The sequence below is a fragment of the Periophthalmus magnuspinnatus genome, chromosome 14 (genome assembly GCF_009829125.3).
Source record: "Periophthalmus magnuspinnatus isolate fPerMag1 chromosome 14, fPerMag1.2.pri, whole genome shotgun sequence".
Lineage (NCBI taxonomy): Eukaryota > Metazoa > Chordata > Actinopteri > Gobiiformes > Gobiidae > Periophthalmus > Periophthalmus magnuspinnatus.
In genome coordinates, this window is record NC_047139.1 from 4,148,852 (window position 1) to 4,270,747 (window position 121,896).

The window sequence follows — 121,896 nt, forward strand, 5'->3', positions numbered from 1 at the left end:
GCGAGTCCAATCTGGGCCCCTAAAACGGGACAACAGACCCGTTTTTCCAACTCCTTTTTGAGCTAAAATAAGAAAAAAAAATAGTAAAATGTGCATTAAGTGTGATTGATACATGTGAAATAAATAAATAAATAAATGAATGAACATGAATTGTCCCTTTTGCCACTACTTCTACTACCACCATTTGTACTTCTACTACAACTATTACGACTATACTACTACAGTTTCAGCTACAACTGCTATCAACCCTACTATTTTTACTACAACTACTGTACTGTACGTCGACAAAAGTACATTTCATTTCGATACGGCAGAATAAATGAATCCTTTACTCACATTAAAGTAAAAACATGTACTTCAAACTTCCGTCATGTCAAATAAACGCGACACATACTTCTGTCCGGTGTCTCCCAATGTGACCCAAAGAAATTCCTGAAATTCCGCATCTACGAAATGTGCGACCGGGGACAGATTACAGGTGTAGTGTAACGTGCGACAGAGACCGACCCAGTTTAGCTCCTTGTAATAATAACGAATAACGCGTCCGTCTTTTGTGCGGTGTTTTTCCAGACGCTCGGAGACACTTTTGCATTTTTCACTGACTGCTGCTTCAGGAACATCTTAAAACAAGTGTTGTACAACTTCAGGCAAAAATATATATAGTTAATGACCTTTTTGGGGGGATTTTGTGTTAACAATCATGGATAAGGACGCATGTTTTTCTTTGTTTTTCCAAGCAATAAACACATAAATAATTTAAAAATATATATGCTTCTATTCTAACAGCTTCATGAAGTAGTTACTGAGCCTGAAACATTCTAGTTAGTTATAATATTTACTTCAAACCCGCACATTTAATTCCCTCACCCTGATTCTTAATAAACCAGTTGTTCATTATGATTTAAGCCTTTCTTCATGTTTTATTAAGGCTAATTAAGCAGTAGTTATTACACATTAGGGATGGGACGATATGTGATAATATCGTTAATAATAATCGCGATAAAAAGAGTCCGCAATGAATCGTTTGTGGCATTTTTTAATAATCGTGAACATCGCACACGAGTATAATCGCCTTTACGGAACCAGACGGCCTCATGTTTTCAGTTTCAATACAATGTTTGGATGTTAGTTCTGGTGTTTGTCCACAAGGGGGCGCTCTGTCATAGCAATGAAACTTGTTCTTCTGTGTTTATTTTGAATTCAGGATGGTTCTTCACTGTCACCGTTGTGGCTCGTGGGCAGTGGACCTGGGTTTGTGTCGTCTAGACCACAATATAATATTTTCTCTACAAGGTCCTGGTGTCCACATTTGAGGACGTTATACTGCTGCTTGGTTTAATAATTATTGTAATAATATCGTTAATCGTGATTATTTTGGACACAAGTCTAAATTTTAATATTACATTGCAGTGGTACAGACTTTTTCTTACATAATGTACATTTCTGAGTCCAAATCCTTAGAAATTGGTTCTTAAGGTGATCATTCGAAAATAAAGATTGTATTGGTATGTTTAAACTAGAGCACAATGCTAAGCTAATGGTGGTTTCTACAGTGTGAAGATGTCATAGTCTTTCTCTATTGATTACCATATTTTGCGGAGTATAAGTCGCACTGGAGTATAAGTCGCACCGGAGTATAAGTCGGAGTATAAATTGCACCGGAGTATAAATCGGAGTATAAGTCGCCCTTGAGTATAAGTCGGAGTATAAGTCGCAACGGAGTATAAGTCTCACCGGAGTATAAGTCGCGTCGGAGTATAAGTCGGAGTATAAGTCGCACCGGAGTATAAGTCGCACCGGAGTATAAGTCGGAGTATAAATTGCACCGGAGTATAAATCGGAGTATAAGTCGCCCTTGAGTATAAGTCGGAGTATAAGTCGCACCGGAGTATAAGTCTCACCGGAGTATAAGTCGCATCGGAGTATAAGTCGGAGTATAAGTCGGAGTACAAGTCGGAGTATAAGTCGGAGTATAAGTCGGAGTATAAATCGCACCTGAGTATAAGTCTCACCAGCCAAAAAATGCATAATAATGAAAAAAAACAAACATTCCACAAATACGTCACATCTGAGTATAAGTCGCACTCTTGGCCAAACTATGAAAAAAAGTATGTGACTTATAGTCTGGAAAATACAATACATTGTAGTTTGCCATGAAATATCCCATCTATAAAGTCGCACATACTGAACCTGATTATTTTTATCACTGACTAGACCCTAGAACTCACTATTTAACAACAAATCAATTTTATTTGCCTCCCATCTGTGTTTTTTTTTTAATATTATTGACCTATAGTCTCTTGTGACATCATCTGAAACCCAGCTATAACCTTAAACGAGCGGAAAAAGGACAACAACGTTTACAATACGTCAACAAGTACCTGTCAAAATAAAAGCTCATTCATGGTCGGGGGTTCTATTTACCCAGGAGCGCGCTGTAAATTCCTGTCCGCAGCCCGGTGTTTGCTCGTTGGCAGCTCGGACAGCCCCACCGCGTCACGCTCTTCCCCGACAACACTTTCGCAGCAGCACACAAAGTCCTGTACAGCTGGCGTATCCAACACCTCCTGTCGAAATGCTTTGCCCATTATATCAATGGATTTACAAGTTTCCCGGACGTCTGGGGTCTTGCCCGAGCGCTCGCTGACACACTGAACCGCTCAGACATGAGAAGTACGGCTAAAGAGGTTAAACGTGCTAACAAGCCAACTCATAATGTGCGCCGTGGGACCAGTTCATTATTACCGCATTACAAAGCCAGTTGGTTCTCGTTTACGGGACTTTTTGAGGCTACCATCAAGTATTTGAGTGATTAATTCATTCGTTTCAGCTTCCTGTTACATTATGACACGTTAAAGACTTTTTTTTCCCGTTCAAAAGATGTAATGTTTTGTTTTTCGGTTGTGAATCGCTATGACAACAATCGTATTTCCATCATTTTGGAAGCCCACGGATAAGGTGCGTTCACGTTTTAGCGTTTGTTGAGGTGTTAATTTGCGATGGAGGACCAGGGTCTATCGATATTTCGCAGTTACGTCACGCTGGGGGTGTTCTACATGTATGTCTATGGCGGAATGTTCAGCTGTTATCGTGGAGACATTCGTAAACACGCTCAAAAAGTTTTAGATCGTCTGAAAAGTCAAGAAAACTCAGTGCAAAATGGATTTAAACGACGCATTTTTAGGAGTCTGCGATCGATACGATGCGCTCACGGTCCTGTTTCGGTGTCAAAAAAGTGAGAATAACTAACTGAAAAACTGTCGGCTAATGCTAGCTAGCTTGCGACTGTAATGTTACGTGAGCGAGACTTGTTTAATGGTACAAAATCTGCTCAAATGTTCAAACTAAACCAGCTCTTTCTGGTCAGATTGTGTCAAAATAAAGCTCAGATTAAAGTCCAAGAAGCCTGAGACAGAGCAGTGCTTACGGTTAGCATCACGACCCCTGGAAATATTGATGACATCAGCTGCAAAGTATCAATACACAGTAACTCTATGGGAGACTCAGCGTTTTCGAAATATCAAAATCTTATCTTTATTTTTGGAGGGGGAAGATTGGCTCCACAAACTGTTATGGCTTCAAGTTATTTCAACTCAAAACAATCATATCTTTGGGTTTGAATAATGTCCCAAATGTCTGTGGTAATTATGAAAAAAAAAACATTAACTTTTGTTTATTTGGACTGACACAAAAAATATTCAACTTTGTGACAGATTCGCCTCATGTGGGTGTTTAAAGGGCCCGTATTACACTGTTTAAAGGCCCCATATTACACTGTTTAAAGGCCCCATATTACACTGTTTAAAGGCCCATATTACACTGTTTAAAGGCCCCATATTACACTGTTTAAAGGGCCCATATTACACTGTTTAAAGGGCCCATATTACACTGTTTAAAGGCCCCATATTACACTGTTTAAAGGCCCCATATTACACTGTTTAAAGGCCCATATTACACTGTTTAAAGGCCCCATATTACACTGTTTAAAGGGCCCATATTACACTGTTTAAAGGGCCCATATTACACTGTTTAAAGGCCCCATATTACACTGTTTAAAGGCCCCATATTACACTGTTTAAAGGCCCATATTACACTGTTTAAAGGGCCCATATTACACTGTTTAAAGGGCCCATATTACACTGTTTAAAGGGCCCATATTACACTGTTTAAAGGGCCCATATTACACTGTTTAAAGGGCCCACATCACACTGTTTAAAGGGCCCACATTACACTGTTTAAAGGCCCATATTACACTGTTTAAAGGCCCATATTACACTGTTTAAAGGGCCCATATTACACTGTTTAAAGGGACCATATTACACTGTTTAAAGGGCCCATATTACACTGTTTAAAGGGCCCATATTACACTGTTTAAAGGCCCATATTACACTGTTTAAAGGGCCCATATTACACTGTTTAAAGGGCCCATATTACACTGTTTAAAGGGCCCATATTACACTGTTTAAAGGCCCATATTACACTGTTTAAAGGGCCCACATTACACTGTTTAAAGGGCCCATTTAGGATGAAAACACTCTGTTCCACCTTGTGATGTCATCATGTGGTGATACAGGAAGTGCTCCACTGTGTTTTTAAACTCCACACACCTTCATTTCTTGAATCATTTGGATCATTTCAGACTCTGGACTTGCCAATTTTTTTTTTTTCTGAACAGAAGGTCAAAGTTAAAAAAAAACAACTACCACTTTATGACATCACAAGGTTGAACAGAGCATTTTGAGCTTTGGAGATACAGAAAAACTAAAAATAAACGGTTACAGACACACGTGAGAACGCGACAAAACACAACTGGAGGCGTGTTTTTCGATGCGCTAACGGCTTTATAACACGATTTAAAGCTCACAAGAGTCACTTTTGAGTAATTTAAGACTTTTAACCACAAATTATAAACGTACATCTGTTTTTAATGTCTTTTTTTCACTGTAGCACTTTGAGATTTGTTGTTCAAATGTAAAGTGCGTTATAAATAAAATGTATTATTATTATTATTATTCACAACGCAGCATCACTACACAAAAAACAAAGTCATTATCAACATATCGCACTTTGGATTTGCATAAATGTAACGTACATGAGGTAATCCACGACACGAGTGTGAAACACGTTAACCTCATTCAGATAAAAACACCTCAGGCCCAGAACTTCAAAGCCGGATTCAAAGTGACTAAATTACAAAGCAACTACTCGTATTTCATGGTATATATTTTTACTTGAGTACTACTGTTTCTTCTGTGCTGTAATTATCTAGTGCAGACAAATAGACTTTAACACGACCTGTCTTTACGCAAAAAAACCTCACGGAGTTTATAATCACACGGCGACAGGACGCAGCGGACTTATGTTATGTTATATCTGTACTGAGGCAAGACTGAGTTTGTTCAAAACGTGGGGGAAAATGAAATACAGGACCTTTAAAAAAATCTACTTTTCAATGTTTTTTTGTTTTTTTTCTTAAAGGGTCCATATTACGCTGTTTTCTATCTGTGTTCTAATGTTTCCTGGAGTTTTTTTGTGTTTTTTTGGTTCATTGACACACGTTTAACACACAAATCTTGCACGTTTAGCCTGAAAACACTGTGTTCCACCTCGTGATGTCATCATGTGGTAATACAGGACTGTGTTTTTAAACTATTTGTTGTATTTCAATGTCTTTTGTCCTCTTATATAACTTCTCTAAACTATTGCACAAACTGAAAAGCCCCGAAAACAAAATCACTTTGCACAGAATTTGAAATATAAAACGTGTTACTCTGTTTATTTTTCATTTGTTCAACTTTTTTTTAAACATCCTTTGACTGTAGCGTCTTTCCTCTCTTGTTATTCTCGTTTATATATTTGAAATAAAAATAAAATACAATAAATATGTTTAAAAATGTATAAATGTGTTTTTAAACTCCATGCATCTTCACTAGAATTGTTTTGATTAGTTCAACACTGAAACTGCCAATCTGCACTCAGCTTTAAAACTACCACTTCATGACATCACAAGGTGGAACAGAGCGTTTTGAGCTTTGGAAATGTACAGACTGATAATAAAGAGTTGTGAATGAAATAAAACACAACTCCAGGTGTGTTTTTGATGATGTAACAACATTTGAACACGACTAAAAGCTCATAAGAGTCAGTTTTGCGTAATATAATCCACTTTTGTTTTTATTTTACATTTTAAACGCTACAAGTACAGGGTCGAGGTAACTGTGCAAAGCATGTTTTTTTCAGGTTTTTTTGTTTGTTTTTTTGCTTAAAATGCTGTTTTTTTAATAAACTTTCTGCACAAACAACTGCAGGTGTGTTTTTAATGAGGTAACGACATTCAAACATGATTAAAAGAGTAAATTATGCATAATATTAAGCCCTTTATTTCACTTTTTCAATAATGTTTGGAGTATAGGGTCAACAGGATAATGTTTTTGTTTGTTTTGGGGGTTTTTTTGTCTTTTTTTTGTCTTTTTTTTTTTGCTAAAATTACTGTTTCTTAATAAAGTTTCTGCACATACAACTCCAGGCGCGTTTCAATATTATAACACGACTAAAAGCTCTATAAGAGTCAGTTTTGTGTAATAATGACCATTAATCCACTTTATTTTTTTATTTTTATTTTTTACATTTTAAACGCTACAAATACAGGGTCGAGATAACTGTGCAAAGCATGTTTTTTCCTTTTTTTTTGTTTGTTTTTTTGCTTAAATTGCTGTTTTTTTTAATAAACTTTCTGCACATACATTCAGTTTAAACTCGAGTGGAGCGAATACCCCCCACTCTACGGCTAAAATATGTTTCATCGGTGCCGGTTCTTGCCATATCTTTACATACAGACACTTTTTATTGCCGTGTTGAGCTCTGAGCGTAACAGAAATGCAGCAGGCAGGTGATAAATTGCGTTGGTAGGTGGTACTCCGCACTGGCCGACGCACTAAATTACATTAAACACGAGCGTACGGGGCCACTGCTTCCCACAATAGCCGTCCGTGACTATTTCCTGAAGCTAATTTTGACTTATTCACCCATAAATCAGAACAATTGGCTCCTTTAGGGAAATAATTATTGTGTTTGGCAAAAAAAGGGGCGTTTTTTTTCATTTTCAGAGGCGCTGACGTCAACGGGACATTAAGGATTTGAGCAAAGATTAAAAAAGAAACAGCTTGATGAATGTATTTACGACGCTAGATATTTCAGTAATCGTGAATGTGTCTCCCATCTGCTTCCCTTCACGGATTCCCGAGCCATCTTTCGGTTTTATTTATGTCAGCAATGAGCTAATGAATGTAAACTGTTTTTACGGCTACCTCTGAAGCGCATCTCGTAATTAATTAAATGGATGTTGTAATCAGAGAAAAATGCACGGGTTTATAAAATCCAGCGGCGTTCCAAGTGTAAATCGATGGGTTTTTTGAAACGCCGGGGAAGGGGGTCACAAAGGAGGAGCTTCCAAAACAACTTATTCCCACTATTGTTTTCTGCGTACGACATTTGTTTTTTTATCTCCATGGCAACACGCAGGTGGCGCTCGGCCCGTCACGATCACAAACAAACCGCGATATATTGTTGAAATGAATCTAGCTTGTCATATTGCAAAAAAAAAATCAAAAATATCCCACTGCTGCAAAGAAAAAGTACCCAGATAAATACTAACCCCCCAAAAATAGCGTTAGATTTATCATGTATGTAAAAGCCAACATAGTAATTATCGTAAAACGTCTCGGTCTGGGGTGTCAAACTCAATCTCACCGACGGCAAAATCAGCAAAATTGTTGTAAAGATGTAAAAAAAATATGACTAACTGTGTATCTCCTGAGAAAGTGACATTTTAAGACAGTCTGACGTTTTAATCCACCTTGTCGCGGCCACATAAAATGACGTAGCGGGCCACATTTTGCCCGTGGGCCTTGAGTTTGACACATGTGGCCTAGGTGATGCAACCGGGGTGAGTTACAGGTCAGATCTGTGGAGTCGCGAACCCACTCAGACTCGGTCACACTAAGAATAATCGTCAAAGCAGTTCGTTTGAGCGATAAAAACACTTCTAATTGAACGAATGTAAGATTAGATCGAGTTAATGTGCCGCTGTGAAACGTTTGAGGCAACATCTCCATGGAAACCGCATAGAAACGGAAAGTTACGCGGTACATCTTTAGTTCTGAGCGTGGGATTTTGTCAGTTGAAGTCGCAGCTTAGACAGGTATAAAAAAGTCACGAAAGAAGTCGACTCAGAGGCTGCGGAGATGACGCGATCTTGCTCACCGCTCCGTCACCGCCGCATCGCAAGCCTGACGCGGCAGTTAGCGTTAGCCTTAGCGCCGAAGCTGACATTTAGTGACCTCTTCGGCTTTTTGTCCGATCCTCCGCAGCCGTAAATCCATAAATTACACCTCTGGTTTGCAGTTAAAGGCCAGTCGGGTGCGTGGTGGCGGGCCTGGAGCTGAGAGCAACACCTGGATTCCCTCAGCGTCTCCAATGAAAAACAAATGTCTCCCCGACTCTCCACCCCCCCCCCCTCCTCTCTATCCCAACGCTCGATCATCCAATGTTTATCCTGGACAGCGTAAACCATTGGCTACCGCGATGCCGTACCAGAGCTTTGACTTCTGACCCATATATTTAAAATCCAAATGGCCAGAAAAGTTCACAGGAGAATTCGAACGCACACGACCGCACCTTATAACATTACGCGCTGTATAGAAACACACTACATGATGTTTACTGGTGCTAATGGACTTGTAAATGTGAAGGACTCAGTTTGAAGTGGGGATTTTATGATGCTGGAACGTTTGGCTAGAGCAGAAGACACCGGTCCGTGCCAGAGTTTCAAAGTAGTGCAAAGAACGCTCGAAACTTCAGAATATCGTGTTGATAAAATGTGAAATATGTCGTGTAAACTCAGACCACACAGTACAAAGTCAAAGGGCTGCGTCTCTCCAAAAATATCTGGTTAAACTGAACATCGTTGCCATATAAACGTAAAATGGAACAGAACTTCTTTGAACTTTTCTAGATATTACCAGTGCATGGGTTGTATTTCTCATCATCGCAGCTGAGGAAAGTGATATCTAATCTATCTTAAATTATAATCCCTCTGCAAAAACTGCCTCTTGGTCTTTAGCAAATGTTTATAGTCAGCTAGATCCATAAAAAATGCATCATTTATAGGATTTAATCGATTGGAACACAGCTTTAACAGTAAACTATGGGTTTGTTTATGTTCATTCCATGCGTAAAAGTCAAAAAAATCATTGTCAATATCACCAAAAACACACACAGACCCACCAAAAGGCATAATTTATAGGATTTAATCAACTGGAACACAGCTTTAACAGTAAACTATGGGTTCGTTTATGTGCGTAAAAGTTCGTTATGCGTAAAAATTAATAAAGTCATTGTCAACATCACTAAAAACACACACAAAACGCACAGAGACGCATAAAAGGGCAAAATTTATAGGATTAATTCAATTGAAACACAGCTTTAACAGTAAACTATGGGTTTGTTTATGTTTGCTCCGTGCGTAAAAGTTAAAAGTCACTGTCAACGTCGCCAAAAACGCACATAAAACGCACAAAAACGGATACATTATGGGATTTAATCAATTAGAACACAGCTTTAAAGGTAAACTAGGGTTTGTTTATGTTCAATCTGTGCGTAAAAGTTAAAAGTCATTGTCAACATGCCCAAAAACACACACAAAAACGCATAAAAAGCCAGACATTATAGGATTAAATCAATTGGAACGCAGCTTTAACACGAAACTATGGGTTCATTTATGTTCAATCCGTGCGTAAAAGTTAATAAAGTCATTGTCACATCCACACAAACACACACACACACATGTAAAAGCAACTATTAGGCCAAGCCACTACAAAGCCAAGTCAAACGTGTCCCATTTTCCTCCCAGATCCAATGAATGAAACTTCCCTGCGCGTTGCCATGACGTGACTTACGACTTACCCTGGACACGGTTAAGGGTGTGCTGAAATCCCGTCCTCCCACGAGCCGAAAACCCCAAGGAGAGGGTCCCATTAGCGTCACAGTCTGCGGCATTTTTGGAGTTTATATCGCTTTTAGATGAAGACAGGCGGATGACAGGCGCACAGACAGTGAAGGTAAACGTCCACGGCGCGCTCAAACTGCGTGCGTAAAACCAAAAAAAAAAATACGTCGCTGGATAACGCTCCCGCCGCCAATAGCTGCTACTAGGCAACGCTGTGCCGGCTGAGAAAACTTTGCCCCGGTCTTGATTCAAGGTTTAAATAAACGGAGCCGCCTCTGACGTGGTTTACGTGGGAGACGGATTGTCCTGTGTCCAGCCCCCTTTTTTTGTGTGTGTGTGTGTTGCGTTAGAGAGCAGAGAAGGAGAAAGGAGGAAAGAGGGAGGAGGGAGGAGTGGGGGAGGACCGCGAGGAGGGAGTCCCGTGAGCCAAAGCACCGCGGAGACCCACTGCTGCCTCTCTGGAAATGTGAACCGGGAGAAGGGGGCGCGCCAAAGCGGATAATTCAACCCGACAGGCGTCATAAAGGAGAGCCCGACGGTCATTTTGGATGCGAGCGCACAAATACTTCCACCACTGCGCTTGTCACTTTCTTTTAGCGTTTTGTTATTAACGAGGAGTCGCTGGTTGTTCATTAATTGTTTTATTGCAGGCAGCGTGACAGGTTACCAGGCAACTCGGATAAAAGATCAAAATGCTGTGTGCGTAAAGGAGCGCGCGATGAACCGAACGGATGACTGACTTTTGTGCTACTGACGCCGAGTTGGATCAAATATAACCTTTTTTTTTGTTTTTTTTTCATTTCCACTGTGAGAAACCTATGTTACAAAATCAAAATAGATTTCCCTCTCCCCCAGACACCTCCCCCCAGCTCTTCCAGAGAATCAAAACTCCCCCTGACACTGAAACTCCCATCTACTTTTAATTATTACATATTTCAAAGTTCTGATTTGGTTTTGATGCCCTTCACGTACCAACACGACTCTAAACTGTCTCTGTGTCGTTCTAGTGTCTGATGTAACCTCTAAAAATGCGATTAAAGCTCTACTGTGTAACTTTTTAGTGAGGATCTGCCACCTTTCAATGGCAGATCGGTGTGTCATTCAGTTCATCCGTCTCATATTTATGCAATTAGGTTCATTTTTACTGCAAAAACCTCGAAAACGGGCATCCTTACCGTCCTTGAGCAGGGTCACCTCTCCACAGAGCTGACCTGTAACTTGGCCTGGAGGCATTAAGTGTGTATCTCCATTGAATTAAGTTTAAACTGTGTAAAACTGCAGGTAAACACGGTGAGAGAATGTTTATGTCATAGTTTATTTGTTATGTTTATGCGTCAAAAGTACTTCATATATAATTCCATTCTGTTTATCCGGGGCCGGGTCAGAGCAGGAACTCCCAGACTTCCCTCACCCCAGACATGTCCTCCAGCTCCATGGTCTCTAAAGGTCCTATATGACGTAAAATTTACTCCTTTTTTTAGCTTTTAGTCACGTTATAATGTCGTTATCTCATCAAAAACACAGTCAGAGTTGGGTTTTGTTTTCACTCACACACGTTTGAGTCACTTTATTATTACTCTGTTACATCTCCAAACCTCAAAATGCTCCGTTCCACCTTGTGATGTCATCAAGTGGTAGTTTTCACGTTAAAAAGCTTCCTAAAGTTCAGTAAAGATTGAAAAATTCCCGGGCTGAAATGATCAAAATGATTCAAATGAAGGCGTGCGGAGTTTAAAAACGCAGTGGAGCACTTCCTGTATCACCACACGATGACATCACAAGGTGGAACGCAGCCTAAACACGCAGGGTTTGTGCTTAATTTAAACAAGGCTCCGGTAGAATCCAGGGCCTGTGCAGCACACGCCACAGCTCCAGCAACAAAAAAACTAACTCCCGGAGACTCATGTGACCTGAATATTTCTCCGACAATGTTCACGTGCAGCTCTCGGGGTATCCTCTGGCCCCTTCCCTCTCCCCAGACACCTCCCCAACTCCCCAGACGCTTCGCACGATGACTCACCCCGCGCCTCTCGTATGATTTTCAGATGAGCTCATTGACATTCTTGGGAACATGCCTCTCCAGCAGCTCCGAGCCTTTGAGTAACCCACTCACGGTGATGTCAGGCTGAGTATTGAGTGTCGGCGTCACGGCAGATCAGTGAGGACTTGTTTTATACCAGACGAGGGCACGGCAGAAAACGGCGTTACCGAAATGGCGTCGCACAGTTGTGTCGTTTCGCGTCGAGGAAAGAAAAGAGTAGATTTAACTGTGATTAATTCAGACTTTTTGCATTTAAACGACTTAGAAATGATGAATTAGCTACAGAAGGACCAAAGTCGCTCAGTTTGCAGAGTGTTTATTCACTGATTCGAAGGTTGACGGTGCGATTCCAGCTCGTCACAGATGAACGCTGTCGTTGTGCCCTTGTGCAAGACACTTAACCCACCCGTTATGAACCGGCTCGTCAATGGAAAGTGACAGAAAACGCGGTGGAAAAAATGGTAAAGTAAAGAAGTAATTTGGTAAACAGGGTTGTAAAAGGGTGAACTAAACAAAAACGATGTAAAATATTCAAATAAAAGATAATGTTTTAGGTTTAAATGAGAAAGTAACAAAGGTAAAGTTTAACTAAGCAACACATTTTACAATAATAGGGCGAAATCTTGACAAACAAACATGAAGTTAGTGCTGACAGAAAACAAGAGACACGTTTTACATAATGACTAAATAAACTGCCAGGCCAAAAAAAAAGTCTCCATTTGGATTTAACTGAGCCAATAGTTTGGGGTTGGTGCAGTTGGTCCGGTCGAGGTTCAGCATCAGTCTGTGCTCAAAAACATGAATAAACTGAATGAGCAGGTTATTACATCAGGGGATTTGTTCTTCCCTGACGACACAGACAGATTCAAAGACGACAATGAAAGGATTCAACGGGATCAAAGTGTGAAAGAGAGAGAGAGGGAGTGTGAGACAGAGAGAGAGAGAGAGAGAGAGAGACAGAGAGAGAGGGAGGGAGGGAGACAGGAGCATGAGACAGAGAGAGAGAGAGGGGGAGAGAGAGAGGGAGAAGAAGGGAGAGAAAGGGAGGATGAGAGGGAGAGAGGGAGAGAGACAGAGAGAGAGAGAGAGGAGCATGAGACAGAGAGAGAGAGAGACAGAGAGAGAGAGGGAGAGAGAGAGAGAGAGAGAGGGAGAAGAAGGGGGAGAAATGGAGGATGAGAGGGAGAGGGGAGAGAAAGAGAAGCAGGAGAGAGAAAGCAGAGAGAGAGGGAGAAACAGAGGCAGGGAGAGAGATGCACAGAGAGAGAAAGAGGGAGAGAGAGAAATAGAAGCAGAGAGGGAGAGAGAGGCAGAGCGAGAAAGAGAAGCAGAGAGAGGGAGAAGCAGAAGAGAGAGACAGAGATGCACAGACAGAGAGAGAGGAAGAGAGAGAAATAGAAGCAGCGTGGGAAAGAGAGGAAGAGAGGGATGCAGAGAGAGAAAGAAGCAGAGAGAGGTGGAAGCAGAAGCGAGAGAGAGAGGGGAAGAGAGAGGGAGAGAGAGAACTAGAAGCAGAGAGGGAAAGAGAAGCAGAGAGACAGAAAGAAAGATGCACAGAGAGAGAAATAGAAGCAGAGAGGGAGATAGATAAAGAGAGACAGAGACGTCATTTTCACACATTTGTCCTCCACAGAGTCCAGACCTTAACCCCATTGAGAATCTGTGGGATGTTCTGGAGAAGCTGCAGCGTCAGACTCGACCATCATCAAAGCAACAGGTGAAACATTAAAGCAACAACTGGACGGAAATAAATCTGTGACGTCGTAGAAGCAAAATCGAAACAACGCCACAGCGAATGTGACGTAATCAAAGCTAAAGGAACAACCAAATATTAGAGTGTGAGAGCTTTTATTTTTTTGGCCAGTCACTTTAATATTAGTGACATAACAGACACATAAGAGACACTCAGACTGGCCCGCAGCCCCGCCCTTAATGTCCTTAAATGGAGGGAGGCGGCTGCAGGTGAGCGACAGGATTGGCCAGGTGGGAAAACGGTCCTCGGATCCGCAGAGACGACTCAAACAGCCAAGATTATATGAGGAAAAGGAGAGAGATTCAAACACACACACACACAAAACACAGGACAGATACGATAAAATGGAAAGAGCCTTCGTCCCCAGTGTATGAATGTGTGTGCGAATCCTGCAAAATTGACTTTTTTTGAGCATTCTACCGTCTTACAACGTCGATGCCTGAAACGTGACTGCAGTGGTTTTAGATGTCGTCCGTTGCATGTTAGACTCATCTCGCCGTCTCTCCCGGGTCCCGTCCAAACCCTCCTTACTACGCCCACGAGCTTACGTAACCCGGGCTCCCACGTGACAATTCTTCACAAATTTACAAAAAAAACATGACACAAAACAAGACACTACAACTTCACAAACCTGAGTTGCGTAGTGCTCTGTGTTTCATCTACTCGTACGGTTTGATTCTCACGCTCATTAATGACAAATCAGGTTCAAACGCCTGGGTTCTTTTTCTCTCAAACTGCGTAAACGGCCTGTAAACTGTTGAGCTGAAGAGATTTTTGCATTTTTATACGAACATCTACACTCTACGTCACAGTGGGTCTCAAGCAGTGGCTCTGGGTCAAAAAAAAGTCACAAAAATCGTCCAAAAATGTTCAGTTCTATAAAAATGTGTTGTACAGATTCAGCCATTTTGAAAACCACTCGTCCGCAGCGTTTACAAATACAAATAAGGGCTAAAGTTAAAAAAAGATATGCTTAAAAATAAAATATAATGATTGTGTTGTGATGCTGCTCTGAAGGGGAGTGACTTAGCACGGAGAGCAAAGGGCGGGGTGATTTAGAGCGTCAAAAATCATCATATGCAGGGGTTTTTTTGGCAAATTTCGCATTTTCAAACCAACAAAAGGAAACACGGTGATCTAAATATGTCACGCGTTCTTGATTAATACCAAATAAAAGTGTTGTACCTCCTCTTTAAAGCTGATTTTGTAACTTTTACGGTGGTAGGTCTGTCTCCTGCTCGTCTCCATGGAGATGAAACCGCTTAGTCCGAGTTTTCCACAGTTTACGGCGATAAACCTGTCACTTTTAGATGATTTTAGCGTCTTGTTTTGCTCAAAAGCACTTTTAAAACACAAACGCATTCCCGGCGCGGTCACATCTCCTCGGATCTGACCCGTAACTCGGCCTTGAGGCGTCATCTCTTTGTCTCCGTGGAGCTGGATAAGCGTAATATCTGTGGAACATTCTAAGCCAAAACAACGACGGCAGAGAGATTGGAGACGAGCGGGAAGGAGATTATCTGGCAGAAAAGTTACACTCTGCACTTTTACATCGCGGTTTTAATCCAACTTTAGACAATTTAAGTGTCTGTGTGCGTCTAATCAAACTGATAACTGATTTGTGTAACTTTCTGTATGTGTTTGCGTCAAAAACATGAGTGATTTACGTGTTGAATTGGGATTTTTTTCACGTATCTGGGGCTTTGGACGGGTTAAACTTGACTGATTTATCCGCACGTGTGACTGTTTTCTGCTTTTACACAACTGTACGGACCATAATGCATTTATTTCTGACACGGCACACATGTGGTCGCACTGTTAAGGTAGCGCTTTTTGAAATCTTTTATGGCCCGCTGTCGAACTGTGTAACGCAGACGTATGGATCCAGATTGAGTTTATGTTATTTTGGCTCATTTTCTGTTGTTGTTGTTGTCGCGCTGTTCAAGATTTAGTGTTGTATGATGATCAGTTATCGCAAATTAAGAGCCAATAGTGATAAAAATGAATGTTTCCATATTTTTTTTGCTATATAATCAGAGTATTCACGTGATATTTGAGTTTTTTTTTAGGTCAAATGTAGCACAAATGCAGTGGTCCCTCGTTTATCGTCTAATAATAACCCACAACAGGCCAAATCCATAAAAAATCAGCTTTATTTTGTATTATTCTATATGTTTTTTGGCTGTAAAACCCCTCACCACACACTTTATACACTTTTCTCACACAGGTGTTAACATTCTCCAATAAAAATAAGTTTTATTAAAGCCAAAGGAACCACATTTCCATGGAGACAGGCCAAGTAATAGTCAGATTTGTGGAGATGCGAGCCCACTCACAGTATGGACATGTTTTTTTTGTACTTTTTTGTGCAATAAAAGCATCTGAAATAAAGAACATAATTTTTTTGTCTATTTTTTGGCTAAAGAGTTACATGGTGGGGCTTTAAATACAGTTAGCTCAGTTAATTTAGAAGATTTACAGTGGTCCCTCGTTTATCGCGGGGGTCACGTTCTAAAAATAACCCGTAATACACGAAATCCGTGAAGTATCAGCTTTATTTTTTATTATTCTATATGTTTTTGTCTGTAAAACCCCTCACCACACACTTTATACACTTTTCTCACACAGGCGTTAACATTTTCTCACATTTCTCTCTCGTTTAAACTCTCTCAAAGTTCAAACCTTCGTCGGCGTCTTTGTCGGTGCAGAACGTTTCATCGACATCGTGGGTTTTGTCGGGGAGAAAACAAATCGCAAACGTACAGCACTTCAGAGTCACACTGTAACATGTAAAATTGCACTGTATGTAAGTTTTTCTCATTCTTAATTTATGGACAGGCCTTGTCTCAAAATGGAAGCTCAGAACCTACAGAATTCATTCACTACATTTACTCGCACACAACAGCAGAGCAAGAACATTTGGTGCATTAGACTAGGAGAGGCATTCAACTGCACGAGGTAAGAAACATCCAGGCAAATATTAGACATGTCTTTGTAGTTTTTATTCACTATTTTTAGATCAGCAGTTGTTTTATTGTTTTGGTGCAGTATATTAAAGTGAAAGTGAAACCTACCGGAGCTTCAGTTTATTTCCTAGAACATCTGAAAGTCAAATGCTCAATGTAAATTTTCTTACTATTTGCCAGTTGCCAGTGACAATAAGAGGAGAGACAGATTATACACCAGCATTGTGCCACCACCGTAGACAGACAAACTTACATAAACGTTGGATCGCAGTGTGACTCTGAAGTGCTGTGCGTTTGCAATTTGTTTTCTCCCCGACAAAACCCACAATGTCGATGAAACGATAGAGACAAGAGAGAGAAGAGAGAGACGAGAGAAAGACGAGAGAGAAGAGAGAGATGAGAGAGACGAGAGAAAGACGAGAGAGACAAGACGAGAGAGAGACCCAAGTTCCGTACAGTTCACCTTTCGCAGTCGCGCTGTTCAGACAAATTTACATAAACGTTGGATCGCAGTGTGACTCTGTAGTGCTGTACGTTTGCAATTTGTTTTCTCCCCGACAAAACCCACGTCGATGAAACGTTCTGCACCGACAAAGACGCCTACGAAGGTTTGAACTTTGAGAGAGTTTAAACGAGAGAGAAATGTGAGAAAATGTTAACGCCTGTGTGAGAAAAGTGTATAAAGTGTGTGGTGAGGGGTTTTACAGACAAAAAACATAGAGAATAATTGTAAAAAATAAAGCTGATACTTCACGGATTTCGCTTATTTCGGGTTATTTTTAGAACTTGACCCCCGCGATAAACGAGGGACCACTGTATATATAAATGGACATAGCTAACGTGCTAGCCGCTGCGTTCCAAATAGAAAATAATCATAAAAATAGTTACCTCTCCATCATTTTGGTCTTAAATGTTCGTATTAACCCGCTCTACACAATCCAGGTGTTTTTATTTCATCATTTTGCTCGTAAATGAAGATATAAACACTAATCGCTCTCTCTAGCGTTAGCAACAGGTTTGATTGACAGCAGCGCGGGCAGGAAGGGCCGTTACCTTCAACAACCTGGCTCCGGATTGGCTCTTTGGTTGCTATGATACTGTCTAGCCTCAATCAGCTTCGTTTCACTGGAATCAAACGCTTACGGGCGACGTCACACTCGCTTAATCCACAGTCCATGGTCACTACACGTTTTGTTTCACTCAGTCGTCAAACGTAAATCACGCCGACAGGACTAATCATCGGAACATTCGGTTTAACATCTTGTATGACATCATTGTTCCAGACAGTAGCCGTTACATCCAAACCCGGGATTACAACACATCTAGTTTTACCCGCTTCCCTGTTGCTTTTTATCATCTCAGCACAAAGTAAATACCAGTGATTTATAATGTCTTTTCAGCGTGTGTTTGAGACTGTGTCCAATTGTGACCATCCAAGGTAAAAAAAAACAAAAAAACGCCTCTGTAGTTTTGACAGGGATTTATCGTCCGCGGGCTTTGAAGAAGATGCACGTCCCAAATGTCAAGAGCGGCCGTGTACGCCGTAAATCTCGACTGTCTGAAGATCTTTCCTTAATGCTCTGTTACGAAGAGCTTTGATGTGGCTCGGAAAAGACGGATCTGAATGAGAAAGAACAATACGCCCGACTTGAACCATATGCACTGGTTTGGTCTGTAACTAAGTCCATTTAAATGAGTTTGATGGATTAGACTGATTGGTTTTAAATTTGAAATATGATATTTGTTATTCCTGGTCAGTTCGGTTTCCCCAAGTGATTTTGCTCTGTTCTTTGAAGGTTTCAGTGTTCTCCTAGAGGAAGTGTCTGGGGAGGTGGAAGGCCATGGGTCCAATATCTGACGAGAACACAGTTTGAAGAGATTAAGAAGGATCTGAACTGTTGTGTCTCTTAATTAGAGTTGTCAAAATTATTGTTTAAAGAAATGGTTTAGTCCTGTTTAGTCCTGGTTTAGTCCAGGTTTAGTCCAGGTTTAGTCCAGGTTTAGTCCAGGTTTAGTCCAGGTTCAGTCCCGGTTCAGTCCCGGTTCAGTCCCGGTTCAGTCCCGGTTTAGTCCCGGTTCAGTCCCGGTTCAGTCCCGGTTCAGTCCCGGTTTAGTCCTAGTTTAGTCCTAGTTTAGTCCTAGTTTAGTCCTAGTTTAGTCCTAGTTTAGTCCTGGTTCAGTCCTGGTTTAGTCCTGGTTCATTCCTGGTTCAGTTCTTGTTTAGTCCTGGTTTAGTCTTGGTTCAGTCCTGGTTTAGTCTTGGTTCAGTCCTGGTTTAGTCTTGGTTCACTCCTGGTTTTGTCCAGGTTCAGTCCAGGTTCAGTCCTGATTTAGTCCTGGTTTAGATCTGGTTTAGTCCTGGTTTAGTCCTTGTTTAGTCCTGGTTCATTCCTGGTTCAGTTCTTGTTCAGTCCTGATTTAGTCCTGGTTTAGATCTGGTTTAGTCCTGGTTTAGTCCTTGTTTAGTCCTGGTTCGGTCCTGGTTCGGTCCTGGTTCGGTCCTGGTTCAGTCCTGGTTCAGTCCTGGTTCAGTCCTGGTTTAGTTCCGGTTCAGTCCTGGTTTAATCCTCTGTCCTGTCTCTAGCTCCAGTTTAAACGAGTCATAAATGTTTTTTATTTTTAAATTTTTAATTTTTAAATTTTTAATTTTTTTATTACCATCGTCGTATCAGAATCAGTTTTGACTCTTTTCCTTCGTATCGACATCGACTTTAAACCTTCAGTATCTTGACACTTCTCCTAATACTATTTTCACGATGCCACAAATCGAGATGGTGGATTATATTCTGAAGCACCAGTTTCACTTTAGAGATTCCAGGATGTTTTATCTCAAGTCAATCTGCATAATCCCATGTCCAGTTTTATAATTTAATCCAGTGCATAAACCTTCACATAACATGGACTGAAACATGTTGAGTCATGGATTTCACTGTCGTATCACGTTTCTGTCAAACCAAAGCTGATGGAACTTTAGCGATATTTCTTTTGCGGTTTCGCCTAAAGCCGCGCAGCCAATGTCAAATATAGAACATCATTTATCATTGTTGTACGGAGCTTATTAGCCTGTAGCTTCCACTGATTTGATGTATAACTTATGCAAATTTGAGCGGGATCCAAAAACCCCTCGGATACCAGCGCCGCCGCAAAACTAGCTCTTGATTGCCAACACATTGGAAGCATTACCAAAAGAAAATATGTTGTTCTTTGTTCATTTTTCATTTCTTAACCGCACTGCAGTAGCCTTGTGCGATGACTGAGGCTCAAACAAAGCTGCCACTTACGCAGCTTCAGCCGGAGGGTCTCAGGGGGGTGCCGGCATGGATGTCTGAGGGGAATTGTAAAGCTCGAGTCATGTGGTTGTGATATTTGCTGAGTCAAAGATGTAAAGCAGATGCGTTTAAGATCATCGGAGGCCTCGGGCTGCGTCGCATGAGCGCGGCCGTTTCTACAGCGGCGTCTTAATCGGTGAGTGTTCCTGCGTGTGCGCGTCCAGAGGAAACCGTCTGTTTGTCCACTGAGCCGAAGGGCGAGGGTTCGAATCCCGCTCTCGACGTAAACATCATTGGTAGAGAAGTTAGATCCACTGACCCTCCATCCATCCATTTTCTTCCGCTTATCCGGCGCTGGGTCGCGGGGGCAGCAGCCTAAACAGAGACTCCCAGACTTCCCTCACCCCAGACATGTCCTCCAGCTCCTCCGGTGGGACCCCAAGGTGTTCCCAGGCCAGCCGACAGATATAGTCCCTCCATCCGTGTGTGTGATATTTCCGTGATTTCCTAAGTGAGAAAGGAAGGTACAGAACAGACATGTCAAACTCAGGCCCGTGGACTGACTTTGGCCTTTGATATAAATATATATGGCCGCGAGATCACATCAAATATGTATTAGAGCTGGCCCGCCGACCTCTAATACTACGAATCCCAGAATGCTCTGCAAATGTGTTGGCGCCGGCCCCCACCACTTCTGTTGACACTCATTAGCATTTGCTCCTTGTCGTCTCACTCAAATTTAATCCACCTCTTCTAAAAAACATAGATATTGTTGAAATGTTTCAGTAAATATTTAGTTTGGCCCACGACTTAGTCACAGTTTTTAATTTTTGCCCTCTGTGAATTTGAGTTTGACACCCCTGGTATAGAGAATATAAATGGAGGGGAAAAAATAAATTAATATATTAAATTAAAAAAATAATAAAATAAAATAAAATAAAATAATAATAATAATAACAACAATATTTTTTATTTATTTATTTTTTATTTAATTTTTTAAAATTTATTTATTATTATTATTGATTTGAAAAAAAAGTTTGTCCACCATAGTATACAGACTCGTGAAAATGTGATTATAACTTCGGTTAGTAGTTGGTTAGAAATAGTGACAATATAAAGTCCTCTTCATGTTTGAATCTCTTGTTTATTTATCTATTTATTTTATTTATTTATTTCAGGGACAATGCACATTAATCAACATTTGCATGTAAATATTCTGGTAGCACGGTTTTAACATCTTTATGCATTCAAATGAAAAATAAACAAATAAATAACATACAAACACAGGATTTGGTCCAACAAAATTAAATTGTCAGAATAAACTCATGAATATTGCTCAGGGTGTATGTATATTTGCTTTTTTATTATTATCTCACTGTTATAAATATGTAAATATGTTGTGAAGGTCCTAAATGGTCAGTACAAATTTTATACAGCGCTTTTCCACCTTCAAGTCTCAAAGCGTTTACACCGAGGAACCACACACACATTCACACGGAGCGAGGTGGGTTAAGTGTCTTACCCAAGGACACAACATCAGCATTCATCTGTAAGAGCTAGAATCACACCCAGCGGGATTTGAACCATCAACCAACGCTGTACCAACTGAGCCACAGGTTTTATTGTACAATGGCGACGTTAATTCATAAAAAAATTAAATATTTTAACGACACTTTTGACTTCCTGCTGATCAGCCGTGTGTGATAAAGATAATTTTACCTTGAGGATGAATTAAAATACATCTGATTTTGAGCAATAATAGAAAATAAACACATTGAAGAATAACAGTAGTAATTACGCTGCTAATGTGACTGATTTGTTGTCTGTTTTGCAAATGTAAACTATCATTGCGTGTGAACTAAAACTGGTTTTGTTCAGAGTTTGGCTGGAGGAGCAGGAGCTAAAGGTGCTTATTAAACGCCGCTAACGATGCTGCCGTCTCCTTCGCTGGCCATAAAAACATGAATATGCATCACGTGTCCCTGCGGCCTCCTGTGCGCCGTGCTATTAGGCTGCGTCACGTCTTGCCTGGGCCTTACGTTACGTTTACAGCGGAGGTTGTGTTTAACTGGAAGAAGATTCGAGGTCACTACAGTGCAACCGCAGAACGAGGAGCGCAGGATTACTACAGTCCGAGTACGACGTGGGGTTAGAGGATTTTAGTGAGTATTTTCAGCGATGGGACTGCACCGCAAACAAACACATTTAGGTTAATGGCCCAGAAATGGTTCAGAGCTGCGGTTCTCAAATTCCCCGGGTCTAATTTGTTTAGAATTTAGAATACAATTTGCAATTTACCTCCTTTGTGCAAGCCGTAATTTAGTACCACTTTGGTTTAGGACAATTTTAGACCACAACTATTGCACTATACGGGAATGTAGCACCACATTTTGGGCCCTCAGTACATTTCATCATCATGGTGGGCCCAGTACAGACTTTGTAGGGCCCCTCGCCGCACTGGGCCCCAGGTAAACAGCAAGTTTTACCCCCCAGTCCGACACCCGTGGTCCTATAGTAAAGATTATACTGTACATTTCTGACCATAGAGCACACCCGAGTATAAGCCGCGCCAGCTAATTTTGAAAAGAAAATCAGTTTTGTACATAAATAAGATGCACCTGGATATAAGCTGCAGTTTTTCATCTTGTAGCATGAGATGTTTACACAGACGTTTTTTATATGACAAACTTTTTTTTTTTAACTGTGCCTCAAGTACAGCACCAACTCGCCATCAACACTGGATGGACGTATATCTGCAACACGGGGTGTGTGTGTGTCTGTCGGGGTGTGTGTGTGTGTCTGTGTCTGTGTGTGTGTCTGTCTGTGTGCGTCTGTCTGTCTGTGTGCGTCTGTCTGTCTGTGTGCGTCTGTCTGTCTGTGTGCGCCTGTCTGTCTGTGTGCGCCTGTCTGTCTGTGTGCGCCTGTCTGTCTGTGTGCGTCTGTCTGTCTGTGTGTGTCTGTGTGTGTCTGTGTGTGTCTGTGCGTGTCTCTGTGTGCGTGTCTCTGTGTGCGTGTCTCTGTGTGCGTGTCTCTGTGTGCGTGTCTCTGTGTGCGTGTCTCTGTGTGCGTGTCTCTGTGTGCGTGTCTCTGTGTGCGTGTCTCTGTGTGCGTGTCTCTGTGTGCGTGTCTCTGTGTGCGTGTCTCTGTGTGCGTGTCTCTGTGTGCGTGTCTCTGTGTGCGTGTCTCTGTGTGCGTGCGTGCGTGCGTGTCTCTGTGTGCGTGCGTGTCTCTGTGTGCGTGCGTGTCTCTGTGTGCGTGCGTGTCTCTGTGTGCGTGTCTCTGTGTGCGTGTCTCTGTGTGCGTGTGTGTCTCTGTGTGCGTGTGTGTCTCTGTGTGCGTGTGTGTCTCTGTGTGCGTGTGTGTCTCTGTGTGCGTGTGTGTCTCTGTGTGTGTGTGTGTCTCTGTGTGCGTGTGTGTCTCTGTGTGCGTGCGTGTCTCTGTGTGTGCGTGTCTCTGTGTGTGCGTGTCTCTGTGTGTGCGTGTCTCTGTGTGTGCGTGTCTCTGTGTGCGTGCGTGTCTCTGTGTGTGCGTGTCTCTGTGTGTGCGTGTCTCTGTGTGCGTGTGTGTCTCTGTGTGCGTGTGTGTCTCTGTGTGTGTGTCGGGGTGTGTCTGTGGGTGTGTCTGTGTGTGTGTGTGTGTGTCTGTGTCTGTGTGTGTCTGTGTGTGTCTGTGTGTGTCTGTGTGTGTCTCTCTGTGTGTGTCTCTGTGTGTGTGTGTGTGTGTGTGTGTGTGTCTGTGGGGGTGTGTCTGTGTGTGTGTGTCTGTGTGTGTGTCTCTGTGTGTGTGTGCCTCTGTGTGTGTCTCTCCCCCCCAGAATTTAACATTTTTTTCACACAACTACCTCTATTTTACACATCCATCCTTATTTTTTCTTTGACACATCCAATAACTGACTGTGAAAATCCCCGTGGTACCTGCGCTCTGATTGGTCGTCTTCGAGTGACATCATAAGCACATCACCGTAATGACTAACATATTTAAAGAGCCCCGTGCCTCTGCTTTGAGACGCCGTTTGAGTTTACACGGAGCACAATCAGTTGCAGAGTTACGGTGATGGAAAGTCTGCAACCGCGAGTCTATCGGCGACGCTAGCATCCGACGCTACAGGGTTAACCTCAGTTTAACCGTAGGCACCGGGTCCTTCGCTGCATCGGGAGTGAGCGGAAAAACATTGAAACGAGTTTAAACCCCAAAGCTAAATCTCGCAAAATCTCTTCTTCAGCAAATAATCGTTCCCCACGTTTGTCTCACTTTTGTGTTTTCTGCTAGAGTGCGCCCCCTGGTGGTCATTAGCCGGTAAAAATCCATAAGCGTAGGAACAAAGTAGAGGCTTATAGTCCAAAATTTACGGTGCGTGGAATTAGGAAGTATTCAAAAAGCGAAATATTTAACTTCCAGACACTATTTTCTTGACTAATTTGCTCTAACAATCCTTATTAATCAATCATTATACGTCCAAAACGCAACCCGTAAGTGAAGTGTAACCGCCAATCTATGATAATCAGACTTCCAACCGCTAACCACTAAGTAACTCTGGAGCCAAGAATCCATGCGAGAAGTGTCTTGCCCATGGAAACGACAGCAGTATGCGATTCCCATAGAGGTTTTCAGACCACCAGCCGTTGCATTTTGTCATTTATTTACTGCAAATGTAATTATACGACATAAGACAGCGGCGGTCCCCCTCGGCTTTACGCAGAAACAATACTATTTTCTAAACTATTGTGAACAGTTGTGGGTTTACGTAAGAGACGCCAACCGCAGGAACCGGAGCGTTTTTCCATTTTTCTTTCTAAATGTAAAGTTATAAAGTTGTCTCGAGTTCCTGTAACGATTTTAAAACTCCCCTCGCGGAGAAGTGGCGTAGATCTGCAGGTTACAATGGCTCCTTTGTGCTCGTGAAAGGGTTTAAGTGTAAGACGTATCCCCAAATTAACAGCAAATAAAGCACAAGGAATCCTGTTTACTGTAGACTAGAAACCGAACAATACGGGGCTTTAATAGGCCGTGAGACGGGGTTAAACGAGGACAAAACGGGAGCGTTTCAATAAAAAAACAAACATTTCCAGCTCGTATGTTGTTTACTCATCACAAACCTGCCCTGAGTTGTGTTTTGTTTCATTCAGACATGTTTAAATAGTAGAGTACGAGTAAAAAACACTTAGTTCCACTGCATGATGTCATCTCGTGGTGATCCAGAAGCTCCTCTCTGTTTTTAAAGAGGCAGTGTTACACTTTTATGAGGTATTACCCGCTATTTAGCTTACGTATTTAGCTTAGCATGCTACTTTTTATTGTTTTGAACGTGCCATATTCGCCCCAAAAGAACTTATTAACGTGTTTTATGAGTTTTAAGTTTGTTTTTGACCTTCCTCCATTTGCGCTCCCCTTTCAGAGCGCTATCACAACTGCATTGCGTCAGGATTGTGAAGTTGTAGTATATTGTTTTGAATTCTGTTTTTGTGTACAGTTGTCCCTCGCCATTTTGCAGTTCACCTTTCGCGGTCTCGCTGTTTTTTTAGTGCAATTTTGGATGCTTTTTTTTTTACATCGTATGAACGTGCATTGTGTCCTGCGTCCTGATTGGCTAAGAGACTGTAGACCATTGTCCATCAGTCTCAGCCAAATTACTCTAACTTTTTATTTATTTGACGTATATTATTTTACGTATAAACATTTATTTGGGTTATCAGTGTTTAGTTTATTACTTTTTACTTATTTGATTAACAGTGAATATTATTGTATTACGCTGGATACATTATTTACTTTCTTCATAATAATATTGGTTCCTACTTATTGTTGCGGTACAGCGTATTTGAGGAGCGCACCGATAAAAATGAGATGAGTGAAGTTGTTGAATAAAGACGAGCCGTAACTGTCCTGCCGTGTCTATTTCAGCGAAGAAGAAGCAAGAAACACGTCGTATTAAATCTAACCGTGACCCGCCAAACCACAGCCTCAATATATTAGCGTCAAATTTACATAAACGTTGGATCGCAGTGTGACTCTTAAGTGCTGTGCGTTTGCAATTTGTTTTCTCCCTGACAAAACCCACAATGTCGATGAAACGATGTCGCTCTGCACCGACAAAAATCTACGAAGGTTTGAACTTTGAGAGAGTTTAAACGAGAGAGAAATGTGAGAAAATGTTGATTCCTGTGTGAGAAAAGTGTATAAAGTGTGTGGTGAGGGGGTTTTACAGCTTACGTTCGCCTATAGCGGGTTATTTTTAGAACATAACCCCCGCGATAAACGAGCTTGGCGTAGGATCGTACAGCTAAACCGTAAAGAGAGTCTGAACAGAGCCTGGGAGAGATCACTAGATGACTCAAATATGAATGGGTGACATTTTAAACCTCTTCAGGCGTTTTTTTCAGGTGTTTTTTGATGAAGGAACAACATTATATCATGACAAAACGCTCCAGAAAGTTGATTTTGCTTAATACCTCCTCATTAAAGTTCTCTAAATACCTTAAACGCACTGACCAGCTTCACAGACGTCCTTTTTTCTACGCTAAGTCCTGCTACATTCACCTTTTACACAAATATTTTTTTTGAATAATATCTTAAATTTCATGAGCAACGTTTAGTCTCAGTGGTTGGAGCGTTTTGCCAAATCAAACTGGTCGGTGGTTCGATCCTTGCACGAACGCAGATGTGTCTTTTGGCAATGCACTTCGCACACCTAGCATGTCTGAAGGTGGTGGTTGTGTTTTTACCCCCACAGCTTTGACCTACAACCACCTACAGAAGAAATAAGGAATTATATAAAGCGACGTTGCATAAATGGAAGGTGTTTAATAATGTATAGACATGATCGGTGACTCAGTTGGTAGAGCGTTTGTCCATTGATCCACAGGTTGCCAGTGTGAATCCAGCTCCCATAAACAAATGCTGTTGTTGTGTCCTTGGGCAAGACATTTAACCCTCCTCTCCCTCAGTGAATGGGGGAGTTAAGTTTTCTTCTTCCCACTCCTTTTTGAGCTTATGTAAGGATTAATTTGTGAAATGTGCTTTAAGTGTACCCAATAAATGTGCTTAAAATAAATAAATACAATAAAAAAATAAAATATGAAATAAAATATAAAATTGAATTAAAGTAAATAAAATAAATAAAATAAATAAAATAAATAAAATAAATAAAATAAATAAAATAATAATAATAATAAAATAAAATAAGTGCCCATTACATTTTTAAAGTTAAAATACAGTCCTGTCCCAATGTTAAGTACTAAAGTAATTACCAGTAAAAACAACAGTAAGTACTATGAAAAGTACCAGTAATTACTAGAGCAAGTATCATAATATCTTGCTGTATTTGCGTGTACTAAATCTTTTTTTTTTTTACTACAATAACACCGCCACTATACTCCTCAGTAGAAACCATTGAAACAAACACTATAATTAACCATTACCAACTTATTACTACATATTAGTATAAGTACCACTACAAGTATGCTGCAGGTAGTACTGCTGGTACTTATACTGTATGTATCAGTAAGTATCAGTATAATTACCGTAAATTTCGGACTATAACCCGCTTCTTTTTTCCCGCGCTTTGAACCCTGCGGCTCATACAACGGTGCTGCTAATTTATAGATTTTTACTGGCTAATGGCCACCGGGGGGCGCTCTCTAGCAGTAAACACAAAAGTGAGACAGACGTGGGGAAAGATTACGCGCTGAAGAATACACTAGTTTTGATTTTGAAGTGTCATTTTGTGGATCATGCCGCAGCCTCATCACGGAAAACACACGAAGAAATGAAAATGATGCAGGTTTTAAGAAGAAGGAAATGGATCTGTCCATCAAAGAAGGAAATAGAGCCACTGCACGAAAGTTTGGCGTTAATTAATCGATGGTGCGAATTTGGAGGCGGCAGCGGGAAGAACTTAGTCGATGTAAAAAGACGACAAACGTTTTCAGAGGAAATAAAAGCAGACGGTCTGTGTTGGTGCTGTTTTATTTTCTAAACCTGCAGGTGTGTTCATCCCGTGTCGATGTCGTGTTGGTGCCGATTTTCAGGCACAGTTTGAAAAAAAAGTGTGTCTTAACCCTCTGGTGCACAGCGGTCACTGCAGTGGACCACAACTAAAACATCACTTTCTCTTTAATGCATTGGTTTATGTGGTGGAACTGCATATCAGCGTCTACAGTGCTCTCTGCTGCCACACTCCATTGAGGTCAATTCAGTGGTCAGTCGGTGTAACTACAAGTAAATTTCCTCTAATAGGTTTTCTTATTCAGGCCTAAACATTGCGCCTATACATTGTTTTTCAATGCATAAAAAGAAACATGTGTTTGTATATTTACAGTATTTACAATAGAACACAAGCTAATTCTCAGTTCACAATGTTGTTTCATGTCCTGAGAAGAATAAAAACACTTCAGGAAAAAATCTTGACCAAGGCTTTGATAATTCATGCATCAGAGGGTTAAATTCACACTCAAAAAACTTTCGTGTACCGTCTTTCTGTGTAAATATCTCTCGTTACGACATAAAATAGTCTGAAATTTACGGTAGCAGCCAAAACATCGGTAAGTGTCAATATCAAACTACCACCGCAATTACCACAATAACTTTCACAGTAATTACCAGTCGTGTATCTACTAACTACCACCATAAGTACCATATTTTCCGGAGTATAAGTCGTACAAGCCAAAAAATGCACAATAATGAAGAAAAAAACATTTATTTCACATATTAATTGCATCTGAGTATAATATGAAAAAAGAGCGACTTATACTCCAGAAAATACAGTACGTAGTAAGTCCCAGGCCCTATTTTAAAGTACTACACTTGTTGTTTTGTTGCGTTAGGCCTTTTCCCAGGGCCTTTCCATCCGCCCTGGTGTGACAAGTTCCACAGTAGCAGCCCGCGCTCCATTCGTGCTAATAAACGGGTCTTAAGGGATTTGAACGCCTCATATTCCTGATCCTCCGTCTGCTGCAAATTGTTGGGAGGAACACGGGAAACGTCACTTTTGTTTTTTTTAGAAAGTGTCAAACCCCAGTCTACCCAGTGTATCCTTACTTCCCCTTTACAAGCGAAACATTTGTAAAACATGTCGTTAAACTCCCTTAATGTGGTGAATTGTTTAGGGCAAAACAATAAAGAACTTCAACTGAGAAAGCGTTTTGTTTTGTTTTTAGCGCGCGCATTTTTCCAGAGCTTCTCATGTCTTCACTCGCTTCAAAGGTTGAGCTGCAAAACCACAAAACAGCAGTATACTCAAGTGGTTTTACTAAGAGGCAGGTGTGTAAAGCTAAGGGGAGTTTAGAGCCAAGGAAAGCCCCATGTTGTGAGTTTGGGGTTACTATATAATACAAAAAGCCTAGAGCGTATATGCTGCAAGTAGTGCTTTATCAAAAGTTTACAGAACGCGTGTATAAAGAGGTAAGTTCAAAGGTTTTATATTACACAAAATTGATTCTTATGACCTTTAAAACATGTTATAATGCTGTTAGCGCCTCAAAAACACACCTGGAGTTGCGTTTGTTCCATTCAAACATGTTTCAGAAACCCTTTATTGTTCGTTTGTCTACATCACATGTGTCAAACTCAAGGCCCGTGGGCCAAATGCGGCCCTCCACATCATTTTATGTGGCCCTCGACAGGGTAAATTAAAAGGTATGATGGTCTTAAAATCTCAATTCATCAGGAGGTACACAGATACACAGCAATATTTTTATATCTAGGCAAATGTATATGTAATATTTGTAACTTGAATAAGTAATAAATACAGAAACGGTTAATTAACAAGTTATAAAATTAGTTAGATTTATTTTACATTTGGCCCTTTGAGAGCAGCCATTTTGCTGATGTGGCTCTCGGTGAAAATGTGTTGGACACCCCTGGTCTACATATTCAAACCTCAAAACGCTCTGTTCCACCTTGTGATGTCATGAAGTGGTAGTTTTCAAGTTAACAACTACTTTTTACCTTTTGTTCAGCACAGATACAGATTCGCGATTCCAGGTCTGAAATGATCCAAATGATTCGAGAAATGAAGGTGTGTGGAGTTTAAAAAACACAGTGGAGCACTTCCTGTATCACCACATGATGACATCACAAAGTGGAACAGAGTGTTTTCTGTTGAAGTAGTATGGGCCCTTTAAGAGACTTGTAATGAAAGTATGTCATTTCACAATTACTATGATTAAATCCGGCAAGACCAGACTAGACAGAGTGGTGTTTGTAGTACGACTTTGCAGTATATACAGTAGGCAAATGGATGTGTTTTATTTAAAGCCACACTATGTAATGTTTAGCAAAAAAATAGACTAAAATAAAAGTGTGTACAAGTGTTTTTTTCTTCATTTTGGTTGGGTTTATTGCACTAAAAATGTCAAAAAACACTGTAATTGTAAGCAGCAGGGGCGTCACACTGAGGGGGGTAAAGGGGGCTGTTTACCCGGGGGCCCAGTGCAGTTAGGGGGCCCCATTACAAAAACTTTAATAAGCATTTTTCATTAGACAATATATAGTACAGGCCCACCATGATGATTTGCACTTAGGGTCCAGATTTTAGAGCTACACCTATGGTAAACAAGCTTGCATCTCCACAAACCCGACTCATTTGACATGGAGGAGGGCTTCTTCTATTTGTTTACAAGGAAATGTTGCTACTTTGGCTGTAATCTACCACAGTATGGCTCGAGTCGCATTTATCAGGGATCGGGCACTTAGCAACGCTGTCAATCAAACCTGTTGCTAACGCTAACGAGAGCGACCTCAGGAAAAGAAGGCGCCTGATTTGTCTGTCATTAATGTTCATATTTTGAGTTACGGACACAATAGCGAAATAAAAACACCAGGTCCACGTGAAGCGGGTTAATACGAACATTTTAAGAACAAAATGACGAGTCGATGGAGCCAGAAGCCACGCCCATGAGCACTTCTTATTTGGAACGCAGCACCTAGCTCGTTAGCTACGTCCATTTATATATACAGTCTGTGGTTATACTTTTTCAGATATTATAGTTTAAGATTTTTTGGTGAATCTTATAACTGAAGGTTTGGTGGTTCAACTGATCAAGACACTTCACACTTCGCCTAAGTATAAATGCGGTCACTGCAGATTGACGGCTAACTCAAGCTAAGCCCGTTTCAGTCGTTAGCCCGGTACTTTGGCGCACGAGCCGTCTCCAGCGCGGCTCCGTGTTTACAGATGTTACATAGTGAACACTGCTGACTTTAATGAGATGAACAGCGCATTCTGTTTTCTCTTTAATCGTCTAATACTTGAGTTGAGGTCCAGATGGCAGACACATCGGTCACGCTCTTGTGGTTTATGCCTTTTAGCAGATAAGCTCCAATTAAACTCATCTCGGTGCCCGTAATGACTTCCACCATTTTACTTATTAACTCGGTAACATGATCTTAGACGCAGGTGTGCAGGATGCAGCTTCACGTGGACTTTTATAGACAAATACAGACTCACTGATGCTTTGAAGTCCTGATTCGAAGTCCCACTGGTAAATTAAGGTCTTTAACTCAATGTAGTCTAGTATATATCTGTGTAATCCCCCGGTCGTTCAGGTCTGATCCATCGCAAAAGAAAGATATAAAATCTGTCAACTGGACAAAACGCTGTAGGAGTGAAGTGTTTTGCTGCTCATCTAATTTGTCAGGAAACACAATCCTTCCTTGAACAGGAAACAGGGCCTCAGACTCATCTATCACCTTCTATAGCTCTATCTTCAGACCCAAAGCAAAACAAAGAGAACAATAGGGCTAGCCAGGATGCAAAATAGGTGTGAAATCACTCATTAGGGTCTTGAATGACTCTGCTAAGGACTCAGGCACATTGCACACTTTGGGTAGCACCACAGACCGAGCCTACGAACAGAAATCGTAAACTATAGGGGTTTGTTTTTCATTTCAGTGTGGTTAGCTCCTCCCGTCAGATAGATACAAGGAAGTGTCTGACCGGAGACCGAAGAAGAGGCTTGAATGAGCAGCCAAACCTCTTCACTCCTACAACATTTTTATTTTTCTTTTGCAATGTAGTCTAGTGATTTGTCAAGACAGAGGAGGATAATAACATCTCTATGGAGCTCCACAGCCCCGCCCACTTCCAAGTCCGCTCAGGCTCCGGAACTAAATTTTCCATTCCTTTTTTTCCCCTCATAGACTTTTTGAAAAATGAAAATATTAAGAGTTCAAAAACATGGCACAGGCTAACCAGCTATGTGCTAACTACTATCTATCACGAGGTTGTTTTAGGTTTAGGAAGCAGATTTAAAACGCGAGATTCATATTCATGCCATTTTCACACCTTCAGTTCGTATTTGTGATTCGTGGAGTTTTTAAAGCCTCCGAAAGCGTGAATCGTTTGTTCATTCACTCCGCGTTCGGGGGTGGTAAGCTAACGTAGCCACAGCTGCCTCTGGACTGGAGTAAACTGAAGCGAGTCGGCTCCACCAAACCTGTTGCTAACGCTAACGAGAGCGACCTCAGGGAAAGAAGGCGCCTGATTTGTCTGTCATTAATGTTCATATTTTGAGTTACGGACACAATAGCGAAATAAAAACACCAGGTCCACGTGAAGCGGGTTAATACGAACATTTTAAGAACAAAATGACGAGTCGATGGAGCCGGAAGCCGCGCCCATGAGCACTTCTTTTTTAGAACGCAGCACCTAGCTCATTAGCTACGTCCATTTATATATACAGTTTGTAGTTATACTTTTTCAGATATTATAGTTTTTAAGATTTTTTGGTGAATCTTATAACTGAAGGTTTGGTGGTTCAACTGATCAAGACACTTCACACTTCGCCTAAGTATAAATGCGGTCGCTGCAGATTGACGGCTAACTCAAGCTAAGCCCGTTTCAGTCGTTAGCCCGGTACTTTGGCGCACGAGCCGTCTCCAGCGCGGCTCCGTGTTTACAGATGTTACATAGTGATCTGACCAGAACTGAAGAAGCGGCGAAACGTCTTCACTTCTACAACATTTTGTCCAGTTGATAGATTTAACTTTGGCTTTTGTTGTGGATCAAACCTGGACGACTGAGGGATTACGCAGACATGCTAACCAGGCTAACCACTGCGCTTCCGTTCACGTTTTGAACTGCAGTGGCCTAAATTGTCTAAACTGTAAATCCTACGACACCAGTCATTTTTACCTTATTATCAGAAACGTGTCAGTGTCGTAAAAAAAACAAAACGTCCTGACATTCCTCGTATATTCCTTCACTGCAGTGTTGACATTTCGTCTCGGCGGCCCCGGCACAACCCTTAGTTCTGTTCCATTTAACGCAGAGATTTCTTAAGGCGCAGACGCAGTCCAGGCCAGGTCCAGATTTACTCCAGATGACCACACACAGAAGAGGAAGCGGGACATGAGTCTAGTCCTGCGGGTGCCATGGGTCATAAACAAGGACACTTCAGAGCATGAAACCAGGACTTTCCCCTGGGAGTAGATCAGCGCAGATTCGACTGGTGGCCTGGAAAACATTTAAAAAACGAACAGCGCTTTGCAAACATCTGTACTGTACTCATCATCGTTTAGTTACTTAATTAGTTTAAGCTGGAACATGGGCGTGCGTCTGGTGCAACCCACGTAAACAAGCGACTTTTTCATTATGCAAAATTATCACGTGTAATCGCTATAATCAGTGCGTAACTTTACACCTTATACTTTGTGCTGTTTTTGACTGCGTTGGCTGAAGTACCATAGATACGACTTCCCGATGGTTAAAAACTAAGAACTCTGCCACGCAAACTACTCAACAACACGTTTAATAGGCTAATTAGGCAACGCTAAACTATGGCAAATACATGTTTTGGTACGGCTTTAACCTCCTGAGACCCGAGCTCTTGCAGGACTTTATTTGCAAAAACTATTAAGAGCTTGAACACAGACATTTTGTGTAAAAAACAAAATGAGAAACAATTGTGCCTCTAGGAACAATGTGTCTCATTTGTGCTGCTGACAGGTGCAGGAAGACATATGCCTTTAAATAAAAAAATAAAATAAATAATAATAATAATAATAATAATAATAATAATAATAATAATAAATAAAAAACATAAAATACAATAAAATAAAATTAAACAAAATAAATAAATAAATAAATATACAAAATAAAATAAAAAAATAAAATATTTTTTTAATTAAATAAAATAAAAAATAATTAAAATAAAATTAAACAATAATTAAAATAAAATTAAAATAAATAAATAAATACAATAAAAAACATTACATTAAAAAAATAAAAATAAAAAAATAATTAAATATTCTAAACTCTTAGAAATATTCAAAATTGAACATGTTCTTGTTGCTATTTTTCTAAAAATTTGCACTGTGGCCTAAACAACCCAAAATGTTTTGTCCACAGATGAGGACACCAGGTCCTAACCAGGAGGTTAAGTAATTCCATAAAAGTTTCTGGGCGTAACAGATACCCAAACGTTTACAGACTTCACTTTCAAACCATGGACCTGTTCAAGATTCGTGATTCTGAACGACTATTTGATCAAGCTCCTCCAATAAATGAAGAATGTGGAGGTAAAAGCTTCAGGTATGTCCATAAAACCTTGATTTCTGTGGAACATTTTTACAACATCCTCAAAGTTTACCCGTTTGTGGATCCATTTGGTTATAATAAACTGGAGTATTGACCTTATTCAGCCCCGCTTAGTTTTGCTTCTCAACGCTTCAAACGGCGCTTTCTTTGAGGTGGCTCTTCCCGTTCTTTTCAGCGGTGAATTCAGGAAAAGTTTTGCCACTAAAATCTGATATAAAGCAGTGCTGATTTGTGTAAAATGTTGTATGTTCGCCTGATGCGATGTGCAGCAAAATGTGATTATACTGTAATTTGTATATCGACGATTATAATGTGATAGTTCTCTGAAGGGGCAGTGACTTTCCTGATCAAAAACAGACCTGGAGTTGCGTTTTGTTTCATTCACACGTTTAACACAAACCCTGAATTTAGAAAACACTCAGTTCCACCTTGTGATGTCATCATGTGGCGATACAGGAAGTGCTCCACTGTGTTTTTAAACTCCACACACCTTCATTTCTAGAATCATTTGGATCATTTCAGCCCTGGAATTGACTAAATTTGACTAAACAAAAGGTAAAAAGAAGATGTTAACTTGAAAACTACCACTTTGTGACATCACAAGGTGGAACAGAGCATTTTGAGCTTCGCAGATGTTGACAAACTAATACTAAAGTGTTGTGAATGAAACAAAACACAACCCCAGGCGTCTTTTTGAGCATTATGACATGACATAAACCTCACAAGAGTCAGTTTTGTGTGATATAGGACCTTTAAAACCTCTAAATGTGTTTCTCGTTGCTTCGATTCTGTCTCTCCACAGTTTTTACATTATGGGGTCATTGTGTTTCACCTCAGAGGAGCAGTGAAACTTCGTCTGAGTTAGAGCTACTGTACGGCAGCTGCTCGACGCCCACACGCTAACAGACACATGCGCTGGAAGCTAACACGACAACACAGACTTAGCATTACGGGGGTTTTGGGTTCGGCCATTTTTGTAGCTTTTGAGTTTACATAAGTATAATATTCAGTCGTGGCTCGATTTTGAGTGAAGAACAGACAGATTAAAGCTTCTGCATGTGATTTTATGTCAAAAGACTGGCTCGTTTACCATTTATTTACACGACAGAAGCCAATGTGAGAACTCATTTTATCCACAAACTAATCACAAAGAGAAACGACCGAGGCTCAGACGTGTTTAAAATGGTTCAAACTGAGAGTGGGAGTGAGTTTACCCTTTGGAATGATGAATAATCTAAACAAAACGCTTCACTACGATAATAATAATTTAAAACTAACTGTTATCATGATTCCAGATGGGTTTTTTCGTGCACAAATCTGTCATCCGTGTTGCCAACTCTGCTTCTGCGCTGGTTCTCGTGTTGGTTCAAACGCAAAGAAATTAGAAAGAAAAAGATTCAGTTGTTTTAAAAATGATCTGATTTGTAGAGTTCACGTTAAGGAACCGTTCAAAAGAGCCGACTCGTTCACAAATATCACGTCACTATTAGCGATGCTGATTGTGTGAGTGGGTACACGGTATATTATATTAAACATTTTGTCCGTAAACCAGAAGGTAGCTAGTTTGAGTCTCCACCAGGTTGTCAATAAATCAATCTTTATTTCTAAAGCACCTTCCAACAACCAGAGCCGACCAAAGCGCTGTACAACATTAAAGACAATAAACATCATACAAATAGGTCAACAAAGCACATTACACCATTAAAATAAAGAAAGTGTCACAGGGCCACTCAGTGTGAAAAGCCATTCTGAATAAGTAGGTTTTAAGTTTGGCTTTGAACAAAGGCAGGTCAGTGATGGAACGTAACTCAATGGGCAAAGAGTTCGAGTTTTGGACGGGCCACTGCAGGTTGTGTTGCAAAAAGGTGTACAGTTGTCCCTCGCTATATCACGGTTCACCTTTCGCGGTCTCGCTGTTTCACGGATTTTTTTTTGTTCAATTTTTCATGATTTTATTACAGTGTATGAGCGTGCATTGTGTTGTGCGTCCTGATTGGCTGTTGGACTGTAGACCATTGTGTTCTGCGTCCTGATTGGCTGTTGGACTGTAGACCATTGTCCATCAGTCTCCTCCGTGCCGTGTCTCCTGTCCAGTACAGAATGTGTTCAGACAAATTTACATAAACGTTGGATCGCAGTGTGACTCTGAAGTGCTGTACGTTTGCAATTTGTTTTCTCCCCGACAAAACCCACGATGTCGATGAAACGTTCTGCACCGACAAAGGCGTGTCAAAGTCCTGCCTGTTTTCTTATTTATCCCCAGTCCAGCTTCGTTTCTCAGCCTGTTCTGGTCCTTCGTTCGCTGCTTCGTTTTCCCTGCACCTGCCGTTCATCACTAATCCGGAGTTTAGCCTGTATGTTCTGTCTCTGTTCAGTTTGTGTTGCTGGATTGTTATTTGTTCATTTCATTTGTTTATCTAGACCAGAGGCGTCAAATTCATTTTCACCGAGGGCCACATCCGCAAAATGGCCGCCATCAAGAGCCAGATGTGACTGTGGCAGGATAAATGTCACTAAATGTAAACAAATGTCATGTAAAATAAATGTAATTACTTTTAAACTTGTTAAATAACTGTTTCTGGATTTATTACTATTTTCAAGTTGCAAATATTACGTGTCTGTAACTCCGTATTTCAGCACTGCTTCAAAAACAGCCTTTTAATTATTGGACAATTTGTTGTTTTTCTTGCAGACTCACTTTTTCATACTTAACTCGGTGTTTGGAGTCAAAATGTCGACGTAGATTTTACTTTTTCCACAACCGACGCCGCCTCATAACACAAAAAACATACAGATTTTCTCCTTAAAGCACAAACTTGTATTCACCTGTAGCGTCTTTCTTGAAACTTCCTTCCACGCTGACAATTTTCCTCTTCCTGAACAATTTGGGATGATTATTTGCAAATATTTCTCAGTGTCACTTGTTGGGAAAATCTCATGAGTTTATTGTCAGTGCAAACATTAAAGCAGCACAGACTTATTTTAAAATGACAGTCAAGCCTTAATTTACCTTCTCGCGGGCCACATAAAACGACGTGGCGGGCCGCATTTGGCCCCCGGGCCTTGAGTTTGACACATGTGATCTAGAGGCTCTTTGTGCTGCATGTGAGTCCAGTTTACTACCTAAGGCGCCTGAACTTTGAGAGAGTTTCAACGAGAGAGAAATGTGAGAAAATGTTAACGCCTGTGTGAGAAAAGTGTATAAAGTGTGTGGTGAGGGGTTTTACAGACAAAAACATAGAGAATTGCAAAAAATAAAGACAACTGACAACTATTACGGGTTATTTTTAGAACATAACCCCCACGATAAACGAGGGGCCGCTGTTTTCCCTCCTTTGGGCTCTATTGTAAAATGGAATGTTTGAATATTTATGTCGATTATTGAGCCCTTCCTGTCTCGAAGTAGATTTGTTGCATGAAATCTGAAATATTTCACTTGATTTTGAGATTAGTAAACAGATTTTTTCCTACGTGCTCCTCCGGGGATGTGAATGCCAAACAGCTCCTATGAGAGATCTATAAAAAAAAACGACTCTTCCCTCGCTCCCTGCTCCACAAACGCTCAGGAAATTACCCTCATCTGGCTTTTGTTTCATTTATGTCAAAAAGCTGTTTACCAGGTGGTTTTCTTTTGTTTTATCGTAAGAATTTATAATGTAATTTGATCCCAGTCCAAGTAATTGCAAAATTCTGGGGGAAAAAAAGGAGTGAAAAGTCCCCCACTGCCTCCAAGAAACTGTAAATAATGAAAGTGAAAGTAAAATGTGAAACTAAAATTTATATTTGCTCTTTCTAAATTGGTATTCCTTCCTGAACCAAACTGATTTAACGTTAGCAATGTTTTGTTTTGTTTTTTATCGCAAACAGCACTGAATGTTGAGCTAGTTCCAGTCAGACGGACAGTCACGGCGACCATTTCCGGCGTAACGTAACGTCTGCGAGGTTTTACAGAGTCGCGCTACACGTGGACATGTTAAACGCTTTATAAATGCGAGGAAAACTTCACCGGGGGATACTTCTACTTTTATAAAATTTGTTTTTTTATGTCTCAATGCTAATGCTAATGCTAATGCTAACATGCTATTTGTTGTAAGGACGACCCAATTGTTATTTCAGTTGGTATTTAAATATTTATTAGGCTCCGAATTAAGCGTTAGCATTAGTATTAGCATTGGACCTGACACATAAAAACGTACATTTGCAAACACAGAGGTAAACCCGTCATGACGATAAACGATAATAGTGAAACCAAACCACACGATTCAACACTTAATCAGTTAGTTTGTGTCTATAATGAGTCACGAGTCAAACGTCTCCAACTCAAATCTTATCGCAGAACAGAAAAATAACCAGAATTTCCCAACGAGTGCAAAGAAAAAGTCCCAAAGATAAATACTGACCTCCAAAAATCCATTGTCCATTGTTCCATCTGTTACGTGTTGAACGATGCTGTAATTATAGTGACAATCCTTTACGGAAACATAAGCTGTAAGTTTTTCCTATTGTTGTCAGTGACGTCCACCCGCATCCTAACCCCCTGACCTCTGACCTTTGACCCCTCACCCGTCCGCAGATGCCTGTCCGCCGTCTGGTCTGTCAGGATTTAGTGATTTTAGACAGATTTGAGATATTACATTACAGCGGAAAACGTGCACTTCCAATCACTACTGTGTTTATTTGGGTCTGGATCATCTATGGACCCAGGGACGGTTCCAGCTCTCAGGGGCCCTAAGCTGAATGTGTCTCTGGGGCCCCCTCCTCTCAGGGGCCCTAAGCTGAATGTGTCTCTGGGGCCCCCTCCTCTCAGGGGCCCTAAGCTGAATGTGTCTCTGGGGCCCCTCCTGGTTCAGCTGTTGGTGATTCACATTTGACACATTCTGACTCTGCTCTCGTCACTTTGACCAGTTGTTTTTGTGTTTGAACAACATCAGACTGAAAACATCCAGAATGTGACAACTACAACAACACAACAACAACACAAACATATAAGAACGACACAAACATATAAGAACAACACAAACATATAAGAACAACACAAACATACAAGAGCAACACAAACATACAAGAACAACACAAACGTACAAACGTATAAGAACAACACTAAAATTTAAAAACCTTGTTCTTCCTCTTATGTTTGACACTTTTTCTTCATTTCTGTTGGATTTTCGTGTGTTCCAGTTGTGTGTCCAGTTGTGTGTCCAGTTGTGTGTTCAGTTGTGTGTCCAGTTGTGTGTTTCTTAAATTCACATTATGTCGGGTCGTTGCTCCGGTGTAAACACAGAGCTGCCCTCACCTCTGCACGACTCAAAAACAAACACAGCAGCAGATATTTTACTACTATAGAAATAAAACAAATGTAATAGTTTTAGAGGAATATTTAGACTGTAAACACACAAGCCCTGTGTCCAATAAAACTTGACATATTATGTTATTTTCCACATAAATGTATGGGCTCTTGGGGGCCCCCTGTTGTCCTCGGGGCCCCAAGCAGCTGCTTATTCTGCTTATAGTCTGAACCGGCCCTGTTTGGACCTCATGGAGTTACTCGTATCAATGTGTTGGATTTTGAATAAGTTATTTCTACTTGTGTTGTGTTGTACTGTGAACAGCGGTGGATGAAGTACTCAGTTTTGTTACTTAAGTAAAAGTACAGATACAGGAGGTAAAAGTACTACATGAAAACATCTACTTAAGTAAATGTATTAAAGTACCTATTTAAAAATGCACTAAAGTGTAAATCTAGTAATATTGATTAAAATATTTGACATATTTTGGTCGACTGTAACAATAAAAATCAGTTTTTCATGAAGTTTGCGTATTTATTTTTGTTTTGTTCAAGGCCGAAGCTTGAACTCGTAAACTTTAGTCAGGATGTTTCGACGAACATGGTCAAAATAACCCCTCAAAACATACGAAAAGTACTTTTTACTTTTCAGTCCTGTTCACAAATGTCGTGTAGTAGAGAGTACAGATACTGCTCTCAAATGTAGTGAAGTCAAAGTAAAAAGTATCCACTGTATCCAAAGTAAAAGTACAGATACTACTTCACTACATTCCACCACTGACTGTAAATTATACGTCATCTATATTTCAAATTTAACCACTTAAACGCATCTCTTAAACTCTCAGTCATGATCCAGACTTAAATCCACGTCTTTTTCATTCTTTCGGGGTTCGTGTAGAGTCTGAAAAATGCACGGGAGCAGTTTACGGCCCCTCGGATCAGGATTTAGACCGGTTTTTCGAAGTACTTAGTGAAGAGAGAGGCATCTGAGGTAATCAAGTCCAGACCGATGCGTGTTTCCTGGTCTCTTCTGTATTTCATGGTTCATCATCGAGTTTATCCCAAAGTGAAACAAACAGAGGATGCCAGGGATTTTTAGTTTGATCCTGGACCACACCAAGACGTCGTTCAGCTGTGTTTGTGTACAACGGAGTTTTTCGTGTACCCAGTATTTTCAACGTTTTGCGTGGTTACTGCCAGTCAATCTGCGGATCAAAGTATTGTCGCTTCAGTTTACAGTACGATTCACAACTGCAAAATACGCCCGTACAACCGACCCGTCAATCAGCGAATTCAAAGCGTTGTCCGATACTGAAACACGACCCAAGAACGTGTTTTGTCCCGGTTTTAATTTTGGAATTTCACGGCACGGTGGCTGAGTGGCTAGCATTCGCACGTTAAAGCGAGACGTTTCTCCTAGGCCAACATTTCTGTGTGGAGTTTGCATGTTCTTCCTGTGTCTCCGGGTTTCCCCCATCAACCCAAAACAAGCACATTACAAAAGATGTTCCTCCAGCTAAATTAGACCGACAAAGTTGCGCTAAAGCTCCTGAAAAATGGGTCAAATGCATATGTTTTTATCTGTAAAACCCCTCACCACACACTTTATACACTTTTCTCACACAGGCGTTAACATTTTCTCACATTTCTCTCTCGTTTAAACTCTCTCAAAGTTCAAACCTTCACCTTTTTGTAGAACAGGACCATGAACGCTCGTCTTGATCTCGGGCTCCTCAAAACTTTACTTTTCCGAAAACTTTAAGACAGATTAATACGGAAGTTTTGTGGAGCGAATCCCAAACAAATAATGATATGGTTCAACATTTATGCATCAAAAGTTTGGAGATTTATTTCAAAAACTGCAAATGGTCAATTTTTTATACAGTGGTTCTTCGTTTATCGCGAGGGTCACGTTCTAAAAATAACCCGCAATAGGTGAAATCCATGAAGTATCAGCTTTATTTTTTACAATTATTCTCTATGTTTTTTACTGTAAAACCCCTCACCACACACTTTATACACTTTTCTCACACAGGCGTTAACATTTTCTCACATTTCTCTCTCGTTTAAACGTCTTTGTCAGTGCAGAACGACATCGTTTCATCGACATTGTGGGTTTTGTCGGGGAAAAAAAACTCAAACATACAGCAGTTCAGAGTCGCACAACTGTATTTAAGTATTTCTGTTCTATTATTATCACTTTTAAACCTTACAATTACTTAAACACTGAAAACACTGAAACTATATACATCTCTCATCAGTAGCAGATCTTCACCAGTGAGACTTTATGAGCCTGTTGTTTTCTTTGGCCCCTGAACTTCTTTCTTCTCTCAAACATAATTTCATTACAGGTGCACTCCAGTTTGGCATTTTTTGGAGAAGAGGGATTTTTTTTTTTTTTTATAGCTACTTGAGGCATTTTCTTGCTCTGTCACTGACATCATGTCTGGTTTTAAATTCTGACCAGAAGGCCTCAACCCGAGCGGATGAGCGAGGAGTTAAGGCGCATTCCACTTTATTTTTGAAGATGTCACGATTACATCCAGAAGTCCAGTCTCGCCAGGCTCATGCTCTCATCTGATGGGCCTGGGTTTATTTTTCCTCTTCGACTGCCTCCGTCCCATAAAAGCAGGATATAGCTTTTCCATGGTCTATTGTACCGAGGACACATCTCATTTGATCCTTGTCGACAGCTCTAATCCGCTCATTAGAGTTTACACACATAGACTTATACATAAACGGACATAGCTAACCTGCTAGCCGCCGCTTTCTGAATAAGAAGTGACTCGACTCTGGCTCTAATTTACTTTACATTAGAAAACTGTCGCCTCTCTCTCTGTAAATGCTGCGATCGGGCTCGTCTCACTCATTTTGGTCTTAAAATGTTCAGATTAACCCGCTCTACATCATTTTTATTTCGATATTGTGTCCGTAAATCAAAATATAAACGTTAAAAAGGGACAAATCAGGCGTCTTCTTCCCCTGAGGTCGCTCTCGTTAGCGTTAGCAAAGGGTTTGACAGCATTGCTAAGTGCCAGATCTCTTCCAAATGCGATTTACGCCATACAGTGGAAGATTACAGCTAAAATAGCAACATTTCCATGGAAACAAGCAAGAATCGACTCTGGCGCCGATTCACTTTACATTGAAAAACTGTCACCCCTCTCTCTGTACCTGCTGCTGTCAGACTTGTCATTTTGGTCTTAAATGTTCGTATTAACCCGCTCTACATGATCCTGCTGTTTGTATTTTATTTTTTTATGAGATATGAACATTAACAACAGACAAATCAGGCGCCTTCTTCCCCTGAGGTCGCGCCCGTTAGCGTTAGCAACAGGTTTGATTGACAGTGTTGCGAAGTGCCCAATCCCTGATAAAAGCGATTTTTGCCATACTGTGGTATATTACATCTAACATAGCAACATTTCCATGGAAACAAGCAGGAAGAGGTGCTCCTCCGTGCCAAATAAGAGTCAGGTTTGTGGAGATGCGAGCCTGCTTACCAGAGATGTAAAACTAAAAAAATCTGGGTCCTGAGTACAAATCATCATGATGGGTCCGCACTACATGTTGTCTAATGAAAAATGCTCATTAGAGACTTTGTGAAGGGGGCCCCCTAACTGCACTGGGCCCCTGGTAAACAGCCCCCTTTACCCCCCTCAGTGTGACGCCCCTGCTGCTGACAGTTACAGTGTTTTTTTGAGATTTTTAGCGCAATAAACCCAACCAAAATGAAGAAAAAAACACTTGTACACACTTTTATTCGAGTCTATTTTTAGCTAAACATTACATAGTGTGGCTTTAACTAAAACGCATCCTTTTGCCTACCGTATATAAGCGCTACTAAGTGCCCGTCCCCCCGCCAAACTAGCGACGCAAGCGAAAAGAGGCGTTACCTTCAACATCCTGGCTCCAGATTGGCTCTTTGGTTGCTATGATACTCGCGGTTGGAATTCTAAATATGAAACTCGGCCCCGAATTCGCCGCTATAACTGCTAGCCTCGATGAGCTTCGTTTGACTGGAGCCGAGCATTATGGGTAACGTCACTCTCACTTCTTTAAACAGTCTACGGTTACACCCTAAATGGAAGTATGGTCAGATTTGAATGGATAAAGCTACTGGACAATTCTCTCACAATGCGTTTCGTGTCTCTGAGTCTCTGATGTTAAATTAACTTCTCACACATCCAGAGTCTCCTGTCTTTACGACTCTCGAGCTGCTTCAATTGTTTCGACACCATTTGGCGACTGGTTTATGGTGAAGTGTAATAAAAAAAACTAATTTCAAGAATGTATTTATTAAGGCAGTGGCTCTCAAGCTTTTCACCAGTGTCAGCAAAGAAAAGATTTAGCTTCACAAGGACCACTAGATCTAAACCAGGTCCAAAGCAGGTCTAAACCAGGTCTGAACCAGGTCTGAACCAGGTCTGAACCAGGTCTGAACCAGGTCTGAACCAGGTCTGAACCAGGTCTGAACCAGGTCTGAACCAGGACTGACCCAGGACTGACCCAGGACTGAACCAGGACTGAACCAGGACGAAAACAGGTCTAACCAGGTCTAAACCAGGTCTGAACCAGGACTGACCCAGGACTGACCCAGGACTGAACCAGGACGAAAACAGGTCTAACCAGGTCTAAACCAGGTCTGAACCAGGTCTGAACCAGGTCTGAACCAGGTCTGAACCAGGTCTAACCCAGGTCTAACCCAGGTCTAAACCAGGTCTAAACCAGGTCTAAACCAGGTCTAAACCAGGTGTAACGCTAAGTCGGCTCGGCGGACTGACTGCTTAAGTTGAGTAACGTCGTTTTACTGTAGAGGTTCAGAAAACTAAATTCAGAAAAGAGCCATAAACTGTAAGACACAGGGTAAAATGAAAATATGAATATATTATAGATATTTCACTGTGCATTTACATATAACCAGGTCTGCAATAATATTCAATAGATACAACAACAATATGTGTATATGACAGACATGTGTATTAATATATATTATAGACAGGAAGAAATGCAACGAATGAAATGAAAATCAAACCAAAAGGAAAACTTCAGGAGAGCCCAATATTTATAGTCCCGTGAAACTGAATGTCCATTCATTTGCAATATGTCCATGTCTTTTGAACCGTGTTTCAAAGTTCAATCCAAGAATAAATAAAGTTCGATTTCCTACCACAATGTGGTGTTTCTAGCTCGACATCACGGGACTGAAGAGGAATCTCCTTTTACCAGAAGAGGAAAAGAAAAACCTGCACATGGTCAAAGGAAAAAAACTAATTAAATTCACATCATTAATTAGAGCTGTAAGCCTCCGAACTAATGACATAAATATAAATTAGCAATTATTTTGAAATGCCATAAATTTAAATGTTCAATTAATTTAGAAATTAAATTCCTAGATTGTTATATTAACAACACTGAGTTCAATAACACGTCAAAGTGCACCTTTAAATCAAAATTAGCTGTAAAGCTTACAGTTCATCAATAGCTTTAAAAGCTTATCAAATATTTTCAAATCAATTTCACTTAAATATCATCTGCGTAAAAAAATCAAAATATGTATCTACATTCATTCATAATACATCACAGTACAAAACTATCATAGCCGCCAAAAGAGTAACTCAAAATAACAAAAACGGACACTAAAACGGGCCCACATAACATAAATTAAAGTGTCTTTTAAATGATAAAGGTTTGGCCTTTAATTCGGCAGGAATAATAAATCAAATAATATCCGTATTTAATCAATAAACACGTTAATAAGTCGCGCTCATAACGCGCTAGCATTAGCCGAATTAGCTGCGGCCTCCAAGGAGTTTTGAATACTCAAACGCAAGATAGCGGTAAAGTGGCGTGTGTTTAACTGTTTAACTAAAACAACGGCAACTTAACATGACATCGTGACTCACCGATGAGCGGAAGATCAGATGGACGGTAAGTGGAGGAAGAATGAGCCACGGAAAAGTTAGGACGCCAACTCCAGAAACAAACAGCAGCAGCAACAGCAACAGCAGCAGCAAACAGGAAGTGACGGGGCGGGCCCAGGTGATACTGAAGGGGCTCACCGGAACAGGAAGTAGAGATGGGGGCCGCTAAGTCACGTGGGTTACACAGGTCTAAAGAAGGTCTAAACCAGGACGAAAACAGGTCTAAACCAGGTCTAAACCAGGTCTAAACCAGGTCTGAACCAGGTCTAAACCAGGTCTAAATCAGGTCTAAAGAAGGTCTAAACCAGGACGAAAACAGGTCTAAACCAGGTCTAAACCAGGTCTAAACCAGGTCTGAACCAGGTCTAAACCAGGTCTAAATCAGGTCTAAAGAAGGTCTAAACCAGGTCTAAACCAGGTCTAAACCAGGTCTAAATCAGGTCTAAATCAGGTCTAAATCAGGTCTAAAGAAGGTCTAAATCAGGTCTGAACAAGATCTAAACCGGGTCTAAACCAGGTCTAAATCAGGTCTAAACCAGGACTAAACCAGGTCTAAACCAGGTCTAAATCAGGTCTAAATCAGGTCTAAACCAGATCTAAACCAGGTGTATATGAGAACTATTCCAGATCTAAACCAGGTCTATAACAAGACTGTTCAAGACTATCTAATCTAGGACTAAATTAGGTCCATAACAGGGCAATTCCTGGGCTAATCTAGGTCTTAACCAGGTCTAAACCAGGTCTATAACAGGACTATTCTAGTTCTAATTTAGTACTAAACCAGGTCTAAACCAGGACTAAACCAGGTCTAAACCAGGTCTAAACCAGGACTAAACCAGGTCTAAACCAGGTCTAAACCAGGACTAAACCAGGTCTAAACCAGGTCTAAACCAGGTCTAAACCAGGTCTAAACATGGATTACATCATTTCCACTGTAGTTAAACAAGAAAATATCTAAAGGACAAAAACATGGATAAAATAAATTCTAAATGAGTCAAATCCACAAAGTGAAGAGCTGTACTGAAGTATCACGAGTAGAACACGCACCACAGTTTGAGAAGCACTGATCTGTGGATGTGTACACCATCTTGTTTGGTGTTCTCCATCATTACTTCGGTTTAAACTTGGAGCAGACACCAGACCTCTGTGATCATCGTCTATCTTTCATCACTCTGACAGTTCTTCCCATTTATCTCGTCCAAATCCTTCAGCAGATGGTGTAAGTCTCCAAATCCAAGCGTCCAAACGGAAAGTGAACAACATGATTTCAATTTTTATGGAAAACGCTGTTGCAAAACTATTTCACAGCACCCAAACATTACTAAAAAAAAATCAACAATATAAAGGTGCACTCTGTAACTTTTCTAGTGGAAATAGTGTCGCTTTGGAATGTTCCGCAGTGTAACAACAAACATATTCATCTTGGTTTTACTGATTCAAGGTGTTTAAAGATGGTTTAAAATATATATACATTACATGAGTTTGGTCTCCTTGGGCTCTCCTTTCCACAGATTTGGCCTGTAACTCGGCCTCCGTGGATGCTCAGGTTTAATGCCATATTCTAGAGCATTCCAGGCAAACAAAGATCTCCATGGAAACAAGCAAATGGCAGATCCTGGACTTGAATAGAGCAAATCTTGTGCATTTTGTGGACAATTCTAAAGCATAGTTACAAATCTAGGCAAGGCAAGTTTATTTGTACAGCACAATTCACACACAAGGTAATTCAAAGTGCTTTACAGAATAAGAAAGACATTAAAATCACACAAATCAAAACATAAATAATCACAAATAATCATCATAAAATTAACATTAAAACAGAAGAGTGCAGAATAAACCCCTTTCAGTCGTGTGCACAGATAAACAGAACCGTTTTGAGTCTGGATTTAAACATTGTCAAAGTAGAGGTTTGTCTCACATTTTCAGGAAGAATGTTCCAGGTTTTAGCTGCATAAAACTGAAACACTGATTCTCCATGTTTAGTCCTGACTCTGGGCACCAGCAGGAGGCCGGTCCCTGAAGTCCTCAGAGTGTGAGATGGTTCATATGACACTAACATGTCAGAGATGAACTTTGGACCTGGGCCATGGAGAGACTTATGCACTGAGCTGCTTTAAAGTCTATTCTTTGAGCTACAGGAGCCAGAGACCTGAGCCACAGGACACATGTGTGAAGTACTTCCTGGTTCTAGTCCTGACCCGAGCAGCAGTGTTCTGGATGTTCTGGATGTTCTGGATGTTCTGGATGTTCTGTTCTGTCTTCAGGCTCGTTTGGAGAGTCCAGTGAGCAGGACATTACAGTCGTCTAACCTACTGGAGACAAACGCAGGATAAGTCTCTCTAAGTCTGGTTTTGACAGTTTACCTTTGATTTTTGACATGTTCTTTAGGTGGTAAAAAGCTGCAGATGTTAGAGACTACACACAGTGTGGGTCAAACACGGACATGGGCAAACTACGGCCCGGGGACCACACACGGTCCTTTGGGTTTATTAATCCGGCCCGTCAAATGTGACAAATTATATTAAAATAGATAAATGTAAACCTTGTTCAATTTACTTTTCCCCTGTAATGCCAATGTTTCTCCAAAAGATGGCGCACTTCAGCTACATCAGCCTTGTTCACGTGTTACTCTTTTATTCTCTGTCGGCTTTTTTGCAAAAATGAGTTTATCAAAGAAAAGAAAAGTGGACAGTGAGCGCCGAGTGTTTTATACGGAGTGGACGACAAAATATTTTTTCACTGAAGTCCGATCAAAGTCTGTGCGTCTGATACGCCAAGAAACTGTCACGGTTTTCAAAGAGAACGATATCAGCCGTCACTTTGCCACGAAGCCGACTACGCTAGCAAGAAGTCAACGCAGGAACGGACGGCTACGGCTCAGAGGCTGGCAGACAGTTTTTTGCTGGCATTCAAAGTAGCAAAAGTTTTTAAAAGAATGCATTTGGAAAACAATTTGTACAATGAGCCTAGTATATTCATGATTTGCTACATGTTACAGGTCAAATCTCTAATGTCTTATAAACATATTTATCCTGGCCCGGTCCCTCTGTCAGATTTTAAAACCCACTGAGGGTCAAACCAGTCTGGAAAATACCATAAAAATATCAAATACACTGGTCCCTCGTTTATCGCGGGGGTCACGTTCTCAAAATAACCCGCAATAGTTGAAATCCACTAAGTATTAGCTTTATTTTTTACAGTTATTCTCTATGTTTTTGGCTGTAAAACCCCTCACCACACACTTTATACACTTTTCTCACACAGGCGTTAACATTTTCTCACATTTCTCTCTCGTTTAAACTCTCTCAAAGTTCAAACCTTCGTAGGCGTCTTTGTCGGTGCAGAACGGTTCATCGACGTTGTGGGTTTTGTCGGGGAGAAAACAAATTGCAAACGTACAGCACTTCAGAGTCACACTGAGATCCAACGTTTATGTAAATTTGTCTGAACAGCGCGACTGCGAAAGGTGAACTGTACGGAACTTGGGTCTCTCTCTCGTCTCTCTGTCGTCTCTCTCTCTCGTCTCTCTCTCATCTCTCTCTCATCTCTTTCTCGTCTTTCTCTTGTCTCTCTCATCTCTCTCGTGTCTCTCGTCTCTCTCGTCTCTCTCTCGTCTTTCTCTCATCTCTCTCTCTCTTCTCTCTCATCTTTCTCTCATCTTTCTCTCATCTTTCTCTCGTCTCTCTCGTCTCTCTTGTCTCTCTCGTCTTTCTCTCATCTCTCTCTCGTCTCTCTCTTGTCTCTCGTCTCTATCGTTTCATCGGCATCGTGAGTTTTGTCGGGGAGAAAACAAATTGCAAACGTACAGCACTTCAGAGTCACACTGCGATCCAACGTTTATGTAAATTTGTCTGAACACATTCTGTACTGGACAGGAGACACGGCACGGAGGAGACTGATGGACAATGGTCTACAGTCCAACAGCCAATCAGGACGCAGGACACAACGGTCTACAGTCCAACAGCCAATCAGGACACACAACACAATGGTCTACAGTCCAACAGCCAATCAGGACGCAGGACACAATGGTCTACAGTCCAACAGCCAATCAGAACGCACAACACAATGGTCTACAGTCCAACAGCTGTAAAAAAGCATGAAAAATCCGCGAAACAGCGAGACCGCGAAAGGTGAACCGCGATATAGCGAGCGACAACTGTACAAACATTTGAACTCAACCTTTGGCAAAGATATCACTGATCTATTTGATTATATCCAACTGGTATTAACTTATCCTAATGAAGTGTGTGTTTTATAGGAACTTAATCATCTTTTATACTTGTCGCTGTTTTTTATTCCACTTCTATGTTTCATTTTAGCTACTGGACGCTTTACCGGCCTTTACTAACTCGCCTATCGCCGTCTAAGTGTTTTAAAAGTGCCGCGTTTGTTAAATAAATTAGCTAAACTGATTCCCAGCCTGAATACTCCACATTACTGCATCGTCCAGCTGACTTCATCGTTGTGGTCCAAAGTATCGCGTTACATCCGCACTCAGTCTCTAATGATTTGTATACAGATTTGCAATCACAGGTGCTTTCGCAAGAGACGTTGCCGTTCCATTATAGCGCAATTATGGACAGAAGCTGATGCGTTGGAAAGACTCTTATAAATCCCGCACGGACCGAACACATGATCCGTGGAGAAAGTATTTCCAAATGGGTCAAGGAGGGCAGACGTTTTGCAGTGGAACCAAAAGCCCGGGCCGTGTCGCTGTGATTCTCATTGGACTCTTTTATTGCTATGGGAAATGGTTAAAAAACAACAGCAGCGAGGGAGGAATACGCAGACCAAAACCGGGTCTCAGAGGGGCTGTGAATTTCAAAAGTCCCGTACTTCCTGATCCCAAGTGACCTCTGACTTGTTTGGGCTATAAACCACGTTAGCTTAGGACGGTTGGTGCTTTTGCCGTTGCTAAACAAATCACAGTAAAGGACAGGACCCTCTTGGCGAACCATGACTGAGAAGTATATTAAGGGTAACATGGAAGTAAGATGTTCAGCTCCGGGTTTTATTTTTTTAGCGTTATGTAATGTTTTTTTAAACCCAACAGTGACAGACAGAAATGAGCTGAGGATCAAAGTTAACTGCAAAGGAAGATTATTCATACAGCACGATTTGTACACAAAGTAATTCAAAGTGCTTTACAGAATAAGAAATACATGGAAATCATAACACAAACATAAATAATCATCTTAAAATTAACATTAAAAGAGAAAAGTGCAGAATAAACCCCTTTCAGTCGTATTCACAGATAAACAGAACAGTTTGAGTCTGGATTTAAACATCGTCAAAGTCGAGGTCTGAGTCACATCTTCAAGAAGAATGTTCCAGGTTTAAACTGAACAAAACTGAAACACTGATTCAACATGTTTAGTCCTGGTTTAGTCCTGGTTTAGTCCTGGTTTAGTCCTGGTTTAGTCCTGGTTTAGTCCTGGTTTAGTCCTGGTTTAGTCCTGGTTTAGTCCTGATTCTGTCCTGGTTTAGTCCTGGTTCTGTCCTGGTTCAGTCCTGGTTTAGTCCTGGTTTAGTCCTGGTTTAGTCCTGATTCTGTCCTGGTTCTGTCCTGGTTCAGTCCTGGTTCAGTCCTGGTTTAGTCCCGGTTCTGTCCCGGTTCAGTCCCGGTTTAGTCCTGGTTTAGTTCTGGTTTAGTCCTCGTGTAGTCCTGGTTTAGCCCTTTTTTCGTCTTGATTTAGTCGTGATTTAGTCCTGGTTTAGCCCCAGTTTTTCCCCAGTTTAGTCCTGGTTTAGGCCCAGTTTATCCCCAGTTTAGTCCTGGTTTAATCCTGGTTTGGTTCTGTTTTAGTCCTGGTTTAGCCCCAGTTTATCCCCAGTTTAGTCTGGTTTAGTCCAGTTTAGTCTGGTTTAGTCCAGTTTAGTCTGGTTTAGTCCAGTTTAGTCTGGTTTAGTCCAGTTTAGTCTGGTTTAGTCTGGTTTAGTAGTTAATCAAAATAAAATGATCTCCTGTGACAGACCATGTGTGTCCCTGATTGTCTAATCCACCTGTTGATTGACAGGTGAATCAGCCAATCAGATTCACCGATGACCAGACTCACATCTTCATAGAGTTTTAAAGTGTGTATTCTGGTTCCTGGGTGAAGAAATTATAATCTCTCATGGACTATCTTTTAAAATCCTGTATTATTCATCATTTATTATGCGTGTTTTTCAAAAATACCTTAAAAAACCTGCATTTTTTTTACTGCAAACGGGGTTGTCTTTCCTCAGATCCAACGTGTCTCTTGATCTTCTGCTTGCCTCCATGGAAATACCTTTAACGCCAACGTTCCAGACAAAACAGTAACATCTCCATGGCCCGTCGGGGGGAGTACCCTGCAGCAGACAGATTATAAAGTTACACAACCAAACCTGAACGTAACAGACGGACACAAACGCAGATATCGATGACGGAACAAGCCGAGATCCGCAGATGATTTCACCTGCCGTTTTCAAAACAACTCTCCACTTTATGTCAGCTGCCACATAAACCCTTTCATCCAACGCTCAAGTGGTTTGATCTGAATAAACTTGACAAACTACGCTTGTGTAATTGTACTTCAAAAGAATACTTAATCTCAGGTTGAATCAGATGCCCTGGAGGAGGAAGAAGACCGGATTCCACACGCAGCCGGGGCCTCGCCTATCTTCATTTTTCCATTGCAGTCTTGTTTGCGCGTTTCCCATTGGACCGAAAGAGGTTTTGTCAATATTAATGAAGCTGTAACTCACCGTGTTTTTGAACGGTGAGGTAATGCATCGCCGACTGGGTTGAATAGGCGACTAAGGCGTGTGCGAATAGATACACTTCCGAACTACTTCTCGCTAAAAAAGACAAGTAGACACAGGCGCAAAAGAAACAGGAGAGGCTGAGAGGGCTGGGAAACGCACACGGTCATGTTTGGATCGATTTTATGATAGCGGTTGACTGATATTTGTGTGAGAAATCAATCCAAGAAAGGCGTGATTTATTATTTATCTGAAAAAAAATATGAAAAAATGGAATTGATTGATGTGATGTAATGTTCAAAAGGGCGTGTGTGTTTTGGAGCAGGGTTGAGAAGGAAAAAATACAAGTACGTGAAGATTTACGCCGGTCCCTCGCTGTGTCGCGGTTCACCTTACGCGGTCTTTCGCCGTTCCTCCCCCCCGACAAAACCCACGATGTCGATGAAACGTTCTGCACCGACAAAGACGCCGACGAAGGTTTGAACTTTGAGAGAGTTTAAACGAGAGAGAAATGTGAGAAAATGTGAACGCCTGTGTGAGAAAAGTGTATAAAGTGTGTGGTGAGGGGTTTTACAGCAAAAAAATAGAGAATAATTGTAAAAAATAAAGCTGATACTTCGCGGATTTCACCTATTGCGGGTTATTTTGAGAACGTGACCCCCGCGTACTTCAAAATCACTCATAATTGTTGGGAAAAAAGTCCGTCAAAACCAAAAAAAGTTGAGTTAGTGAGTTTGACGTCAACCACAGCGTCCGGCTCCAGTCAAATCAAGCTCGTCGAGGCTAGCGGTTATAGCGGCTAATTGGGAGCGCGGTCCCGTATTTGACTTTCCGACCGCGAGTATCATAGCAACCAAAGAGCCAATCCAGAGCGAGATTGTTGAAGGTAACGCCTCTTCCCGCCTGCACCGCTGGTTTAGCAGGGAGCGCGCGCTTAGCAACACTTAGCAATCTTGAGTTACGGACAAATTAGCGAAATAAAAACCCCAGGATCACGTAGAGCGGGTTAATACGAACATTTAAGACCAAATTGACGAGTCTGACAGCAGCAGGTACAGAAAGAGGAGCGACTTTTGCAATGTAAAGTGAATTGGAGCCAGAATCGACGGAGCCGGAAGCGCGCCCATGCTCACTTCCTATGTAGAACGCGGCCGCTAGCGTGTTAGATATGTCCATTTAAATAAACAGTCTGTGTCCAAAACTGATATCCGACATTTCGCTCGCTGCTGCGGCCAATTTAGATTTTAAAATCCACAGTAAAACCCACAAATTTACGTTCATCTAATTAATTTACGCCGTGAATGTCGATACGTTTTATGCCGTACGGTGGAACAAAACAACATTCCGATGGAAACAAGTAGGGTCAGGTTTGTGGAGACGCAAATCTGCTCAGAGTAAGAAGGCCTGCATGTTTTTCCGCGCAATAAACAATCGAAATGCTAAAAAAAAAGTATATTTTTCGGGGAATATAAGTTAGAACAGTGATGCAACGCACGACGCAATTTGTACGGGAAAAAAAGACACGTCTCTCCGCGGCCTCTATCAGCGCAGATAACAGCGTAAGTCGTCCCTGTTATTACGGCCACGGCTCTTTAAACCTGATGGATGGACTCTGAAGTGTCTGGGTGAAAACGGTGCGAACCCCTGCATCTCGTGGGGCTCGTTCAGAAAAGCGCTGACAGACATCTGCAACACGAGCTTCAGCTTCAGACCGGAGCCCGTCGCAAGAAACGTTTCTCGCAATGGGTTTGACAGCTGTATATGAGTCGACGCTGCTGCTGCAGATCGAGTATTTATAATAGAACCTCGGGAAATCTATTAGCGCTTTTTTGACCGAAACACTTCAGTCCAGATAAGCTGATGTGTAACTAGTCGTCGCCCACAGCGTTCGGCTTCAGTCAAATGAAGCTCGTCGATGCTAGCAGTTATAGCGGCGAATTTGAAGCCGAGTTGCATATTTGGGATTCCGACCGCGAGTATCATAGCAACCAAAGAGCCAATCCAGAGCGAGGATGTTGAAGCTAACGCTGATTCCCGTTCGCATCGCTGGTTTAGCAGGGAGAGGGCGCTTAGCAACGCTGTCAATCAAACCTGTTGCTAACGCTAGAGGGACGACCTCGGGGAGGCAGACTCTGGGTGAAGTATTCCACACAAAAAAAAGTTAAAATCTTCTCAAACGTCATCACCATTTTCAACGTACATGAGGAAATATGCCAATTCTTGTGGATTTTATGGATATACATCGTTATTTGTTGAATCTTTTGTGACGGGAGTACACAGCGCGAGTGACACGTGTGTTTGGGGTTCACCGATTTGGCGGAACCTTCTACACACAACATGGTAATGCCACACTAACATTAATCTTTCATATTGTCCTGCGGGCTACAAAAGATCGTCTTGTGGGCTGCAAGTTTGAGACTCCTGATATACTCAGTCTTTGTTACAAACACCTGGCAGCAGGGGCGGAGTTTGAAATGTGGACCGCCCACTTTAGCGACTCTATGGTCCATCTGTCTCATCAAAACAAATACGGCTGCTGCTTTAGGAGGAAAATATCACAGGGACAAAAAAACATGCTGATTTTTCTGCAGAAACAATAAATAAAGCAGTAGAATTTGTTAATCTGTTAATCATTTGGTTCATATGCGAAGCTGAAATAGGCACAACAAATCTATTTTTTTTATAGATAAATTCCACCTTCATGACACTCAAAGTGCTTTATATTTATGTACATATGCATTTTTTATTATATATTTTTTCATTTCTTTTTTATTTCTTTTTATTTATATTTTATTTTTAATCTTTTTATTTTTTTTATTTTTTTTTTATTTTATATATTATTATTATTATTATTATTATTATTATTATTATTATTATTATTGGGGGTTTTTTTGGGTTTTCTTTATCTGTGTATCATGGCCTTTATTTCCCCTCAAATTGTGACTCAGGGGTGATAAATCTTTCAGTCATTTATTGCAGCCACTCACACATTCACACATCTGGACTTGCCAGACGCAAACATGTGAATAAATCGACCACTTTCTGACCCAGTACCTTCTGCAGCGTCTCTGTCCCTCTGTGTCTCACCGGGACAAATGGACGACAGGCCAGAACCCGCACTCCTCTGACAGCTTCGGTTAAACCAGTGTAATTTTAGACCAGCGTTGTGTGTTTGTGCGTGTGTGTGTGTGTGTTCAGTCCCGTTCAAAAGGGTCAACACCAGCTAAAAGTGTCCTATTATGTTTCCTAACTCCTCTCCTACACCCTCATCCTCTGACCTATGACCTTTCCCAGGAATTTACCTACGAGCATTGGACAAAACAACCGCAATAAATGACTGAAAGATTTATTACCCATGAGTCACAGTTTGAGGGGAAATAAAGGCCATGATACACAAATAAAATAAATAAATAAAATAAAAAAATACCAAAAATAATAAGAAAAAAAAAAAAAAATTAATAATAATAATAATAATAATAATAATAATAATAATAATAATAATAATAATAATAATAATAATAATAATGACATTTATTTCAAATTACAGATATTTAAAAACAAACCTCATGGAAACAGCTCTGAAGCATCTTGAAAATGTTAAAATGTTAAGTATTGTTTTGTAGACTTTGAAACAAGATGGCACTAAGAGCATTTTGAAGCACTGACATCATTTTTGACAAACAAACGCCATAAAGCGTTTTGTCAAGATGGCCGCCACATTCCTCGGCCTTGTTCTGTGCGTCTCGCCGTCTCTCTCATTATGTTGTAAAAGTGTGACATACCACGCTCAGCTGACTGAGCACTAAATCAGGTTTACAGTCAGGTCACTTTTGTTATTGTTTAGGTGTGAAGACGTTACCGCACGTTTATGACAGAGGTGCAAGAGATGTGTTCAAGTATATTTAAGCAGAGACGTAAATAAATGAACAGGCTTGAATGAATAAGTATGTCTGGATAAATAACTAAATAAATAGGCCTGAATAAATAAATAAATAAATAGGGCTTGAATAAATAAATAAATATATAGGCCTCAATAAATAAATAAATAAACAGGCCTGAATAAATAAATAAATAAATAAATAAACTGGCATGAATAAATAAATAAGTAGGTCTGAATAAATAATTAAATAAATAGGCCTGAATAAAAAAAAATAGGCCTGAATAAATAAATAAATAGGACTTGAATAAATAAATAAATATATAGGCCTCAATAAATAAATAAATAAATAAATAAATAGGCCTCGATAAATAAATTAATGAACAGGCCTGAATAAATAAATAAATAAATAAATAAATCTGAATAAATAAATTAATTAATTAATTAAAAAGGCCTGAATAAATAAATTAATTAATTAATTAAAAAGGCCTGAATAAATAAATAAACTGGCATGAATAAATAAATAAGTAGGTCTGAATAAATAATTAAATAAATAAGCCTGAATAAAAAAATAGGCCTAAATAAATAAATAAAAATAGGCCTGAATAAATAAATAAATAAATACATCATTTTCAAAACAGAGTTCAGTGTAACACACAGTTCTCTTTTTTTCTGTTAAAGAAATCCCCCTCCACTAAAAAAAAAAAAAAACGATTTAAAAGAAATCAGAGTCAATATCGGCCAAAAAGTAGTCGCTTTAACTAAATTAACTGATAAAAAAGTATTCAATCATAACTGAGAAATCTGTATGAATCCAGGATGTTTGACTTGTGTTTGTTGAGATATGCTGCCCTCTACTGGCCTGAAATCACAACTGCAACCTGTGTTATTGTTTGTGGTTTCCTGCAGAACGGCGCCCCCTGGAGGAGAAACTTTGAAGCATTTCAGATTTAAAATAAACATGAAATTGAATTTGAATCTAAAACGTTCTTATTCTTATATTTTACAGGCTTAACATTGTTTTTATAGGATAATTTCGACATGAACATCAATAAAACAAAAGAAAATCGACACTTTGCAGCTGACGTCATCAACATTCTCTGGGGCTGTGATGCTAACTGTAAGCACTGCTCTGTCTGAGGCTTGTTAGACTTTAATCTGAGCTTTATTTTAACACAGTCAGACCAGAAATAGTTGGTTTAGTTGGAATTTAAAAAAAAAAAGAAGAGAGCTGATGTGCGCTGTCCCTCTCAAATAACAGCCATTACAGACAACTGCTTATCTACTGCAGATTGAGTGTTCGGGGCCTGGTCTACAGTTTTGTTTGTGGTTCCTTTGCTCTTTGGTCTGGGCCATAGTGGCGTTTGGAGTGTGACTGTTTGAGCTTGTGGACAGGCGTCTTTTATACTGATAACGAGTTCAAACAGGGGCCATTAACACAGGTAACGAGTGGAGGACAGAGGAGCCGCGTAAAGAAGAAGTTACAGGTCTGTGAGACTCAAATCTTGCTCGTTTGTAGGTGAACAAAACTTATTTTACCAGTTAATTCATACAAAAATCCTACAATGTGATTTCCTGGATTCTTTCTTTCCATTTTGTCTCATAGTTGAAGTGAAACTATGATGAAAATTACAGGAGTCTCATCTTTTTAAATGGGAAAACTTGCACAATTGGTGGCTGAATAAATACTTTTTTTTGCCCCACTGTTTGCTGCACTTTGGACACTGCAACATAAGGAGAAGCCTGATATAAGTCAATGTTATACTATGAAATTTAAACATGAGGACAAACTAGTGTCCCCTCCACAGACACTTAGGCCCTACTTCATTACTAAGACGTCTGGAAAGAATTCATTTATTAAAAATTTGCACAAAAAAGCCAAATGTTTTAAATGCGCTTATGTTACGTACGTTATTTTTAATTATTTATTATTTAATAGATGAAGAGTCAAAGTGTCGTCGTCGTCGCGGCCGTTTATTTCTGTTTAAATTGAATGGAATAAGGAATTAATCTTTCCCTTTGAATCAATAGACAAATGTAGCGTTCCAGGTGATTTTTTTTAACTTTAACAAAATAAACCTTGTTCTAACAGAGACAGAGGAAACGGTATCATTTTTACATCCACAGTCTATAAACCGGAAAACACTGATTAGCTCTGCATAAAGTGGGACATTGCAGTTTAAAGATTCAGTATTTGGACCAGGTTTAATTTGATCTGTGGCGAAACTACTTTAATACCAGTAGAGGGCGCTGTTTACCTTCTATGCCGTGCCAGTTCATTGTCTTATTATTGTGTGTGTAAGTGTGTGCCAGAGCTGGAAAGGTTTTTAATCCTCAAACACACTGTACAGATCTTTATTCAGATTGAACAGTTTCATGTCGAACGTTTGAATGTGCATTGCGTAGCGGACTTCATTTTCTTCTTTTTTTTTTTTACGTAAGCGCGGTGCATGATGGGATATCGCGGTGCTCAAAGTGTGCACGCTTTGGTTACATGGAAACGCAGGGCACATTTTCAGCCTGAGGTCTCCAGACGAATAATCACACTTTCTCTGTACTTTTATAAATCAACAAATCAAATGGCACGAACATCATGACAGATACATTTTTATCCTAAAAAGCTACACTCTCAAACTGTTTTAGGCCATATTTAGCTAAATAAAACTTTTTGTAGATAATGAAGCTTTATTTATAATAATTCAAGGCTTTATTTATAATAACTAAGGCTGTGACTTAACTTCTCTCTACTTTTCTAAATGCACATTAATAGAAAATATCCCACCACCAAATGAGCTTCAGGTTAAAACTACAGTCCAAGTGTTTTAAATCCACTTAAAACCGTAAAATATCCTGACACTTTATGATACGGCAGAAAAGGACAAACTTAGAAAATAAAAAAATTTTTAAAAGTGTTTGCGGCTCCCACTGTTTTTCGTTTCCATGGAAACCGTGTCCAAATGGCTCTTTGGGGGTTAAAGGTCACCAATCCCTGACCTAGACGTGGCAGTGGCCCTGTCATTATGTCAGCACGTTCATTACTAAGAATAAAACTCAAGTTAAATGTGGTAAAAAAAAAGAAAAAAAACCAAACAAAAAAACAACTTCCTGGTTTTAAATTATAAAATCCCACTGAGCCAAAACTCCTCTAATGTCACAGAGAGATTATCTGACGAATAAAAATATAAGAAAACACCGTTATTTTGTTAAATGTTACAGTGTGTGAGAACAAACTTTTGACAGTTTAAACAACTCGTGTTTGGTCCATTTCTAACTTAATGTTTTTTTCATTCTTGTGTTTATGTTTAGCTGGAAACCATTAGCATTAGCATTAGCCTAACTTTACAGGAAAAGTATTGTCTGTATTATTACCCCAGACTGACCTTGTAATTTCTATTATCTGTCGCACTCCAATGTGGCCCTGACATTTAGGAGTCTGCCCAGCACCTCAAGAGCTGTTTATTTAACGTCTGTGGGGCGGGACTCGCTCGCCTTCAGAGGCTCAACGAGAGGAAACGACGAGAACGTGGTTAAAGATCTGAACACAACAGTGTGGAGAACATTTCTACGTTAAGACAAAACCAAACAATGAAATAAAAGGCCAAATGAGTGTGTTTATTATTTGCTAAAACAGATCCTAATTCTGGCTTTCCTCAGGGACTCCCTAAATTCTCTGCATTTCGTCTGGGGGCGGGGCTTCGTACTCCATGTCAGTCAAAGCTGTCTCTGCTGTGTCCTGTGTTTCCTGGACAGTGAGTTCATGTCTTAGATTTAAGTTCAGAGACACAGCATTTTATGATCTGTTAAAAACAGTTGAGAACATCTTTGTAGTTTTTTTTTTTGTTTTTTTTTGTCTAAAAATACAGCTCATTTTTGCCAAGACTCGGTTAAATCGTGAACCAAAAACACTAAAACTCACTTGTTCCTTAACCTAAGCCTCGTCCTAACCCATATCCTAAACCTGGTCCTGGCCCTGGTACTAAACCTGGTCCTGACCCTGGTCCTGACTCTGGTCCTGACCATAACCTGAGTGTGAAAAATATCTTTACAAAAGCAACATGAGTGAGACTCGTCAGAGTTTGCTGTTTGTCAAACTGTGTTTGGGGGAAATGGAGCCTCTGGAGCATCAGAGGAAAGTCAAAGAAAAGCTGGATGTGTTTTTGTGACAGTTTTAGGTCTAAATGAAGCTTTGCCTTTTGTCAAAGACTTAGACTTTAGCCCCTGGCCCCTGGACGAAATGACGAGGGGCCAGGGGTCCTGCGCTCTTCAGGCACTCTTCGGGGGTTCTTCGGGGGTTCTTCGGGCGTTCTTCGGGCGTTCTTCGAGCGTTCTTCGAGCATTCTTTGGGCGTTGTTCGGGGTTCTTCGGGGGTTCTTCGGGCGTTCTTCGGGCGTTCTTCGGGAGTTCTTCGGTCGTTCTTCGGGGGTTCTTCGGGGGTTCTTCGGGGGTTCTTTGGGCGTTCCTCAGAGGATGTGGAGGTGAGACAAGTCAAACCTTTGCAGAGCTTTTGAATAAGGCCAGAGCTCATGCACGACTTTGTTGGCTGTGCCATATGGCTCAAACGTCACATCGTGGCGCACTTGACGCTTCCCCCGCTCACAAAACCTCAGACTCTTCTGCAGCTTATTGCCGCTGAATTGGAGCACCTGTAAAACACAGAGAAAGACAGAGGGCGATGGAAAGAGACAAAGAGCGAGACAGAGAGCGAGTTTTTGGTTTATTAACATAACTGCTACACAGAATCATCGAGATGTAAAACATGGACATGTTTGTCCAGATAAAGAGCAGTGATGGTACCTGATCATCCACCACCAGAGCCAGAGCCACATGGTCCCACACGAAAAACTCTTTAGGAATAGACACAGTGTCCCCAGAGTCCAACAGCTTAAATCTGAAACAAACAAACACAGTGTCCCCAGAGTCCAACAGAACACCACTGTCCCCAGAGTCCAACAGAACACCACTGTCCCCAGAGTCCAGCAGAACAACACTGTCCCCAGAGTCCAACAGAACAACACTGTCCCCAGAGTCCAGCAGAACAACACTGTCCCCAGAGTCCAACAGAACAACACTGTCCCCAGAGTCCAACAGAACACCACTGTCCCCAGAGACCAACAGAACACCACTGTCCCCAGAGACCAACAGAACACCACTGTCCCCAGAGTCCAGCAGAACACCACTGTCCCCAGAGTCCAGCAGAACACCACTGTCCCCAGAGTCCAACAGAACACCACTGAAACAAACAAACACACTTTACAGCAGTTTGAAAAAGAGAGAGAGAGACAGGGAGAAAAACACAAAGAGACACAAAGAGCAGTTTACAGGTGTGTTGTCTCAGACAGTGTCTTACCTGTGTGTCCCACACATGGCCTGAGGTCTCCAGAGGAAGTATGGCTTTGGCCCATCTCTGAACGCACAGATGTTGTCTGGAGTCTTCTCCAGCCGAGGGAACCTTTTGAACTTCTTGTTTTGGTGCGGGCTGTGGACCAGTACTGCATACATCACTTCCTGTTTGTACAGCTGAGTTTTCCACCTTCTCATAACAGGAGACCGCCCACCACAGAACTGCACAAGATACAAGCACAGACTGTATGTATAAATGAACATAACGGGCCATCCATCACATTCTAAACAGGAAGTGAAAGTGTGCACCAAGTGGTTCCTTCAAATCTGGTTCAAATTCACTTTCTGTGTAAAAACTGTCCCCTCTCTGTGTAACTGCTGCTGTCAGACTCGTCATTCTGACCTTAAACTGTTGGCTCTACATGATCCTGTCTTTTTATTTAAATATTTTGTCTAATAACAGACAAACAATGTTCATATCTTGATTTACAAATAAAATAAAAACCCCAGGATCAGTAGAGCGGGTTAAGACAAACGTTTAAAACCAAAATGACGAGTCTGACAGCAGCAGGTACAGAGAGAGGGTTTTTTTTTCCAATACAAAGTGAGTTAATAGAGCTGAAAGTCGCCCACGATCACTTCCTGTTTGAAAAGCAGCTGCTAGCAGGTTAGCTATGTCTATTTATATATACAGTCTGTGGTCCACTTCTTTTTTTTTTTTATTTTGAAGAACACCCAGTGACATAGAAACACATACAATATTTACAGCTTACTATTTACAGAGAAAGTTGTGTTGATGTGTAAAAGTGTTGGGGGGGGGGAGTACAGTACGGTACCTGCATTATTCTGTCTTGGTTGGTTTTCTTTGTAAGTATGCGTGTGTGTGGGGGGGGGGGGGGGGGTGAGTGTATGAGTGTGTGTGCGGAGATAAAGAAGTAATACTAATAATATTAATAATACAAGTAAAGATAACGATAACAGGTTTTATTATTGCTGTCATACTCAGTGTTGGTCAATATTGCTCTATGTTAGTTTTGTGGTCCTAATGGTGGTATTGGTTATTTAGATTTAAATGTAAAATGTGTGTGCGTGCGTGTCCTGTACAATGCATTAAAAGAGGCAAGGTTTTGGTGAGACTCACTCAAGGGGCAGTACCCCCTAGAAACGCGCCCATTCCTTGCTAACCCTAATCTTTTTATGTATTTGTTGTCAATTATCATTATTATTGATTAATAATTAATTTATTATGATTAATAATTGTTATTATTGTGTATATATATATATATATATATATATATATATATATATATATATATGTGTGTATATTTAAATTATTATTTAATAATTCATGTTCTTTATTTTAATATTTAATATGTGTGTTTATATTCATCCATTTATTTATCTCCATCAGAACCACAAATTAATTCAATAAATAAATTAGTTAATGAATAAGGCAATAATAATGACAATAATAGTAGTGACAGCAACAATAGAAACGTGTACATACAATGAAAACAATAACAGTCTGTGGTCCACTTCTATTAAACAGTCTATGGGCACAAGTGAGACTCATTAGAACATTAAGTGACACTGGTGTTTATAAAGAACAGACAGATCTCTCACCTGCTCACTGTACTTGTCCAGGACGTCCCTCAAGTCAAAGGTGAAACGATACGAGCCGTATCTAGAGCTGGACAAGAAGGCCGGAGACGAGGCAAATTTCGACAGAAACTCTTTATCCCTGGGCTGACCACCATAAGCCCGCATAGGCCTGAACTCCTCTTCGACCCCGCCTGGTTTGACTATCTCCATTGTCCTGGCCTCTGCGTCTCTCAGATCATCAGGAGTCACAGTCAGACGGAACCACACCACTTTTGGTGTTCTGTCGATTGGATCTCTGAATCCTCCATCAGCCCTGATGCCCTCCAGAGCCTCCAGATCAGTGCTGTGGCTCACATGCGTCACATGGAGCTCCGGTCTGGGATAAGCTGGAATGTTATATCCATGTTCTGGTGAAAGCTTGTACAGATAATTGTTGTATGTTTGCTGGTTTAATTCATCCAAAGTCAGGTGTTTTTCTGGTTCGGTGTACCTCGCCATCACAGCTCTATTTCCTGTCAGCTTGTTTCCTGGGTCGGTGTGAGTTGTGAGCTTCTGTAACGCTGTCTCTCTGCCTCTGCAATAACACTCAGAAACTCAAAACTAAACTGAAGCTATTCCTCTGAGCCCCTCCCCTCTGACTGCAGCCCTCCCCTCTGACTGTAGCCCTCCCCTCTGACTGTAGCCCCTCCCCTCTGACTGCAGCCCTCCCCTCTGACTGTAGCCCTCCCCTCTGACTGTAGCCCCTCCCCTCTGACTGTAGCCCTCCCCTCTGACTGTAGCCCTCCCCTCTGACTGTAGCCCTCCCCTCTGACTGTAGCCCTCCCCTCTGACTGTAGCCCCTCCCCTCTGACCGTAGCCCCTCCCCTCTGACTGCAGCCCTCCCCTCTGACTGCAGCCCTCCCCTCTGACCGTAGCCCCTCCCCTCTGACCGTAGCCCTCCCCTCTGACTGTAGCCCTCCCCTCTGACTGTAGCCCCTCCCCTCTGACTGTAGCCCCTCCCCTCTGACTGTAGCCCTCCCCTCTGACTGTAGCCCCTCCCCTCTGACTGTAGGCTCAGAGAATAGACTTTAAAGCAGCTCAGTGTGAACAAGTCTCTCCATGGACCAGCACCAAAGAACATCTCCCACATGAGCCACATGAACCATCTCACATGAGGAGGACTTCAGGAACCCACCTCCTGGTTTAGTCCTGGTTTAGTCCTGGTTCAATCCTGGTTCAGTCCTAGTTTAGTCCTGGTTTAGTCCTGGTTGGTTGGTCACTCAAATCTGATTTTTTTGGAGGGAAGGTTCAAAGTTCAAATAAAGGTGCCTCAGACTTGATGTGTGACAGGAGGAGGGCCCCCTTCTGGCTCATATGTGACAGGAGCGCCCCCCTCTGGCTCGTGTGTGAACAGCAGCCCTGAAGTGTCCTGATGCAGAAGGGACAGGAGTCGGGCTGTCGTCGCATTATAGACCTGTGGAGCAAGTGGAGCAAATTATTACTTTTTGTGTTTTGTTTTTTTTGGGGTTTTTTTTCAGTTTCGGTATCAACACTTAATACCATGTACTACGGTTCCACTTTGTACCTGTTGGGCAGGGGCCATAATTGGTCGACACCCAGTTCAGTGGCTGCACCCTTCGAAGCACCGTTCGCAAGGCCCGATGAAGGGTGCTCCTCCGTGTAGCCTCCATCGACAGCAAAGGACATGCTGAAATGGGACAGGCGTACACCACGGAGCATACGTCAACCGATGTCCGTGCACTTACGCTACATCGCCTAGCAACCGTGACAGCTGCTTTTTATTCAAATTTGAACAGTTTCATGTAGCACTGTTGTAGCTGAGGTAAACCAGTACTTACATTTAAAAGCGTCTTCCGTAGTGGCTGCGGATTTTCTCCTGTAGAAGAAATGACGCACAGTGCATGATGGGAAATAGCTGTGCGCAAAGTCTGCTCGGATGTGCCCTTCATTCACGGTCGATCTCCATGGAAACGTATGGCACATTTGTCGGTCGCATTAGTGGGATGCACGAAATGGGACGGGCCTTATCGCTCTGGAGGTGACGTTAGAGCCCTTCAAACGCAGCCGACGAAGGCCGTGTCTCAGTTCGACGGTTGCACATTTCGAAGTATCGTTTGAAGGACTCGACCGACGTAGGGTGCTCCTCCGTTGACCACAAAGGCTACACCGAAATGGGACAGGCCTACACCTACGTCAACTGTGCGCTTATGTTAAGGTGTCGTCGTCGTTGTAGCCGTTTTTCTTTTTTTTTCTAAATACAAAAAAAAAAAATATATATATATATATATACTTCAATTAAATACTTAAAATGTATTTTCCCAAGCCACGCAGAGCCGCAGTATAAGGATAAAAGAGCCGCATGCGGCTCTAGAGCTGCGGGTTGCCAACCCCTTGTCTGGTCTCTTGTGTTGTGGAATTTCTACAAGCTAAACAGCTAAATAACAAAATGAACTGGGAAATTGTCTTGAATCAAAGTCTGCTTTATTAAATTTACCTGTCCCTGGAAAAAATATTCTTGAACTAAGAAAGCTAAGAGACTGGGATTACGACTCCTGCAATTCAGCCCCCAGTCTATAAGACAAAGTACAAATGAGGTAAAACACTGTAAGTAAAGATTTCCATAACATTAGTCTGTGTAATCCCTCAGTCGTCCAGGTATGAGCCATAGTAAAAGAAAAAAAAAAAATCTGCCACTGGACAAACAGTTTTAGAGTGAAGACGTTTGGCTGATCATTCAAGCCTCTGAAGGGACGAGCTAACTCCCCTCAAAGAGACATAAGGCAGTGTCCACCAGTCATTTTTCTTTTACTTCTGTAGAACAAGGACCCATAATGATGTTTAGAAGTCAATAAAAATGCCCCATGTTATTCTATGAAATTTAAGTGTGAGGACAAACTAGTGTCCACAGACACTTAGGTCCTACTTCATTACTAAGACGTCTGCACAGAACGTGCTATCAGTTATAATTCATTCATGAAAAAGTTGCACAAAAATCCAAACTAATACAAATGTTTTAAATGTGTTGAAAGATTATTTAGGATGTGGAAATATGCAGAGGAGACTCGTCAAACTTCTCCAGGTCTCCTGAACCTGGCCACAGGTCCTGCACAGCTCTGTTGGCGTCGTCATGTGACTCAAACATTATGTTTTGGTTGACTTTTGGGTAATCCTCCTCACAGAATCTCAGGCTCGTCCGCAGCTTCTTTTCAGTGAAATGCAGCACCTGTAAAACACAGACACAAAATTGTCCTTGAGCAAGACACTCCAGGTGCAGAGGAATCACACCACCACCCGAAACAGAATGAACTGGTATTGAACAGTTCAATAAAAGAACCTTTTTGGACCTTCTAGAACCTTTTGTTTTAAGAGTTTAACTCTAATGTTACAGAGTCATCGAGATGTAAAACAGAGACATGTTTGTCCAGATAAAGAGGAGAGATGGTACCTGATCATCCACCACCAGAGCCAGAGCCACATGGTCCCACACGAAAAACTCGTCAGGAACAGACACAGTGTCCCCAGAATCCAACAGCTCAAACCTGAAACAAACAAACACACTGTCTCCAGAATCCAACAGAACAACATGGAAAAAACAGTCAGCATTTCATAGTTTGAGAGAGTTAAGGGTTTGTTGTCTCAAACAGGTGTGTTATGTTTTGGTAACCATCAGAGTGTATTACCATCAGAGGAATCTTTGTTTACACCGTCTTAGTGCTGCTTACACCCCCTACAGTCAGGACTGTCTGCAGCAGACATCAGACAGTAGAGGGCAGTGCAGAGTAACAGTGTCTTACCTGTGTGTCTCACTCATGGCCTGAGGTCTCCAGAGGAAGTATGGGATGAGCTCATCTCTGAACGCACAGATGCTGTGTGGGGTCTCCTCCAGCAGAGGGAAGTGCGAGAACCTGTTGTTATGGTGCGGGCTGTGGACTAGTACTGCATACAACACTTCCTGTCTGTACAGCTCGGTTTTCCACGTTCTCATGACAGGACGCCACCCACCACAGAACTGGTTTAATAATGACATGAGAACACAAAGTGAGACTGATGTTTATAAAGCATACGATCAAGATGGCGGCGGCAGGTAAGATAGGAGTTGTTGTCGCACTCTTTGTCTATGTTTCACTTCTGGACACTTTAAAATGCAGTCTAAACAACACTGGTCTTCTCTTACTACACCGAAACAACTACAATGGAGCTTAAAATAACAACAGAGCATGTGACAGACAAGCTCCAGCCAGAATCAATGCTGTCAAACATTTTGGATTTGGAAGATATGCTGTGCTACTTTTGTTTTTCCATCTCTCTTTTACTGCTCCTCCAAAAGTAGTAAAAGCTGCACCAGGACATTGAAAATACCACAAAGTCGCATGCTTTTACCTGCCCACTTTTATCGGGAGACATCCACCTCAACTCGGTGCCTCCCAAAAGACTGACTGAATCTGAACCTCCATCACCACCACCAGGGAAAACACCCACCCCGTCCACTGCAATACCCCTGCAAACTCACCTGTGGGCCGTGATGAGCTGCTATGGATTCTTTGCCCAGCGGGCCCGCATCTATCGCCCTGTGTGACTCCTCTACAGCGGCAGCGGGTTTCGTGAGTGGTCCGGGGCGCCTGGTGCTCAGTGGGACACATGGAGCGACAATCATGTCACTTCTTTCCATGGACAAAACCACCGCCTCAACTGCCTCTTCACCACCACCGTGAGGACATTCGTTGGGAGCACATCGTGTCAGCTGTGGCTAGCGGAGCTAGCAGAGCAGTTAAGAGGCTAAAAACAACAACACGCACCGGAGGACAAGTGACAGTTGACCTGACACCAATGTCTGATGAGGACCTAAATGGGATCGTATTGCAAACACTCTGTATTAAATCACTGTCCTGCTCAAAAAAAGACTAGAATATCTCTCTGTAATGAGAAGGCATGGGGAGACAAAGATTCTAAAGACACCTAATCAGGTTAAATTAATGTGGGACCGTGGAAATAAACCAAAGGGGCTTCTGTGTGCCTTCCTAAAGAGAGGGACCACCACCCCGGTCTGCCAGTCCAGACGTACTGTCCCTGAGCGCCAAGCGATGTTGTAGAGACGTGTCAACCAAGGCAGCCCCTCAACATCCAGAGACTTAAGGTACTCGGGATGTACTTCATCCACTCCCAGCGCCTTGCCCCTCGCAAACAGTGTTTATGAAGCACGGCTTCCTGAGGCGTCAGACAGTTTGCCAGAATTTCTTTGAGGCCGTCCGATAGTCCTCCTCCATGGCCTCCCCGGACTCCTCCCAACCCCCAGTTTTTGCCACAGCGACAGCACGAGCCATGGCATGTTTGGCCCGCCGGTACTTGTCGGCTGTCTCAGGAGTCCCACAACCTAACGAGGCTCAATAAGACTCCTTCTTCAGGCTGACGGCATCCCTTACTTCCAGTGTCCACCACCAGGTTGGGGGGTGGCCGCCGTGACAAGCACCACAGACCTTATGACCGCAGCTATGAGTGGCTGCATCGATAATAGAAGCGGAGACCATGGCCCACTCACAGTCCATGTACCCAACCTCCCTCAGGATCAGGGAGAAGCTCTTCCAAAGGTGCAAGTTGAAAACCCCCCTGACAGAGGGCTGCGCCAGATGTTCCCAACAGACACTCACAGTACACTTTGGCCTGCCAGGTCTGTCTGGCTTCGTCCTCTACCAGCGGATCTAATTAACCACCAGGTGGTGATTGGTTGACTGTTCTGTCCCTCTCATGACCCACATGGGCGTTGAAGTCCCCCAGCAGAACACCAAAGTCCTCGGTCGGTGCACTGTCTAGTGCCCCTCCCAGGGATTCCAAGAAGACTGGGCACTGCTGTTCGGCCCGTAGTCTGACACAACAGTGAGAGACCTGTCCCCCACCCAAAGGCGCAGGGACGCGACCTTCTCGTTCACCGGGGTGAACTCCAACATGAGGTAGCTGAGCTGTGGGGCAATAAGCAAGCCCACACCAGCTTGCCAATGCTCCCCGCGGGCATCGCCAGAGAAATGGAGAGTCCAGCCCCTCTCCAGGATTTGGGTTCCTGAGCCCAAGCTGTGTGTGGAGGTGAGGCCTAATATATCCAACCAGTAACGCTCAACTTCCCCCACAAGCTCAGGCTCCTTGCCCCCAGTGAGATGACATTCCATTTCCCCAGAACCAGTCTCCATGTGCGGAGATCCAGTCATTGAGGCCCTCACCTTCGACCGGCACCCAGATCTCCATGCACCGGCCTTTCGTGGATCCTCCCACGGGTGGTGGGTCAACGGGAGGACGACTCCATGTCACTCCTTCAGGCTGAGCTGACGGGGCCCCATGGGGAAAGGCCTGGCCACCAGGCGCTCACTGGCGAACACCCACACCAGGCCTGGCACCGGGGCTGGGCCTCATTAACACCAATCCACTCGACGTAGCTGGCCTGGATCTTTTTCCTGTCATGAAAGGTTTCTGAACTGCTCTGAGTCTGACCCATCCCCCAGGATCCATTTGCAATGGGTGACCCCACCAGGGGCCTGAAGCCCCAAACAACAAAGCTCCCAGTATCATTTGGGTGCTTAAACTCCTCCACCACATTAAGTGGGCAGTTCAGGGAAGGGAAAACATGATACTGAACTCAAGAAATCAAATGTCTTTCTTAATGGAGGAGAAATTGATCTGGTCCTAGAATTTAAATACCTTGGAGTTAACCTAGACCCAACATTGTCCTTAAAAACACAAGAAGTGTCCCAGGTAATTCAATTCAATAATCTGAATTTTCATCACAATAACTTAAACATGAGTGCTGCTAAAACCTATTTCTACTCTGATTATCTCTCACATAGACTATTGTTTAACTACTTGGTCTCTTGCCACACAACAGTTAAAACCACTGAACACCTCCATAAAAGAGGCCTAAAAAAATAAAAACATTTCCCACCACCACTGACACATGCTGAAAAAGCATAGACTATTGGACTCCACCGCCAGAGGTCACCTGTGACCCCCAAAGACACACCCCCAGACCTGTGACCCGCCCCCACAAAGGCACTACCAGCCGTGACCTGTGACCCCCACAGACAGATTAAGGGAAATGTGCAATTTATATTTTTGGCTTTAATCTGGTGTGTTTACATTCATGTTGTATCATGTTCATGAACACTGTCCCAATCAAATAAATAAATAAATAACAGACAGATCTCTCACCTGCTCGCTGTACCGGTCCAGGACGTCCATCAGGTCAAAAGTCAAACGATACGAGCCATACCTGGAGCTGGACAAGAAGGCCGGAGACGATGCAAATGGGGCTAAGAGGCCTGCCCCAGGCCTCGTAGCGCCACCCGCTCCCTCCTCTCCTCCCCTCCTTCTCTCCTCCTCTTCTCCCCTCCTTCTCTCCTCCTCTTCTCCCCTCCTCCTCTCTTCCTCTTCTCCTCTCATCGGTCTGAACTCCTCTTCAGCACCGCTTGGTTGGACTATCTTTATGTCCCTGGTCTCTGCGTCGCTCAGATCTTCAGGAGTCACAGTCAGACTGAACCACGCCACAAGAAAATCCTTTTGTTCTCTGTTGTATGGATCTCTGAATCCTCCATCAGCCCTGATGCCCTGCAGACCGTTCAGATCAGTGCTGTGGCTCACATGAGTCACATGGAGCTCTGGTCTGGGATAAGCTGGAATGTTATATCTGTGTTCTGATGAAAGCTTCTCCAAATATTGGTTGTATGTTTGCTTCTGTAATTCAGTCAAAGTCACGTGTTGTTTTTCTACAGTGTAAGTCGCCATCACAGCTCGACTTCCTGTCCGTCTCTGTGTCGTGGGTCGGTGTGAGTTATGAGCTTCTGTGACACTGTATGAACTCTTAGACTGAAGCCACTCCTTGGAAGGCAGACGCCGCCCCCTCTGAGTCATATTTCACTCTGTTTCACTGTCATGTGATGATTGTGTCATGTCTTTTGTGTTTTCTTGTACTTTGTACTTTAAACTGGACACCCATGAAACAGAAAGCCCAAGTAGAAGACTGCCCCATGACCCCCTGCCTTTACCACTGTGATATTTAATGATGTTGCCATTCACACTTTCACACAAATCAAATGGGACGAACATTAAAATAGGTTTAAAAACGTATGAAAACTACACTCTCAAACTGTTTTAGGCCATATTACCATATAACCTAAACTGTTTTGTACTAGATGAAGCTTCATTTCTAATAATTTGTCCAAAATTCAAGGTACCAAGGCTGTGACTTGACTCCTCTCAACTTTTCTAAATGCACATTAATAGAAAATATCCCACCACCAAATGAGCGTCAGGTTAAAACTACAGTCCAAGTGTTTTAAATCCACTTAAAACTGTAAAATATCCTGACACTTTATGATACGGCAGAAAAGGACAAACTGTTTTTGACCATAACTTAGAAGATAATGCAGAGACTTCAGTACTTTTCCATCAGCATGAATTCATTTGATCTAAAAATTGGCAAATGATTGAGACTTTAGAGATAGAATGGAACATGTAAAACATAAAACGCCCATATGACAAATGTTGACATTTCTCAGCGGCGTTGGTTCATTCTCTTATGGAGCAGTTTAGTTTCTCCAGTGTGGCTCACTGCCTCTTCACTGAATGGAGTAGACACATTGTTTTGTTTGTGTCTCGAGGTTTTTGCCCTTTTAAAATCTTTGCATAATTAATGAACAGAAATCCCAGGTTTAGACCTGGTTTAGACCTGGTTTAGACCTAGTTTAGTCCTGGTTTAGTCTTGGTTTAGTCTTGGTTTAGTCCTGGTTTAGTTCTGGTTTAGTCCTGGTTAAGTCCTGGTTTAGACCTGGTTTAGTCTCGGTTTAGACCTGGTTTAGTCCTGGTTCAGTCCTGGTTCAGTCCTGGTTCAGTCCTGGTTCAGTCCTGGTTTAGACCTTGTAAAGTCCAGGTTTAGACCTGGTTTAAACCTGGTTTAGTTCTGGTTTAGTCCTGGTTTAGTCCTGGTTCAGTCCTGGTTCAGTCCTGGTTTAGACCTGGTTTAGTCCTGGTTTAGTCCTGGTTTAGTCCTGGTTCAGTCCTGGTTTAGACCTGGTTTAGACCTGGTTTAGTCCTTGTTTAGTCCTGGTTTAGTCCTGGTTTAGTCCTGGTTTAGTCTCGGTTTAGACCTGGTTTAGTCCTGGTTCAGTCCTGGTTTAGTCCTGGTTCAGTCCTGGTTCAGTCCTGGTTTAGACCTGGTTTAGTCCTGGTTTAGTCCTGGTTTAGTCCTGGTTCAGTCCTGGTTTAGACCTGGTTTAGACCTGGTTTAGTCCTTGTTTAGTCCTGGTTTAGTCCTGGTTTAGTCCTTGTTTAGTCCTGGTTTAGTCTTGGTTTAGTCCTGGTTTAGTCCTGGTTTAGTCCTGGTTTAGCCCTGGTTAAGTCCTGGTTTAGATCTGGTTAAATCCAGGTTTAGACCTGGTTTAGTCCTGGTTTAGTCCTGGTTTAGTCTCGGTTTAGACCTGGTTTAGTCCTGGTTTAGTCCTGGTTTAGACCTGGTTTAGTCTTGGTTTAGTCCTGGTTTAGTTCTGGTTTAGTCCTGGTTAAGTCCTGGTTTAGACCTGGTTTAGTCTCGGTTTAGACCTGGTTTAGTCCTGGTTCAGTCCTGGTTCAGTCCTGGTTCAGTCCTGGTTCAGTCCTGGTTTAGACCTTGTAAAGTCCAGGTTTAGACCTGGTTTAAACCTGGTTTAGTTCTGGTTTAGTCCTGGTTTAGTCCTGGTTTAGTCCTGGTTCAGTCCTGGTTCAGTCCTGGTTTAGTCTCGGTTTAGACCTGGTTTAGTCCTGGTTCAGTCCTGGTTTAGTCCTGGTTCAGTCCTGGTTCAGTCCTGGTTTAGACCTGGTTTAGTCCTGGTTTAGTCCTGGTTTAGTCCTGGTTTAGTCCTGGTTCAGTCCTGGTTTAGACCTGGTTTAGACCTGGTTTAGTCCTTGTTTAGTCCTGGTTTAGACCTGGTTTAGTCATGGTTTAGTCCTGGTTTAGTCCTTGTTTAGTCCTGGTTTAGTCTTGGTTTAGTCCTGGTTTAGTCCTGGTTTAGTCCTGGTTTAGCCCTGGTTAAGTCCTGGTTTAGATCTGGTTAAATCCAGGTTTAGACCTGGTTTAGTCCTGGTTTAGTCCTGGTTTAGTCTCGGTTTAGACCTGGTTCAGTCCTGGTTTAGTCCTGGTTTAGACCTGGTTCAGTCCTGGTTTAGTCCTGGTTTAGTCCTGGTTTAGTCCTGGTTTAGACCTGGTTTAGTCCTGGTTTAGTCTCGGTTTAGACCTGGTTCAGTCCTGGTTTAGTCCTGGTTTAGACCTGGTTCAGTCCTGGTTTAGACCTGGTTTAGTCCTGGTTTAGTCCTGGTTTAGACCCTGTTTAGTCCTGGTTTAGTCCTGGTTCAGTTCTGGTTCAGTCCTGGTTCAGTCCTGGTTCAGTCCTGGTTTAGTCGTGGTTAAGTCCTGGTTTAGACCTGGTTTAGTCCTGGTTTAGTCTTGGTTTAATCCTGGTTTAGACCTGGTTTAGTCCTGGTTTAGTCCTGGTTTAGTCCTGGCTTAGTCTTGGTTTAGACCTGGTTTAGACCTGGTTTAGTCCTGGTTTAGTCCTGGTTCAGTTCTGGTTTAGTCCTGGTTTAGACCTGGTTTAGTCCTGGTTTAGTCCTGGTTTAGTCCTGGTTTAGACCTGGTTTAGTCCTTGTTTAGTCCTTGTTTAGACCTGGTTTAGACCTGGTTTAGTCCTGGTTTAGTCCTGGTTTAGACCTGGTTTAGACCTGGTTTAGTCCTGGTTTAGTCCTGGTTTAGTTCTGGTTCAGTCCTGGTTTAGTCCTGGTTTAGTCCTGGTTTAGACCTGGTTTAGTCCTGGTTCAGTCCTGGTTTAGTCTTGGTTTAGACCTGGTTTAGTCCTGGTTTAGTCCTGGTTTAGTCCTGGTTTAGTCCTGGTTCAGTTCTGGTTTAGTCCTGGTTTAGACCTGGTTTAGTCCTGGTTTAGTCCTGGTTTAGTCCTGGTTTAGACCTGGTTTAGTCCTGGTTTAGTCCTGGTTTAGTCCTGGTTTAGACCTGGTTTAGTCCTGGTTTAGTCCTTGTTTAGACCTGGTTTAGACCTGGTTTAGTCCTGGTTTAGTCCTGGTTTAGACCTGGTTTAGACCTGGTTTAGTCCTGGTTTAGTCCTGGTTTAGTTCTGGTTCAGTCCTGGTTTAGTCCTGGTTTAGTCCTGGTTTAGACCTGGTTTAGTCCTGGTTTAGTCCTGGTTTAGTCCTGGTTTAGTCCTGGTTTAGTTCTGGTTCAGTCCTGGTTTAGTCCTGGTTTAGTCCTGGTTTAGACCTGGTTTAGACCTGGTTTAGTCCTGGTTTAGTCCTGGTTTAGTTCTGGTTCAGTCCTGGTTTAGTCCTGGTTTAGTCCTGGTTTAGACCTGGTTTAGTCCTGGTTTAGTCCTGGTTTAGTCCTGGTTCAGTCCTGGTTTAGTCTTGGTTTAGACCTGGTTTAGTCTTGGTTTAGTCTTGGTTTAGACCTGGTTTAGTTCTGGGTTCGACTGTGTCCTTTATCCTTAATATTTAAAACCAGATTTTTAAATACATTTCCAAATATAAAGACTTTAAACGCAGGATGAAGAGCGCCCCCTGTGGCTCAGTAACATTATTACATTTTCAAGGAGAGAAACAGATAAAACCTTAAAGAAAAACAAATGAACCTGAATCAACACGTTTAGCTCCTTCTCCTGTGAAAAACTCCTTCTCTCTTTCTCTGCCTCTTGAGAAGCTGTTTCCAAAAAGACAAAAAATAATTTTATACAAAAGAAATAAAACTGTGTTAAACTGGATTTCTAAAAATAAATGAAGTCAAACTCTTGTGTTGTCTCGTTCTCGTGGATCCGTCTGGAGTCTGGAGTCTCGTGTCTTGTCCCAGACCGAGTGTTTCATGAGTATTTATGTTTTCACACTATTTAAATAATTAAGTCCATGTGTAATGGCAAGAGCGGCCAGCAGAGGGAGGCAGAGGGAGGCAGAGAGAGGCAGAGAGAGGCAGAGGGAGGCAGAGAGAGGCAGAGGGAGGCAGAGAGAGGCAGAGAGAGGCAGAGAGAGGCAGAGGGAGGCAGAGGGAGGCAGAGAGAGGCAGAGGGAGGCAGAGAGAGGCAGGCAGGAGAGGTAGAGAGAGGTAGAGAGAGGTGCATAGAGAGTTAAAGAGAGGCAGAGAGAGGTAGAGAGAGGCAGAGAGGGTCAGAGAGGTGCATAGAGAGGTAGAGAGAGGTAAAGAGAGGTGCATAGAGAGTTAAAGAGAGGCAGAGAGAGGTAAAGAGAGAGGCAGGGAGAGGCAAAGAGAGGCAGAGGCAGGCAGGAGAGGTAGAGAGAGGCAGAGAGAGGTGCATAGAGAGTTAAAGAGAGGCAGAGAGAGGTAAAGAGAGAGGCAGGGAGAGGCAAAGAGAGGCAGAGGCAGGCAGGAGAGGTAGAGAGAGGTGCATAGAGAGGTAAAGAGAGGCAGAGAGATGTAAAGAGAGAGGCAGGGAGAGGCAATGAGAGGCAGAGGGAGGCAGAGGGAGGCAGAGAGAGGCAGAGAGAGGCAGAGGGAGGCAGAGGGAGGCAGAGAGAGGCAGAGAGAGGTGAAGAGAGGTAGAGAGAGGCAGAGAGAGGCAGAGGGAGGCAGAGAGAGGAAGAGAGAGGCAGAGGCAGGCAGAGAGAGGTAGAGAGAGGCAGAGAGAGGTAGAGAGAGGCAAAGGGAGGCAGAGGGAGGCAGAGAGAGGCAGGCAGGAGAGGTAGAGAGAGGTGCATAGAGAGGTAAAGAGAGGTAAAGAGAGAGGCAGGGAGAGGCAAAGAGAGGCAGAGGGAGGCAGAGAGAGGCAGAGGCAGGTAGAGAGAGGTAAAGAGAGAGGCAGAGAGAGACAAAGAGAGGCAGAGACTCCTCAGCCTTCCCGATGAGGTCTATTCCAGGGTTAGGCTGAATGATGCAAGGATGTGTCATTCTATTAGACTCTCTGCACCTTTCCATCTTATTCTCTCTGCTTTTCCATCTTATTCTCTCTGCTTTTCCATCTTTTTCTCTCTGCTTTTCCATCTTATTCTCTCTCTGCTTTTCCATCTTATTCTCTGTTTCTTTCCATCTTATTCTCTCTTTCTCTCTCCTTCTCTCTCTCTCTCTCTTTCTCTCCATCTCTCTGCTTGCTCTTAGTCCTTTCTCTCTCTTTCTCTCTCCTTCTCTCTCTTCCTCTCCATCTCTCTGCTTGCTCTTAGTCCTTTCTCTCTCTCTCTTTCTCTCTCTTTCTCTCCATCTCTCTGCTTGCTCTTAGTCCTTTCTCTCTGTTTCTCTCTCTCTCTCTTTCTCTCCATCTCTCTGGTTGCTCTTAGTCCTTTCTCTCTCTTTCTCTCTTCCTCTCCATCTCTCTTTCTCTCTCTTTCTCTCTCTGTTTCTCTCTCTTCCTCTCCATCTCTCTTTCTCTCTCTTAGTCCTTTCTCTCTTAGTCCTTTCTCTCTCTTTCTCTCTCTTAGTCCTTTCTCTCTCTTTCTCTCTCTTAGTCCTTTCTCTCTCTTTCTCTCTCTTTCTCTCTCTTAGTCCTTTCTCTCTCTTTCTCTCTCTTAGTCCTTTCTCTCTCTCCATCTCTCTTTCTCTCTCTTAGTCCTTTCTCTCTCTTTCTCTCTCTTAGTCCTTTCTCTCTCTTTCTCTCTCTTTCTCTCTCTTAGTCCTTTCTCTCTCTTTCTCTCTCTTTCTCTCTCTCCATCTCTCTTTCTCTCTCTTAGTCCTTTCTCTCTCTTTCTCTCTCTTAGTCCTTTCTCTCTCTCCACCTCTCTTTCTCTCTCTTAGTCCTTTCTCTCTCTTTCTCTCTCTTAGTCCTTTCTCTCTCTTTCTCTCTCTCCATCTCTCTTTCTCTCTCTTAGTCCTTTCTCTCTCTTTCTCTCTTTCTCTCTCTTAGTCCTTTCTCTCTCTTTCTCTCTCTTTCTCTCTCTTAGTCCTTTCTCTCTCTTTCTCTCTCTTTCTCTCTCTTAGTCCTTTCTCTCTCTTAGTCCTTTCTCTCTCTTTCTCTCTCTTTCTCTCTCTTTCTCTCTCTTAGTCCTTATTGTCTTTACACTGACACATTTACACATTTAGATCAAAGTGAGCGCGGCCCTTTAAACTCGCACATGGTCCGTGAAAAAAGACAAGGCTTTGATAGTGAATCCATGTCCAGATGTTTTCTCTTTCTTTCCACATGTTCTGCTCCTCACATGTTCTGCACATCCAGCGAACAAGCCATTCACGATCCCCACTCCAGACCCCACTCCAGACCCCACTCCAGACCCCACTCCAGACCCCACTCCAGACCCCACTCCAGACCCCACTGCAGACGTGACGAGCTGCATGGGCTTTAGTACCATAAAAACAGCCAAATTACGCACGGGGAATCTTTCCACGGCTCTTCTTGTACAACTTCCCTGGATAATCTCCATAAAATCATAAAAAGATGTAAGATAAAGCTTTGAAATAGGCCACAAAACATTTAATTTGGCATTAATTGTGTCATTTTTAACCTTTATCCAATCCAAAAATGATATCAAATTAAGATTTTAATCCGTGCGGACCCTATCGCCAATGCGCATTTTCTCTTTACGCACGAATATGGAGCTATGTTGCGTTAAAATTAAATAATTCCTCAGCTATTCCTCAGATTGAATGACTTTAAATGGGTCTATTCTTTACAAAAAATATGCGTTTAGTTGATCTTTTAAAGGAAATTAAGGAGTTTGAGTGAAAAGTTGTGAAAAAAACAAACAAAAAACCGTGTTGACTGAAGGAGATAAACATTTAAAAGGAGGCGGGTTTTACGCAGCGGTTTATTGCGCCAAATATCCACACAGTGAGGAATGTGCGTGCGCTCTTGGTGCTGCCTTTACGGGACGTGCTCTGCAGGACTCTGTACGTGGCAACGATAAAACATCCTCCGTGTGCGCTATTCATAACCCCGAGGAGCCGAGCTGTTCTGCGCGCGGTTACGGACTGTCCGCTTAATCTTCCAACGCCAGGGACATACAGGTAAGACGAGGTTTAATACTTGAACAGATTCGGTAAAAACACGTCTCCTCTCTCATGGATTCAGCCTGGGATCTGTTACCGTGCGTCACTAACATGTTCTGCCTGTCAAAACAACGTTCCAACAGGTTTTTGCGGCGGATAGCGGTGTGTTAGAATGATTTTTGCACGTCTAACGACAAACCCGCAACTGCAATGTCACGATTTAGTCAATTGAAGACGTGTTTACTCCACTGCGGACACGTTAAGCACACATATGTACCATAGGCTCGAGGCTTTCCCGTGCGTAAAAGCGGAAAGTTTCAAAAGTTTCCCGCTAAACAGCACATTTTTTTAAGGCAACATTCCTCAAAAACACAGCTATAAATTCACGTGACAGTCGGTTTACTGCGCAAAGTTTGTGTTACTGACCGCAGAGCCCCAGGGAAAGAGCGGTCATTGTACCAAAAATACGCAAGTGTCCGGAGTTTTCTAGAAGACACGTTTGGCGTAACGTCACGTCCCAAACATCCAGCTGGAGATGGAGCGAGTGGAGTCAGTGAGAGGAAAGCAAGAGTGTGAAAGTCAACACGGGATTTAAGGCTTTTTCACTGGAGTAGCAGGTTGTTAAAAAGATGGTTTATGATGAATGAATGTGACAACTACAACAGACACAACAACAACACAACAACAACACAAACATATAAGAACAACACAAATATATAAGAACAACACAAACGTATAAGAACAACACAAATATATAAGAACAACACAAACGTATAAGAACAACACAAACATATAAGAACAACACAAACATATAAGAACAACACAAACATATAAGAACGACACAAACATAAGAACGACACAAACATAAGAACAACACACAAACATATAAGAACGACACACAAACATAAGAGCAACACAAACATAAGAGCGACACAAACATAAGAACGACACAAACATATAAGGACAACACAAACGTATAAGAACAACACAAACGTATAAGAACGACACAAACGTATAAGAACGACACAAACGTATAAGAACGACACAAACGTATAAGAACAAAACACAAACATATAAGAGCAACACAAACATAAGAACAACACACAAACATAAGAACGACACAAACATAAGAACGACACAAACGTATAAGAACGACACAAACGTATAAGAACGACACAAACGTATAAGAACGACACAAACGTATAAGAACAACACACAAACATATAAGAATGACACAAACGTATAAGAACGACACAAACGTATAAGAACGACACAAACATATAAGAACGACACAAACGTATAAGAACGACACAAACGTATAAGAACGACACAAACGTATAAGAACGACACAAACGTATAAGAACGACACAAACATATAAGAACAGATGAAGTTTTAGAATTCTAGACATTTTTTCTTCATTTCTGGTGGATTTTAGTGTGTTCCAGTTGTGTGTCCAGTTGTGTGTTCCAGTTGTGTGTCCAGTTGTGTGTCCAGTTGTGTGTTTCTTAAATTCACATTACTCTACTCTAGTAAGTCAAGTCAAGTCAGATGTATTTATAAAGCGTGCTCTTTTTCTTTTTCTTTCCCCCCTTCCTTCCTTCTTTCCTTCCTTTGGGGCCAATGTACAAATTAATTAATCTCACAAAAGGAAAAAACGATTTGTATCAGATTTAGCTACTTGTGTTTTTCCTCTCCAGGTGAACACACATTAAAAACACTCATTTCATTACAATTACATTATAAAAGCATCAGTTCGTCATTAATATTAGCTACAAAATACAATAAATGTCCCCAAATTTAAAAACAAAAAGTGCCAAAAGTGTCGTACCATTTAAAAAGTGCAATCTAATAAAACAAAACATGCAAAAAATACAATAGAACACTGCAAACAAATACATTTTCAACAAAGATTTACACATATTTAAAGATCGGGCTGTTCTAAAACCCAGAGGAAAACCACAGCTGCAGCAAAAGCCTCGTCATTTGGAGTTTTTAGCCACGATAAGACGAGTACGTGCTTCTATTTTAGTCCCCCTGCGCTTTACCTAGAACTGAAACGGTAACACGGCTTCAGAAACCTGTCCGCATCAGTCCAAACACTTTCTTTTCTTATCGGCCCATTTCATCCTTTCATTTAGTCTATCCAGCTGTGGGCCCGGTGTCCTCAGGCGGGTCGTATTTGGTTTGTGAGGTGGGGTCCTCCCTGGATAATCACAGGGCCGTAACTGACCAATAAACATTCTCCGAAACCTTCATTTTGGTTGATAAAATCCGCAAAGTGAGTAAGTCTGCGCTGAATTGAAGCGTTGGCCGGTGTAATTGTGTGTTCTACGGATTGCGAGTTGTACATCTGCCGTTCCGTAACCGTATAAACGTGTTTTTGTAGTTAGATTTGTCGAAAGTATCAAAAATCAGATGCTAATCAATGCTAAAAGTGTTAGCGGAAGTTTGAGCAAGTCTTGGTGCTGCAAAAAACACATCGACATGACAAAATTTGAGCTTTTCTGAACAGTTTTAATATGATTTTCGAGCGTAATCAGACTAGAACGAGCCTTTGTGCTAAAATAAAGAAGCTAGCATTGATTTTGTATATGAAAATTAGCTTTTATCTTCATTTTTGTATCGAGTATGGAGTTAATGTCTTAGTATCGAAGTCAAAGTTGAAGTTTTAGTATCGTGACAACACTAATAGCAGGACAGAAAGCCAGATGGACTCACACCGCATCAAAACTGGGACTAAACCAGGACTGGAACAGGATCAAATGAAGTGTATCCAAGGATTAAATCAACCTTCGTCAACCTTTTATTCAGCCGCACACAGCCTATTGTAAAGGAATAAAAGGCTGATATTGGCCCGTGCGGTGATGCCCTGCAGTTCTGTATGACTATAATGCAGTGTGGCAGCTTCTGGTCTGGATAAATGAATAGGGACAACTGTGTATTTGGTCTGTAATCAGGCCGTGGTCTCGGTGACGCGGTTATGAAACGTCTGCTGTTTATTGTGGCGCTATGTCAAAGCTATAGAAACATTAGTACGTTATCAAACATTTTATTACGAAAAAACGTAAAAAAAACCTAGCCTGGTCTAGTGATGATGTTTGAAATAAAACACGATTGTTACTGGGGATGGGGATTATTAAGAAGCTGCCGATACGATACGATGCACTGCTGATTCGATACAATACGATATATATTTCAAATCAATTCGATACGATTCAATGAAAAAAATAAATAAATAATAATAATAATAATAAAGGCTTTTGGGACATTTAATGATCAACCCCATTTTCACAAAAATTTACTTTATTTATTTATTTATTTATTATTATTATTTATTTATTTTTATTTGTATTTTTTTTAAGAGTGCATTTTTTTTTTTTTTTTTTTTTTGTGTGCATTTTACCAATTATAAAAACACATCAGACTGTTACATGTGTCAGTATTATTCACCCACAGTTTATACGAGCTCCATATTTACATTTAACACAGCGACATGTGCAGTTTAACGACTGAACGATCACAACGTATCGACTAAAACACAACTGTAGTGCTAAAAGTCTTTGTTAAAACACAATCTGCGCAAAGTCAATATGAAATACACCTATTTTAATAATAAACAGTGAATCAAACGTCAAATGTTCAAGTTTCTTTCCTCTGAACAAGCCGCACAATTGTACTGCTGTGACTAGGGACGATAAACAATAATATCGTTTCTCGTGATAACAAGGGAACACAATAATCGCTCGTGGGATATTTTATATAATTGTGATAATCATCGGTCTTTGTTTATTCACAATGTTCTTCGCTAGATCGTAGTTATTTTCACTGATAACAAAGTACAATTAAACATGGAACTTAATCACAACATTAAAATTACAATTATTCATATCCAGAACATTTCTAAACTGCAGCTTTAATCGTTATCGTGATATAATAATCGTTAATCGCTGTTATTTTCGCCGTGATAATCGCAACACAAAATTTCAATATCGTCCCATGCCCATCTGTGTCAGAATAATTCGGTAAAATATACACAAAAATAAATACATACTCTTGAGAATATATCAATACAGCAGCTCACGATACTGTATCATAAAAAAACAATACGATATTTTGATATTTCTGCGCTCCAAACTGTAACTAGAATTTGTATCTAATTTAATAGATTATTTTTTCAGACCAGGGTTTAGTTTGCGTTCAAATCTGAGGTGTGTGACAGTAAAAAAGCCCCATTGTCCCGGTTCATAGTCCCGTGGAGACTTTTTTTACTCTCAGATGGCGCCGACACTTGTTTAAACGAGCTGACCGTACACGCCACAGCAGAAAAGTAAATAAAAAGACCAGATAAACCTCTTTTGGACTCGAATTTACATCTAAATAAGCCGTGATTTGACACTTTTTCACATTATATTTCTCTGTCATTGGTGTACCTGTACATCGGTTGATTGCGTATTACCTAGATAATTGTTTTACCCATAATTTAACCCATTAGGACATTTTCCATAAACGTAAAACTCCCCAAACTGTGTACTTTTTCCATAGGTTCGCCATTTAAATATTAGCTAACTGCAGCTGTAGCTCTGTTTGCAGTTCTCTTGTTCGTCGTGACCCGGGCCTGTGTAAACAAATGCACTGGCGCTAATGCTAATATTTGCCTAATATGGGTCAGTCTGTGTGTAAACGTAGGATCTTTATGAATGAGCTCGAAAACCGACTGCGTTTAGCCCGGTCGAGTCCGCAGTAAAGCACTTTGATGGTCCACAGACGCTCCCGGTCCACCCACAACGCGCTGACATAATGCTGACGTAGAAAACACATGGAATTATAGAGTTTAAGAGATTGTAGAAGCTGTTTTTTCTTTTTTTTAAATCCCTCAAAATCCCTTTAAAATCCCATTAGGTCTGAAGTGAAGTTGTAAATGTACTTTATAGCAAATATCAGCTAAAGTACTGCCCGTATCGCAGTCGAATCGTCATGTTAGTGCTCCATCTTTGGTGCAACGTGTGACTTAATTCTGGTGGAGTTTCTGCCAGCTGCTTGTCTCCATGGATACGTTTATGGCTTGGTCAATGTTCCACAGGATTGTATTACGAAGTGTTTTGCGATGTAATGTCTCGCTTTAAAAACACGTGTGGTTGATTTTCATGTGAACTACATCAGTTTAATGTCATAATGTGAAATGTTAAATATTCCAGGCAAATTGGCATCGACATAAACAGCTGGCAGAAAAAATACACAGTGCAGCTTTAAGTTAAAGTTTGTTTGGTTTTTGTTTCGTTGTTTTGGTTCAGTCTCTGGTTTAGTCCTGTTCTGTTTCTAGTTTAGTTCTGGTTTAGTCCCTTTTTTTAGTCCCTGGTTACTCCTTGGTTTAGTCCTGTTCTAATCCTGGTTTAGTCCTGGTTTAGTCTCTGCTTTAGTCCTGTTCTAGTCCTGGTTTAGTCCTGTTCTAGTCCTGGTTTAGTCCTGTTCTTGTCCTGGTTTAGTCCTGGTTTAGTCCTGTTCTTGTCCTGTTCTAGTCCTGGTTTAGTCCTGGTTTTGTCGTGTTCTAATCCTTTTCTAATCCTGATTTAGTCCTGGTTTAGTCTCTGCTTTAGTCCTGTTCTTGTCCTGGTTTAGTCTCTGCTTTAGTCCTGTTCTTGTCCTGGTTTAGTCCTGTTCTTGTCTCGGTTTAGTCCTGTTCTAATTCTGTTCTAGTCCCTGGTTTAGTCCTGGTTTTGTCGTGTTCTAACCCTGGTTTAGTTCTTTTTTAGTTCTGTTTTAGTCCTGGTTTAGTCTCTGCTTTAGTCCTGTTCTTGTCCTGCTTTAGTCCTGTTCTTGTCCTGGTTTAGTCCTGTTCTAGTCCTGTTCTTGTCCTGGTCTAGTCCTGTTCTCGTCCTGTTCTAGTCCTGGTTTAGTCCTGGTTTTGTCGTGTTCTAAACCTAGGTAAGTTCTGGTTTAGTCCAGGTTTAGTCTTGTTCCAGTTCTGTTCCATAGACATACTGCACCTTTAAATCAGTTGATATATACATTTTTGTTTTGTTTTTTTACTTTAAATTCATAAAGTTGAATCTGTCTGTCACCTCCTTAATTATAAAGCACAAACACACAGACGTTTGTTCTGTTCCAGCTCCACATTTTCTCTTCGTTGGTTTATCTGCATATCGACTTTCAAAATACACGTTGAGCTTCAGCCACGTCCCTGTATCTACATTAAAATAACAGACGCAGCAGTTTAGTGTACGCCGCTGCTTTCGGGCCAAGAACACTCTGAGATTAGCCGAGTCCGAGGTGCATCATCGCGTCTGGAATCAGTCGTCGGATTCTAAAGAAATCAGTCGCACGTGACGTCAAAATAATGTGGAAAAAAGGCGTTTTTGAGTTGGCAACTTGTCTTGAGTTTTCAGATTGCAGTTTAGCCTTTTTAAGTTGCTGCTTTTTGAGGTCTCGGCACCTCTTTGTCTTCACGGAGACTTTATTGCCGTGCCTGGAATGTTTCACAGTATGGCATTAAGGGGATTTATCCTGCATTTTATAGACGCATCGAGGCAAACTGTGAAACTAAAGCGGTAACGTCCGTGGCAGGAGTCCCCAAGCTTTTTTTGCACCACGGACCGGCATAATGTAGGTTTTATTTTCACGGACCAGCAGATAAATCAAAAGTAAGTGAAGTGAAAAAGTAAAAAATACAACTCGCTGTGCTGCCGAATCAGACGGAGCCCTGCGCTTGTTTCTTCGTCCTTCTTGTTCACGTTTGTTTCTTTAAAAAAAACTCTAAAGTCTTATCTTTTAATCCCGGTGTGTCGAAGCAGTTTTGAACGTTTCATCGCCTCGTTCGCTCGCTTTCCTCCCCACATTTTAATTACGACTCGTGGTATCGTCTGTTAAATTTCTCTTTCTTTTTCTCGGAGGTCGCAGGCTCCGTTTCTGGCTCCTCTTTTGACCTTTTCCCCTTCGCAAAAACCTCTCCAAAGACTCGTTTTCGGCTCATTTTCACTCTCTACTTTTGTGCGTCGTGTCTGAGGAGTTTTACGTGACGCGTCGTCGCGGAGACAAGAGCAGATCCAGCGCAGATATAATAAACTCGCCTTTGTCTTGAATGGATTTCTGTGGCGATTTCTTATCAGGATTTTCATTATATATCTACGGACGAGCTTTTTATCGTGTCAGGAGGGACGGGCGAAAGTTACGTCGGAGAAGATGCGGTCGCTGATAAATTATTTACTGTTTTTGTGCAGCTCGGTGGTTGGGGATCACTGCTTTCTGAGACAAACAGCTTCCAGACCCTCATGAAGGTATTTGGGTCATGGACTTCAACGTTTACAGCCAAACAATTTGTCGTCCAAGAGGTTCATCTGGTTTTCCGATCTTGTAGTTTAATAGTTTAATAATTTTTCCAGACCAAAGTGTTGTTTGTTTTCATCCCTGATAGTTTGTACTGCTCACTAGCGCCTCACAGTGGTCACGTGATGTTGCTGTTACTTGTCGGTTCAGCTGATTTAAACAGGTTTTGGTGATGTGTTCTTACCGGTGGAGGCAGGACGACAGCGCCATCTGCAGTGCAACGTCTTCAGGACAGTATCCCGGGTGTGTGAGAGTGAAAAAGCCCCTCGTCCCGGTTTAACGTCCTGGGAGTGTGTGAGGAGTCAAAACTGTCAGGGGAAAAAACAAATTAAACCTAAAAAAAACTTTAAAACTCTAAAAACTCTTTAAAAAAAAGAATCTATGGAAATAATAAAACAAATGAGTCTTTGATATTCATATAGCTGCTCACATAAATGATGAGATGAACTTTATGGAACCTGTTTAAGCTAAAAGATCCTCATGAGTCGCAGTGAAGGAGGAGACTTTAAAAATAACTCAAATGTTCACTTCCTCCAACAGAGTTAATGACTCGAGTTGGAACAGAGTGAGGCTTTTCAGCTCTGAAAAAAAAAACAAAATATGCAAGAAGAAAACGTGGGAATGAAACAATAAAACATGTTTTTGATCAAAACAAGATTTAAGTTAATTTAGCAAAATATGAATGGACTTTGTGTCTGTACTGACTGAGTACTTCATCCACTACAGGTTTCAAATTGTCCAGAGTTAAAAAGTTACTCAAGTGAAAGTATCACATGAAAAATCTACTTAAGTAAAAGTATTTCAGTTTGTTCTAGTTTTGTTCAGGTTTAGTCCTGTTCTAGTCCTGTTCCAGTCCTGTTCTAGCTGTGGTTTAGTCCTGGTTTAGTCTTTAAGTAAAGTACATTTACCTAAACATTCTAAAACTTCTACTTAAGTGCAGTACTTTACTCCTTGTTTAAAAGCACTCACAGAACGAAGTACAAATACAAACATTAGCTGTACCTGTTCACAGCTGTGTGCTAATGCTGCAGCAGCATGTCCAGGGTCAGGGTCAGGCTCAGGGTCAGGCTCAGGGTCAGGCTCAGGGTCAGGCTCAGGGTCAAACATGTAAATATACACAGGACAGTGTCAGGAGAGTCTCTGTAAATTCTTGAGGACAAATGAGAGGAGCCGACTGCACTCCTTTAATTTCCAGCTGTGTTTAAACAAACTGGAGGGTAGTTTCTGTGTCGGTAAATATAGCCCTGGTTTACCCCTGGTTTAGCTCCAGTTTAGCCCCAGTTTAGACCTGGTTTAGTCCTAGTTTAGTTCTGGTTTAGCCCTGGTTTAGTCTTGATTTAGTCTTGGTGGATTATTACGGGATTTTCCTGTTCTTTAACTTAATATTTTTAGTATTGTCCTGATCAGAAACTCATTTGTGTAACAATAATAAACAAATGTTTTTGTTTCCAATAGTTGAATCTTTAAACTGCCTCATGACCAATTATTTTTAAATGGAAATGTTCGTCAGTTTACCATCACTATCCTCTCTACAGATCGACTGATATGGGTTTTTCCAAGCCCAGTGAGTTTTGAAATACAGAAAAGGTTTATTCTTTGTTCCAGCAGATGGGACAGACCTGCCCTGGACACAGACTCGTAGCTTCTGCCGTCCCGAGTCTCTGTCCTGGAGCGTCTCGTCTCCTGGTCCTTAGTCTCCCTCGAGCCTCTGAGCATCTGAGTATTTTCCACCACAAGGACAAAGCTACATACATTTAAAAGCAGAGAGACTTTTGTTTCACATCCACGAGACGAGATGATGAACTTTTACACAAGTCGATGGAGACGGAGACTTCACACGTGTCATGTCTTTGTCTTTGTCTCTGCATTTACACAAAGACATAACTATATTTTTACTTCACAACATGAATATACTTAAATTTCCATCACAATGTATTTAAACCACCAAACCCGGACAAAGAACGAGGACGAGAACAACATCAAGGACGAGAACAAGGACGGGGACGAGACCAGGGACAACAACAGGGACGAGAACGAGGACGAGAACAGGGACGAGACCGAGGACAAGAACAGGGACGAGAACAACATCAAGGACAAGAAAAAGAACAGGGACGAGACCGGGGACGAGACCAAGGACGAGACTGAGAACAACAACGAGGACGAGAACAGGGACAAGAACAGGGACGAGACCGAGGACGAGACAGAGAATAACAACAAGGACGAGAACAGGGACGAGAACAACAACAAGGACGAGAACAGGGACGAGCACGAGACTGGGGACGAGACCGAGGACGAGACCGAGGACGAGACCGAGGACGAGACCGAGGACGAGACCGGGGACGAGACCGGGGACGAGACCGGGGACGAGACCGAGGACGAGAACAGGGACAAGACCGAGAACAACAACAAGGACGAGAACAGGGACGAGACGGAGGACGAGAACAACAACAATGACGAGAACAACAACAATGACGAGAACGAGAACAGGGACAAGACCGAGAACAGGGACGAGATCGAGCACGGGGACGAGCACGGGGACGAGACCGGGGACGAGCACGGGGACGAGACCAGCCTCTTTAACTGTAATCATAATCACTTTGTTCAATAATTGTTGGAGGGATCCAAGAAACTACAGAACAAACTGCTCAGAATCTGCAGAATCATCCACAAAAATAAACTGAGGCAACGAAAAACAATTTGCCTCATATTTTATGCCAGATGCCCTGTCAGACTGCTCCGCCTTGGACCATATAAAGTCTATTTCATTTCTCCAAAAACACAATACTCTGTTTTGTGGCTGCTACAACTGTCAAAGCAACAATTAAGCCACATTGTTAAAATTCTAGTCGTCAGTTTAATTTGAGAGGGAAATGTTTCAGAGTTGGTTATTTCGAGCCGACTTCACCACAAAGGCTTTGGTATGCAGGTCCCAGATCGAACTTTTATCGACTTGTTTGAACTGAAACATGGTTCAAGTTTGTGCTTTGGGGAGGACGCGGACACTCGGTTTGTTCAGGCACGTTGGAAGTTGCCAGTTTTGGGAATGCAAATATGTGCACGGACTCCACGTGTCAACTCTCCAAAAGACTGAGGCGGAAAAGCAAGAATATGTAACTCAATGATACACAGAGAGTTTAGACATTAACCCGACGTTAAGGTTTAAGTCACAGTTTTGAAGCCTGTGCACGGATCAAGAGGAGTAGAGACCGATGGATGTTTGGATATTCGTGTGGAGTATCGGACTTAAATCTCCAGCACAGGTCCATGTTTTGTTTTGGTCGATCTGCTGCCAAGAAAATCCACACAAAGCTTTATATTAATATTTGAGTTAAAAAAGAGAGACGGCTGGACCATACGTGACTTCACAGCTCTCGTGTAGATTTGCAAAAACAGGCTTGGGTTAGTCCTGTTCTAGTCCTGTTCTAATCCTGTTTTAGTCCTGGTTTAGTCCTGTTCTAGTCCTGGTTTAGTCCTGTTCTAGCCCTGTTCTAGTCCTGGTTTAGTCCTGTTCTAGTCCTGTTTTAGTCCTGGTTTAGTCCTGGTTTAGTCCTGTTTTAGTCCTGTTTTAGTCCTGTTCTAGTCCTGGTTTAGTCCTGTTCTAGTCCTGGTTTAGTCCTAGCTTAGTCCTGTTCTAGCCCTAGTTTAGTCCTGTTTTAGTCCTGTTTTAGTCCTGTTTTAGTCCTGTTCTAGTCCCGTTCTAGTCCTGTTTTAGTCCTGGTTTAATCCTGTTCTAGTCCTGGTTTTGTCCTCGTTTAGTCCTGGTTTAGTCCTGGCTTTGTCTAATTCCATATAGTAGAACATGGTGGACCTCCATAAGAAAAGTTACACAGTGCATCTTTATTAGTTCACTGGATGCGAGGGGAAAGGAACAGTCAGAACTGAATGAAGACTTACACTTTTAGTTTAGTTTTTTAATGCATCAAATTAAATTATAAAAAAGAAAGTGTTAAAGTCGTTTTTCTCTCTGTACTGGCTCGTGGAGATTTGGTTTAAACGCAGACTTCAGCCTTTACTCCACCCCTTTTTTTATTACAGGTGATGGATTTGAAACTCATCACTGTTTCTCTGTGGAAAAGTCACTGTCTGTTAGAAGAGAACAGCTCTGTATGAAGTTTACCTACAAGGGACGACTTCAAAACCTGCCAGAAAACCTCACCCACTGTTTGTTAATCACTGATACTGAACATTTAACTCCAGATCACATGACTGCATCAGGCTGAGGACGAGCTGGAGCAGAACTGAGACGGGAAAGAGGACATTTTGGCTGTTTTGCTTCCCAAAAAATGAACCACACTCCAAGAAAAAGCAAAACTAGACACTTTGGACACACAATCGCAGTTTAATAACCCAGTAAAACACACACCTGCTCCTGTTTTTAATGTTTTCTATCGACTTATACACGCGTTTCTTTTGATTGTTTTATGTCAGTATTGTATTTTGAACATGGCGCCCGCGAAAAAGCGAGTCCAGGAGCTCTCATTGGGTTCCCCTGTGTAAATAACGACAAATAAAGAAAGAAGAAGCTGCAAAGTGCCATATTTAGCGTTTAGCATGTAGCATATAGCAGCTTAGCATTGGTTCACAACTGGAAAACTTCCCTTGCAAACAATACATCAGCTTCATGCAAATTTCCAGTGATTTGCATGTTTCTTTTGCGTGGCCTCCTCGTGTTTTTTCGCAGGGGGAAAGTGTCCTGGCTCGACTCCAGTGAAAGTAATGTATGTTTTGAGTCGTTCCCTTTGGCGCATTCTTCAAAGTCTCATTCACTTTAACACAACAGCGATAGAGGAGGTGTGTGCTTGATTACACGCCGCGGCTCAAAATGCGTGTTTTGGATACTGTATTTTCGTGTTTGCCACTGCAAGTCGGAGAGGAAAGGGTTTGTTTAAAAGGTGTCTGCGTTTTCTGGCAGCGAGTTTTGACGGCGAGCTTTATGAGCGGGCTATAAAGAGGCACGCAAACGAGAAAAGCAAAGTGAAAAGAGATGCCTTCTGTCCTATAGCGCATGGATAAGTTTTATGTTTCGTCCCTTTACGGTTTTAGTCCTGGTTTAGTTTAGTTACCATTTTTCGTCCCAGTCTTAATGGTTCCTCGTTTATCGCGGAGGTCACGTTCTAAAAATAACCCGTAATAGATGAAATCCGCGAAGTATCAGCTTTATTTTTAACAGTTATTCTCTGTTTTTTTTTGTCTGTAAAACCCCTCACCACACACTTTATACACTTTTCTCACACAGGCGTTAACATTTTCTCACATTTCTCTCTCGTTTAAACACAAAGTTCAAACCTTCGTAGGCGTCTTTGTCGGTGCAGAACGTTTCATCGACATTGTGGGTTTTGTCGGGGAGAAAACAAATTGCAAACGTACAGCACTTCAGAGTCACACTGTGATCCAACGTTTATGTGAATTTGTCTGAACAGCGCGACTGCAAAAGGTGAACTGTACGGAACTTGGGTCTCTCTCTCGTCTCTCTGTCGTCTCTCTCTTGTCTCTCGTGTCTCTCGTGTCTCTTTTCTCTCTCGTCTCTCTCGTGTCTCTCTTGTCTCTCTGTCGTCTCTCTCGTCTCTCTCTTGTCTCTATCGTTTCATCGACATTGTGGGTTTTGTCGGGGAGAAAACAAATTGCAAACGTACAGCACTTCAGAGTCACACTGCGATCCAACGTTTATGTAAATTTGTCTGAACACATTCTGTACTGGACAGGAGACACGGCACGGAGGAGACTGATGGACAATGGTCTACAGTCCAACAGCCAATCAGGACGCACGACACAATGCACGCTCATTTGTTGTAAAAAAAAAAAAAAAAATTGAATTGAACAAAAAAAACAAAACAAGCGAGACCGTGAAAGGTGAACCATGATATAGTGAGAGACAACTGTAGTTCCCCTTACGAGAGACTTTTGAGTTAAACCCATTAAACATGAAACGAGATTTAATATGCACTATGTAACTTTTCTGGCTGTCTGCTGTCTGCTTGTCTCTATGTAGGTGATATTTTATCACAAAAAGGTCCCGCAATATGGCTTTAAACTTGTTTTTTTGTTGTTGTTTTTTTCAGACAATTCAGACAAATAGGTCAAATCTGTTTTATGAATAAGTTCCATGTTATATTATTGCACTTTGTTATTAGTGAAACAAATCTACAATTTAGCAGAGAATAGTATGAACTGAAATATGGGGTCCCGGGACAATAAGCCTCACATGGCCCCTCTCTAATACAAATTTATAGGAAGAGAGTCCAATTCGGGGCCCCCTAAGACCCTGTGGCCCCGGACAACAGCCCCATTTGTCCCCCCCGTCGACTCGCCTGTGGATAAGTCATTTTTTTCTGCACATTCAGGTGAAATAACGGTGATTATCTTTGTTAATGTGTTTTTTACGCAACTGTGAACCCACTTTAAAAGGCAGTAGTAAAATAAGTCAGCTGTGAACTGTCTGCACCTAATTACAAAGCGTAATATATTGTCAGAGAATTAGGACGTTAGCAGTTAGCATGCTAGTTGGTGTTAGGTTTACCGAGATAGTAAAAAAAAAAACCTCTGGTCTCTGAAAGTTGTGCTTATAAATTCATAGTTGTGAATATCTTACTTTCCGGATGATAAGTCACACTTTTTTGCATAGTTTAGCCGGGGGTGCGACTTATTTCACATATAAATAGAGTATATATGTTTTTATTTTCTTCATTATTATGCATTTTTTGACTGGTGCGACTTATACTCCGGAGCGACTTGTACTCCGGGGCGACTTGTACTCCGGGGCGACTTGTACTCCGGGGCGACTTGTACTCCGGAGCGACTTGTACTCCAGGGCCAGAGCGACATGTACTCTGGTGCGACTTATACTCCAAAAAATACAGTAGTTACGATGTTCTGAATACATGAGGTAAGTGAGGAATAACTTTGAACCACTGCAAATAGTTTTTTCGGTGTTTTTGGGCTCAGTTGGTGCAGTGTTTGTCCACTGATCTGAAGGTTGCAGGTTCAAATCCCACTCTCGACATACACTGGACACGTTGAAGCTGTGATTCCAGCTTCCACAGATGAACGCTGTCCTGAACAAGAGCGCTCCGAGTGCCTTAAAAGTGGAAAAGCGCCATATAAAAATGCAACCACTTACGATTTAGTGAAGTGAACTAGTTCTGTTTTTCAAGTTTTTAGACATTAAAATCAAGTACAGCTCCTTTTTTAATGTTTAAATGTCACGCTAGAACATCAAATTGGGCAAAAAACAAAGCTTACATACAGAAAATGGCAATAATCTTTGACACAAAAAGAGGTTTGCATTTATAAAACACAAGTATCTACCACAAGAAGTAACATATTGAAACGCTGGGAGAAAAACTCTGACTCAAAACTGCTCCTCCAACCTGCATTTTCTTCCCTAAAATATTTCAAATTTAATCTCTGAACTACAGTTTCGCTTTGCTTTGTTTACATATTTTGCTCATCTGCCCTGCATCTGTTCTAGAGGCATGTGCGATAACAAAATTTGATTCGAAATAAAGTGACAGTGGCCAATAAACAGTGTATCCGTCGCTCTTTTCTCCCAAACATCACTATCATCATCTGCAAAACATGTCTCCATTCGACCGCTGTGACTCATTACAGACATAATGGAAAGAACAGATTAGTTTCGGAGGCGCGCGCTCATTACAACAGAATTTAGCCCCTGGAAAATCCGTCTGAGTGACTTTTTGTTATGTTTTAAGAGGGAGTTCTAAATATAAAGGACATTATGACGGTATTTTTGTCCTGTAAATGTCCATGATTTGAAAATGACATAATGTGATTGTGTGTTTCGTTGCAGACTGTGGAGGGAAAAACGATGCCTGGATCTGTGGGATTCTGTTCCTGGGTCCTGCTCTGCTGCTTGTGGACCACACACGCTGAGATTTTCACTTCTATAGGTAACGAAAAATGCGTCTAAACTACTTTTAAATATACAACTCGAGTAAATAACTGTGGCTGTAACGTGCGATTTATGTTTTAGTGTAGATGTGTAGGACAGTTCTGTGAAAAAGTTAATGTTTTTTACTGATGATGCACTATTTAACTTGGCCTCTGCGTTCCAAATAGGAAGTGATCACAGGCGCACTTCCGGCTCTATCGAATCTGGCTCCATTTCACTTTACATTGAAAAACCGTCGCTCCTCTCTCTGTCTCTGCTGCTGTCAAACTCGTCATTTTGGTCTTAAAATGTTCGTATTAACCCGCTCTACATGATCCTTGAGTTTTTATTTCGCAATTTTGTTCATAAATCAAGATATGAACATTAATAACAGACAAATCGGGCACCTTCTTTCCCCGAGGTCACTCCCGCTAGCGTTAGCAACCCGCTCCCTGCTAAACTAGTGGTGCGGGTGGAAAGGGGTGTTACCTTCAACGGCCTCGCTCCGGATTGGCTCTTTGGTTGCTATGACACTCGGCTCCAAATTGGCCGTTATACCCGCTCTGGCCTGTGGGTGGCGTCGCACTCACTTAGTCCACTTCTTTATTCAGTCTGTGGTCAGGAGCTCTGCCACCTCTTCGTCTCCATGGACATGCTGTAATTGCGTTGCCCGGAATGTTCCACAATATGGCATTAAACATTTCTTTCTTGTGTGTATTCAAGAGCTGGTATCTTAAAATCATAGATAGATGGATGGATGGACAGATGGATGGACAGATGGGTGGATTGATTGATTTAAAACTGTGATGCACAATAACCAAGTTTACATAGTATTTTAAAGAATTATCGATAAGAAAAATATAATATAACTTTTTTTCTCTTGTTAAAAGCAATGAAGACTCAGTGGCGTCGAACAGGAGGGGGGTGAATGGGACTTTTTGCCCGGGGCCCACTGCAGGGAGGGGCCCCTCATAAAGTCTGTAATATGCATTTTTCATTTGACAAATTCTGTTTTTTACCGTTTTAGTTTAGGTTAGTTTTCGCTGTTGTCTGGTTTACCCAATCGTCAAGTCCTGATTCAGGTCCAGTCCATCGAGTCTGTGCTCTATTTACAAAGATGGGTCCAGGTTTATCGAATCTTTTTGCGATGTTAAGGTTTAAATTCACACACTGACCTTTTTTTTGTGGCGACTTTTTTTTTGGCCAGGCAAACACACAAATATTTCGTTGGACCACCTTTAATTAAACATAGTCCTGAGTTCTACTGTTGTTTTTCTTCAATTTGATTTCACCAAACATTTAAGTGATTGTGATTACGATCTCTAATTCAGGTTTTTTTTTTTCTGGCCACGATGGGTCCCCACTGTCCTTCCAGTTTTTAATAATACACTGGACAGTTCTTAATCCAATTTTAGTAGTTTCTGCAGTCTCCTGACATATTTTCTCTGCTTTATGCCAATGATTTGACTCTTCTCAAATGAGTAACATCTTTTCCACGACCTTGGGATGTGTTTTTCCACATGGTTGTTCAAGAAATGAGAAGAAACTCATTGCACCAGTTGGGGTTAAAATAACGTGTTGCCAGCCAGTTGAAAGATAATCGCCCATGAAGTAATCCAGGTGGCGATTTTTCTTTTTTTTTTTTTTTTTGGCCAGGCAGTGTACATTACCAATGAAAAAACTGGCATTTTAAGGAAACGTTTTTTTGTTTTGTTTTTGTTTTTTTTTGTTAATCAAGTAAATCCTGATACAGATTTCTTACTGGAAGCTGAAATTACAACGTGGCTTTTGAAGTAAATAACACCCTCCCTATCAAGTATTTTAGCTGGTTCCTAGTGCAGTATCGAGTTAAGTATCAGTTTCCCTTTTGTACACAAATACCACTCGAATGAAAGCTGCTTTGTTTTAAACTAAACAAAAACTGTTTTCAAGCCTCAAGTCGACTTCCTGAAATTCTTCTCTCAGGTTTACCTTGTAGGGCTCTGAGTGTGTGGTTTGTTTTGGCTCAGTGATTGTGTAAAAATAGCACAATTTACAGACCTATGGAGTGATATGTAAAGCCTGGGTCTGTTCTTCATCATAAAGAAGCTAAAAATATAAGATATAGGCCATTTAATCCAAAAAGTATGCACCAAAAATAAACGTATATCCTCCTAAAATGGCTTGGTCTTAGATTTTGTCTCTTGACCAGTGGTGCAGATTTGGTGAATGAGGAATGTTTTCACCAGGACCTTTTTTTTATATACCGTAAATTTCGGATTATAAGCCGCTACTTTTTTTCCACGCTTTGAACCCTGCGGCTTTTACAGCAGTGCGGCTTATATATGGAATTTTACTGGATAACGGACCCTGGGGGGCGCTCTCTAGCTGTAAACGTAAAAGTGAGACAGACGTGGGGAAAGATTCTGCTCTGAAGAATTCACTAGTTTTGATTTTGAATGATCATTTTGCGCATCATGAAATGGATATGATGCAGTTTTTAAGATAAAGAAACAGAAAGGAAACAGAGCAGGGGTCGGCCTTTAACACGCAAAGAGCCATTTGGACCCACTTTCCACATAAAATAAAACACTGGGAGCCGCAAATACTTTTTGACATCTAAAATGAAGATAACACTGTATAATAACAATAATGTAACGGAATAATGTAGGTTTTACTTTCACGGACAAGCCTTCTACACGTGGCAGATAAATATGGCAAAAACAACTTAAGTGCATTAAAAAAATACAACTCACCAAACCGCTGCATCATGCATCGCGCTGATTATGTGATTATGTCTACTCTACTCCGCAGTTTCTTTAAAAAAACAACAACAAAAAAACTCGTAGCGTATCGTTTAATCCCAGGTGCTTATTCTCCATGTGCCAAAGCAGTTTTGAAGGTTTCATTGCCTTATTTGCTTTTCCCGTATGTTACGCAGAGCGGACTCTGTGCGTGAGTCACCTGTAGCGACAAACCCAGATTTTAAGTAGGCATTGTCTGTTAAATTTATCTTTCTTTTTCTTGGAGGTCGTAGTCTCCTCTTCTGGCTCCTCAGTTGTCCTTTTCCCCTTTGTTAAAAAGATCTCCAAAGACTTTTGTTTTGGCTCATTTTCACTCGCTTGTGGCTCTACTTTTGTGCGTCGTGTCTGATGTGTTATACGTGATACGTCACCGCGGAGACAAGAGCAGATAATAAACTTGCTACTACATCAAATAGATTTCTGTGGCGATTTCCAGCAGGATTTTCATGATACATCTACGGACGAGCTTATTAGTGCGTCATTAGGGACGGGCCAAAGTTGCTCCTGACCCCTGTGCGCACAACGTCTGAAAATCAGGGCTCTTTACGCAGGACTGTGAGCTGTGTCTGTGTCAGTTCCCAAGCCACGCAGAGCCGCAGTATAAGGCTGAAAGAGGCGCATGCGGCTCCGGAGCCGCGAGTTGCCGACCCCTGAAATAGAGCCACTGCACGTAAGCTCGACATCAATGAATCCAACTTGGTCAATGTAAAAAGACAACAAAAGTTTTCAGAGGAAATAAAAGCAGATTTTCCGTGTTGGTGCAGCTTTATTTTCTAAACCTGCAGATGTGTTCATCCCGTGTTGTTGTCGTGTTGGTGCCAATTTTCAGGCACAGTTTAAAAAAAAGCGTGTCGGTGCACCGTCTTTCTGTGTAAATATCTCATGTTACAATATGAAAACCTGCGGCTTTTATTCAGGTGCGGCTTATATATGTACAAAATTGATTTTCTCTTCAAATTTAGCTGGTGCGGCTTATATCAAGGTGCGCTCTGTAGTCCAAAATTTACGGTAGTTTTATTTAAGCTGAAAATGTAACTGGCAACTTTCTAGTTCATGGGTGAAAGATTAACTCACTACACCTGTGTTATTTTTATTCACTCACAAATATTAAAGGTTGCATCTACTTAAATATTTGATGTCACCCTTTTTTATTTCATTAGTTTATGTAGATCCAAAGCAAATAATTTTTATTTTAAGATGTACATATTTATTTAAGCTAAATTAGGCCTGGCTGATATGACAAAAATGCAAGATTTTTTATTTTATTTTTATTTTTTTTGAATTAGCAATTTCTTTTTTCTTTTTTTTTACTTTTAAAAATTTTATTGGTTATTTTTCTTTTTTTTTAATGAATTATCGATTTATTTTATTTAACTTTTTATTTTATTTATTTATTTATTTTCCTTATTTATTTAGTTTTTACATTTTAAACAACTTTACATCTTCATTTTAATAATACTTTACTTACTATATCATCGTCATTAATACTAAAAGTAGTCCCGTTTCTTCCTCCAAAGTCTGATCTCAGCTCTACATTCTATTAGTGACTAGAAATCAGAGCTAGACCGATATATTAGACCGATATGTGGCCTTTTTAGTGCATCAAGTATCGGCGTTAAATCTCCAGCATAGACCGATGTTTTGTTTTTAGTCACTGCTGCCTAAAAATCCACACAAAACTTTATACTGCAAGTTTAACATGAAGAGAGGCAGCTGCACAAATGTGACTAAACAGCTCTCGTATAGATTTGTAGTAAAAAAAAGTGAATTTGTTGTAAATTTAAATTCCATAATTTGGGGGTAATAATCAAAAATGCCCCAAAAATATCAGTTTTTGGGTCAAGTTTGCACTGTATTCTAAATCATCAGTATCGACATCAGCCATAAAAAAAACATCAGTTGATCTCTGCTAGAAATGACTGAATCCACAGCCTAAAATATAGATGGAAAACGGATATTTTCAACATTACAGTTTTTGTGTGTACGTGACTTAAGACACGTACAGCTAATGTTATGTAAATGTCTCTCAACGTGAGTATCTTTCAGTTTTGTTTTGCACATTGACCCTTTTGTCCTCATCTAAAACTGTCTGTGGATGTGGTTTGCTGACTAATGCTATACTGTTAACGTCCCACAGGAATTGGCTAGCGTACGGTCGCTATTTTTGCTACACTTCTGGTCATTTTAACGGCTTTAAATCCTTAGTATTTCACGGATAAAAATACAGTGTTGACAAAAACCTTAGAAAACAGTATATCTCATTGGAACATAGAAATAATGAATCTAGAAATGCAGAAAATCGGGACTGACCTTAGTACTTAACATTTTTGCGCATTTTAAAAACAGCCGAGAAATAGAAATTAAAAATAAAAGTAGAAATTATTAGTATACACCCTTGGATCACTATGGAAACGGTTACACAGGGATTACACAGATAAAAGAAAGTAGTTCCATTAAAATGCTGGAAATCACAATCTATTGTCTAAAGAAAGAGTTGTTTTGTTTTTGTTTTTTTGTTTAGTATCGTTGTAGTATTGGAATCGGTATTGAGTAGTATCAAAATCGAGTTTGAATACGTGAAAATTATGATCAGTAAACACAATGACATTATATTATTTGCCAACTGCTAAAAAGTGTTAAACCGAAATGATACTGTACAACTTTCACAAGAAAATAAATAAACTGCATGACATTTTGGATAACCTTACTACTCTTTTCCCAATAGTTTGCAGGAATTTTGGCGCATTCCTCCCGACAGAACTGGTGTAACTGAGCCAAGTTTGCAGGTCTTTTCAGGTCTGCCCATAAATATTTAATAGGATTGAGATCAGGGCTTCGTGAGGGCCACTCCAAAACATCGACTTTGTTATCTTTGACCCACTTTGTCACCAATTTGGCAGTACGTTTCGAGTCATTGTCATTTGAAAGCCCCGTTTGCGTCCGAGCTTTAACTTCCAGGCTGATGTCTTGAGATGTTGCTTCAGTATTTCCACATAATGTTCTTTCCTCATGATGTCATCTATTTTGTGAGGTGCACCAGTCCCTCCTGCAGCAAAACAACCCCACAATTTGAAGCTGTCGCCCCCGTATTTCAGAGTCGGGATGGCATTCTCAGGTTTGCAAGTTTCCCCCGTTTTTCTTCCAAACATGACGACGCTCATTATGGCCACACAGTTCAATTTTAGTTTCGTTAGACCACAGGACGTGTCTCCAAACATTAAGGTCTTCGTCCCTGTGTGCATTTGCAAATGTAATCTGGCTTTTCTATGTTTCTTTTGGAGTAATGGCTTCTTCCTGGCAAAAAAAAAAAAAAAAAGCGTGAGACCAAAATGATATTGTACAACTTTCACATGTGAGTAATTCGGAAAACTGGCTGCATTGTCTTAACTTTTCCCTCTCGTTTTTCTCCAGGTCAAATGACAGATCTGGTGTTCACTGAGAAGGAGCTGGTGCAGTCTCTGAGGGAGTACATAAAAGCCGAGGAGTCCAAACTGGCCGCGGTCAAAAGGTAACTCCCTGGCTGAGTTTGTGGGTCTGTGTGAGACCAGCTGAAATGTGAGCGTCTTAATGGTTTAGAGGTTGGGCAGGGGTCACAAACTCAGGTCTAGGCTTTCACAATCGGCTTTATTGTGCAAGCGAACAGTCGAAATGCTATAGAGATGGAACTTATTTCAATGCGGGTGTTCAAGTTCTTCAATGGGGGTGCACTTTTAACATGTTTAGAGCGACTCAAACGTAGCAAAGACTCTAAATTAACAAGTTCAAATGTTGTTAGCTCCTGTAGTGATTTTTAAAACCTAATATGGAAGCAGTTTTAATCGTAGGCTGTGTCCCAATTCGCCAAATGCACCGTTCGAAGTACTCCTCGATGTACCGTTTGAAGTACCCTTCGAAGTACCAGTCAACCTAGGGTACTCCTCCTCCTCGTTGGTGAATAAGTGCCATTCTCCCCCCTCAGACAGATAAATCCCGCCGTCTGCTCGTCGCTCCCTAAAGATCCTTCAATATTCTTAAATAAGACGAATATTAAACATTACGAGAGCTACACTAATAGACAAGTGTAAGGGATAATTCTGCTCACCGTTTGGTCAGTTACACAGCGATTAAACCCAAATGAACTCAACTTCACTGAGGTTGAGTCGCCTCGTACAGATCTTTACTCACATTTTAACAGTTTCATGTCGCACTGTTGTAGGTGACGTAAACCAGTACTTACATTTGAACGTGTATAGCGTAGCGTACTCCCTTTTCATCTCTTTTTTGCCATCTCACCATTCAAACGGCGCATTTAAGGGCACTTTGTCGAATTAGCACACGGTCATAGTCTCATTTTGAACACTCTTTGGTTGCCATGTGCTATGAAAATGTGGCAAAAATGGCAAAAAAATGGGGGAGCGTTGGTCATTCGAGCCCCCCCTCTCCCACAGCGCCGTCCCGCTTTCACAGAATGCTTTACAGTTTACCCAAAACAGCCTTGCTATGGAACGTTTCACCCACTAAATCGACTTTTTACGTGTTGACGATATCGGTGAAAAATGCACTGAAAAAACGTTCATCCCTACTGTGTGCGAACTCAGCTCATACGCCCACAGACCTGACTCATAACTTAGCCTCGAGGCGCGCTGTGACCTCCTTGTGTCCATGGAGATTCTGTTCTTCTAGTTTAAGTGTTTGCAGCCATCTCATTTTGACTATCCGGTGCAGTTAATGGCGTTGTCGGTGTCTGTTATTGTAGATAGCATTTTAAAGTAAACCACGCTGGAGAACAACCATTTATTTTCAGCGTTACGTGCCAAACGGTGCAATAAACATTCAATTTCTTCTCTTGTGTCTGTAGTTGGGCCAACAGGCTGGACTCTCTGACCAAAATCTCCACCTCGGACCCTGAGGGCTTCCTGGCTCATCCCGTAAACGCCTACAAACTGGTGAAGAGGCTCAACACCGAGTGGTCCGAGCTGGAGAGCCTGGTGCTGCAGAACCCGTCAGACGGTAGGACCCGGTTTACAAATGTCAGCGTATTTTATATCTGCAACGATATCTCCCAAGAAGATGCAGAAAAAACTGTAAATAACACTTGAGGATAGGGCTGAATCCTGATCTTGGTATCTGTGTGATCCCTCAGTCGTCCAGGTCTGATCCATCGTAAAAGTTCTTCAGTTCTGGTCAGATTAATGCTGGACACTGCCTTATATCTGTCTGAAGGGAAACTCAAAACACATTTTTTGAGTTTCTTTTCATAGCCTAGGTCTGTTGTGCTACCCTAAGTGTGCACCGTGCCTGAGTCCGACTTAGCAGAGTCATTCAAGCCCCTAATGAGTGATGTCACACCTGTTACCATACTGGCTGTTCTATTTTGGTCTTAGCTGCATCAGAGTATCATGATGTGACGATGTGTCCTCAGACGCAGGCACCATTTACCACACAGTTCTTCTGTCGGTGAAGTTCTGTAAGGTTCTGAGAGACTGACAGCTTCATTTAATTAAAGATCGACTGAAAAGTTTTATTTTTTTTCCCTTTTTTTCACGGCTGATACCAATACCAGTTGTTTAGAATCCAGAGTGACCAGTGGCCGATAAGCTCTGCAGATATTTTTGGGCTGATATGTTGGACTGAATTGGATTATTTTCCCCAAATTATGTATGGTGTGGTTTTATTTGGACAGGGACAGTGCACAACAACACATTGACCTTTAAAAAAATAAAAATAAATAAATAAAAAAAACAGGAAAGATGTACAGTTTGGTGTCAGGTTATAGCAAAAATACTCATTTCTACGTGTCGTCCCTGGACCGACTGATGTTAAGTCAGAGAAACAGTTTGGTGTAGATGAACGACCTGTACGTCTAAGTTTATTCACACACAATCACTCAATTTATACAGATGTACAAATACTCCAATGCACATGTGTCAAACTCAAGGCCCATGGGCCAAATGTGGCCCGCCATGTCATTTCATGTGGCCCACAACAAGGTAAATTAAAAGGTGACCGTCTTAAAATGTCAGTTTATCAAGTGATAGCAATTTATACAGCCCTCTATGGAAATAATACTACATGAATAATATTTTTAAATTGAATAAGTAATAAATATAGAAAGTTTAAAAACAAGTTAAAAAAGTAGTTACATTTATGTTAGATTTTGATTTAATATTTGCCATTTCTTCGTCACACGTGCAAACTTTTGAAAACTTGTCTTTTAAATGTAGTACAAACTCAACACAAACCTATAAGAGATCGACCAAAACTAAATATCGGCTTCTGCTGGAGCTCGAACGCCGATATCTGATGCACGAAAAAGCTCAAATATCGGCCTGATATATTGGTCTATCTCTACATTTAACCAAACACAATGAATTTTGAACTTTCAGAAGTAGCGATGACTTTATATTTTGTAAGAGGAAACGAAAGTGTGAATGAATCATGAACTGCCCGCTTCTACTTTTTTAGTACTTTAGTGTTTTCCAGTAACAGAAGAGAAACACCAAGACATAAATCACAAAATCTTGTACTATTATGTCATCTGATCTGGCTCAGAGAGTTCATCTGCTCCAGAGCGTAGACGGCTCCAAGGGAGGATTTATCCAACAAGCTCCAACAAATGTGAAACAGGAAGACGCCATTTTTTTGAATCTCGTGACCCGTCTTGACTCTCGTTTCCGCGGCAACAGTCACCGTAGTATTTTGTACACTTTCCCTGCTTCGTGTCTAAAGCATTGTCCTGTAAAGTGATGACTCCACGGAAACGAAAACGGGTTTGTGCTGCGTTCAAACCCTCCGGCTGCCAAACGTCCCGGCCAAAATCTGAGACACAGAACAGCTGCGGGGCCGAGCGTGAAACAAGTTTATTTGAATTGGGATGTTGTATGTGTTTGTCGGAGGATCTGTAAACGTGGCAGCTGAGTCGGATAAACAAACTGAGCTATTAAGACATGGGCTGTGTTAAATTAAACTTGTATCAGTCATTTACTTTTAAGGAAACTTTCTGTTAAATATGTCATTAAATAGATTGTGCACAGATTTATAGATACTGGTCCATCCATTAAAACACAAACTAAGTCTGGGGTAATAAAAATGATGTGTGTTCATGTTAAAAAGTCTGCAAATATGTGCTAAAGCTGAGTCCAGGAAGGAACTGAAATTATGCAGAATGTGTTTGGGGGAATGACTGTTTTTGTGTCTTATTACTCAAGTAGAAGTGTGACGTCAGACAACCACTCTGAGAAGTAAAAAGTCAAAGTAAAGTAAAAGTAACTGCCATGACCGGGACTAGACCGGGGACTAGACCGGGGACTAGACCGGGGACTAGACCGGGGACTAGACCGGGGACTAGACTGGGGACTAGACCGGGACGAAAGTGGGACGAAAGTGGGACGAAAGTGGGACGAAAGTGGGACGAAAGTGGGACGAAAGTGGGACACTAGACCGGGACTAAACCGGGGACGATACCGGAACCATACTGGGGCTGAACCGGGGATGAAAGTGGGACCATACCCAGAAGTAGACCGGGACTAAACTGGGACTAGACCGGAACTAGACTGATTTTGATGATTTTCCCCAAATTATGTCATTTAAATTTACTACAAACTTTCATGATGGTTTAGTCCTGGTTTGGACTAAAGCGGGACTAAAGCGGGACTAAAGCGGGACTAAAGCGGGACTAAAGAGGGACTAAACATGTTGAATCAGTGTTTAATTTTTCTGCAGTTTAAACCTGGAACATTCTTCCTGAAGATGTGACTCAGACCTCGACTTTGACAATGTTTAAATCCAGACTCAAACTGTTCTGTTTATCTGTGACTGAAATGGGGTTTATTCTGCACTTTTCTCTTTTAATTTTAATTTTCTGATGATTATTTATGATTTTATTGGTTGTATTGTGATGTTAATGTCTTTCTTATTCTGTAAAACACTTTGAATTACTTTGTGTACCTGTACTTGTGCTGTACAAATAAACTTGTCTTGCCTAGTATCCAAATCTAATCCCGTTCCTGTTCCTGTTCTCCAGGCTTCATCTCGAACATCACGGTGCACAGACAGTACTTTCCAGATGAGGAGGACGAGACGGGAGCAGCCAAAGCCCTGATGCGCCTCCAGGACACCTACCAGCTGGACTCTGAAGCCTTCGCCCAGGGAAAACTGCCCGGTAACAAGTCCAGATCACATAAAAATAGTCCTTCCTTTTGTGTCAGATCAAACCCGTGATATTTCAGTATTTAAGTATTTTCTTTCCAGCTGCACTGCCAGGAATGATTGATAGAACAACGAAGTATAACAAGACTATTAAAAAAGAAAAAAAGAAATATAGGCCCACACATTTTTAGAGTAACAATTTCTTTTTAAATTTTCACTTTACTGAAGATGTGGTGTAAGTATTTTCTGATTTCTGATTTGTATCACACAGTTTTTTTAATTTTATTTGTTTATTGTGTCGTAGAAAACACAAAGGCCCCAGTGGTGGATGAAGTACTCAATTATTTATTTTATTATTTATCATGTTAATTAAGTAAAAGTACAGATACAGAGGTAAAAAAATATTCAGGTAAAAGTAAAAGTCTCACATGAAAAATCTACTTAAGTCAAAGTATTTAAGTACCTGTTTAACAAATGCACTTTAAGAACAGTACTTGTGTGGAATACTTTTACTTTTTACTCTTTAGATGTCAAATTTAGTGATATTATTAAAAATTTTAATTGGTCTGCAGCAGAAAAACAAATCCTTCTCATGAATTTTGTGTTTTTTATTTGTGTTTTGCTCAAAGTCGAAGCTTGAACTCAAAAACTTTAGTCAGGATGTTTCCACGAACATGGTAAAAATAACCATAAATCATATGAAAATTACTTTTTACTTTTACTTCAGTACATTTGAGAGCAGTATCTGTACTTTTCAGTCCTGTTCAAAAATGTAGTGGAGTAGAAAGTACAAAGTACCCAGTGTAAAATGTACTTAAGTAGAAATTTTAGGTGTCTGCACTTTACTTAAGTACAGCACTTTATTACTTTTACTTCGTTACTTTCCACCACTGTCTCTGTGAAATGGCACTACAGGATATTATCAATCACATCACAAATAAATGATAAAAGCTATTACACCAGGACTAAACTGGGACTAAACTGGGACTAAACTGGGACTAAACTGGGACTAAACTGGGACTAAACTGGGACTAAATCAGAACTGAACCAGGAATAAACCAAGGACTGAACCGGGAATAAATCGGGAATAAATCAAGAACTAATCCGGGACTGAACCGGGGCTTTGTTCAGAAAAACCTCTGACAGATATGCGCATGTATGAGTTTATAAAAATATGGTTAAATTTACTGTTTTTATATCGACTTTTACTGTAACACACACTGTCCCTTAACCCAAAACAACGATCCAAACTCGATGTCATTCGTCTCCTCCAGGCACACACTCGGACGCTCGCCTCACCGTGGACGACTGCTTCGGGATGGGGAAAACAGCGTACAACGACGCCGACTATTACCACGCCGTCCTGTGGATGCAGCAGGCTCTGAGGCAGCTGGACGCCGGGGAGGAGGCCGAGGTGCCCAAGTCCGACATCTTGGATTATCTCAGCTACTCCGTTTACCAAATGGGAGACCTGCCTCGTGCCATCGAGCTGACGCGGCGACTCGTGCAAATTGGTAAGAATAAAAAATGTTTAAAAAAAAAAAAAAAAAAACTACTAAAAATCAAAATAATAAAATTTAAATTAAAATACAAAAAACTACTAAAAATCAAAATAATAAAATTTAAATTAAAATACAAAAAACTACTAAAAATCAAAATAATAAAATTTAAATTAAAATACAAAAAACTACTAAAAATCAAAATAATAAAATTTAAATTAAAATACAAAAAAACTACAAAAAATCAAAATAATAATAAAATTTAAATTAAAATACAAAAAATCAAATAAAAACAGGACAGCATTTTGTACTAGATCAGGGGTCAACAACCTTTAATTCCCTTTTTGACATCTAAAATGAAGATAACGCTGTAAATATTTTTTTTTTTTTACCTTTTTACTCTTTGTATAAACCACTGCAATGTTTTGCTTATGAAAACATCTGCATAAATATTTATTTGACCTGTTTAATTGGACTTCTGCCGCTGATCCTCTGCACAGCGTCTGCAAATCAGGGATGAGGTCAGTTTCTCTTTATGCAGGACTGTAGCTGTCGTCTGTGAGGCTGGAGCTCTAGTGGCTCACTCTGAACATCCACACGGCTCCAAATGCAGATACCTTTATGTTTCTGTGGGTGTCTGGGATGATCTTGATAAATCTTGATAAATGTACAGCTTTTTGGTGGGTTCACAGACTTCAGGGAGTGTGACGCTTATTTTGAGTAACGAAAAATGATAAAATACAATAATTATTTTAATATTTCAAGATCACAATAATCTTCCAATTTAAACTACAATTTAAAAAAGAACTAACACAAATAAAATACACTTTAATTAAATACTTATCATTTATTTTCCCAAGTCACACGGTGGAAGGATCTGGTCTAGATATTTCCTGTGTAAAATAAAACAAGTTTCAAACCTGACACTGTAACGTTATTTATAGTTGTAGCCTTATTTTTGATCTCTTTAATTACGTTTTAAAGAATCACTATGTAACCTTTCTGGGGTCTGCCGCCTGCTTTTTGTTGCGTTGCCCCAAATGTTCTTCGCAAAACTAAATGAGACCTGTAATTGAATGAAAACGAAATAAATACGTCTAACAAACTTTAAAGGGCCCATATCACTTTTCCTCGTGTGAATGAAACAAAACACAACTCCAGGTCTGTTTGTCACATGTTTAACACACAAACCCTGCAGATTTAGGCTGAGAAAACACTCTGTGCCACCTTGTGATGTCATCATGTGGTGATACAGGAAGTGCTCCGTTGTGTTTTTAAACTCCACACGCCTTCATTTCTAGAATCATTTGGATCAATTCACCCCTAGAATTGCCAATTTTCTACTGAAACTAAAGCTAAAACATAGATGTTAACTTGAAAACTACCACTTGGTGACATCACAAGGTGGAACAGAGCGTTTTGAGGTTTGTAGATGTTACAGACTAATGATAAAGTGACTCAAACATGTGTGAATGAAACAAAACACAACTCCAGGTCTGTTTTTGAGGAGGAAACGGCATTAGAACACGATTTAAACCTCACAAGAGTCAAATTTGCGTAATAAAAGACCAACATTCTGACTTTGAGCGAGGTCACTTCTCCACAGATCTTTCCACACAAAACCAATAACATTTTAATAGACACAAGGAAATAATGGACATTTCATTAGAAAAATCACACCGTGCACCTTTAATCATCTTTTATAACAGCAGATGAACGCAGCGTCTTCCTTTTCCTCTTATCTTTAACACGTTGCCATGATGGTCCCTGTTGTCAAAGCAGAAGGGTGTAGTCCCTCCACAGACGGGCGCTGTGGCCGCTGCTGCGTCCGGACCAGGAGCTGCAGCGCCGACCACAGAGGAAGCCCCGGGTCAGACTCGCGTCCAACGGGCCTAAGGAGCGAGAAGAGCGGCTTTTGAGCTATTTACAGCTGCCATGACACCCACAAATGTGCAAAATTACAGCGCAGGTGCTTCCTCTGTCTGTTTAGTCTCGTCTGTAAACTGAATTAACTACTATTTTGTCAACAATTTGAGTAATATCTGTTTTTTTGCTGCGTTTAGATTTGAAATTATGGATTGAAATGATACTTTTTTACTCCACAGCGCTAAAAAAAGGAGTAGTTTGTTTATCTGTTCAGTCTAAATTGTGGGTTTTGTAGATCTGGCTCAAAAAAACAACAACTTCAGACTGGACATACAAAGGACTTCATAATAGTTTAACCCTCACTCCTTGCGCTTACAGACCCCAACCACCAGAGGGCAGGAGGAAACCTTCGTTACTTCGAGGTGCTGTTGTCGAAGCAGATGAACGAGCAGAGGGAGGCTTTGGAACAGGCCACAGAGGAGCCCATCCAACTGGGGACCTACACCCGCCCCAAGGACCACCTGCCCGAGAGAGAGGCGTACGAGGCTCTGTGCAGAGGGGAGGGGGTGCAGATGGTGAGGAACACGACGGTAAAACGGCTCATGTGCAGACGGAAATGACAGTTTTCAAGTCAGGAACCTAAACATGCCCTTTTTTTCCCTCATTTTTCTTTATTTCTTTTTAGTTTTCCTCAAATAGATAATAGGCTTTTGCTGAGTTTCAAAATCAGAACACGACAGAACACAAGATCAATGTTTCATGCTACAGTGCTGCCCTCTAGTGGAACAATTCTGCAGATACAATTTGAGAACAAAACACAAATAAACCTGAACAACCTTTAAATTCATATAAAAGTACAATAATAAATGTATTTATAATTTGAGCATGTTTACCTTCTTTAAGTAGAAAAAGGTTACAGATGTGTTTATGTAGTACATTTATAAATATTTAGTGCGATATTGTAGTAATGGAAATGGTAAAAGTGTAATGGCTGGACAGTTTGTGTAGCATGTAGCGCCACTTGAATTTTTTTTTATTTTTTTAGATAAATTTTGTATTCCCCCTGATGGGCATATACACAGAGGAGAAAAATAAATAAAAATAAAATAAATAAATAAATAAAATAATAATAAATGCACAATAAAAACAAAACAAAAAAAATAATTAAAATAAAAAAATAAGCATATAATACAGTGTAATAATAATAATAATATAAAAAGTAAAATAATAAAAATACTTCCGTCCAGGTTTGAATTCCTTCCTTACAGTGATTGCAATTTTCCTCGGTCAAACGACATCAGCAGAAATTGCTTTATACATATTCATTATATACAATACATTAAAAAACATCTGAGTGTGCACATATGGTGCATCTTTCATGAATATACAGTTTGACAGAAGCATCCACAGAACATAAAAACAGATGTGTAATATATTCACTCTCGAGTTTGTTCAGTGAGTCGGACCAGCAGGAAATGTTTTTGCGTTTTGCTCCGTGCGTTCAGCAGCAGAAAGCTCCAGTTGCATCATTATTTTTCAGTAGAATAAAAGCCTTTCACAGTCAGAGGTTGAAGCGACTTCCAACATTACATTAAAACTTTTTATATCATGCAGCAAAATAAAGCTGAGTGCAGGGGATGGTTATATTTATTAGTTGAGACTTTGAGACATTTTCCCATAATTGTGCCGCCTCAGGACACTCCCAGACCAAATGAAAAGAAGAAACACGCCAATAGTTTTGCAGAAATCGCAGTGAGACTTGTCTTTTCTTTTGTTGTGTGCTCATAGTCGTCTTCAGTTGTTTTTCGCTGACCTCATGATGATATTTGAATGTTTTTCTGGTGTCAGAATGAAGCCCGCCGCAGTCGTCTGTTCTGCCGGTACCAGGACGGCCAGAGGAACCCGCGGCTCCTCCTGCGCCCCCTAATGGAGGAGGACGAGTGGGACAGTCCGCACATCGTACGATACATCGACTTCCTGTCTGACGAGGAAATAAACAAGATCAAGGAACTGGCAAAACCCAGGGTCAGTAATGATCGGACAAAAACGATTTAATTTTAACTGAGATGGGGGGAAGGATAGACAAAAATGTAGTTAAGTAGAAATCTTTTGGGATGTTTTGGATAATTATATGGGGCAAATGAATCTTGGCAACGTTAATGGTCTGTTAGATTGCAAATTACATACTAGAAATACGTTTTTTGGGGGATAAACACATTTGAATTTGGTATTTCACAGCTTGCCAGAGCGACAGTGCGAGATCCCAAAACAGGCGTCCTGACCACAGCCCAGTACAGAGTCTCCAAAAGGTGAGCTCATAAATACTTTCACATGGATTTCTTTATGGTATGAATCAGTAAATGTTCCTTTTTTTTCTGTTTTTTGAGTGTTTTAATCTGTTACCTTCACCCTCCATCGATATGACATGTTTACCAATCGTTATGTTATTTTAAAAACCTGATTCTGTTTCAGCGCGTGGTTGGAAGGAGAAGAGGATCCAGTTATCGAAAGAGTTAATAAGAGAATAGAAGACGTGACTGGACTCACGGTGGACACGGCAGAGTTACTACAGGTACAATACTGCATTTTAAACATTTATATTTAATTTGTCGTGTATTTCTATGGATTGATTCAAAGTTACATGAACATAATTGTACAAGAACACAACTTTTATTACTATTGATTGGGTATTTTTTCCGTTTAATACCATAAGTGCTGGTCTTAACATCTGTTTGGTCTCCTCCACAATGTGAGCTCTGGAATCTGACCTTTCCCATCATGCATCTGTGCAGGTCGCCAACTACGGTGTTGGAGGACAGTATGAGCCGCATTATGATTTCTCCAGGGTAAGACCGAGGCCGTGTGCAAGTCCAAGAGATCCCTTTTAAAAGAAATGCTCGGATTTTTAGGTCAAACTATTAATCCTGTTTTATATTTTAGATGATTTTGACTCGATTTTAGTTCAGTTTTGTCAGTTTAACGTTTGTGAAGTGCAGTTTTTGTCTCCGTCTCGTGTTTTTCTGAAGTGACACTGAGCTTTAGTTTAGTCCTGATGCTGCATGCTGCATTTGGGGTTGGTCTAGTCCAGGTTTAGTTCTGGTTTAGTCTCAGTTCTGGTTTGTGTGAGACGCAGTTTTCAGTTGTGTTTCATTTACAGTTTGCTACAACTGTACTGCTTTCACTTGAGGACATGAAGGACAATATTCACCCAATATTCGCCTATACTGACCAAAAATCTTTCCAAACGCTACTAATTATGTTAAAGCTTTACTGTGTAACATTTCTGATGGTGGAGCTACTTGTTTGTTTCCATGGAGATGCTTTTTCTTTGCATATACTATAAATTTCTGACTATAAGCCGCTACTTTTTTCCCCACGCTTTGAACCCTGCGGCTTATACAACGGTGCGGCCCCACCGGGGGGCGCTCTCTAGCAGTAAACGCAAAAGTGAGACAGACGTGGGTAAAGATTACGCGCTGAAGAATACACTAGTTTTGATTTTGAAGTGTCATTTTGCGCATCATGTCACAGCCTCATCACGGAAAACACACGAAGAAATGAAAATGATGCAGGTTTTAAGATAAAGGCAATGGATGTGGAATCAAAGAAGGAAATAGAGCCACTGCACGAAAGTTTGGCGTTAATGAACTGATGGTGCGAAGTTGGAGGCGGCAGCGGGAAGAATTTAGTCGATGTAAAAAGACGACAAAACAGCACCAACACGAGCCATCTGCTTTTATTTCCTCTGAAACCTTTATTTTCTAAACCTGCAGATATGTTCATCCCGTGTTACTGTTGTGTTGGTGCCGATTTTCAGGCACAGTTTGAAAACACGTGTCTTAACCTCCTGAGACCTGGCGACCTCATGTGGAAAACACATTTTGAGTTGTCAATGCAAATTTTTAGAAGAGCAGCATTCAAAAACTGCAACAATGCAAAAATAAATACATTTTTAAGTTTACAATGTTCAGAATATTTTTTTAATTTTAAATATTTGTAAAGGCACGTATTTTCCTGCACCTCTTCAAATGAGCCACATTGTTCCAAGAGGCACAATTGTTTTTACTCAGGACAAATGTTCTGTGTTCAGCCACTTAATAGTTTTTGTAAATCATTAATGTTCTCAAATGTGGACATGATTTTTCTCAGAAACTACATCATGTAAAAAGATAATTCTTTGTTTTTACACTAATGAGGTCTCAATCAGCTCAAATAACAAAGAGAAATGTATAAAGCCACACTAGAGCTCAGGTCTCAGGAGGTTAAATTAAAACAAAAATAAAAACTCTGTGCACCGTCTTTATGTGTAAATATCTCATGTTACAACAGATTTGTAACATGTGGCTTATATTCAGGTGCGCTCTTTGCTCCAAAATTTACAGTAATGTTCCACAGTATGGCATTAATCCATTTATATTTATTCATTTAGAGATTCTATAGATTTATGTGCAACCCAATCTGTTCTCTGCGGTGAGTTTAATGCCATACTACGTCACAGCATCTCTATGGAAACAAGCAGGTCGTGCACCTTTTACCTGAAAAGTTACATGAACTTTTAAATCCACTTGAAAATATAAACATTTGGCTTTATTTGGTGTTTAAATAGTTCAATATAAATATCTGTTGCAGCGTCCTTTTGACAGCAATCTCAAGGTCGATGGAAATAGACTTGCCACGTTCCTAAACTACGTAAGTAACTTGTGCGCAGCCTCTTCTCAAAGTCTTTTGTTTGTGAATCTTATCTTTGTAGAAGGATGAGCCTGATGCGTTCAAAAGGTTAGGCACTGGAAATCGCGTGGCCACAATGTTAAACTACGTAAGTACGAGTCCCGACGCCGCCAGGAGAGTGGGAGCCGCCTTAAACTTCACCTCCTGTTTTTAGCTTCATGGGCAAACGCACAAGCTCTGGTTCAATCTGGGACTCGGACTGATGGACCACGTTTTGGGGATTTTAAATGGGACAAAAATGTTTCTAATATGAATTAATTTGATTCTTTTAGGAGTTTTCACACTTTAGAAAACCTCTGCAGTTCTATAGAGCCAATTACTGGGATTCAAATGACGTCACAACATAATATTAAATACAGATGGACGCAGATATTATTAAAATGCAGGTTTGTTTTGTAAAACGGTGAGATCATTGGTCTCGTCACTGAAAGAAATCATTACGTTTAACATTTGTGAGCGTACACTTGAGATATTTCACGGCAAAGTACAGTTCTTGCCCCGATCATCACATTCAAGAAACAAAAAAACACCAACGGAGCCAATCGGAGACCAAGAACTTTTGCAACTCTATGGGAGATTTAGTCTTTTTGAAGGAACTATCCAAAAAAACAAAAAAAAAATCCACAAATGTTGAACTTTATCTTTATTCGTTAGGGATTGGCCTGTGTGATTCCTCAGTCGTCCAGGTCTGATCTATAGGAAAAGCCAAAGTTAAATCTGTCAACTGGACAAAAAGTTGTAGGAGTGAAGACGTTTCGCTGCTCGTTGAAGCCGCTTCTTCAGTTCTGGTCAGATTACTGCTGGACACTGCCTTATACACGCCTCTTAATGGGTGCTTTTCATACCTATTAGCATCCTGGCTCGCTCTATTGTTCTCTTTGTTTTCTTTGTTTGCTTTGGGTCTGGTGATGGAGTTATAGATGAGGGAGAGGTGATATATCTGTCCACCATTTCTGTTCAAGGAAGGATTGTCTTTCAGCTTTTCTAACGTTTTTAACTCTCCTCTCAAACCATTTCTTTTCTCTGGCTAAAATCTGTACCTCAACAAAGAGAACAATGGAGCTCGCCAGGATGCAAATAGGTATGAAAAACCAAGACCAGGACGACTGAGAGATCACACAGGTCAAACCCTAACAGATAAAGATAAGGTTCAACATTCGTGGATTTTTATTTTGGATAGTTCCTTCAAAAAGAGTAAATGTCCCATAGAGTTGATTAGATCTTGGTCACTATCTGAGATTACGTCATCGTCAAATACGACAACGTGAACGCAACCGATTGGCTCTGTTGGTGTTTTTCGGTTTCTTGAATGTGATGAGAGGCGAGAACAAGTTTTTCCCGTTGATTACGTTGTACTTTGCCATTAAATATCTCAAATGGAAGCTCACAAATGTTGAACCTGATGATTTCTCTCAATGACAAGACCAAAGATCTCGCTGCTTTACAACACAAACCTGCAGTTTAATAATACTGCGTTTATCTGCGTCCGTCTGTGTAGATCAACAGACCTAAGTGTAATACGAGGGTCATTCAATAAATAAGGTGAATTTTTCGGTTTAATACAGTTAGAAGCTTACGATTTTTTGTTGTGTTTTTTTTTTGTTTTACTTGTTTTTCACATGGATTTAATTTCTTTTGCAGATTTAAAAAAAACTTTCAGAGTTTTGGCGATTAACAAAGATGGCCGACCAAGAAGCAGCGGTCAGTTATCAAGTTTTTGGTTGCTGAAGGTGCAAACCCGTTGAAATTCACAGGAGAATGTCAACTGTGTCTGGTGCCACATGTTTCAGCCAAAAAAATGTCGACAAGTGGCTAAATTGTTTAAAGAAGGACGGAGCAGTGTTGAGGATGAAGGCAGGGAGGTCTACAGAAGTGAGGTCTCCTGAGATGATCGAACCTCAGGAGAACTTTGCACCTTCAGCAACCAAAAACCTGATAACTGACCGCTGTTCAATCCTGGAGCTTCTTGGTCGGCCATCTTTGTTAATCGCCAAAACTCTCAAAGGTTTTTTTAATCTGCAAAAGAAATTAAATCCATGTGAAAAACAAGTAAAACGAAAAAAAGTAAGCTTCTAACTGTATTAAAAGTCCTTATACCGAAAAATTCACCTTATTTATTGAATGACCCTCGTATTTCAGACAGATATAAGGCAGTGTCCAGCAATAATCTGACCAGAACTTAGAGCGAAACATCTTCACTCCTACAACTTTTTGTCCAGTTGACCGATTTTACTTTGGTTTTTATCGCATTAGAGATTTTCAATTGACAGTAATCACGTCTTTAGAGTTACACAAAGGCACCACTTTTTTTGGCTAACGTTCTAAAATAATTTCACTTTATTTATGCTGAAGACTTTTATTTTGTTTCCCATAGATCAGCCCCGTAATGGCAGAGATATTAACCACAAACTACTTCAACAAATCTGACGTTTAAATGTCAAATTCGACAATACAATTCCGACCTTCCTTCCAGCTCCATTTTTAAGCAACTGTCGAACGCTGTGACGTGAACGCAGCCTGTTCCAACATAAATCCTGGAACTATAAAACTATAAAAGGTCCCTACAGTGTGAAAAACGCCACTTTCTGGTCTATCAGTTCCGGTGCTCATTGTGGAGAGTTTTGTTTCGCCGTCTCCCATTAACACGCTGATGTAGACGTCTCTCTGTTTCACCCTGTCTTAACAAATTACAGTGAAATGTCCAGAATGTTTGCATGTTGTCAGCGCATCTACGGGCCTCTGGGTGTAAGACGACAACGGGCCGAGTTACGCCGTAGGGCTTTAGACACAAGAATATAGGTTGCACTTTAATAGAATGGGCATAGGATGGGTATAGCGTGATAATTCAAGTGTATAAATGGGAAATGCATGGATAAAACTGCACATTTACCAGAAAAATAGGTTGTATTTTCTGTATAAAATCTGTAAAACACATCCCTCTTCTTCCTGACGTGTTATTTCCATCCTATTCCCATGTGAATATCCAAACGTGCCAGTGCTAGCGTACATATTGTCGTCTGAAATAACTGCAAGTGGGGCTGCATGGACCGAATGTGACTGTTTTAGCTCGACTCAGACGTGCTGATTTGCTTGTGGAAGAAGCATGAAAAAGCAACATAATGGAACATGATGAATACACATTTTTAGTAGTACACAAAGCAGTTTGAGGCAGATGTTTTTGAGGATTAAATTTCATGTGTTTTCACTAATTACCTCCAGTACACGAGTCGTTCTTTACCTTAGAGCAGAGGCGTCAAACACATTTTCACCGAGGGCCACATCAGCAAAATGTCTGCCCTCAAAGGACCAAATGTAAAATAAATCTAACACATTTTTTAACCTGTTAATTAACTGTTTCTGTATTTATTACTTATTCACGTTACAAATATTACATGTGCATTTGCCTAGATGTAAAAATATGACCGCTCTTACCTTTAATTTACCCTGTCGAGGACCACATAAAATGATGTGGAGGGCCACATTTGGCCCGCGGGCCTTGAGTTTGACATACATGTCTTAGAGGTCACAAAATGAGCTCAGGGGAAAAGTAGTGCTGGGCGATATGGGGAAAAAATCATATATCGTTATTGTTATATAAAATAATCCTATCACCATGTACCACAAAGTTATTCAGTTATTCTCTGAAAAGTTTGACCAAAGCCTTCACATTTTTTTCAAAATCGTAGAGCTATTTAACCTGAATTGACAAAAAACTTTTGTGTTAAATCTACTCTCTACACTGTAAAAAGTAAAAAAGTACTTTTCATGTGATTTGAGGGGTTATTTTTATTCATGGAAACATCCTGACTAAAGTTTTCAAGTTCAAGCTTCGGATTTGAGCAAAACAAAAAATACACAAAATTCATAAGAAAACTAATTAAACTGATTTGTATTGCATCTGTCGACCAGAATATGCATAATTTTTAATCAATATCACTACATTTAACACTAATAAATGAACCACTCTCTATCAAAATATCTGTGAAATACTTTTACTGTATTTTTTACTCTAAAAGTACATTTTTAAACAGATACTTTAATACTTTCACTTACTTTGCAATCAAGAAACTGGTTTGTTTTGTTACTGTGACCAAAATGTCTCATTTTTAATCAATATCACTACATTTAACACTTAAACAAATTCACTTTTTACTCCTTAAGTACATTTTTAAACGAGTCCTTGAATACTTTTGCTTGAGTCGATTTTTTCATGTGATATCTTTTACTTGAGTAACTTTTCACCTCTATATCCGAACTTTAACTTGAGTAACAAACTTGAATACTTCACCCATCACTGCTCACACGACATATTTATTCATAGTAAATGTCAGATTATATTGTAAGGATCTGCAATTATTTAAAAAGTGTTTCTGTTCCTGTTTCGTGAAGCAGTCCGTGTTTTTTGTGACTGTCTGACACCAGCACTGGCTATAGTTACATCCACGTTGTGTTTAAGACGACTAAAACGACATATAAACCTTAAAATCACGTGGTTTCTTTCTGATCACGGTCCCTCACATCAGATCTTGTGGTTTACACTTCATTTACGTCACGTTTAATGCCCGGAAATGAGATGATAATCGGATTTTGTTGTGCGTGTAAACATAGCCACTGTGTGAACTCCATTATTGAGCCCATATAAAGTCTGTGTTCTTCAGGTTCATTCCTCACACAACATGGACAAATCGCTGTAACAAGGAATTTTTTTTAAAGCTTTTACAAGAATGTGACTGTATTCATCCAGTATTTGCTCTTTATCCAGATGAGTGACGTTGTGGCGGGAGGTGCGACCGTCTTCCCCGACTTCGGCGCTTCCATCAGACCTCGTAAGGTGAGACGTTTTTTTTTTTTGTTTATTATTTTTAGTGTTACCTCCTCTCACGATGCTTTTGTTCACCTCGGGATAAGGATTTCGCATTTTCTACCTCAAAATAATATAATATAACATGCATTTCATCTCAGTTTCCTGCGATGCATTCGGGCGTTGGAGCTTCCTCTGCTGTCGTGAGCGGGAATGATCAGAAAATAAACAAATTACGTCCTTATCCCGCGCGGAATGCTACGCTAATTGAGCCGCGCGTTCGCCGTGAGTACAGTTTTTGCCACGGAATCAGTCTGGTGACGGCGTACGGGCTTAAAAACGAGCTTCTGAGCTTTATCTATGACGCAACAAAACTGGCAAAATGCAAACGGAGCATTCTGTAACTTGACCTTGTGGTGGCAGTTATCTCCGTAGAGATGGATAAGGTTAATGCCATACTGTAGAACATTCTAGGCAAAGCAGGAACCTCTGTGTAAACAAGTAACGGGCAGATCCTCCAGTGGAAAAGATGCGCAGTACGTCTTTATGTGTTTACCGTGTTTTTTAGATTATAAGTGGCACTTTTTTTCATAGTTTGTTCAAGGGGCGACTTATACTCAGTTCTGTGCTTCATGTCGCTAAATAAATATAAATGTGTTACGTTAGCGTGATGCACTGATATTCAGCCTGTTGTTCCACATTTTATTGTTTTTATTATAATTTGCTTTAAAGATAAAATGTCTGTTCTTGGTCTCGGTTTTTGTATAAAAATTTGTAAAATAAATTTCCCCAAAAACGCGATTTATCCTCCAGTGTGACTTATGTTTTTTTCTTCATTATTATGCATTTTTTGGCTGGTGCGACTTGTACTCCAGAGCGACATATAGTCCGTAATAAAGTGCATCAGTGTAACCAAAGTATTAAAATACACTTAAACCTCAAAAATACGTACTTATACTACTATTATAACACGACTTATACTCCAGTGCGACTTGTATTAATGTGCATTAGTCCAGTTTTGCATGTACTTGAAATATTTAGTAGAAAAGTAACACACTCCAGACTGAAACTGCATTCAGGCTTTATTAAAAAGTATTAAAATACACTTTAAACATCAAAAATACTTTCTTATACTACTATTATAATACGACTTATCCTCCAGTGCAACTTATATATGTTTTTTTCTTCATTATTATGCATTTTTTGGCTGGTGCGACTTATACTCCAGAGCGACGTATAGTCCGTATTTAAGAGCATCAGTGTAACCAAAGTATTAAAATACACTTAAACATCAAAAATACTTAATACTACTATTATAACACGACTTATATATGTTGTTTTTCTTCATTATTATGCATTTTTTGGCTGGTGCGACTTATACTCCGGAAAATACTGTATGTAAAATCTCCAAAATTAGCTTAAAATACATTGAACCCTGCTGTGGGTGTTTATTTTTGCAGTATATTCAGTTTATTTGTCTTATGAAATAGGTGCATCACATGTCACATAGTTTAGTTAACAATTCCCCTGAGCCTTTAGATTCATAAATTGTGGTTCACTTGTTCACTTATTTGACAAAGAACCACTATGTTGCGTGTGAAAAGTGTCATGGAGCAATAAACCTCTCAGGAGTCCAGGGCGGAGCTGGAGCCGTCCAAACCTCCTCACTTCTTCTTGTTTTCTTGAAGAGCGTTATCGAAATGCTGAAGTTCACCTTTTGCACTTTTGTCTCTACAGGGGACGTCTGTGTTTTGGTATAACCTGTTCAGGAGCGGAGAAGGCGACTACAGGACCAGGCACGCAGCTTGTCCCGTTTTAGTGGGAAGTAAATGGGGTGAGTGAGAGTCTGTGTCTTTAAATGTATTAAGTCAGGGGCGTCAAACTCATTTTCACAAAGGGCCACATCAACAAAATGGCCGCTCTCAAAGGGCCAGATATAACTAACTGTAAGAAAAATGTCACTAAATGCAACCAAATTTAATGTCAACTAAATGCAGCTACTTTTGAATCTTGTTAATTAACCGTTTCTGTATTTATTACTTATTCAAGTTACAAATGCTGCAGATGGATTTGCATAGAAAAATGGGCTGTTTAACTGTGTATCTAATGATAAACTGACATATTAAAACAGTCATACCTTTTAATTTACTTTGTCGCGGGCCACATAAAATGACATGGCGGGCCGCATTTGGCCCACGGGCCTTGAGTTTGACTTTGACATGTGTATTAAGTTAACCTTACTAAATACGTTAAAGATCAAAAATTAAATAAATGTGAGTTCAAAAATGAGGTATGACGTATTAGGGATGGGACAATAAACAACATCGTTTATCGTGATAAAAAAGGTCGACAATTATCGTTCATGGGACATTTTATATAATCGTCAACAAAGATAATCGCCGTTATTTCACCTGAATGTGCAGGGGAAAAAAAGACTTATCCACTGGTGAGTCGACGGGGGGGACAAAGGGGGCTGTTGTCCGGGGCCCCAGGGGGCCCAGAATTGGAACCCTCTTCCTATTCATTTGTATTACAGGGGGCCCATGTGAGAATTATTGTCCCAGGCCTCCAAATTTCAGTCGACGGCCCTGCTCATCCATAATATTCTGTTAATGTTATAATTATTCATATCCATAACAAATTGAATCATTAACGTGACATAATCGTAATGCGCCACTATTTAGGCCACGATAATCGTCACAAAATTCAAATACAGTGGTCCCTCGTTTATCGCGGGGGTCACGTTCTAAAAATAACCCGCGAAGTATCAGCTTTATTTTGTACAATTATTCTCCATGTTTTTGTCTGTAAACCCCCTCACCACACACTTTATACACTTTTCTCACACAGGCGTTAACATTTTCTCACATTTCTCTCTCGTTTAAAGTTCAAACCTTCGTAGGTGCCTTTGTCCGTGTAGTTTGTTTATATAAATGTAAGACAAATGTATTACAAGTTTTTCATCATGTAACATTTTCATATAAAATTACGTTGTTTTATGTGTAAAAATGACGAAAACTGACCATATTTGGGACATTTTGGTCATTTTAACTGAATTTGGGAAACACGAAGAGCCAGATTTGAATTTCTTGCTTCTTTTTGTTGACATATCAGATACTAAAAATATGCAGAGGATTTGGGATATTTGATTTAGTATTTGATAAAACATTTGCCTAAAAAATTGCCATAAAATTCAAATTTCACCTCATTTTTTGGAGTTAAAACTTGAATAAATCCAACTTGATAAAATCCTTGTGCACGTTTTGACAAAATCTTTTGTTTAGTGTCGTAAAGTTCTGTCTCTATGGAGGAAATTCATTTTGATAAAACGGATTTTGAAGTTACAATGTCCAATATAAAGAGACAGAGGGTTGATTTAAGTAGCAGAGTTATATACAGTGGTTCCTCGTTTATCGTTCTAAAAAATAACCCGCAATAGGCGAAATCCACGAAGTAGTGGGGTTTAATTTATGATTTAAGTCCGTAAAACCCCTCACCACACACTTTATACACTTTTCTCACACAGGCGTTAACATTTTCTCACATTTCTCTCTTGTTTAAACACAAAGTTCAAACCTTCGTAGCGTCTTTGTCGGTGCAGAACATTTCATGGACATCGTGGGTTTTGTCGGGGAGATAAACAATGGACCACTGTATCTTTTAGTCCAATAATATATAATAGATATAACGGGGGCAGCTAAAATCTATGCTCCGTAATGCAGCTTTAAAGTTATCAGTCTTGCATTCATTGTGTCACGGGTTAAAAAAAGCAACACCAAAGACAAATCTATGTCTAAATGTGAACGTCAGCTTTAAGAGTACAGGACTGATGCTTTGCTTTGTTGGTTTGTAGTTTCAAATAAATGGATCCACGAGAGAGGTCAGGAGTTCAGGAGACCCTGCGGACTCACAGAAGTCGACTGATGACCACAGAAATCTATCTAGACATTTTTATTACAAACAAAACTCACATCGCTGCTCCTGTTTTATTTGATGCTAAATGTTTTCTGATTCTTCAACAGGACAGTCGCATTTTGTGAAACTTTCATTTATTTTGACACTGTGAGTAGCAGCTCTTTCTCCGTTTTCAATTTTGTAAAGCAGCTCCAGGTCCCGACAGTTAAAACTCAGTAAAGCACATGTGTTTTACTGTGATATCACTCCTCAGTGTTTGTTACCTTCTTCCATGTGATTTTTATTTATATAGTGTTATAAATTATTACGCCTCTCATGATTTGTGGTTTTCATCGTAAATAAATGTGTCTTTTGATAAAAATGTCTGTCTTTTTTTTACATTTGTCTTGCAGTAACACATTTAGTTGCCCCAAAACCAGAAGATATGAATAAAACATGGAAAATATAAGAAAAAAACATGTATACATTAAAGAAAAGGGTCTAGTGTTCTCATCCAGTCGCAACAACCGTGGAATAAACTCCACTCACAATAAAGCGATGAGTCGACGTGGTATTTTGTAGCTTTAATGTGGACTCCTTCACCATGATGTGGAGTGAAAACTGGTCAAAAACACAGAAAAAATAAAATAATCAGTTTACATGAATTATTGAAAACGCAGTCCCCATTAGCAGTGACCGTTCCCACATCACATTTCTATATTACAATCAT

At 40.9% G+C, this 121,896-nt stretch overlaps 4 protein-coding genes across 6 annotated transcripts in view; 1 reads left to right on the plus strand and 3 right to left on the minus strand.

Moving 5' to 3' along the window:
- pdlim4 (PDZ and LIM domain 4) overlaps positions 1–45,818 on the minus strand; it is a 128,670-nt gene extending 82,852 nt beyond the window's left edge. Inside the window, exons 1-2 of one of the 2 annotated variants that reach the window (XM_055226391.1) lie at positions 45,759–45,818; positions 45,023–45,098 (exon numbers count right to left, since the gene is read on the minus strand). Coding sequence is in view for 1 of the 2 variants with exons in the window: in XM_033979017.2 (XP_033834908.1) it covers positions 9,964–10,056 (93 nt within the window). In the remaining variant the exon portion in view is untranslated. Of the gene's footprint in view, positions 1–9,963; positions 10,242–45,022; positions 45,099–45,758 lie in introns of those variants that run through there. The other variant, XM_033979017.2, reaches the window with a different exon arrangement.
- A 13,398-nt stretch (positions 45,819–59,216) lies between these two features.
- On the minus strand, positions 59,217–64,557 carry LOC117381759 (uncharacterized). Its single transcript, XM_033978769.2, has 5 exons — positions 64,496–64,557; positions 63,343–63,895; positions 61,727–61,941; positions 61,174–61,267; positions 59,217–61,022 (listed from the first exon to the last, which is right to left on the minus strand). Exons 2-5 carry the CDS (start codon positions 63,817–63,819, stop codon positions 60,840–60,842), a joined length of 969 nt encoding a protein of 322 aa, XP_033834660.1. The 5' UTR covers positions 63,820–63,895; positions 64,496–64,557; the 3' UTR covers positions 59,217–60,839.
- Positions 64,558–65,821: 1,264 nt separating this feature from the next.
- On the minus strand, positions 65,822–71,211 carry LOC129456800 (uncharacterized). The gene is made up of 5 exons (XM_055226692.1): positions 70,767–71,211; positions 70,513–70,664; positions 67,116–67,330; positions 66,767–66,860; positions 65,822–66,544 (listed from the first exon to the last, which is right to left on the minus strand). Exons 1-5 carry the CDS (start codon positions 71,209–71,211, stop codon positions 66,356–66,358), a joined length of 1,095 nt encoding a protein of 364 aa, XP_055082667.1. The 3' UTR covers positions 65,822–66,355.
- Positions 71,212–78,143: 6,932 nt separating this feature from the next.
- Positions 78,144–121,543, plus strand: p4ha2 (procollagen-proline, 2-oxoglutarate 4-dioxygenase (proline 4-hydroxylase), alpha polypeptide 2). 2 transcript variants are annotated; one of them, XM_055226388.1, is made up of 15 exons: positions 78,144–78,277; positions 93,388–93,487; positions 99,663–99,759; positions 101,089–101,240; positions 104,254–104,391; positions 105,653–105,892; positions 108,122–108,318; positions 109,592–109,768; positions 109,982–110,052; positions 110,216–110,315; positions 110,536–110,589; positions 112,494–112,559; positions 117,234–117,302; positions 119,010–119,106; positions 121,126–121,543. In XM_055226388.1, exons 2-15 carry the CDS (start codon positions 93,406–93,408, stop codon positions 121,194–121,196), a joined length of 1,611 nt encoding a protein of 536 aa, XP_055082363.1. In that variant the 5' UTR covers positions 78,144–78,277; positions 93,388–93,405; the 3' UTR covers positions 121,197–121,543. The 2 variants fall into 2 exon arrangements, with proteins under 2 accessions (XP_055082363.1, XP_055082365.1); XM_055226390.1 differs by lacking the exon at positions 112,494–112,559 and adding an exon at positions 112,373–112,432 and having other exon boundaries at positions 78,152–78,277; positions 121,126–121,516.
- The last annotated feature ends 353 nt before the right edge of the window (positions 121,544–121,896 follow it).

Coding starts and splice junctions, on each gene's coding strand:
- LOC117381759 (XM_033978769.2), bottom strand. CDS start 63,819: ATGGCGAGGTACACCGAACCAGAAAAACACCTGACTTTGGATGAATTA. Junction 61,942..63,342: donor TGGACAAGTACAGTGAGCAG/GTGAGAGATCTG, acceptor TATCTTGTGCAG/TTCTGTGGTGGGCGGTCTCC. Junction 61,023..61,173: donor CTCTGGTGGTGGATGATCAG/GTACCATCACTG, acceptor TGTGTTTTACAG/GTGCTCCAATTCAGCGGCAA.
- LOC129456800 (XM_055226692.1), bottom strand. CDS start 71,211: ATGACTCAGAGGGGGCGGCGTCTGCCTTCCAAGGAGTGGCTTCAGTCT. Junction 70,665..70,766: donor AAAGATAGTCCAACCAAGCG/GTGCTGAAGAGG, acceptor AGAGAAGGAGGG/GAGGAGAGGAGGGAGCGGGT. Junction 66,545..66,766: donor CTCTGGTGGTGGATGATCAG/GTACCATCTCTC, acceptor TGTGTTTTACAG/GTGCTGCATTTCACTGAAAA.
- p4ha2 (XM_055226388.1), top strand. CDS start 93,406: ATGCCTGGATCTGTGGGATTCTGTTCCTGGGTCCTGCTCTGCTGCTTG. Junction 110,316..110,535: donor ACACGGCAGAGTTACTACAG/GTACAATACTGC, acceptor GCATCTGTGCAG/GTCGCCAACTACGGTGTTGG. Junction 110,590..112,493: donor CGCATTATGATTTCTCCAGG/GTAAGACCGAGG, acceptor TTATCTTTGTAG/AAGGATGAGCCTGATGCGTT.